The 117,305-nt window shown below is 41.6% G+C and overlaps 5 protein-coding genes and 1 long non-coding RNA gene across 21 annotated transcripts; 2 read left to right on the plus strand and 4 right to left on the minus strand.

The window, feature by feature from the left end:
- Positions 1 to 34,597: 34,597 nt before the first annotated feature.
- On the minus strand, positions 34,598 to 45,422 carry RRAGC (Ras related GTP binding C). Its single transcript, XM_021554836.4, has 7 exons — positions 45,093 to 45,422; positions 41,456 to 41,659; positions 40,560 to 40,759; positions 39,582 to 39,696; positions 38,016 to 38,158; positions 36,722 to 36,870; positions 34,598 to 36,194 (listed from the first exon to the last, which is right to left on the minus strand). The coding sequence occupies exons 1-7, from the start codon at positions 45,357 to 45,359 to the stop codon at positions 36,043 to 36,045; spliced, it is 1,230 nt and encodes a 409-aa protein (XP_021410511.1). The 5' UTR covers positions 45,360 to 45,422; the 3' UTR covers positions 34,598 to 36,042.
- A 2,334-nt stretch (positions 45,423 to 47,756) lies between these two features.
- On the minus strand, positions 47,757 to 53,479 carry MYCBP (MYC binding protein). Of its 3 annotated transcripts, XM_085559827.1 has the most exons (7): positions 53,446 to 53,479; positions 53,174 to 53,246; positions 52,844 to 52,996; positions 51,537 to 51,548; positions 50,885 to 50,933; positions 50,053 to 50,182; positions 47,757 to 47,852 (listed from the first exon to the last, which is right to left on the minus strand). In XM_085559827.1, the coding sequence occupies exons 1-7, from the start codon at positions 53,458 to 53,460 to the stop codon at positions 47,808 to 47,810; spliced, it is 477 nt and encodes a 158-aa protein (XP_085415953.1). In that variant the 5' UTR covers positions 53,461 to 53,479; the 3' UTR covers positions 47,757 to 47,807. The 3 variants fall into 3 exon arrangements, with proteins under 3 accessions (XP_085415953.1, XP_021410520.1, XP_085415952.1); XM_021554845.4 differs by lacking the exons at positions 51,537 to 51,548; positions 52,844 to 52,996; XM_085559826.1 differs by lacking the exon at positions 51,537 to 51,548 and having other exon boundaries at positions 52,831 to 52,996; positions 53,174 to 53,479.
- A 1,561-nt stretch (positions 53,480 to 55,040) lies between these two features.
- Positions 55,041 to 60,679, minus strand: GJA9 (gap junction protein alpha 9). The gene is given in 2 exon segments (XM_085559828.1): positions 55,041 to 57,808; positions 57,811 to 60,679. Coding segments are annotated over 2 exon segments (1,530 nt in total). The 5' UTR covers positions 58,715 to 60,679; the 3' UTR covers positions 55,041 to 57,182.
- Positions 60,680 to 64,231: 3,552 nt separating this feature from the next.
- Positions 64,232 to 70,482, plus strand: LOC144247525 (NF-kappa-B inhibitor delta-like). 2 transcript variants are annotated; one of them, XM_085559830.1, is made up of 12 exons: positions 64,232 to 64,370; positions 65,056 to 65,144; positions 65,226 to 65,259; positions 65,457 to 65,578; positions 66,064 to 66,248; positions 67,033 to 67,138; positions 67,805 to 67,951; positions 68,124 to 68,175; positions 68,639 to 68,796; positions 69,186 to 69,299; positions 69,646 to 69,810; positions 70,111 to 70,482. In XM_085559830.1, exons 1-12 carry the CDS (start codon positions 64,355 to 64,357, stop codon positions 70,168 to 70,170), a joined length of 1,248 nt encoding a protein of 415 aa, XP_085415956.1. In that variant the 5' UTR covers positions 64,232 to 64,354; the 3' UTR covers positions 70,171 to 70,482. The 2 variants fall into 2 exon arrangements, with proteins under 2 accessions (XP_085415956.1, XP_085415955.1); XM_085559829.1 differs by lacking the exon at positions 64,232 to 64,370 and having other exon boundaries at positions 64,817 to 65,144; positions 70,111 to 70,315.
- Positions 70,483 to 71,428: 946 nt separating this feature from the next.
- Positions 71,429 to 76,549, minus strand: LOC110484246 (uncharacterized). Of its 2 annotated transcripts, XR_014949940.1 has the most exons (4): positions 75,978 to 76,549; positions 75,281 to 75,491; positions 74,500 to 74,610; positions 71,429 to 73,501 (listed from the first exon to the last, which is right to left on the minus strand). It is a non-coding gene; the product is annotated as an uncharacterized LOC110484246 (long non-coding RNA). The 2 variants fall into 2 exon arrangements; XR_014949939.1 differs by lacking the exon at positions 71,429 to 73,501 and having other exon boundaries at positions 74,225 to 74,610; positions 75,978 to 76,519.
- Positions 76,550 to 76,725: 176 nt separating this feature from the next.
- RLF (RLF zinc finger) lies at positions 76,726 to 116,916 on the plus strand. Of its 12 annotated transcripts, XM_085559835.1 has the most exons (12): positions 76,759 to 76,904; positions 77,806 to 78,100; positions 80,664 to 80,818; positions 82,564 to 82,711; positions 86,630 to 86,711; positions 89,854 to 89,906; positions 91,272 to 91,347; positions 95,564 to 95,696; positions 104,675 to 104,877; positions 109,095 to 109,231; positions 111,472 to 111,613; positions 111,778 to 116,916. In XM_085559835.1, the coding sequence occupies exons 6-12, from the start codon at positions 89,857 to 89,859 to the stop codon at positions 116,500 to 116,502; spliced, it is 5,466 nt and encodes a 1,821-aa protein (XP_085415961.1). In that variant the 5' UTR covers positions 76,759 to 76,904; positions 77,806 to 78,100; positions 80,664 to 80,818; positions 82,564 to 82,711; positions 86,630 to 86,711; positions 89,854 to 89,856; the 3' UTR covers positions 116,503 to 116,916. The 12 variants fall into 12 exon arrangements, with proteins under 12 accessions (XP_085415958.1, XP_085415959.1, XP_021410569.4 ...); XM_085559832.1 differs by lacking the exons at positions 77,806 to 78,100; positions 82,564 to 82,711 and having other exon boundaries at positions 76,726 to 76,949; XM_085559833.1 differs by lacking the exons at positions 77,806 to 78,100; positions 82,564 to 82,711 and having other exon boundaries at positions 76,726 to 76,904.
- Positions 116,917 to 117,305: the final 389 nt, after the last annotated feature.

Raw genomic sequence — 117,305 nt, forward strand, 5'->3', positions numbered from 1 at the left:
TCCTTAACAATCTTGCACTGTATAAAACACCTGTGGTCAGCTTCAATGTTTAATGTAATAAATACAGATTATGTTCAATTACACGATTTCTACCTCTCAGTAGGGATTTGATATCTAGAGTTCACTTCCAGCTAGAAAGCATTGTTATTTTAATAGAAATGTAAGTACACAGAACTGCAGCAGCTAATGACTGCTAACAGGCCACAGATATGGTGCTTTTGGTGCTCTTTTAATGACAGAATCTCTGCTCCCAGGGGGTTTCTGATCCTGCTCCAGCACTGGGAGCTCAGCATATTGGAGAACCCGTGCCAGCAGAGCTGTCAAGAGCTAAAGTTTGACTCTGCTAGAGATTGGAGCGTAGTAATTGGGGTTTACATGCAACAAACTTCAGCAGGAACCACTTCTGTCCTTGCAGAGAGAGGAAGGCTTCATTCAGACGTTTGTTCCAGACCACTACAGCAAGGATGAACACAAAACTCCTTTTCTCAAAGTACTGACAACATCAAAAATCTATCTCTTCCACTTTCAAAAGGCCTTACCCTATATACCCTTCTCCTACTTACATCAGCTGCTAATTTGACTGGGATTTTTGTTGAACATTACCTGTGTTCTCCCAAGAGAGAAAGCTTCAAGAATGAGATTTTTCTAGTCAGTCTATGCTTTCTGCTCTGTCTCTATAGAAATTATACCTTGTAACACATAAAGTGAAATATGTCTTATTTCAGAAGTTTAATGTCATTAACACTAATTCATCACAGAATAGTAAGGAATAACAAAGGAAATCTTATTTGTAATAAAATGGAAGTCTAATTTAGGAAAAAAAAATGCTCAGAGGTGCCAATCCCAGCTGGGGAACTACAATGCACCATCCCCAAGTTCTTTGCAGTAGGGGTAATGTTTGAAACATCCATCTCTAAGTAGTACTGTTAGACACAGGGATTTATTTTAGATTTCCAGTAACAGTTCTGTCAGACTCTGCAAGATCTCCCTCTCCAGATTATCTTCAAACATATCTGAGTGAAAGGGCAAACAGAAATCTGAAAGAGATGATTGATTCCTTTGTGGGGGATAGAGTTACCCACTGAGACAGGAACATATATGAATTCTGATTTGCAATCATTTCCACTATTTATGAGGTCACAGGACATGCTCCTGCTGAGCTCAATTTAGCAAGAGCTTTAGCAAGATCAATGCAGAGGGTATTACAATCACATTGACTTGGTGATGTCCAAACTACAACAAATTCATAACTCAAAACTATAAATAGACTGAAAAATAAAACTATTTCAGTACACAGACAGATTAAAAATCTAAGATGCAAATAGAAATTAAATAATGGCCTTAAAGGCATCATTAATTATGAGTTTAAAAAAAGGGGGTGCAGTTCATGCACTTAGGCAGGCATGCTGAAGCCAACAAGAACTTCAGGTGGTCATGAATGCCTCACTTTGAAACAAAAATTCCACCAAACTGCAACAAAAAAAACACCTCTCCTTTCTGTCACAGAAAGAGACATTTCAACCATAACCACTCATTTCTCCCAGGTGCTCTGAGCACTATCCCACTGAATGACTTGCATGGATTTGAATTTCAGTCTCCTTTCTTCCTATGAGGATTGTCTAATGATGCCTGCAATCAGGAGAAAGTTGATGACTATAAATACAGAATGTTCTGTAAGATTGTTTATCTTTAGGTTATGCATATCTAAAAAAGCCGAAGCAAATATACACCTATATTTCATCTCCTTCCTATTAATTCATCTTTTTTTATTAGCCTTGAATTGATGTTTTATGTAAATTAATAAATTATATGTTCTTCTTTCACCTTTACAGGGATTTAAAATTTGCTATTTCCTAACTTTAACAATATAGTATTTGGATTGAAAGATCTTTAATATGTTGTGCATTCCTCTATTTTCTTGTCTGGGAAGCTTCCTTAGCTCTTCATGTCCCAGACTTTGGCAGGAACCTGTCCATAGAATAAGCAACAGCAGTGGAAATGGAATCAAAATATTTCACCTAGTTATGTTGGGTTAGTCTTTTCTTAAGTGTAGTCTTTGATTTCACTACACTTAAGTATATTTTATTGGTGTTTGCAACGTGCATTTTAACAGAACTGTGAAGGGTGCTGCAGACAAAGTTGAGAAGAAAATGCTTTTTCTTCCTGGACAAGCAGCCTATAGGAAAAAAACCCATTCCAGCAATTTAGTTTAGCCCTACATATAAAATAAGAGAAGCCAAGGTGCCTGCGCTGTTATTATTTTTTTCTGATGTTTTTGACACCAATGTGCTGAGCTTTATGGCATTCACCATTTCAGCAGTGGGGAGTTCCTACGAGGTATAGTCACAATACTCCTTAATATTTTCATTTTGATGTAATTTGCGGCCCCAGCTTTTTAAATATCCGCTCTGTAATAATGTTTAATTTCAGGGGTCACTCCGCCAAGGAGTATATTAAAGCCCATAAAACTCATTTCCAAAGCTCAAATATCAAACTGTGATCAGGTTAGGAGGGCAGCATCTGTGAATATTTCATCTTTTATCATGCTGATAATAAGGAGATGACAGAGGCACATTATTACAATGAGAGAATTGCTCATTTCAGCCCTGGCTGCTGGAAGATGGGGTCTGCAGTGTGCATTACTCAATAAAATCAATTCTTATATGAAAAGCAAGTTTACTGAGCCACCACTGTGTCTTATTTGATTGTAATGAATAATATATGGACCCAAGAGCTTGCTCATCTGGTGGGGAGAGGGAAAGGAAAAGGCTTGAGTTTGAAGGGGCATTTCAGTGTAGACAATAATTTATCAAAATTGTATTTTATTGTTCAGAAGCAATGTTATGGGACTGAAGTCTGTTAGACTTATAATTTTGAAAATAAATCTTAAAGTTCCACTAACACTATGAAGGATATTAGCCAACAGTGAACAGTGTAAAACAATTTCCATCTTGTATTTGGTTTTCTATGCTCAGCAGACAATGACCAACTAGCATGACACTTTAAGGTTTACACAATTTCTGCTGCAATTTCTTGTACTTTCACTTTTTTTTTTTTTTTTTTTTTTGGGGGGGGGGGCTACATTTCACACCATTCTCTACCTAAAGAAGAAAAATTTGGGAAAAAAATAGTCTATCTTATCATTAATAAGATGATAAACACACTTCTATGAAAAAGTAGCATCATATCTGTTCTGAGAGGGATATAGGAAAAAAGGCTGACATTTACTTATCTCTTGGATAATAATCTATTACTATTTTTTCTTAAACATATTTATACCATTTGAAAACAGCTTACTGAGAACAGAAATATGGATAATTTCACAGACCAACACATATGTTTTGTCCAAATTTTGAACTGCAGCTTCAAATCAATGCCTTATAGGAAAATGAGTCTCAGTATAACCACTTATTTATTATTAGCAACAGTATTAAACAGGGCCATTTCTTTTCAGAATTCTGAGAACAAATGGCCATCATTACAAAAATATGACTTTAAATTGTCATTATCACCATGCTGTGATAATGGCCTATCATTTTGGCACTTGCAATCCAAGTTGTGCTTCCTCCAATCCTTTGCTGTAAAACATATTTAACTCATTTACATATAAATATTTATTCTGCCTGCCTTAATTTCTTTCCCTTTTGCTTACACACTACCAAGTTCAGTAGAGTTTAATGGGGGAGGTTTATTTTTTTATTTTTTTCCTAAGCTTTTAAAACTCTCTTCCTGTATTTTATTTTAGGGGTGCAGTTGAGGCAAACCGAAAAAACATTCCCAAGTTCTCAGAAAGAGAATTAAGAAAACGATTGAATATGAGCATCAGGAATATCAGGAAGATTACCAAAGTTTACACATAGACTCTCCAATTCAATAAATGCACAGTAATGCTTGTAGAAACACAAAAATACAGAAGAAACCCACTTGGGTTGCACAGGAGATTATCTATTCACAACTTCTGCTCTCTGCTGAGTTAACTTTAAAGTTAAATCACATTGATCAAGCATTTTCCAGGATGATTTTGACATGTCACAGGTTCTCTGGGCATTCTGAGTGCTTGTCACTAACTCTGCCAAAATATCTTCCTTAGGTAAAATCAGTTTTCAATTGTTGCAACTTCTGACCCTTGAACTTTTCCTGTCGAGGATTCTCTGGGAAGAGCTGGGCAGAGATGGTTTAAATTCTTCCTGCAGAATTTCCTGTGTCATTTTATTTCAAAATAGAATGAGCCAAACTCTGTAACACCTATTGTCATCTCCCTATTACAAAGCAATTCCAGCACAGACAATTTCTTCTAAGGTTTCCAAAAATTTGCTTTAATAAGATTTGCTTATTAAGCTGACACTGTGTGCAGTTGGTTCAGCTACAATGGAACCTCATGCAAATCCACTCTGCATAACTGTGGTTGAGCCATGTGTGTACTGCCAATAAATCTCATTATTTTGGTCTCTTAGTTGTTGAGGACTTCTTAAACTTCCACACAGTGGTAAATTTTTCCTAACAGATGATGTTGAGGTGAACAGGAGAAAAGCCTTACATCACAATTCTTGTGGTTTACCTGAAAATGTATTTGGTATCCTAGATTTAAAATACAGGAAATTATTAAAACATACAATAAAACTATAGTAGATATACAGATTCCATTGAAAACTCTCAGCAGAAAAATAAGAAACATTTCCCTATGGAAAAAAAAAAGTGATTTAAAAATAAAAAACTTCATTCATATAGAAGAAAAAGTAATTTTTACAAGAGTAACTTGATTTCTGTAGTATAAAATGAAACTATTTTAAAAACCAACAGATGCTTAGAGGATAAAAGATGATCTGGTCCAGATAAAAGAAAATTATTAGAAGGAATTAGAATTAGACTTAGACTTAGAATTAGAATTAGAATTAGAATTAGAAAACACTTTTAGGAATTAGGAATTAGAATTAGAAAGCACTTTTTCTTATAAGTGAGAAATCCATGCTGGCATACTAATTTTTTTAAGAGAAACCATAGAGAGAACTACATGTCAAACGTATCAGAAGGGGTTAAAAAAGGCCTGAAACTTCTTCACATAAAACAACCATTAATCTGAACTTCTGTGACATCAGTTTTCTATTGAGAGCACTAACATATGAAGAAGAAAGACTAAAACTTATCCATGATATACAATTAAGGGAGAAAATCATCTTTTTCTGAGTTAAGCCAACAGACAGTAGGATCAAAAGTTGACCAGGCTTTTTAATTTCAATATTGAAACAGAAACATTGTTCAGAGAGATCTGTGTGTGAATTAATTGTCTTGAAAATAAACACCAAGGTACAACTTTAAAAATAAATAAATAACCACAAACATCCTGCACCAGCACCAGCCCCTAAGGAGCAGGTTTAAGAGTTGATGATCTGGGATTTGTTATTTGTTGGAAAAGATCACAATATCTTAGAGAGTCTCTCTCTCTACCTTAAAACTCTTTAAAAATACATCATTTGATGTTAGAATTTTGCATACATAACCTTCAATCAGTTTATTAAGAAGGTCATTTCATAGCAATTAAATATCAACAATAAAGAGCTGTCCAACAGCAGGGAGAGTCATTTTTATGAAATCATATGTTGCAACAGCAATGTCTTCTTATACTCAAGAATTCCTTCAAAGTGCAGGTCCTCTAAGCAAGGCATGGAAATAATTCACAGAATTACAGAATCAGTCAGTGAGAAGGGAGCACATGGGAAATCTGGTCCAACCTCCCTGCTCAAGCCGGCTCATCCAAGAGAATACAATTCCTAAACCGGCCAGAAGAGCATCCTGCCATCCAAGGTGTGCTAATGGCACTCACCTAGTTATTATTCCATTAGTAACACCATTACAACCACTGAATAGCAGAAATTTACTCCAAAAAAGCAAATATCACTTGCAAGTGGCCTGTTACAGCTGAATAAGTGCATTTCTTCACTTAAATTAATAAAGCACATCTCCTAGAATTACTTTATTTTGATGATGAATGAAAGGAGTGAACCATTAACAAACCCTTTAAAAGTTACTGACTACACTAATATCTTCTGTAAATGGAAATAGAACTTTTAAATTAAGTATTTAAGGTTATATACTCTCTGGTAAGTGCTACTTTGAGCATTTATAGTGACTCTTTCTGTACTGTAATAAAAGGTAAAAATAAGAATATAATTCCAAATGGCTAATTATGCTATTTTGTAGGTCAAGTTTTTGAAATTGAATCAATGTGAAGCTACCTTTTTATTATTTTTTATATTTTTTCATTTGGATCCTAAATGGGGGTCACTATTTTTAGTGGGGGTTACATTGTTCTAGGGAGAATTCAAAGAACAGGAGCAAAATGGTAAGAAATCTGCTCTTGGGTGAGCCTGCTTGTGCAGGGAGGATGAATTATCACCTATACAGGCATTAGATAGTACAGTGCAGAGAAAAGAGACATAGATTAGAGTTAGAGAGTTTTTACCTCTGAAACAAAAATCTTCTAGGCAAGAAGAATTAATTCTGCACATATTAGAGACATGTCATTTCTAAAGGGTGGGGAGAGGTAAAGGATGAAAAAAGAAACCCCAACCCAAACCAAACAAACCAAGGAAAAAAAACCAAACAAAACCCAGAACACCACTTGGTGTTTATTTTATTTATACTCATCTAGGATGCATTCTTTGCATTTTTTATAATCCATGCACACTGCTGTAGAATAGCTAGGTGTTATTATTCATTACAATTTTCTACTGCACTGTGATAAATGGCACCCCCAGATCTGCTCAGAGGATGCTTATTACAGTCATTTAAGTAAGAGGTGATTAACCTTAAATAGGTTGTTTCATATAGCTGTACCCCATGCTTATGTGGAATAACTAAATTTTTACTGAATGATGACTGTTCCAAGCATGTATCACACTGCATCCTATTTGTTTTATCTTACAAAATAAGACTGTACTAATTCTACATGCTGTACAGCTAGAATCTTTTTACTCTGTTTCAAGAATTGACTCCTTTTTTTAGTGCCAAGTTTAACAAAGGTTCTTGTTTAAAAGGCAACCATCACTCTCTAGTGACAATATTAGAGAAGACAATCTGCAGGCTGTAGCAGTCACTTTCCCATGTATCAAAAGAAGGCTTCTTCCACCTACATATTTCATAATTTGCTAACTTATTTATGCACAAATGCACAACCAGATAGCACAGGGGTTTTGGCAAAAACCTGCCAGGAAGAAGCTTAACTCCTCTTTGGGACTTTGGCCTTCTCTTCGCTGCTGGCACAGAATTACAGATATTGAGAGCAGATATAAGGACATTCTGCTTCAGTTTATATCAATATGACAGACATTTAAGCCTATAAATAGTTTGGACACAATCAATCTATGTTGCTGGTTTTAAAGCACAAGTTTAAATTGGAGAAGATAATCTGTTGAGCAAGCTCGACTTCATATTTTCAGTGAAAAATGAATGGAAGGTAAGAATAAAAAAAGTAAAAAAGAAAAGAATTCTCCTTTAAAACAATGAAAGTGCTGCACAACTTCCTTCAACCTGTTCCCAAAATTCTTTAAAAAAACTTAAAGCAGAAACATTTCATCAGTGGTCACAGATTTAAATTCTCAACGCTGCTTTTCCACCCCAGGTAGCAGAAATTTCCTCAAATTCAAGAATTTCTTATTGTTGTTCTTTTCTGAGTATCAGAATCATTATTTTGTAAATATACAGAATCATTTAAACTATACATGACCTACATAGTTTTGAGAATGAAAGAGTTTCAGTGATGCAGTCTCACAATATTGAGAGCAAATCTCACACAGCTGAATTTTGCTTGATTGTACAACCATGAACACACATTTTCAGGAGGGTTACAATTTCATTATGCATTACTAGCAACCCAACCATATTTTTCAGTTTGTTTTGTTTAAAAGTTAAAAGCCCAAAAGTGAAAACCCAGAGAAAACAGCATGTTAAATTTAGAATTCAGTGCTAAAGCAGCACAGACTACCTGAAGTAAAAGATCTTACTCCAAGATAAAGTTCAGACAAGAAAAATAGATTGGGAAATAGCATTATGTATTGTTTTTTCTGATGTGAGAGAAAGCTATATTTTTTCAGATTTTGGCATTCAAATGCAGATGCCAATAAGATTCAGCTCCAGGGCTACTGAAACTGTTTCACAGTGCCAGAAGTCCCTGTGCTACTGAATGATGGATAAAAATAGCTCTTATAATCACACTGGTCATCAAATGAAGCCAGCACACAGAAGTTTTTAATATGATCCTGTAGAACAGAAATTCTGGATATAAGCAAGAGTAGCATGCAATAGAAAAGGTGAAGCAAAACTCAACATTGTAAAAATAAATCCAAGGTATCTGTTGGCAAAATTGCTTTGTATAAACCACCTGCTCTCATGACAGTACAAAATCATCAATCTAAATGAGGATGTTAAAATTGTACTGGTCATGTATGTGAACTATAACAATGAAAGTGGTGATAAGCAAGAAATTTTAAATATAAAAGTAAATTTATTTGTTGATAACAGAAAACAGTGACCCTTGCATTCACTTGCCCTTGACATCACCCTGTAAATGACTGTCAGAATCAAAGCACAGACCCAGTCACAGAAGGATTTCACACCAACTTTGTCCAGCATTTAAAGCAAGTATTTTGAATGGAAACTTTAGCTTTTTAATATAAATGGGAAATCCAGCAGCCAAAATATATTCTGATGAGAATACATCAGAATTAAACTTCAACTACTTTTTAAAACAAAGACTTTTAGATGCTAATGGCCATTGTTTTCTCACTTAGTAAGCAAAAATTTGTGCCACAAAACGTTGGATGATTGCAAAGATTTAATTGAATGTCTAAAAGAAAGGAAAATGTTTCTTAAAAAAGCTAAGATGGACCTCTTACCTCATTCCTACAGTAAAATGTCCTGTAACAATAGAGATGTGATTTGCTGAAATTAAAATGCTATTATCGTGGAATTAGCACTTCAATATTTTTAGCAGCTTAAATATGCCTTCCATTTTTAAAGGACATCTGATAACAGATAATTACATTTCATCTCATAGAAACTGAGTTGTTTTCTTAAGGAAAAATACTTTTCTTTTTTCCCATGAAGGTTAAAACATAGCCATCATTAGTAGCAGCAATAGGATTTAGGTGCCTGCTTCAGCTTTGAGGATATATATTAGCATATAAATAGCCATTGGTGGCTGCTTGATTCTACTTACTTTATGTTTTAAGGTGGGATCAGAATGCACTTAGCAAGAAACATAGGGGGCAGTGAGATACGTGCTCTGAGGAGTTCTGTAATATGGTGGTTCTATAGAAGGGGCATCTTTTCTTATTAAAAAAAATCACTTGTTGTTATGTTACTGAGTTTTATGTTTACTATATCATTTGAATCCTCTAATTAATGAGTTCTGCAGAGCAATAGGACACTGCTAGAAGAAGGTTCATTGGTTTATGCAGCAGTTCTATCCTGACAATATGAGAATATGTCAAGGTAGTGGGTTTTCTATATGATAAATACAATTGTTTATTTCATATTTACCTGAAATGTATCCAAAATTATTTCTGCCTTTTTATTGATGGAAAAAAATAGAAAAGCAAGGTGTGGTTATTAACCTGAACACTACTTTCATGCAATACATTTCCTCATGGGAGGCAGGCAGGGAAGGAAAGCCACGAGCATTCCCTGTCCTCTGTTTCAGACTGACCTTCAAGATTTACTGCTTTAAAATGTTAATCATCATGAGTGACATTTCTTGTGTCACTGAGCGGATTGCAGCAGCAGAGGGAGAAACGTTCTTTTAACAACTTTCCTCCTAGCCAAGGAGGAGTGACTGAAGGTGGGGCAGAGGTGAGCAGATGGCAAAAACACTCGATGCATTCTTATGAGGGAAGTGAGGAGGGCCTGCAGCAAAACAAACCTGCCTTGATGTATGACTGTGGGAACCCAGAGCTTCCCTCTGGCTGCCCTGGCAGGTCTGGGACCCTGGCAGGGGTCAGGAACCCCCCTGGACAGAGCCCCACAGACACTGGCTGTGATCTCTGTCCATGGAAAAGAGTTTTCAATCTCACAGGATGAATTACCAGCTCTGAGGGTTTGATATAAGTCATAATTAAGTGTGACATGGGTGCAAAAGTAAAATTTTAGGATTCTAGATAAGGGGTTCAAAGGGGACAAGATGGAGGAAATTGGGTGTGCCTTGTCCTTTTTCTCCTCCTTCATGCCCTCCATGTTTCACTGTGGTGTTGGCATTTTTCTGTTGGTTCAGGCTGGGAACACACTGTCCAACGTAGGTGACAGATATTGGCACGTTCTTGTAAATCTAGCCCAGGGAGTTTCTGGTATTTAATGTTTGTCACATCCCACTGAGGGCAGAGCCCCACACGCTGCCCTGCAGGACAGAGCTGGGCAGGGCAGCAGAACATGTGAGAGATAAACAGAATAAACAACCTTGGAACCAGCACAGACAAATTATGGCTTCTGCTTTGGCAGTGGGGCAGAAAGACAGAGACTTTCTACAATCTGGGAATCATCAATACCACAGATTCCAACATATAACAGTGATGGATAAAGAGCCATGGATTCCATGGTTTCACAGAATTCACAGAATCACAGAATTCACAGAATCACAGGGTTGGAAGAGACCTTCCAGATCATTGAGTCCAACCCAGCCCCAGCCCCTCAACTCAGCCCTGGCACCCAGTGCCACATCCAGGCTTGTTTCAAACACACCCAGGGATGGTGACTGCACCACCTCCCCGGGCAGCCATTCCAGAACTTTGTCACTCTTGCCATGAAAAACTTTCTCCTGACACCCAGCCTGGATTTCCCTGGGGCAGCTGAGGCTGTGTCCTCTGGTTCTGTCAGCTCCTGGAGAAAGAGCCCAGCCCAGCTGGGCACAGGCACCTTTCAGGAGCTGCAGAGAGCACTGAGGTCACCCTGAGTCTCCTTTTCTCCAGGCTGAGCACCCCCAGCTCCCTCAGCCATTCCTCACAGGGTTGGTGCTCCCAGCCCTTCTCCAGCCTCGTTGTCTCCTCTGGACACGCTCGAGCATCTCAGCGTCCTTCCCAAACCGAGGGGCCAGGACAGGACAGAGCCCTCCAGGATGATCTCCTGGTTCTCCTGGTTCTCCTCCTTGCACTGCAGCCCCCCCCATGCCAGGCATCTCCAGACAACTGCCACTAGGACAAGAGGACACGGTCTTAAGCTGAGCCAGGGGAGGTTTAAGTTGGACCTCAGGAAGAAGTTCTTCACAGAAAGGGTGATTGGGCATTAGAACAGGCTGCCCAGGGAGGTGGTGGAGTCCCTGTCCCTGTAGATGTCTAAAAACAGGCTGGCTGTGGTGCTCAGGGCCATGGTTTACTTGTAAAGGTAGTGTTAGGTCACAGATTGGACTCAATCACCTCAAAGGTCTTTTCCAACCTAGCTGATTCTGTGATTCTGTGGTTCATACTCTTCTGGAGAAGCTACTGGAACAGCTAAAATTCTGTTAGGGTCTGGCATTCAAATAACTGAACCAAACCATTCATGTGTGTGTGTTTTGTTTTGAAAAAAGGAACTATACAAACACATCTTGCATGCATCCTGATACCTATCACATCAATCTCCCATGCTCCAAAAACCTTTTTAAAATTAGAAAGTAACCAATACTATAGACACTGCTTTATGGATGCCACTTCTGAATATTCTGCCTGCCAATATAAGCCCTTTTAATCAAAGCTTAGAATCTTTGTTGCTCACCTACCTTCCTTCTTCATTTTGGCCTTCATTCATTTAACAGCAAAACAATTAGGTCCACAAGGGGCAAAGTAAAACATGATTTCTGGCACCACAAGTACCAATATTTGAAACACTTGTTGAAGAAATACAATAAGATATTTTTAGATTGGGCTGATTCATTTAAAGTGTTAATGTTTAATTATAAACAAAATATTGGAAGAAATTAGATACCAGTCCCATCACTTTCGAAATTACCATCTCACTCTCAGTTAATCAAGTCAAAGAAAGGTCAAAGACCTCTATCTTCTAACAAACACGATTCTTGATTCATTACATTAGTCAAAAATTTTAGATTGCAAAAATCTGTTATAACCCTACTATCCTATCTGCATCATTATAATTTTTAAACATGTTATTTCATTTCCATGACCTTTGCATTATAGTTTATACTGAATGAAACAGGGCCAACACCTTGCAAATGAAACAGGAATCCTAACCAGGCACTCTCTTCCTGATTAAAAGAGCTGCTGAAAAGAATTGTTTTGCAAATTAGTAAAGTCAATTTCTATGGCTTTTAAGTCACCAAACCAGAAAAAAAATATTTTTACAATAAAGGGAGACAGATGGAAAGACCCTATAATATACTACTTCTTAAAAGAGCAGCTTAACACCCCAATATTACAGGGGTTTAACAAACACACCAAAAATCTTCTCTGCTAAACAACACAAGGCTTGTCTACTATAAATACCAAAATGGTGATGCATTTTTCAAGAACTTTGTGAGCTCATTAATAGCTCATAAGTTCCCATGACATTGGAGACACCACTCTGCCTCCATATTTTGAGCCTGAATTATTATTATTATTATTATTATTATTATTATTATTATTATTATTATTATTATTATTATTAATAATAATAATAATAATAATAACAACAACAACAACATTAGATATGTGCATATCCCTTCAACAGCTGTACCTAAGAGAGTTGAAGTGACCAAAGTAACCAACCAAAGAAAACCAACATCAGATGTCATTTGGATTTCTGTTTCCCCAGACAAAAATATTTCTGATGTATAAATATTTTGCCCTTTCCAAAAATCTGTAATAACTTATACCATAATTCCTGTCACACAGTTTGTTGAAAAATATGCCTGACAGTTAGGCAAACATTGGCTCGGTGATCAGAAGAGTGGAAGTCCCACAAGAGCAAGGATTGAATGACAATATATATTGTGAGTATAACAATGCTTCTAAATGTTTCTAATGCACAGCTTAACCTAACCACAGGGCTAATTTTGCAGCCAGAATTATGTTGGTCCGTTATCTGTCTATATAATTAGAAAAGGAAACTGAACAATGATTCTTTAGCAAGGAATACACCTTGAGAGTTGTGCACGTGATAGCTGAATTTTTTTCTGTGGCAGAAGAACTCAAGGAGATATAAACATGGCAGCCCTTGTATGCCAGAAATCATATTCCTCTCAGGGAAAATGTGCTTTTCCTGGTTTTAATGAGACAATCTCCTTCGTGGGAGAAGCTAACAACAGGAGAAGTGTCTTTGATGGGATTCATATGCATCTTTATTTTCACTTGGAGTAGCTTTGTTGCAGACCCTCTCCCTTTCATCTCAGAAAAATCAAACATGTCTGACCTGAAAAAATAGGGGATTTTAATGGGCATTCCCAGCTCATCTGACTAGGTAAATAAATGGTTTTGATTTTACTCTTATGCTGATCACTAAAAAACCTTAGTCTGAAAGAGAGTTTTGTTCATTTCTCTTCCTGAAACAGCTGAGAAACTGCAGACTTCACAACTGATTCAATTATGCAGCCATGTACTTTTTGCAAACATAAGCATTTGAGGAAAATATACCTCAGATCAGAAAAAAAAATTATTGTGATGTGAAGAGTTACCAAAAAATCCTCTCAAAGTATTTTTTTAAAAGATTAAACTATTTGTAGGGTGCAGCCTCTGTCTGTAAAACCCTTTGATCCATTCTCCAGCTATAAGTAAAAGCACGTACTGCTAGGATACTTCTGAATTCCTGAATTACCTTGAACAAAACTTAATGGCACTCTTTGAACTATCTTCTTCATCTCCAAATATGCTATTTGAAATTGAACCAAACTTTAACCGAAAGGGAAAACTTCTTATCAATGAAGATCTAACATAGTGCCTGTAAAAATGAAACTAAAGATTTTGTAAAAGCAGTGTGCCACTAAGTTATCTTCAGAAACTGCAAGTATCTTCCTAAAGAGTTAAACTTTTACAATCAAAAGAAATAAACTTGCAAATATTTGCACTAATGCATCGAAGAACATGCTTACATTCTTGTTAGTAAATATTTACATTAATGCATTAAAGAACATGCTTACATTCTTGTTAGTAAATATTTGCACTAATGTATTTAAGAACATGCTTACCTTCTTGTTGGACTATTTAGTGTTGTTGTAATAATTTTTATTCTCTGAATTCATTCTCATTGGTGAAACAACAAAGTGTAAACATCACCATGTGATCACACACCATGGAAGTAGGGTGAAAAATGGAAGTTGATTTTGTTAGCATTCAGGAACACACATAATCACAGAATATCATTATCTGCAGGTGCTTTTATTGAGAGCTCTGGGAATCAGGGGTACAGACCCAAATCTGACTCCGACACGGCTTTCGAGCTGAACGCATTTTATATTCCATCATAACATAACTCACATATTAATTATTAAACTTAGATTATTCTATTGTATACATTGATATGAGTTTCTTGTGATCTTTCTTAGGTCACTGACCACAGTTTCTCATGATTATTCTTATGATTAAACAGTAATTATATTTAATTACTAAACAATCATCACATCTAACAATTATATCAATTATCATGTACTAGCTACACGGTGCAGTTCTAGCAAGTACGAGTTCTCCATGTGCTTAGGGTGTTTATTTTTCCAGGGCCTATTAAACTTATTTTTCCTTTTAACCCTTAATCCCCATGATTTTAAAACCCTTTTACTATCAGTTTCTGCCAGGGTAGGTCTGGCTGCAGGGCTGTGACCTCATCAGCAGAGTTCCCATTTCCTCAAACCCACCTTGGCCAATCAAGCAGAGATACAAAATTGTTTGGAACCTCAAAGTAGCAAGGAATGAAATTCCATTAAAATACTTTAATGGTTTTAAGACTGATACTTAGCATCTTGAAAAAAATAAGATTACAAATAGCTTAATCACACATATGTTTTAGAAGGGCAAACTATGGTGAAATTTGCCCATTTGTTTAGCTGCCTCTCAGTTTAAACTGACATTTCATATGTTCACTATTCCTGTGATTTTCCTTTCCACAGGCTCATTTCCACTCTCCACATGAAATAATTCATTCAACTTAATTTGAGATAACAAACCAAAGGCATAGACCAATATAAAGAATAACATTAAAATGTGCTTTAAAGGGACAAAATTAGAGGAGAAAAAAGCCTTGCAAGGAATGAACCAAACTGTTGCTCAGCACACCCCATGCTGCCCAAAACATATAAATGCTAGAGCTATATTTCTACATAGTCATTCACATGGAACTTGTGACTTAATAATAATAATAATAATAATAATAATAATAATAATGGTTTGAAAGCAAGTCTACACAGAGACAGATAATTTAACACTACTCTATAGAAAAAATACCTGATCTGCTTCTTCGTATTGGGAGATGATTCAATTTTGTATTGCAAAAACAACCCAGAAACCTATTTCACATTCTGTTGACTGACTGGATAGGAAATGTACTGCCAAGACAGACAAGTCTCCTGAGTGCAAAAACATCTGTAATCATAATTAAACAATAAAGTGCTGGCTGCATCTGTTTCCTCGTATCCCTGCAGGGCTTATGTGTAACATTGAAGGTGATCTCACTATACTGGCCAAAAGGGTTAATTACTGTACATTGAGAGGGAGAAAAAGTAACATTCTGAGGGGAAAGTATCACTGAGGAAATGTGCATTACTGGATCAATGGCCATTAACTGAAGAAGAGATTCACAGCAGGCTGTTAATGATGAGACAAAGATTACAGCTAGATACATCTTTCTGGTAAGGTCATCTGCTCAGAAGTAATAATAATGATGAGGCAGCACACACTGGAATGGATGTGTAAACAAAACACAAAGGGAAGGAAGAAAATGATGAAGATAGGAAAAAATTGTCTCAGCTGATACTTATTCATTCCACTAAGTATTTTAAGTCCTGTGAGTCAATGATAGCAGTGGGGGAGCTTCTTTCTAACCACACTTTTAGCAGATGAAGGATTTTTCCCCCCTTCTCCTTAAAAACTGTCTCTCTAGAGGTCTGTGTTGCAAAGCAGTCCATAAAACTTCAGGGGTTTTAAAGGGTCACGTTCACAGGGCCAGACACACGGATTCCATTATAACTGTTGAACTTATAAAAACGTGTCATTTTGAATTGCGGAGACGAAGTATAACACAGTGAGATATGTTTAGTTTCCTGATGCCTTAAGAATATTTTGTTCACTGTATAGTTATCACACCCTTATTTCTGCGAGGCATGCTGCCTCTTGTACATGTCAGCTGAAACGACAGCAGCCCTGCTCCAAGACAGCTGATGAACCTCCTGCTGTGCTGGCAAACAGACACTCAACAAGACTTGACTTTCACTGCTAACAGGCATGGACAGTGAACTTTGCAAATGAAGCCTCAGACTGAAAGAATGTGTCCAAAAAGCCCAAAGGTTCAGTCTCTGAGCTGGAGTCTCTGCCCCTCAGCTTGGTCAAAGCAGCTCGCTCAGTTGGCCTTGTTCTTTCCGGGTCTTTTTAATCAAATTGTGGATTAAGGAAAGGTTTGAAATGGGAAAAGGCACACAATAAATAATAAAATATTCTGGAAAATCAACATAGTTTAATAGAGGAATAATATGATTTGCCCCTTAAAATAAAACAACAAATTTGCTTTAGTTTTGAAATATTATACCATCATTTTGCATAAGAGCTTTTTCTGATAGACTTTGCAGTAACTGAAATAACTTTATATGCTGAACTTTATTTCACTACAGTAACCCAGAATTTTCTAGTTAATTTACTGAAATAATTACTTGGAAGGCAAGCAAGGAGAAAATCCAGGACTATTTCCCAGAAGAGGATGACAGAGATTGTGCACTGATATCTGCATTACTTAAAATAATTGTAACCTGATGACTGACAAGACCTTCTTAAAACCAAAGAATACCCAAGAAGCTAAAGCATGGAAGTTCCTTTCAAATGCCAGCAGCCAATTCTATCCTTTGGGTATGCACTTGCTTGATGTTTATGGTAATCAAAAAAAGCATTAATCTTTGGTGCTTTTGAACACTCATGTTATATAAGGAAGAACTTTCTCACCCCATTTCTAATGCCATGTGGTAAAAGATTTATTCCAAAAAAGCAAGCAGGAGAAAGCATCACAGCATTCTTGATCCTTCAAGGAAGATCTCTGTCATGCTTAGTAACTTTAAGGAAATCTGAGTAGTTCTTTAGTCAAAACTATTCAATAATCAATGTTTAAAAGCATGATAGGAGTTTTTTAGTCAGCAATTATCTGAAATTACTACCATTAAAAGGAAAAAATAATACCTCAGTAAGTGTTTGTGTCTTATAGATACCCTCAGAGCACAAAGTACAGAGAAATTTTACTCGAGTCTGCTATTTAGAACAGTGTAAAGCAAGTCAGAGGAATCCAGGGTAGATATGCAAGTGTAAACTGAATTAAGTTTGGAAGTGAATAGAGCCATAGGAGAAGGGCAGAGGGAGAGCAATGATGGTGCCCTTCCTTTCAATAGAGTTTTACAGATTTATGAATGACAGTAGCCCTCCATACATTACTTTCATCTGGTTAATGAACTGCAAGAAAATTTGGCAGAAGAATGAAGATACAAAGCTCTTTTCAATTTCATTTTTTTAAAAACCCTACCTAACAAAACCCAGAAAAAAAAAAAAAAAAGCCAAACCAAAATCCCCCCCAAACAAAACAGAAATGAGAAAAAAAAAATCTCCCAAAGAACTAACAGATAAACAGAGGGAAAACATTCAATTTGTTGTCCTGTTGAAGTAAACTCTACGCTGTAAACTCGGTAATTTGCCATCCTTTAGCACACACACTGCCAAGACAAACTTCTCAAAATTAAGAATTTTGTGAAACACCACGGCACCCTCTATATTCTCACAGACAAGTAACAAATCCAAGCTGATTTAAAAGTGCAACTCTTCATTTAGACTTATTATAGTCACACCACAAAAAAAGGGCAACTGAAAGAAACAAAGAACAAAGCAAGCAATAAATTATGATCTCCATGTTTTCATAAAAATGGGGTTTTTTTAAACATTCACAGACAGATTGGTTTTCTTTCATTTTTCTGGCAAACCAATTAGTCTGCTTTTCTTTGGCACATCACAACAAAATATGGTGTGTTTTCTGATTGAGATATTAGGAAACTAAGCCTGAGGGCAGAATTCTAACAAGTATTCTGGATAGCAAATAATAATTAAAAAAAGCCACTCTTTATTTCTGGTTTTGTTTGTTTTGTAAATTTTTTAAACTTGTGTTAAATTCAATACTGAAAATGAAACAACATATTTTACAGTTCCAATTAGTATCCATTTATACTTTGATGTGCTGCTTATGGGAGTCCTGAGAACAGAATATGTTGTAAAAGACATCAAATTTATCTGATGATTACATAACAAAATCTAAATAAAGAATGGTTCTTACTAGGAACACACTTCCTTTTTTACAGATGATTCATCAGGGGCTCACAGCTCTAATCTATGTGTTATTGATAGGGATTAATACCATTCTTCACCTTTATTCAGGCTGATAAAATCTATACTTGGAAGAAAACAAACATTTCATCTATCATAACAGGTAAAGCAGGAGTTTAAGGACAGAGCTGCTTCACAAATTCTGGGATTTTAAAAGGAATTAATAGAATAGAGTTAATTATAGTTGAATTGCTTTCCTTAAATGTCAGATAGAGCCAATATGCAAAATACATGAGAATTTATAGACTGGTGATTGCTCTAACCAGTAAAATCCAGTCTAGTAACTACAAATTACAACTTAGTGAACAGGATACCCTGAGTTAGTTACACTCAGATGACACTATAAACCTCTGCATTTTGCCTATTTAAAATTGTGTTGTTTCAAAACTGTCAGATTCCTGAATTCCTCACTCAGACTCATTTGAACATCCTAAGCAAAAGGCTTTCACCTGTTTTCTCAACGTGTTATGTGGCCTACAGTCACAGTTTTGTACAGCTTTGGGTCAAGAAGATTTTACCACTCTCCAGCTCAGTTTGCCTTCTAGCTGTATCTCTAAGATTAATCATAAATTCTCTTCTTTTGAGACAGCCACCACACACAGAGTGTCACCACACAGATTCAGAAGGCTTCAACCCAAACAGAGTAACACCATAAAATTTCAGAAGGATTCAAGCATCCCCCCAAACAGAGTAACACCATAAAATTTCTGAAGGATTCAAGCATCCCCCCAAACAGAGTAATGCCATAAAATTTCAGAAGGCTTCAACCCAAACAGAGTAACACCATAAAATTTCAGGAGGCTTCAAGCATCTCCCCAAACAGAGTAACACCACACCTCATCAGAAGGTTTCAGGCAGAGTAACTGAAGAGCAAGAAGATGCTTGGAGCCTTCTGAAGTGGAATGACGTTACTCTGCATGAAGCCTGAAGCCTTAGCATAGAAGCTATTCTAAAATACAGCTTGAAGATGCTTAAATCCAGAGTGAATGAAAGCCCCCCAATGAGATCTCAGGGATTTTGGGAGCCTTTACTTTGAACATTGCAATGGTGGGAATAACTCATCTCGTCCTTGTAGGGTTGGATTTCTTTCCTGGCCTGACAGGAGCAGCAGCAGAGATTTTAGCACCATAATAGGACAAGAGAACTGTAACAAAAAGATGGAAGATGACCAAGTCTTCCCGCAGAAAAACTCTATTAAGGCTGAATCCATTCTGATTTCCTCTTTGTCTATCACAATGAACAAAATGTGCATGAAGATTATCTGATCACTTTTAAAAAAAACTCACATAAATTGATTGAATTTTTTTAAAAAACAGCAAACTCGAATTTAAATTGTGTTTATCACTACAAAGATAGTGAGGTTTGTTATGAAAACATCAAAGATGAAGCTTCTTTCAGTGTTTTCCTCATTCTACATTTGACAGCTTTCTATGTAGCCAGGCAATCTGCAATGTATAGCCAGAGAAATGTGGAGAGGGGTTCCAAATGAAAAAGGAAACAGGAATAAAATTAGACATAGATCTCCTCTACTAAGTATACAATATTTGATTAATGAAAGACCTCACCTCAGAGCTTCACAAAACAGTGCAAAAATAACATCCTCAAAGACTACTACAGCATCTGTGGGAATTTGTTGGAGCAGCAATTCTATTATTTTCTGTGGTCTCATGTGCTAGAGGGAAGAAAGTAGGCAATTATGAATGGATCACAGAATTTCTTTTTATATGCATGGTAGGGTAAGTCCTACTTCCTGTTAAATGGAAATGCCTTGGCATCTAATGTTTCACAACTGCAATTTTATATAGGGTTTAGATAAATGTATTCTGCTTATACTAATGTAATTTAGAAGAAAACAAAACAAAACAAAAGAAAACCTAAAAATAATTATACTCTTAAATCTTCCCAAACATTGAAGGCTCTTAGTATTATGAAATAAGACCCAAAATTAAATTAATGCTATCTGCACCTACTTTCATAGAACAAATAATCTATATGTAGGTAAAGTGATGAAATGAATATGTTAAGCATGCTACAATAAATTTCCTTTTATATATCTACCTTACAGAATGCAGGACCTAGCTGGCTTGTCTTTATTGTTTTTAGTACAATTTTACATTACAAATCATAGTTTCATGCACGGTGTTAAAAACACCCACAGATTATTATCTCTGTCAAAACCAACCTATATTTCTGCTACAATACTGCAAATCTGAAAGGATAATACAACAGACTTAACTTATAAACCATTTCTGCATTTGGAAATAGAAAAAGTGCAACATTTGGAAATAGAAAAGGTGCAATGTTTGGAAATAGAAAAAGTGCAACATTTGGAAATACAAAAAGTGCAACATTTGGAAATACAAAAAAAGTGTGTTGTTACATGATCATTCAAAATTGCAATATAGAGGGAAAGTAATGCAATATTTCTTCTTTCCCAACAGACAGAAAGACAGATTAATTAGCTGGAGAGATGTCAGTATTCTGGTCTACACTCTTTCACTCAGCTGCAGATAGGCGAAATCATCTCACTGTGTATGAATCTCTCCACTACCATTGGAAAAAAAACCCTGCAGTTAAGAAATGCCTGGCTAATAATATATTTAAAACCCCACCTGACATGATAAATGAAAGAGAATAAATGTATACAGCTAGTGAAACTTCCAGGGAACAGGGGGAGACTTCAACACTTTTGCTGACAGTGACTTCACTGTCAGTGGCCTGTCTCTCTTGGAGGCAGCTGTCAATCAGAGCCCATCCTGCTCCCCCTGAGGAGTTCATTGTGCCTGCAGACAGCTGTGGAATAACTGCTCCTGGGCGTCGGGGCTGCAGATGGAGTGGATCTGTCAATCATTGTCACTAATTATTAACTTCTGTCACTCAGAGCCAGGCAACATCTCCCTGCCTGATCCTCTGTGATTTGATCTGCGCCGCCACCTCAGAGGCAGGCAGCTCAACCTTTCACTGTGTGTCACACACGCAGCTCTGCTGGGTCAGCCCTCCTGCCTCGCTGCTCCTGCACGATTCTGCTTCATCCTCACAGCCTGGCCGGGGCCAAGGGCACGCTCGGCCTTCCAACGCTCTGGTCACTCCTCTTCTGACAACGTTTGGGAGCATGGAAACACCAGTGTCCTCAGTTTTCAGAAAGGGGAAGAAAAATCATCTAGTTGTAAGCCAAGCAGGTCAGATTTTCACAGGATGAAAAGACTCGGAGAATTAATTTCATCAGCATGTGCAAGGATCATCATGGAAAGAAAAAATAACAAACATTCTGTAGGCTCTTGAAGACTGGTGTGAAAAGAGACAGGACATGTGTATGAATCACAGGACGTGTGTATGAATCACAGAACATGTGTATGAATTACAGAACATGTGTATGAATCACAGGACGTGTATGAATCACAGACGTGTATGAATTACGGGAACTGTGTATGAATTACAGGACGTGTATGAATTACAGGACGTGTGTATGAATTACAGAACATGTGTATGAATCACAGGACGTGTATGAATCACAGGACGTGTGTATGAATTACAGAACATGTGTATGAATTACAGGACATGTGTATGAATCACAGGATGTGTGTATGAATTACAGGACGTGTATGAATTACAGGACATGTATATGAATTATGGGACATGTGTATGAATTACAGAACATGTGTATGAATCACAGGATGTACGTACGAATTATAGAACATGTATATGAATTACAGAACATGTGTATGAATTACAGGACATGTGTATGAATTACAGAACATGTGTATGAATCACAGGACGTATGTATGAATTATAGAACATGTGTATGAATTGCAGAACATGCATATGAATCACAGGACGTGTGTATGAATTACAGGACGTGTATGAGTTAGCCACAGGGTGAAAAACCACAAATGCCCTGCATCAGCACTTTTTAATAGCAGAGGTGATCCATTTTCAGCAGTGCATTGTCCACAGTCTCTTGGTACTTTTTGAACATTTCCAGACAACCCAATTTAGCTGAGTACAGGGCACATTTAAAAAGTTAATGGGTTCAAGAAGGCACTAATGGCTGAAATACAGTATTAGTGTGTCCCATTTTCAATGTTATCTGTCTTGAAGTCTCCTAAAATGTTAAACTTAAAGGTTTTAAAAATTCAAGTAGTTCAGAATTGTTTTCATCTTAAATTCTATTAACTCCTTTACCCAATACCACTTAGCCTGACTACATCTTAATAATTATCTATGCCAGTTTATGTACTTTGCTTCTAATTTAAAAAAAAGTACCAAGAAAGTTTAAATTTTAAAGACTTTTCCATACCAAAGGATACAGATCCTAAACAGTCCCAGGTTTACTGCTTCTCTCTTTCGCAAAAAAAAAAACCCAAAAAAACCCAAAAAGCCACATTAAAAAAAAAATTTAAAAACCACAACAACAACAAAAAACAGCAAGCAAAAAACAAAAAACAGACTTATTTACATATTTACTTTTAAATACTAATTTCTGTCTTGATGGTCTCTTGAAGATCCTTTTCCATTTTTCTCAGAATACTTCCAACTCAAAACCAAATCAAATTTTAAATTGGCAAACAAAATAACAACATGGAAAATCTGAAAAGGAGAACCATTATTGCAAATTGCATAACAAACCAAATATTATATGATTATATTATTACAAGGTTTTGATATTCCAAATTTATTTCCTCACATTAGCCCATTGAATAGAACGTACATTTCATTGCCTCTTATTATAGGGACTTTTGATAATGTAGAGTTTTCTTTGGAAAATAGGAACAAAAAGAGACCATGAGACTATTTCTCTTTGGACCCTGACCATCTGTTGTCATAACAGGTCAAAGAACATTTAATTTCCTTTCATTACCTTTGACAATAAGAATCACTAACAGAATTTTAGTTGAAGAAACTTTTATAAAATATTACAAATCAAATAAATTGCATTTGAACCTCTAAATGCAACACAGTGGAAAACACAATAGTTCTTTATTTTATCAGCTGTCTGGTCATATATACATCATCTGTAACTAAAACCAAAAGTATTGAGAATGCTATTTATCCAGAGTTAGCAAAAGGAATTATTTGACAGCTGAAAATGAAAAATCACTAATAAGCATTACAGTGTATTGCAGGGTTTAAACAATGTGATTAAGGAAACTTTTGCAATAATAAGGAGTGTATGCAATTCTATTTTACCTTGCTAAAGAATTCCTTTGGGATTTCTTACTCTGTTATACAATAACAGTTATACAATAACTGAAATATTATGTTAAACAAGTCTCACATTCTACCTGTATTCAGTATATATTTAACACTAAGAAATAAGTTCTTTCAACTTATTGCCCTTCAATAAAGTATCCGTATTTTCCCTCAAATTATTTGCCCAAAGCAGTAAGTAGAGCAGAAGGAAAGTCTAAAAGCCCTAACTAATGTTTTGGCCACTTAGATGTTTAAGACATGCACTGTAAACACATTTAAACAATCTTATACAAACCTATTTTTAAGAGATGAAACTAGAAATTCTTCAGAAAGACAGAGCAGAAAATTCAGGGAGGGAATACAGTGAAGAGATGGTGGGAAAGAAAGCATTCACCATTATCTCCTGCTGTGAGAAGCCAGTAATAAAACAAAACCAAAAGGAACAAACAAATCCTGCAGCATAATTCTTCATGGAAAAACCCAAAAATGAAAGAACAGCAGCACAGACAATAATTACATTGTCTATACTGTTGTCTTAATGTTTGGAGAATTAAAAGCAATGCAAACAGAAATCAGTCAAGATATGCCCAAGAAGAATGTGCAGATAAGAAGAGCAAAATTTGTCACTTATGCTATCTGCTGTGGTCAGCAGTGATTAGAATCCACCAAGTCACCGAAACATTATCAAGAAACAGAAATTAAATCAGATGGCTGTCACTGAAATGCAAGATTTGACAAGAGCTTCACATCATCTAGAAAACACCACACTTGATATTGTGTTCCTAAGTTATACTGAATTACAGTTTCTTTAAAGTTTAAAGTTTGAAAATTAAGCCTAATTTTCAAACTGAATTTATGTTCCTTGATTAAGTTTACTTAGGCCACTATTTTAAAGTATTTACTGATGAACAAAATATTCTAATAACTGCTGTTATCTGCTGCTATCAACATCTTTTGAACCAGCAGCTTCACTACATCGAAAGCAGAGACAATTACTCAAAGTCTTTAAAGTCAAAATCCTCAAATTTAAAGTTTCCTATAAATTTCTTCAGTTTGTGCATTAAAATCTGCAAATAATTTACAAGTACTCTGGACATACAGCTTGCAAATTATTATTCAGCACTCAGTAAGTCCAGATACACAAATATTTTCTAGACAAGTAAGTTACCATTCTAAAGCACAAAACAATTTTCAAAGAAAACAAAGTACACACATGTGGAAATAATGTCTTCCAAGCTCTAAACAATTAAATGATTACCCAATACTGCTTTAAATACTTAAAGTTCAAAATTGTATGCATTTGAATCAGCATTTGCAATCCATGTGCTTTTAGAGTTATAAAGCAATGATGAAAAATCACAAAAAATGCATCCAAATTTAGCCTTTTGTTTTGCTTTTAAACCCAGCCACAAGGAGGTTAAATTAATAGATCTGTATAACTGCTGTTTATGTCAAGTAGGTTGTCACAGGAACATATGAGGTGAAAGTTTATCCTACATTTCAAATTTATTTCTGCCAGATGAGGCAAATCAAAGTCTCCAACACTCTCTCCTTTATAGTTTTTCTGCTTTAATCACATTTCAACTTACAGTGCTGCTCTTCAAACCATTCCTGGATTCAACATATTTCAAATATAATCAATAGAGAAAATGAGAAAGGAAAAACATGTGACTTGACCACTTGGTTTAGAAAACACTAAGCTCAGTCTCGACAGTTCATATTTTGAGACAATTAAAAATGGCAAGAACCCATAACTGTTCTTCCTAGCATCAAAAAGTTTTATTGGTTTGGTCATGCACACAGGCATGAAGAACTAAATATTCTTCTCTCAAATCTTCACAAAAAGGAAATACAGAACTCATAAAAGAACCATTCAGCAATAAATTTCTAAGTGGGACCTATCACCCTAATTCCCAAATGCTCCACTCAGTTGCCAGTCAGCTCTGAGTTCCCTGTGTATCTAAATTTCCCCTGGCCAAGTTCCCAGTGCTCTAGAACTCCTGCCTGAACCTTCTCCTTGCTGTATTCTCTACAAAAAACAAACAAAATAAAAAAGGCTAGCCTGACTCAGTTGCTTGCTGAAGTCAGACATCCAAATCCTGAACAAAGCAGAATCTTAAGCCCATCATTTGCTTTGGTGTTGTCTCTTTGCTTTAAAGCAATTTGGTAGACAGACCCTTGTGGAGCCCAGTTCTGGTCAGTGGGCATTTTTTATATGGCACAATGAACACGAGATATTTAAGATTGCACTCCCCATGTCAATGTAAAGAAATGCAAAGGCTTTCCAGTATCATCACTGGAAAAAGGACAGAATATATATTGTGCCACAGAACATAAGATATGAGCACTACAATGCTGAAATAGCAGCCTACTGGGAACCTGCCTTTTTTGGCTTTCTCAGGCTTCAGTCTTCCCTTCCCTGAAGGCTTCTCATGTTTCCATTTAACATCAAATTTTGTTCTCTTTATAAACTCTTACAAATACAGATAGCTAGCTAAGGCACAACATGGTAAAGGCCATAAAGAAACTGGAACGCTATTCAAACTTCAAGAGACTTTTAGATATTACAATAAAGATTCTGAAGTGTTATTAAGTGACCAAGGATGAATACCTTTATCATTACAAAAGACGAGTTGTGTGGCAGTCACATTATGCAAAGATGCTGAAACAATCAAGAATAGAAGATGCGCACAAGGTAGAAAATTTTTAGAATTAAGCTAATATTATAAACCCTGTGCTGTCACTATAATGATGGAGAGAAGCACCAGAAGAATATTCATTCAAGTAATGCCTTTCCTAGGCTAATGAAAAATATTATTCTAATGTTGAAAAGGAACATCCTGCCCTGTCCAAATCCGAGAAACAATTTACAAAATAAAATGTCACATTTGCAGCGGTCCCAGAGGGACATTTTCTTATTCCTCAGAGAACTGAAGCTGGTAAAAATGATAATAATTCTTATTATTGCAACAACAACAACAACATTTCATACTCAATAAGCAGGGATGCTTTGTGCTCTCGCAGAAACGCACGGAGCCCGGTAAGTGCTAATGTTTGATTCTGAATGTGTGTGTCAGGAAACAAACGGGAGCCTTCAGCAGCCGCGGCTGCCTGATTAGTTTCGCAGTCACTCCAACGAGCCATCATCTTCTCAGCGTGAACTTCTCCTGCATCGCTGCTCGCAGCCTTTAGGCTAAGGATTCCAGTAATGACTCGCAGTGCCCACACTTCTGCTCTGCTGAGCTGCTTGCTGAGAGGGACTGCATACTCCCTCATTATCATTTTACAGTGCTTTTTTATTATTATTATTATTTGTTGGAACTCAAAATGTCCCTCAGACATTTTTGGAGGTTCCAGGCCCTGGTCGGAGGCATTTGAGACCCTGGCAGGCAGCTGGAAACAGCTGTGATTTTGGGTTTGAGCCATGGAATGAGTTACCAACCTTGCAGGAAGAACAAGAAGTCACAAAAGTTTAGATATTATAGTAGAAGTAGTCACAAAGTAGAGGGAAGAATTTTTTAGTATTGTACAAGGGGGTTTTAACACCTGTACAGGGGGGTTTTTACTTTGTACATGGGAGTCAGAGGTTTTAAGATGGAGGGATTTGGGCCTGCCCTGTCCTCCCTCTTTCTTCTTCCTTACCTCCATGTTCTTGGTGATGTTGGCACTCACAGGTTGGTTTAGAGTAGAAAATCACCATTTAATATAGGTAATGGGCATTGGGGAAAACTGTAACCATGTAACACGTAATGTGCCATATAAAAGACAGCAGCAGCCCTGGGTGGGAGAGAAGAAGCAGTCGGGGTCAGAGAGGATGTCAGGGTGTGTGTGTGCCTCTGCCTGAGCTGGGAGCAAACCACAGCAGCCCCAGGAGAAAATCTTTTAGATAACTTGCAATAAACTGCCTTGAGACCAAACAAGAGACTGCTGAGCCTTTCTTTGGAAGCTCGGGTTGGAGGAGAGACTTTTCCACCATATGGAACCCCTGAACCTGGCCTGGGTTCCGACAATTATTATTTATTTTTATTTATTCTTTTGTATTCCTGTTCTTTCCTCCACATGCTTGGTGCATTGCAGTGAGAGTGTTAAGTGCTACCACCAGGACAGAAGCCATATGCTCATGGTTAATAACCTTCTGGTGTGAGGTAGTCACACAACTTTAGCAGAGTGTTATGTGGAAGAATAAGTTAAGATACAGTCTTCTAGCACATCCTAAAAAATAGATGTAGACACCCTCCTTCCAACCAACAGAGGTTACAACCTCTGTTACTCTACGCATTTCCCTTTTGTTAATGGAATTGTGCAGGAGTAAAAATAAAACAAGCAAAGAAATGTGACTCACTTATTTAGCTGCACCTTAGCAGCTAGGATAAAAAAACAGACATTTTATTCCCCTACCTATTTATTATGCACTGCTGGAACAGGAATTCCTCTAGAATTTGATGAATGTTGCTTAAACCAAAAAGTGGTTGTATCATTTACATTTCACACACACATAGAGTACTACCAATTTTCCACTTATTAATCATTTGGCAGCATCAACTCAACAAACATTATGGACAAAATTGACACCAGACTTTACATATTTCATGCTATTATGCCACTCTAATAAAATGTCCCAAAATGTCCCACTATTTCAGGACATATCTGGATTACTTGCAGTGTCATGTGGTGATGACACAATTTTCTCTTGTTGATTCTTCGTGTAATTAGAAACCTCTTGTTATTTTAATGTTCTTTACATAAGATCTAGATTTACTTGAGTGTTATCAGACTTTATAATTACTTCTCTAGAGAGGAAGTATGACAATAAAAAGATTTAGAATATGCACATATAATTCTTACTGACTGAATCCCCAAGCAAAACCAGGAAATAAAGTGATTTTAGAGCAGACAGTAAATGGATAACATGACTAGACTATCATATGAGGAATCTTGAAGTTGCCTTACAGATATGCCATCTACATGTTTAAAGCTAAATCGAAAGAGGAGCTACCACCAATCCTCTACAGAGCTACTTATTTATATTTATATATATATTTATATCTATCTATCTATCTATACACATGCACACTTTATAATTCCAGTATCAGATATTAAAAAGGAAATTCAGTGAGAGTAAAAGGTGGGAAGTTCAATAAAATTGCAGTAGACTTTTCCTATTTTATCAAGAGTTACACATAGTAGTTTCTGTACAGGATTAAAAGGAAGGAATAAAGCAAAAGCTGGAGAAGATGTGATCAGTTTGGTATGTCTTCCCAAATCTGTGAGAAAATGTTGGTCTGAAAGGTGCACAGCTGGACCATGATATTCAGAGCTTCACTTAAATTTATACTGTCCTTATGGTATTTTCAATTTAGTTTTGAGAACAACATATGGTCTTGGCATTTTGAACAAGTATATTCTGGAAAAGGCACTATCAGAAAAAAACAGAAGGAATGTAACACAGAGAAAAATGATTATCCAACTTTTGACTGAAGGACTTTGCTGCAGACACAGAAGTAAAAAAGTAACTTTTTTTTTTTGTGTGTGTTGAAAGCATCTTTTCCAAAGACAAGACCTCCCCCAACAACTCTTACATTCATTTACTTTTGACATATTTCTGTCCTTTCTTCAGATACTACTGCTTTCACTGTCACCACACACATCATCCTCATACAAACACAACTGCTCAAAGAATAAACCTTAAATAAACCTTAAACTTTCTCCTGCTCCTTGAGTTTTCTGATTTATTTTCTTTTATGAAAACTTCTCAGATTATCAAGCATTTCTGAAAGTCAATGCAGGTTTTGAAGCTTTTTTAATAATATTGCCAAGACATCTACTCCATTGAAAATATATTTAAATTAGGTAGACTTGAAAATTCTATAAAAACTAATATATTAATAAAGTCAAATGTAATCATAATGATTTTTTTTCTTAACTTCAAAAGACTCTTATTTGACATCTGATTTTTTTTTTAACTGAACTGACCAACCAATTGTGTTTTCCAACCTAGTCCATTCTATGATTCTGTGATTCTGTGTGCAGGAGAGGCAGATTAAGGCAGTCCTTTCCTAACCTAAAGTTGCCATCACTGTGCTAATTGTCACTTCCAAAAACTGACATCATTCTTTGTGACAGCAGAAGGATGCTTAACAATCTTATGATCTCCCCTTCAGAAGCATTGACTTATAAGGGAGTTTTTTCCAGAAAGCAATTATTTTAATCAATGCTCAATCAGATAAGTTATCATCCCTTAACAATTGTCTTTAACAGCAATTAACTAGAAGTAGTTTCTAAACACTCTAAGATCAATGCTGTCAAGAGGAGTGCACTTCCTGTGAAAAAATTCCATATTTGGTAGTTCAGAAGCATTAAGAAATAAAATAAACACAGTGGAAAGTAAATTTCTTCATCACTCATAGAGATTAGGATTTTTTTCTTTTTTTCCCTTCTTTCTCTCAGGGAATTTTCTCCCATTTGTTGCCTAAGAGATGGTGATGAGGATACCTAAGAGAAGTGGCCAAGGGGAGGGGAGGGTGCAGCTGGCTGCATCTCTTCACCTGGGGGGTTTGGGAAGGGCAGAAATCAAAGGGATTTAGGGAAGTGCAGAGATCCCGAGGGATTTAGGGAAGGGCAGAGATCCGAAGGGATTTAAGGAAGGGCAGGGATCCTGAGGAAATTTGGGAAGGGCAGAGATCCCGAGGATTTAAGGAAATGCAGAGAGCCTGAGGGATTTAAAGAAGTGCAGAGATCCCAAGGGATTTTGGGAAGGGCAGAAATCCGGAGGCATTTAGGGAAGGGCAGGGATCCTGAGGGATTTAGGGCAATGCAGAGAGCCTGAGGGATTTAGGCTGGGAAGGGCAGAGATCCCGAGGGATTTAGGGAAAACAGAGAGCCTGAGGGATTTAGGGAAGGTCAGAAATCCGAGGGATTTAGGGAAGAGCAAAGAGCCTGAGGGATTCAGGGAAGGACAGAGATCCTGAGAGATTTTGGGAAGTGCAGAGATCCCAAGGATTTAAGGAAATGCAGGAGAGCCTGAGGACTGATTTCACTGCAAAGGACCTTCATGATCTGCCCGGGGGCTGGGGGGAAACCCGGGACCGGGACCGTGAGCTGCTCCCCACCCCTCCAAGAGAGCCTCATTTCTGTTATAGATACATATTATAATATAGGTATTATATAGATGTTATAATATAGATACATATTGGCTTTTCACAAATATTAAAATTTATTCTATATATGTGGTGTTAAAGTAACTTTGTTATAAATATATAATTTTTATTTCTGTTATTAATTAAGCTTAGACATAGTAGTGCAATAGCTGATACAAGTATGTTTGTATTAAAATGCTGCTTGGATGGGTAACACCCAATGAACACAGGATGAGCACACCTGTAGAGATCTGCCAACCATCAGCACTCACTGTCTGATGACAGTGAGTATTCCAAGGCCAAAACTGAAGGTGATGATAAAAATGACTAAAATCACAGCCAAGGACTACTCACACTCTTTTGTTCTATGCTCTTTGTCTCCTATTGTCCTTTATTAAACTTTTTAAATTTTCCCAGGAGAGTGAATGTGTTTTTCACAATTTCTAAGTTATAATAATTTGGAGGGAAGAGGCTCGTATTTTCCATTCCAAGGGAGGTTACTGCCTTCCTTGGTAGACACCTGTCTTTCCAAGACAATCACAATTCAGAAAACTGGGCAATAGATCCTTATGTTTCTCTGTACTTTACACACAGGAAATACCAAGTCCCATTCGAAGTTGATTTTTTACTTACGGGTAATGATGTCAGCTGAACAGCAAATGCTGGACTCGCTCCTTCCTGTAGTAAGCAGCTTATCTAACAAAATAAATTAAGAACTTTAAGAACCAAAAATGTTAGGGTTTTGAGGTTTTTTTTTTAACAAGGAAGAACTGAAAACCTCAGGAAGTTTTCACTCCGCACTGCTGATGGGTGAATAAAGACATGGTTTTATTAAGCTGTTGTTTGGCAATTATATTACCATTTACAGAAGTTTTCCTGTGCAACAAATTAGCATTTTTTGATATATTGGAAAGTTTATTAGGAAATGCTTTCAATTCTCTGAAACAAGTTAGCACTTATCCACCTCCTGCCCAAAAACAGAAGACATACCAGCTGACAGTGGTTCACAGAAGGTTTTCAAGTCACATATCATAATTTTTGTCCATAAACGTTAAAGTACATTGCAAATACACAAACATGTAAAAACTGAGACTAATTAGATAAACTTTCTGCCTTGCAGCTCTGCCAGACTGTGCAATATTCTTTCAAAGAGAACAAGACAGCCATCTAGAGGGCATGAAAAATAAACTATCTTTAGATCACAGGAGAGCACTGAATAACCAATTCACTCACTGCAAGCCAAAAAGAATGAAATGGATCCACACTACTTTTAGTAGCTAAAATCACACTACTTTTTTTTTATTAAACCAGGCAGTTTAATATTACTTGGTATTTCAACATATTTCCTCTGACTTTCTCTTACAGATCTCAGATAAAGAATAATCAGTTAGCAGCCTAAAAGACATTTGAAGGTGGGAAGATTGATGGTGGGACAGAGGAATGGGCACAACAACAATAAAAACTTGATTGTAAAAAATCAAAGTCAAGCAAGATGTGGACAGACTACAATAGCTTCTCTTTTATTTGCCCCTAAGTGACATAAAAACAGGGATCATTCCCTTTATTTTGTTATGTCATAGGGTAAAAGGTTTTAAAAACACTTTGTTAGGGAATTACAGATTTAACCCTATAATATGAGACAGCAACTTTCACTTTCTGTGACACTCGTTCCCCAGCCTGTCTGGATGTCCAGGGTTACCCAAACCAGCTGCAAAATCCAACACTTTGCTGCGTTCCACACAGCCGGTGATTGCCCCACCCTCTAATTCATCAAGAGACGACATTTCCTCCAAACTTAGTATCATAAGCAAACTTAATCAGCATCCCTTGAAGCCCAGCTTCCAGCTTGTTTATACCGACAACACCAGACATTTTTACCAAATGTAAACCTCAAAAAACGCCAGCATTCAGAAAAGGCACCTCTATAACTCCTTTTTTAAAGGCTGTGTTTCTCCTGCTACCCGTTTCCACAACTGTCAGGGTAAAAAACTGTGCTGGGATAGTAAGAGAAGGAAAGGAAGGGAGAGGATGGGCACAGGCACAGCAGCAGGACTCAGCAGAAAGGCATTTTTTCAAGTCTTCTTGCAAAGCGTTACCAGAGCGCCGTCTACCGCGAGCGGCCGCTCCAAGCCCAAAACCCCAACCCGCTATTCCCCAAGGGAACACAGAATCTTTCCTAAAGGAGAACAGAGGAATCCGCCCGGCCGGTAGCTCCCAGCCCCGCCGCACCGCGCACCGCCCGGGCCGGGCGGCGCGGCCGCGGCTCCGCACCGCGGGGCAGCACCCAGCGCTGCCGTGGGCGTTTCACGGTGTGTGGCGATCATCGCCACGAGTGACGGCCGAGGATCGCCGCTCCTGAGCCCGCCCGAGCGGGCACAGCGGCGGCAGAGGCCGAGCCGAGCCCGCTCCGGCCCCGCGGCGCTCCGGAGCGGGAGGCGCTCGCCAGCCGCGCTGAGCTCCGTGGGGACATTGCTATCCGAGAGACAGAGCAAGAGGCGCGGTGAGGAGGAATCCTTAGCGAGGAGGGATTTTTTTGGGATTTCCAGCCAAACGACAGGCGCTTTAGACCTGCAGAACAGCAGAGATACTGCCTTTGATTACTCTGTCCCTTTTCCCAGGCTTGGCCTTTCCCTCCATCCCTCTCCTGTGCTACAGCTGCCAACGGGAAACTCAGCCAGTCATCAGCAACGCCCCGATGCCCAACAATGCAAAGCTCTGAAAAGTACCTTGCAAGGGATTGCTTTATTCTTCCACAGAAAGAAATAGTATTCCTTCTCTCAGCAGATGGGTTACCGTTTTGCCTATGCCCTGCCCGGTCAGCGTCATTCTTCTTAAAAGCACACATGCTCAGTTGTTTGGAAAAAAGATCGCAGAACATCCACACCACTATAGGTACAGAGGAGGAAAAAGCGGGAGGAAAAGGCAGAAAAGTGAAGCCCCAGTTGATGGTTTCCTCTACAAGTTCAATGCTTTTATTGGAGATACTGTGATACCACCTTCCCTTTTCTCTAATAGGATCTCTCCCCGCAGCAGGTCAGCACAGAAAGGAGAGACAAGTTCCTACACAAGGGAGAAAATAAACCCTGATTCCTATCTTTCCTCCTCCCTGGGACCATAAAAATTTCAGAAGCCAAAAACTGTCTCTCTAAAGCACCAACAGGTTATTAACACTCCCTTTGTATAACAGCATCTGATTTAGTTCAGTAAACAAAAGAAATACTGTACTCCTTACTAGAGACAAATTTAACTTTCAGAGCTTAGCTCTGAGTCAGCTTTTAATTAAGATGAAAGCTAAGGGTGACTAAATGAGAATGTAGTATTTAACTTTTTTCAGTATACCATAAAGATAACATGGCTTTTAAAAGTTTGTTTAACCACATAGGCCTTTATAGACTTGTGTCCATAAAGACGAGCAAAAGCAATAGTGTTACAGTTTGACTTTTTTTTTTCATTTTATTAGTACAAAATCCTGTAGTGGGTGAAAAGAAAGAGAACATATGCATGTACTTAGAACATGGAAAACTCACTGCACAAATGGGGATGCTTTCTTCCTGTTGTTTTGCCAATTACTTCTTCTCCTACCTTCAGAATTTGAACTGTGATAGTGCTTGCAAACTACAAAACCCAATCTTAAAGAGTCCGCTTTAATAAAAGCTCTGCAGTTCCATTAGCAAAAAGGGGCTCAGCCTAGATTTAAGAGAACAGACCTAGAGCACTTAAATTCCAGTTTCCTGCTGTAAAAAAACCATTTACACAGTATGTGATACACCCCAATGTTAATGCATGTATATTCATTTTTACATATATCAATGGAAGCTCATTCTATAAGCACAGAAGCAGTCCCATGGTTATTTCTGACCACATAAATACACCAGTTGCAGAGATTACTTCAATTAGCTCTTGCAGAAACTTTTGTAGTGGGACTTGTACAGTTGGTCCAATGGCTTTGCAACACACCTATACACACATAGGGACAGGTAAAAAGAGGCAAGGTCTTTATGGGCCAGTGGCTGGGCCTCCTGCACAGCAAGGCTGGTGTACACAATGACATCTGCAGTATTAATACCAATAAATTAAAGAATTCACATATACTGCCCATAGTATGAAAGTCAGCAGAATTCATAAAGTCAGAAAAACCACTATTCTAGTCAGATTGCACAGCAACAAACAAAAGGGTGTTTGTCATAGTACAGAATCAATGTACTCTCAAAGGCCAGTACTATTAGTAAATTATGGCACAGTGAACTTAATTGCCATGCACAGATAACACCCTCAGACATTTTGCTAGGAATTGTCTTGATTATCAGTCAGAGAGTGGAGAAACATCCACCATCAAAAGTAAGTAACTTTGTAATTTATTTCCTTGGGAATAGCTGAAAGTGGCTGCTTTATTCCAACAGATGGCAGACATTTCAGTTTAGTTAGCCATGCAGTTGTTCCCTGAATAGGATTAATCACAAAGATTTATGACATCCATGTTTTTGCAAAAGAGAGCAGGTAGTTTATTTCTGATTTTAATCCTTCCCTTCCATCAAAGGGGATATATCAAGAAGTGTGGTCTGAAAGCAAAGTATCACTCTCTCTTAAAATGAAGCTCCAGGTCAGTTCTCTAAACAAACACATGATCACTACAACGGAGCTCTTTATCTTGCATCCGCTTAACAAGCACAGAATTCATGAGAACTATGAGCACACCAGCAAGAACAAGAACTACTTAATGGAATGATTTGAGACCAGCCTCAGCAAGCAAAAAGCTTGAGTTTCACAAGCCTTAATAACACCAATTTTGTTTTTGCATGACAGGAGGTAAACTTAAGCCAAAGAGGATATTCTACAGATTAATTTTTAAAAAATTTAAAAAGTTAAGCAAGTGACTGTTCAGTGTTTCACACACAACCCAACTCAATTGTTTCTAAGTTTTGACCAGGCAATCAGTCAGACACAGACTGTTAAAAGAGGACTCCAAACTGAAAACCTACTGCATTTGCAATACAGCTGATTTCAAACTGGCATTTCTAACTCCACTGGCCTCAAAGTATTTTCACAGTAGTTTCAGTTGCCCAACATGAGTTACAATCTGCTGTTCCACAGTTAGGACCACTCTTCTCTGAAACATACTTCAGGCTTTCAGACTACTCCTCTCTCATTCCACAAAACTTTGGAGTGAAGAGCTGACAAGTCTATCCAAGGTCTTTAGCTTTCCTCTAGACTGCATTCCTAGGTGTGCCATTGTGAGTCACTGCTTTCATATTTGAGGTGCTTGATTGATGGTTGCAGATCCTGTGGGAGGCAACACCTACTTCAAAAACTTCATGAATGGCTTTGCGGAAGCAATGGAAATTGTAGTCTATCAAACCTGTCAAGGAGAGTTAAAACTGCGTTCAGATTGGCACATTTATGTGAACAGAGCTTCAAAATCAATATCAAATTTAAGCAATAGGTATTTTACTACTTAATTTAGTATAAATTTGGAGTCAGAAGATTTAAGAAAGTTTTACTGATGCTAGTATTTATTTGTACTGTCTCAGTTTTTTGGGAAAAAAGGTACTCATTTGGAATGCAAGGTGTATATTCATGACCAAACAGTAGGTAAGGGGCCCACTGCTCCATACTACTGATCCCACTAGAACAGATGGTAGAGACAGAGTTCACGTTAGCTACACAAGTCATTTTGGCAGGAGGACAGTGATTAAAGTGATGATTCACAAATTTAAAAATATGACCTCATTAGATCTATCTCCAAAAAAATCAAAAACTCCTCCCATAAGAAACTACACAAATTTAGTCACACAAAAATCAAGGTGACTTGTAAAGTCATATTCCTATTTTACAGCTGAAAGAAAATATTAGATAAAGGCTGTTCAATGGCAGAGAAGTTCTTACCTTTGCGCTCAAAACTCTCTTCTCTAAGAATGCAAACTAATGCCAAAAACTTTGTTACTTCCTTTAAGTACAGGACTGTTGTATTATTGAGTTTGATAATTGCCATTGACTCTTTATCATAAGCACTTCCAGTGCCATCTTCTTTTAACCTAAAAAAGAACAAGTTAACCCAAGGCATAATCTAATAGGCATGCACATGTAACTTCCAAGACAAAGAGCTGTTAAATGCAGTTAGAAGAATATTACTCATACTGAACTAAGCAAATGGAGAACCTGCAATGCAGGTCTTAATACTATCAGTGAGTAAGACCATTATCAGACCTTAAGTTTCTCAGGAAAGCCAGATCTAAACAGGACAGAGGCCTTCATTAGATACTATCACAGATGAGCAGTTAAGAGCAAGCTACCAGTGTGCATTCTTTTGATGTTTGGATTGACATCTCAATGAAACTACTTTTGGTAAATTACTACCAAGGTTTCCTTAATGAGGCTGGGGCAGAGGATGCAACATTGAGCAGGACACTTTTTGGTCTTAAGCTACACCAGCCTGCATTTACAAGAGATGAGCATGCTGAGCATTTTCTATCTTCAAGTTTTCAGTGTTAGTTAAATTACTATAAAAGCAAACGATGTATTGCAAGTTACTTCTAAGCACTCCAGAAAAAAAACCCCAAACCAAACAGTTACACAACTCTGCATCAACCCATCAGGAACAGACCACAAAATGCTGTGGTATTTTCTTGGTAGCATTGCATTTTCCAGGCTACAGTCACAGTTCTATGATAAGTTACCACTTCTTCGGAACCACTTCTAAAGTCCAGTGGGAAGTATAATTCTGCTGTAAACTGTGAGATATCAGCACTACATGCATCCTTCATAGGAAGTCAGCAGCAGATGAACTACCTCAAAATGTTATTCTGTTCAGACTGCAGCAAGTCTCCAAACAATGTCACTACAAGTTACACTTAGGGCTTGCTATTGACCCCAGTTATTTGCAGGTATTTATGTACTTGCTCCACCATGCCAAACAAGACACAGCAGCATTCAGATTTTACATGAAACACAGTTTCTACAAATGTCAGATAGCTGTCTAGGGCCACCAGTGGAGGGAAACAAACCAAGTATAAATGCTGCCAAATAATTTGGATTTATTTTAGTTACTCACAGAACCAATGTGCTCTAAAGACCAATTGATAACATTTTGCTGCATGACAAAGCCAGCAACAATTGCACAGTTTGTAACCTATTCTACACCTCCAGAGGACTTTTTTTCCTAAAAGTATTCATCACTTACCCATATATACAGGAAACATCTATCACTACATCAATCATGTCACAGCACAACTCATATGACTGCATGTCCACAGGAGAACTGTCTGTTGCAATGTAGATTTTGCTGACTACATCGAAGAGAAAAGCTTTTTCAATGCCTGAATTCTTCAGAAAGAGAAAGAATTTGGATTAATTATTAAAATCTCAAGTAGAATTCATATATTTTCACATTCTTAGCAGCAGAAAATGGTTTAAATACAAGCAATTTAGAGGCTTTAAGACAGATTCAAGATTTAGAGCATGTACCTTATAAATACAATACCCTTGTTGCCATGGTACATATCAACATCATATAGCTGACAAAACTAAAACAGGGGACTCTGTTATAATTCTTTTTAATTTATTATTTAAGTAATCATTATTAAGGTTATATTTTAATATGCTTCCAGAATCCATATTCAGCAATTTACCTCTTCTGTGTGTTTCTATTAACTCCAGAAGAGCCATAATTACATCCTCCTAAGGAACTGGGCTCAGAGATGAGGTATTTCATAGCAGTATGCTGACTTTTAAATTTTATGCTTGTAGTATCTTGGCAGCTCAATTTCTGCATGAAGCATTTGCCATGCAGTTTAACACGCAGAGCAACTAAGTCAGCTTCTGAAGTTAAAAATCCATGAAAAGTACCACGTTATAACTATGGGAAAGCACAATGCCATTTGTAACTGAGCACTTTGGTAAAGTGCATATGCTCATATTAAGTTCAGAAGCCTTCTATGGTTCAATTTATCACATATACACTACTAGCAAAGCTTCTTTCCTATTTATGCACCTTATCTCTTCCTAGCTAGCCTGAATACCCAGGACAGTGTCCCGAAGACATCCAGACAATCTTTCTGGAATCAAGATTACATCCTCATGGCACTGGGCAAGGTCAACATACCCTTTATCGATTGGGCCAGGTTATTACAAACAGTCCTCTACCAAACAAGCATTATATGGTAGCATGGGTTGACATGTCTAAGTATCCAGCTCCTCCTGGATATAAATGTTTTTTTTCTTTGTTGCCTCACAGGCAACTTAAATGAGATGGTCTTGTCTCTAGGGTGGTATTTTATTTGATTAGAAGTATAGAGCAGCAAATTTCTATTTGCTGCTAATTCCATAAGAAACACAAACACTAAAAGAATAAGGGCAAAAGTCTCACAGGTCATATGAGATAGACAGCTAAGTCCAAGGCCAAGTTCACATTATCAAAAAAGTCTCTGGCTAGTTAGTACAGCTACATTGGACTTCTAAGTGCCTTAGCAAAGTAATCAGTATACCCTGCAGGCAGGAAGCCTCCATCAGCTGTTATAAACAGGCAAAATACACTGTGTCAATATTTAGAGAAAGCCCACAAAGCACACATCGGTACAATTTAGCTATGGTAAAGAGCTTTTAATATAGAAAACCAAGTTGCCAGAGTACACCTACACAAGTGCCACCCAAATCTCTGAAGAGCAGATCTAGACAGCAATCTTTAGCAGAAGAACTTGCTTTACCATTCTAGGAATTTCATTCAAAGTTCTGTTAGATGAACACTTACTGATATGAAGATATTAAGTAGATTTTCCAGGGTTGGCAGTTGTGGAATGAGCTTCTGTACCACTTTACTGAAGGCTTCAAATATTGAATGGTCATAGATACTGGTCAAGTAAAAGCTGAGATGAGGAGGGGGGCAAATAAAGAAAAAAAGAAAAAGAAGATTCAAGAGTGTTTCAGAATTGTAACAGAAATGTTAAAGTTACATTTTCTAACATTCAGGCCTGCTACTTTTGCCTGGGATGCCTTTATCACAAATATGTCTGGACATTGCACAAAGAACCAAGGTTCTGAGCAGATGGAATACATATGAAACAGATTTTCCCCATCCTTGAGAGATGGGAGACCAAAACTAAAAATTTGAACATTGTTAGAATGCAGTTGGCCCACACAGTGCTTATCACAAAGGTGTAAAATTCAGATCTCTTCCAGTCCTGTTCCTGGCCTTCCACTATTTTCCCATTAACATTGAGAGATACTGGCTCCACAAGAATCAAAAGAACAACATATCCAGAGAAAAGATAGCTTGTTTCAAAGGTGTCTGTAGAAGACACCTTAAAGTTGAGCCAAAACTCAAGTAACAGACCAAGCTTTTAGAACCAATCACACTAATCACAGGGAAAAGTCAGTGCAAGTCAGGACTGGAAGGCAGAGGTTCCCCTGTCTCTCCCTGCCCCTCCAGCCCACATGCACAAATCTGTTACAAATCTGTTACACTGAAGGTGAAAGACTTTCAATTATCACCGAGCAGGGATAAATCTGTTGATTGGATCTGATACAGTAACCTGCCTCTTTTCTTGCCAGCCTAGCAGCTGAGGCTTGCTCATAAATTCAGCAGTGTATCTTATTTACGCAAGCTGAATCAATATTAAGAAACTACCCAGACCTTGCTCCAGTTGTTCCAGTATTACATCTAAAAGCCTTTAATCTGTATGCATATCAGAAACAGTATGAATCATATATGCCAGAGTCTTTAACTCACCTAAGGTGAAGTTTTTCAAGCCCAGCATCTGTAAGATCATCATTAGCCCTCTGATGAATATCCCTCTGAGTTTCTATTTTATGGTCATCTGATAAACCATCAACTTTATGAATAAAAACTTCAAAGTTCATTTCTGGGTTGACCTTGTAGGCTTTTGAAACTGTAATGTGGAGTCTTGTTAAAGCTTCCATGTAGTCATCCTGTAAATCAGTTTTGGCAGGAATGAATGACAAAGTTGCTGCCTGACAACTATTCCATTCTGCACAAAGACAAAATATTTCAGTGCAAGAACTTAACTTCTGTAACTAAAAAGAAGTATGGGACAGACAAGAGAATACCTTGACGTGTCATAAATCCAAGCAGCATAGATTCCTTATGTCAATTAAGTTTCATTAGCTATACAAGGCTCAGCTACATAAAACCAGACTTCAGAGCAAAAGGTGGGTTACACTCCAACTCCAGCACAAGGCAGCAGTGATCTCCAAGATGTTCCTAATAACCAGAAAACCTCCCAGGGTGCAATTCCCAGGTTTATTAGAAACTACCAGATACCCACTACTACCAATATTGGAAACTGAGGTCAGAAGTGTGTTGTTATTAATTAAACTCCAGAGCAGAAAAAAAGGATAATTCAGACCATTTAGCTGAGCATATTCTCCCTATTATTACAGAACAGGTACGTTCAGAGTATGAGCCCTTTCCACTCTCTCCACCAGCAGCATATGTCCAGTCACTTCACCAAAACAAAACCACACACTAGAAATCAGATTGCCAATGCATCTCTTCATACACAGCAGAAGCCTTATGAACTTATCTAAAAGTATAATTTACTGGCCTTTTCATCATTCCTTTCACACAAAAAGCAAAATTAAAACTTCCTTGTGATTTGCATTTACCTGGGCATCAATAACATATATTAGAGCACCTGTTCCTCTGAAGATCATCTCATAATCAAATGTTGGATCAAAAAAGTCCATCTGTCCAGGAAAATCCCATATTTGGAAGTTCACAAATGAACTGTTGGAAATATCATCCTTGTAGATTTTGTTGGTACTTTCCAAGAACAGAGTCTCATTGGGAGACATTTTGTGAAACACCACCTGTTAAAAGAACACAAGTAATAGTGTAGATTTTACCTTATTAGAATAAATTAGTGAAATATTTATGACTTGAATTCTACAAATAAGTTTACCCATTCTAAAATGTATACCTTCCTTTTGGTAAATAGACAGCTTCCTTCATCAGCTAAGGAAATTCCCTACCCCTTAGAAGAACCAAGCAACTGAATACAGTTAAACATTTTCATAAATAACCCTACTGGCTGAAGACACAGACATCCAAGTTACTCTCTTTCCCTGCAAGACTAGCACAGTGTTTTCAAATTCTGTTATATTCAGATCTGATATAAAGCCAGTTAATTAAATAACTGCAAGCTTTTAAGAACTTTTCCTTTCCAGTCTTAGAAATTCCTAAAGGAAACTTTGCTTTTAGTCTGGTGTCAAGTGTTAAAACACAACATAATTGGATGGTTCCTAACAAAAACAAAGAGCACAAAAATAACATCTCCGTTTTAGAGAGCCAGACAGCTAGGTAGTTTGCCATCTATTAACACCTCCTTTTGAGTAGAGAATCACAGAATGGGTCAGGTTGGAGGGGAGCACAGTGGAGTTATCTGATCCCTGCTCAGGCAGGGTCCTCGCAGAGCACAGGACACAGGATTGAATCCAGACAGCTCTTGAGTAGCTCCAGAGAGGGAAACTGCACACCCTCTCTGGGGAGCTGTTCCAGGGCTCAGCCATCCACACAGTAAATAAGTAATTCCTCATATGTAGGTGGAACTTCCTGTGAAAGTTCACCAAAGAAAGGATGAAGGATTTCACACCAGTTGGCAAAAACAGTTTAGCTGCACGATGGCAAACATACTCATTGCCAGAACTCAAAAAGCCCCACTGGGATTTTAGCCCTTCCTTGTACAGAACCAGCAAAAGCAGCCTGTAGCAAAAACAGTGTCAACAGAGAATGCTGTGCTAATGCAACTCAACTAGATCATATGAAAGTTACTCCAAACAATGCAGTCATACACTAGGACTGCAAAAAAATTAAAGAAGTTTCATATACAACACTTGGTAAATCTAAAAAACTTCATGATAGGGGCTGCAAACTTGGTAATCTTGGTTTCTTCAAATGCTTCATACAGTTACAGAAGTCATTAGAGACCTGATGCAACAAACTGTCAAAAAAACTGCAAAACAAACACCTCCACACCCAGTACAGTTTAGTGAGGTTCAAAGTAATACTTCAGCCTAGATTTTTAAGGCCAAGGGAAAGAATTTATTTCCTTGACACAAACATCTTAGGAACCCAGGGTCTAAATGAAATTTTAAACAGCAGGACAATTGAATGGAGAAGTAAGAACACTTCTAGATACACAGCAGCTGTACTGCATTCTTCAAGGTTTGCAGCATAATTTTCAAGTATTCTGAAATCCACATTTCTTTTGGAACTCAGCATCTCCCACAAAAGCAGAACAGAATTAGTAAATTCAGTTTAAAGCTGATAAGTCCCTGGGAAGCAACACTGTCACCTCCTTTTTCCTTTTTTTCCCAAAAGAGCACATTTCATCAGATTGATGTTCTCCACCTGAACTCTTTCCAGCTCCCTATTACATCAGTACATACAGTAAGTCCAGTTATGCAAGTCTGCACAGGAATTTGTTTATGAACTAAGGCAATCACTACATTCCCAAAATCTACTGACAATTTCCTACTGAATATTCATAGGTTACACCAGTATGGAAAACCCAATTGACCAATGGAGAAAAAAAGTCCCTCCCCAGGACCCTGGCTTTTTCTTTTGTGAGAGATCTCTTGTCAATAGTGCTCTCAGAAGAAGCATGAAATTATTTAATAACTCATGTTTTTCACTGAAACTTCTAGATAATGACAAAGCCAATGTTTTCCCCAATACAGTGTTTATCTTCTATATACCCCTATTTTCTGGCAAGAGGATCAACAACTAGTGCCCAGACAGAAGGGTTGGGTCTGGTTATGCCTATTTTTGAACTAGAAAGATTTAAGAGCAGGGAGGCTGTTAATAAGAAATTTCTTTATATTAGACTTTGCTCAGGCAGCCTCACAATGAGCTCCTAGGTACCAGAATCACAGCTTCTAATTCCTAAGTAAGGTTGGTAACTGGCAAAAGAAAAATTCTATGTCCCCTTACTGCATATTCAATATGAGACTATTCCTTTCCTACACAACTACTGAAATAGGCCCTCAGAGAATTGAAGTCTACGAATCCTGGCCATAAAAAAGTCCAAAAGCTACATCTATAAAGAGACTTGTAATGGCTTGAAATCTATCTGTAATCTGGAATGCCTGTCTTCCTCTAGTTTTTAGGGTTCAGTTTTTTCAAAAGTGGATAATACAATCAGATCTCTAATACAAGGCTACAAGGAATACCATTCACATGACTAAAAGAGTCAGAAAAAGGCTTTCAGTGAAAGCAGTACATTTGCACATACAGTGGGAGCATTTGACCTAAATAATGGGGAATAACTGATAAGGCTAAAAAGCAAGAACAATTCAGTCTGCCACTGTATTTCATCATAGCTTAATGGAAAAGATCTCTCACTAACAGAGGCTGAAATCAGAACTCATTGGTTTACTGCAGTCTTGGATCACCAAGCAGTCTGCATAAGATTTCTAAAAGAAGCAGATGCATACCTTCTATATTGCAATGTCCATAAAGGCTTCTCTGCACAAAAACTTTATAGAAATCTCTGTAGATTTTCACACTTGCATCTGAAACAAATTTGAGGCCCTTAAGTCTAGAGATGAGACTTATGCATTTCACTAGTAACATCTTCCCATAAAAATATCACCTGAAAAGTTCACAGGAGGGACTGCAAACAAAATTTGCACTGAGGAACAAGGATTGTTCTGACTGCTACAATTCTAGCGAGCTACCTGGCAAATGAAAAGTCAGTTTTGTCTTATTTTTATTAATAAACACTAGTGACTTCACAAAACTACCAACAAACCTAAGGCACCGGAACTGTTGTATTTCCTCCTTGACAAGTGACGCTCGTTTACGCCGGCTAAAGGAAACCAGAGGCTGTCTTTCTGCTCACACAAAAGCAGAAGTCTCTCTCAAAGCATCAAAGGGCACAACAACGGCTCAAGTCTTCCAAGTGGAAGCACTAGCTAAACACCACACACCTATACCACCTAAGAAAACACCTCACGATAAATTTCACAGCAGTGTCTTCACTTTTACTTCTGAAGCCTTAAAAGTGAAGAAACACAAAAGCTACAACCTATGCTACACAACCTTCCTCTCTAGGGCAGATGATCAGAGTCCATTCTGGAAAGTAAACGTCTGTAAGGAGGAGGCTCCCGTCGCTCCAACTTCGCCACATGGGCCCACAATAAAAAGTAGAAATGGCCCGACCGGCAGCACAGCAGGGAGAACCAGCTCGGCGCCGAGAGGCAGCGCGGCAGGCAGGGCGGGGAGCCGCCGGCTGCCCCTCACCTTCTGGATGGAAGACTTGCCGCTGCGCCGCAGCCCCATCAGCAGAATCCGCGGCTTGGAGTCCGCCCCGCCCGCGCCGCCGCCGGGCCCGCCCGCGCCGCCCCCGGGCCCGCCGGGCCCCGGGCCTCCCTCCAGCTCCGCCTCCTCCTCCTCCTCCCCGTAGCCGAAGTCCTTGGGGAACGAGTCCGCAGCCCCGAAGCTGCCCCCCACCAGCGCCGGCTCCTCCGCTGTGCCTGGCGCGCCCGCCCCGCCGAACTGCAGCGCCATGTCCGCCCGAGCCCGCCGCCGCCAGCGCCCGGCCCGGGGCCTCCTCCGGCTCGCCCAGCCCGGCCGGCTCGCCCAGCCCGGCCCGGATTGGCCGCTGCCGGGCTCCGCGCCGCCGATTGGCTCGGCCGGCCGGCGAGCGAGGCGGGCTCCGCTCAGACGACCCGAGTCACCTGACGGCGCCGCCGCACGTGAGCGGAGGGCGGGCCCGGGCGGGGCGGGCCGGACCGGCGGGACCCGGGCGGGGCGGGACCCGGGCGGGACGGGCCGGCGGGGCCCCGGGCGGGGCGGGCCGGCGGGACCCGGGCGGGGCGGGACCCGGGCGGGCCGGGACCCGGGCGGGGCGGACCGGCGGGACCCGGGCGGGGCGGGGCCCGGGCGGGACCCGGGCGGGGCGAGTCGGCGGGACCCGGGCGGGGCGGGACCCGGGCGGGGCGGGACCCGGGCGGGGCGGGACCCGGGCGGGGCGGGACCCGGGCGGGGCGGGACCCGGGCGGGGCGGGACCCGGGCGGGGCGGGACCCGGGCGGGGCGGGACCCGGGCGGGGCGGGACCCGGGCGGGGCGGGACCCGGGCGGGACCCGGGCGGGGCGGGCCGGCGGGAGCCCGGCCCCGCTCTGGACAGCGCCCGCCGGTCCCGCCCCGGACAGCGCCCGCCGGTCCCGCCCCGGACAGCGCCCGCCGGTCCCGCCCCTCCCGCTTCGCCCAAGGCGCAAACCCAGCCGCGGCAGGGGAAGCTTTCGCCGAAGCGGCCGCGTAAGAAAACGTTACCTTGCGAAGCAATAGTCTTCATTAAACAGTCATTAATTTTCTTCTAGCTGCCGTGGTGTAAGCCGGCACTGAGCTGAAGCTTTAACAAATCTTTGCTATTTCATCACAATCTTAATTTAAGGTTCGTGACATCCAAGTGCTTTCAGAGGGAAGCAAATACAGTTGTGAAAACTGTAAGTTTGTGTTACTTCCCTGGCACCGACACCGACAGTCAGGAGCCCATGCCCTGTGATGTCTCCACTAACACCTTTACCTGCCTGGCTGCTGCTTTAGCAAGACATGCAGTCACATTACTGAGAAACATGTTCAGCTGTACAATTCCTTTCCTACAGCATTACCCTCTCCCCTATTTCGACATGGTGCAACTTAACGCTTAATGTTCTAACTTGCATCCAAGGCAACTTTCTTCTCTCTGTTCCATAGGTTGGGGAAATTTTTTCTTGCCTTCCTTGTTTGGTTTTGGTTTGTTGGCTCAGGGCATCTATTTCTAATTAATGCTTTACGGACTTAAAACACGATTTCCCCCTCATTTTACTTCTGGTCTGTTTAGGTCAACAGATGCAATACTAAGGTAAGCAATTATTACATTCACTAGCCCTTGATTACAATGACTAACAAAAGTTCTGATCCATCCTACCACATTTTCAAGATAGTTTAACTTCCTTATTTTTAGGATGGGTTTTGCAAACTAATAGCCAATAAATCTAATACATAAGACAATTACTGCATTTCATTTCCCCCTTCCTTTACTTTTCCTGTCATCAACTGCCATTAAAGTACCTAGTTTTAGGGTAGGAAACAAATGCAGCTCTTTAAAATATTATTATACTTCTAATTTTTTTTCTAATAAAGGTCTAGTTTGCATTTCAGAAGAGTCATAAAAGCAATTCAGGGAAAGGAGAGGGGGAACATAGGCAAAATTAATAATAAAAAGTCACACCCACATCTCACCCCTCTTGGATTTTATTCTCCCTGTTAGATGAATCAGAAAGCAGAACTCCCCACAGTATAGTGTTACATGTGCCACCCTAATTACACAGGACTTCCATCAGAAATAAGAATTTTGTATTATGTTCACAACTGCACACACAGTATCTGGATCAGCTCTCCAAAGCCCAGTTTCTGGGAGGAGAGACATGAATTGCATGGGAAGAGGTACATCTCATGGAAATTAAAGTGTAAGTTCAGTCGGTGCTGCATTTCAACACTGCTATATGCATCACTTAAAACTGTACTTGCTCATTTTATGCCCTTCTGAGTAGTGTTACCCAGCAGCTTCAGTGGAAGTCTCACCTCAGTGCTGAGTACATAGGAAGTAATTTGAAGGTCCTGCTTTAGTTTACAGTTGGTCCATCAGTGTGATGTCACTCCTTTCAGTTAAAAGAAAACAAAGAGACAGATCCATAGTTCAACAGGACCATTGACCATGCTGTGAAAATTACATGGAGTTGGCAAGCACAGTTATCTAAAAGTTAACCATAACTGTCATCTTTTCTTAAACACAGAAAGCAAGAACATTGGCCACTATGCTTAACTCAGCTGTTGCCATGGCATCTGCATGCTCATAGCAATGCATTCTTTAAGACTTAGTAAAAAAGTAGACAATGCAGAGTTCACACACAAGACAGCATTTCTCAGGAAGCCCTTTATTAAGTCAAGGCAATAAAAGAAAAAACTACTGTTATTCGCCATGCTTCTCATCTTGAGGTGGTTCATACTGAGCCAGCTGTGGATTTAAAGAAAGGAATTTAGTTAGTAGCAATATTTCATGTAACACACTATATTAAGAAGTGAATGAAAATGTATGGTCTGGACTTGTTCCATTTACTTTGTGCATTTTAACTCACTCATCCTTATGCAAGCCCATTTTCAAGTCAGGCAATAAAATAATTATTCTCCCAAAACATCCATTTCTCACACTGTATAACCATGCAGCCATAACAAGGTGATTTTTAAATGCACTTCAAAGCACACATGTCTTGCCCTTAACTTTTCCCTGTTTTTAATTCTAGCAGTCCTTTTAGTATTTTCATCTTAAATAGCAGTTGACAGTGACTAGGATACTATAAACTTTCATTGAAACATGATTAAATGAAACAGTCATTCTCATTGCAATAGTATCCAACCTAACATTCCTTGTAATCATTCTAGCTCCCATTATGCTTTCTGGAGAGTATAACCTGGGCAACTACATACTTTAATATGACCTTTACTTGTAAAGTTATTACCAAAGAAAGATACAAAGTTGTTCACTTGACCTCAGTGGCATTGAAGGCAAGTTCAAGCTTCAAAAACAGTTCAAGAGTAATGGCCATCTCTCTGAAATACCCTAATTCAGTTTATTCAATTAAGATTCCTCCCCTCTGCAAACTGCAGAGCAGGTTAAAAAAAAACAAAGTACATATAAATAAAATTAAAAAGCAGAAATAAAAATTAAAAATAAACGTAAAAAATATACGTGTTCCTTCCTACCAGCAACAGTAAATTGCAACATTCTGCTGATAACAAGAACCACTAAAATTGTATTTTTATATTGTTGTAGATACAACATATGACTAGTACACAACCCAAAATCAGTTTTCTTTTCTACCAAGGATCTAACTGTGACTCCCAACATACATGAATATCTGATATTTGTGTGATGAGTGCAACAGTAGTTACCAACAAATGCACAGATAAAGGCATGTATTTTATGTTAGAGTACTGCTACAAGAGAATGGTAGTGTTCTCCCTGCATGCTGTGTGAACTCCTACAGTAAGTCAGAATGATGGGCATGACATTGTAGAGGAAAGAACAAGAAAAAAACAAAACACCCTAATACTGGAAAATATGCAAAGAAGGAGTTGTTATTTAAAGACTGAAGCACCAATGAACCCATGATTCCAAAAGGCTTACTTTCCTGCAACAGGTTTTGACTTCTTTAAACAAAGACCCAGATTATTCTGCTCTTATCTGTCTACTTACTATCAGCTGCATTTTTAAGTCTGCTAAAACAACTGGCTGGTCTACTGCTACTCTGCCTAAAATTGTGGTTTTTCCCATATTTCCTGGTAAGAAATAGCAAATGTAGCTGAGGAGTCATCATGGGTAACAGGGAAGAAAGAGAATTACTAGCACAGCAAGATGGGACTCGGGATTCTTGGGCATTACCCCTTTGTTTTTCTTATCCATTCTCACAGAACTAAAGCGAGGTGGTTGTCTCCCAGTAAAAAACTCAGGGGCATTCACATATAACAGCCACCATCCTCTTTCAACAAATGCATGGAAACCTAGCAGTTTCCTGTAGTGGCATGGCAGTTACTAGTATATTTAATATCTCACGCTGTTCACACCTCAGAGCTCTCTCAGCCTGCAGGCCCATTAAAGAACAGCCCCGCCCTAGCTAGCACTTCAGATTCATTGTTGTTTCAGATAAATACCAAGGTCACTTTAAGTAAAAAGCACAGATTATTGCTCCACACGAATCTAAGTGCCTGTGCAAGATCCTGCCATGTGTAGTCTGTGCCATGTGACAGAAAGTAAACATAATATTCCTCCTTCAATCTGCCTTTTGAAAGGCTTTATAATGGATACAATAACTTACTTGTTTTTCCAAACTGTCTTGAAAGCATGATCTACATAATATCAGACAACTTCAACACATCCACACAAGACTCAATACAACATATTGGACATGATAATACACGTTCCCTAAATAAATAAAATCCCTAGTTTACCAATATTTTATGTTACATTCCATAAAATATATATGTTCCATAAAATATAATAATCTTTACTACAATGATTTCTCAGACATGAGGCTAAACAATGCAACATCATTTATCAGTTACTCTAATGAAAGGAGGTTAGCTCTATTCCAAGTAATGAAAATATTTTTCTTGTTGTATAATATGGAACTATGGAGGAACACCAAGTAGACTTTTACCTTGGTTTTCAGTTTTTTATTTTCTTCCAGCACAGCTTCATATTTTTCTTTCATCTCTGCCACTTCCAAGCGAAGTGCCTCTATTTCCGGATTCTCAGGAGCTGAAGCTCCCAGATGATGCTTCAGAAAACTGATATTTAGATGTTAAGTATTTCTTCAGTTGTATAACTACATTTTAGTTTTAACACCTGTGTTGATGTTAACACTGCAGTACACATGGTCAAAATTGCAGTAAGCCATTGCGATCACTACAGGAAAAAAGTTACCAAAATAAGAGAGCTTTTCAAATTCATAGCTATATTCCTTAAAAACAAACACACAAACACAAGATATCAGTACAAATCCTTATGTATTACTACCTCCTTTTTTTTTCTCTTCGCAACGGCAGATGTTTTAAAGAATTAAAAAAAGTAAAGAAAAAAAGCAGCAATACCCAAAAATGGAGGCTGCTTAAAAACAGCAACAAATATGCTAGTTCCCCCCTTCTTCATGTATTTAAAAACAAATAAAAAACAACAGAAAAAGGAAGTGTGAAGAAGCAAACTTCAGAACCCATTGCCACTGCAGGTACTCAGATCTAAAGCTGCAGGTCTACAACACTGAAATGGCCAATAACTTAGCTTCATAATTGCTGGCATACTGAAATCCCAGCCCTCTGGCATCCTGTCAGACTCTTAGCTTGTGAAAATGCAATCATTAGGTAAAATGCATTGAAAAAAGTCACGTTCTCAATGCAAGGCATTGAAATGAATCCATCCAGTCCACCCATGAGTCAGAAGCAATATTGTGCATAAAGTCTCAATAAATAAGTCACAGCAAAGGAAAAGGATACTCCAGTGCACTATCTGGTTTCTCTGGCTCTTCATATAAGGCTACCAACACTGCAAATAGAAAATATTCAACAATTGCAAGAAATTCATGCAACTCTAAGTTTTTTAAACACATATCAGCAGTCAGAAAGCATACATGTTGTATTTGTCCATTTAACAAGATTTTCACTTGCACACTTTGACATAGGCAACAGGTCTGCTGTATCAGAGGGGACAGAGCATTCCATCTAGTAACAGCTAAAGAGAATTTTCTTGATCCCTAACCCCACATTGTGTTCTGGCTATTCTAGCACAGAACACAAAACATCCTGAAAAAAAATTTACATGTGCCACATGCACCCTAGTACTAGCTTTTACCAGTAAGACTGAAATTCTAACTATATTGTTCATAAAACTTGTACTTAAGCTACATCTTTAAACCACAAGACATCAGCAGATTTGTAGCTTCCAGCAGAATAGCAAACCTCCATTGATAATCTACAGTTACAAAACTAAACAGCTAGGTGACACTGATAATTTTTACGGGTAGGGACTCTAATGGCCAAAACCACCAGAGAAAAGCAGCAATACCCCGACAATTTAAATAAAAATAGCCATTTACATAGCAACATAACGGGAGACTGTCACATGAACACCCAGGAAGTTCCCAATCACAACCACTCCCTGCTTCCCCACAGGGGCCATGTGCCAGTTTCAGAAGTCTTGAGCTACACAGCCAAACTGGTTTTAAGCTAAGTACTTCCTAAGTTAAAAGCAAAATTAGTCTGCCTCACTGCTTGGAAGATTTGTTTTGCCATCGCATAGGATGGCACTGCGATTGAAAAATCAAATGGTACTCACACACCAGGCCAAGAGTCTTAGTGCAGCAGCTATTCACTTGACATCCTAGATCTGCTGCTCCCTCTTTAAACAGCATATTTTCAATATTAGCAGAATATTAATTTTTTCATTATTAACACATTTTTTGCCACATACTATTGGAAGGTTCTCAAAAAGATTTTAGGAGGATTTCAAAAATACTAAGTCACACATGTCAAGTTGAGCATCATCATTTTCTCCAGTTTGATATGGAGAGTCATTAATCCAGAACTTAGTGTCATTCATTCTAGAAAAAAAAAAGCACTAAGTGCTGTTATAAATGAGAATTTATTCAGCCAGATTAAAAAATAAAAATAATTTTTATTAGCGGTAAAATTCTATCTAGGCAGCCACAAGGAAAGAACAGAGCCGAGCCCGGGGTCGGCCCTGGGTGTGCCACAAGGAGTCAGCCTCAGCAGAGGTTCTCCCCTATGCCCACACACCTCCATCCTGGCACAGGTGGTTTTTTATAGGGAAAATTCCGCCCGAGGCCAAGATTTTCTTCTATTTAGAGTCCATAGGTTAATAAGATTTTCTTTTTTTGGTAATGAAGAGAAATAATTCAATGTCCGAAGTAGGTGAATCCCTGATGAGATTTTACGGGAAGGCTGCATTCACATGGATCTGTCTGAGGATTTCTATGATATCCACCTCGGGCCATTCATGCGATGATCAGCACCGATGATCAACACCTGGAGCCCAGCCATGGCCCATCTCCTGGCCGAGCCACTTGTAAATCAGTTTCCAATATACACCCAGTCTCACCTGCAAAGGGGAGGAACTAATACAACGGGCATAATCTAACAAGTATCTAATATTACATATTTCATACAAGGAATGGCGCGAATTATATTTACTACACATAACAGTGCCATCCAAGAAAAGGTATGAAACAAAGTTCTTTTAAAATAACATTTGCTGTTATTTCATCTCAAGCACTGACTTCCTCTGTAGAAAAACCTCACAAAAAGCGCCCATTGAAAGAAAATAAACGACCCAAAGGCACGCATTGAAAGTAGCACTTCGGCCGAAGGAAGAGGTCTCCAGCACACACTGGGGGAAAGGAGCAGCCTTGCCGTTCTACACGCACCTCCAGCAGCGGCCGCCCGCGCGGGGAGCGTGCGGGGCAGGGCCGGTCCCAGCGCCCGCTGCCCTCTCCCGGCGTGCGCCGCCTCGCCGCGCACCTCGGACTCCATTTCCTGGCCACGCCGCACCAAGTTCTCCAGGCGAGTTCTTCTGCCGGCCGCCTCGCCGGACTGAGGAGAAAAAGCGGTCGGCGAGGCGAGGCGCGAAGCCCATGGAGAGCGGCGGGGCAGCCCGAGGGACGGCCGAGACGCTGCCGGGCGGGAGCGGGACAGCCTGAGAGGAACGAGGAACGGCACCCGCCCGCAACGCCCCGGAGCGCGCCCGCCGGCCGCGAGCCGGACACTTACCCTTGGTGAGCATGTCCAGCACTCCCGACTTCTCCAAGTACTGGCGGAACTGCTCCCGCTTGGAGTCCGCGGCCTGAGGGAGGACGCCCACACGGTCAGATCGGCGGCGCGCCCCGCCTCGACTGCGGAGGCGGCCCTTTAGCACAGGCCGGTCCCGCTCTCCGCCGCAGAGGCGGCACGAAGGGCCGAGCCGGGGTCGGCCGGCGGCCCGCCGCTCCGCGCAGCCGGCACGGAGAGCGGCACCGCGCCCACGCCGGCGCGCTCCCCCCTACCTTGTGGTGCGCCATCTGAGCCGCACGGCGCCTGCCCCGGCCGCGCGCCTGCGCCCTGCGCTTTAACGGCGCGAGCGCTTCCCCGCGGTTGCCACGGCGACGGCGCCGCGGCAACGGCAGCGCTGGGCCCGCGCGCCGCCCGCGCTCCCCTCAGCGGGGCCGCGCTCCCCTCGGGGCGGCCGCGCTCCCCTCAGAGCGGTCCGCTCCCCTCAGAGCGGTCCGCTCCCCTCGGCGGGGCCGCGCTCCCCTCAGCGGGGCCGCGCTCCCCTCAGCGGGGCCGCGCTCCCCTCAGCGCCGCCCGCGCTCCCCTCGGGGCGGCCGCGCTCCCCTCAGCGGCCGCGCTCCCCTCGGCGCCGCCCGCGCTCCCCTCAGCGCGGTCCGCTCCCCTCGGCGGGGCCGCGCTCCCCTCGGCGCCGCCCGCGCTCCCCTCAGCGGCCGCGCTCCCCTCGGCGCCGCCCGCGCTCCCCTCGGCGGGGCCGCGCTCCCCTCGGCGCCGCCCGCGCTCCCCTCGGCGGGGCCGCGCTCCCCTCAGCGGCCGCGCTCCCCTCAGCGGCCGCGCTCCCCTCGGCGGGGCCGCGCTCCCCTCAGCAGGGCCGCGCTCCCCTCGGCACCGCCCGCGCTCCCCTCAGCGCGGTCCGCTCCCCTCGGCGGGGCCGCGCTCCCCTCGGCGGGGCCGCGCTCCCCTCGGCGGGGCCGCGCTCCCCTCGGCGCCGCCCGCGCTCCCCTCGGCGGGGCCGCGCTCCCCTCAGCGGCCGCGCTCCCCTCAGCGGCCGCGCTCCCCTCGGCGGGGCCGCGCTCCCCTCAGCAGGGCCGCGCTCCCCTCGGCACCGCCCGCGCTCCCCTCAGCGCGGTCCGCTCCCCTCGGCGGGGCCGCGCTCCCCTCGGCGGGGCCGCGCTCCCCTCGGCGGGGCCGCGCTCCCCTCGGCACCGCCCGCGCTCCCCTCAGCGCGGTCCGCTCCCCTCGGCGGGGCCGCGCTCCCCTCGGCGGGGCCGCGCTCCCCTCGGCGGGGCCGCGCTCCCCTCGGCGCCGCCCGCGCTCCCCTCGGGGCGGTCCGCTCCCCTCAGCGGGGCCGCGCTCCCCTCAGCGGGGCCGCGCTCCCCTCAGAGCGGTCCGCTCCCCTCAGAGCGGTCCGCTCCCCTCAGTGCGGTCCGCTCCCCTCAGCGCGGTCCGCTCCCCCCAGCGCGGTCCGCTCCCCTCGGGGCGGCCTCGCCGTCCGCTGCCGCCCGAGGGGAAGCCGAGCCCGGCGTCGTGCCCCCTTTCTTGCGCGGCCCTGCCTCCTCTCCCGCTCTGCCCTGCTCCCCTGGCCGGGGACGGTTCCGGGGCTCAGCTCAGCTCCCCGCGGAGAAGGCGAGCGGGGCCGCGCCGCGGGGTCCGGGCGGAGCTGTCCTGCGGGTCGCTGGAGTTCTTTCTGGTTTTCATAGTAAGCCTTCGGGTTTGTGAAATTCAAAGTGTCTGATTAATACATTTCAGTAGCTGCAGCTGACTGAAATCACAGGAGAAAGTTGCAGCCAGCAGCGGCTGCAGAGGGTCTGTGTGGCATTGAAGAGTGGTGAAATCTTCGCGACGAAAGTCTTTTGCCCTAGCCTGTTAAAAAAAAAAAAAAAAAAAAAAGAAAAGAAACTGTTACACCTGTTTATTTTTCTGAAACGCTGACAGATAAAATCTATTTATTGTAGAAATTTTTAAAAATTAAAAGAAAAAGACCAACCAAATGATCTTGCACATATGATGTTAGGGAGTTTTCACGCTTTTTTTCCATGCTCTTCCACAATGTTTGTAGTTTTCAGTGGTTACTCTTCATTTGGGAAGGTGCTGTGATTAAACAAAATGTCTGACTCATATCCAGGCATAAAAAAGTTAATAAAATTCCTCTCACTGCAGCAGAAAAATTCATTTCTAACTTGTCTTGAACAACAAAAATACAAATGTCATGTCCCATACATGAACATCTAAATGCTAACTTTCTGTTATTTAGACAGCAGGAACAGAGTGCATTAAATACGAGGCTTTTTATTATGGAGAGATTAAATGCAAAACAAGCATTAGCAGTTATTGCCCACAGGATTTTACGCATCAAGAAATGCAAGAATCAAAGCCACAGCAGCAGCATGAACTTACCTAAGTCACAATATTACAGTTATGTATGTTCCAGTATATTATACGACCTTAAATTTTACAGTGTAAACACAATTATGTATTTATGTATACACATAGAAGTGAAAAGGAAAGAAACCTACAGCAAATAGTTTTAATAGTTCTCGTGTGTATTTCTTTAATGCTGCTACAAGCAAAATAGCAGTTTAGGTTTTCTGGCTTCTTTTTTGCTAGTATTGTACAGTTTTCAGGCAATCTGAAACATGGCTGGTTGGTAAGTATAATGACAGTGCACTTTAAGAATTTCATTGTGCTGTAACATCATTATGTTATATCTCACAGATTATTTTTTTCAACAGATGAACAGTATGTCATATCTGCTAGTAAGAAATACACACAAAAAATACTAATGCATTTCAGCTGTGACCACCTCACCAAGTATTTACAGTGTTTCAGTGCTGTGCACCTCAAATAAATGTATTCCATACATGGAAAGCTTGATTACAAATGTACCATAGTATTTTGTTCATCTTTGCCCCCTTTATAATTTCAAGATGTTTCATGGAACTTCCTTTACACCATATGGACCTGAACAGCAAGTGGATAAATGTCCTAATGTTTTGTTATCCCCATTAAAAGCATAAACACAAATGCTCCTCCTAAACAGGTAGGACCTTTGTTTGATTTAAAAGCTTATCAGTATTCAGGGGAGACACAAACAGAAAAGGACTAGTTTTACTCTTTGATAAACCTTTTATATGTCTTTTGACATTGTAACTCAAATCAGGAAGGTACTACCATATTTGCTTTTTTTGGTTCTCTGTTTTTGGAGTTTTTTTTCTGTTTTCCATAGTAAACCTTCTGGTTTGTGAAAATCAAAATGTCTGATTAGTAAATTTCAGTAAATTGTTTTCTGATTTTGCTATCTTATTAGAGTTATGAAAAATGTCAAAAGTAAAGCTCACAACATGTCTGGAATTCATGATGTTTAAAAAAATTAGTGGTGTATTGAATTCTGACAGTATACTATAAGAAATTCACTTTGATTTTTCTGCTGAGGAAGTCAGTGGTGATGCACTGAAAAAAAGTACCATGGAGCCAACAAATTAGTGATCTGTTTTGCAAATGCTTTTTCTCTTTGTATTTACAACAGCTTGAACTGTGGAATAAGTTTGACATTCTGCTTTTGGTCAGCTACCAAATGTCTGTTTGAATTCTCACACTGATTAGGCAGAGACATGTTTATCAATAAATTCTTTTGAGAGTATCTTTAGCCTAATTTGATTTACTGGTCTTTGTAAAAATATTGTTAGACTGTAAATTTTGTTTTCTACTTTTCAGTTTTAATAGTACCAGCTGTGATTTTATGCTTTTTTCCTAATATGTGGGCTGAGAGGATGTATGTTTTCCTTTTTAGCTGGAATGTAGAAGTTTATACACTGAGATCTATGCCACATTTTCATTACAAAAGAAGTAAAGAAACTGTTTAAAATTACTTAGCTACTATTCAAAGGGTTACACAGCTATGTAAACAGCTGGCTAAAGTTGAATTATTTAGCTGCACTTACACGTAGGTCTGGGTTATGTCTCTGTTCAGGAATTATCCCAGCACTGGGTAGTGCAGCTAATGGGTTAACTCACACTATATTTGAAGATCAGTGGGGGCACGCCTACTGCTGGCATTACTTGACAGTGACTGTTGCCTAGACAGAGACAAAAGCTTAGGACTATTCCAATTTCTGCTTTGTGTAGATTCTGAGCTCACCACCCCCATGGAATCAGAAGTGTCTGGTCGGCTGGAATTTTTTCCATCAGCATTGTAAGGAATTTGGGCTTTGTTTACACTGAAACTGCTCTGTCTTCTGTCCCTGTTCTTTGGAAGAGAATTTGTTAGTGCTCCTGTGTCCTCAACCATTGTCTGTCGTCTAAAACCGGCATTAGGAAAAGTTGTACCAGGTTGCAATGAAGTTTGACCTGGCAACTCAGCAAAGCTTCTCAAGTACATGTTTGAGGCAGTATCTGCATTCTGAGTATCAACAAGAAAATGTTTCTTTTCAGCCTCTTCTTGTGCATCATGTGTCTCAGTCCAAAGCTCACCAAGAAAGCCTTCGTTATTATTTGTGCTAGCATTTTGAGTCTGATTGTCTAAAGCATTTGTAGCTGGCCTCTTCTTTGGAGATTTATTTTCCTGATTGCAATGGGTGTAATTGCTGCTGCTTTCTGCACGGTTATTTTGCACAGACTGAAACATAGAAGGAGAATTTAAAACGGGTAGAGCATAGTGTCAGTTTGCTTTTCCATCAAAAAGGTATAACTGCTAAGAGCACAAGGAAGTGTTTTCTGAGGGGTGGTGGATATTCCCAGAGAAGAGTGTGGTATCGCAGAATATTTCTTAGATTTGTTTATGTAGAAATGGTCAGAGTCATCTTTGTTTTGATTCTGCTCACAGAGTCCCATTTTAATTTTCCGGAATCCTAAGTGGATAATTTCTAGAATATTTAAAAGCAATGATACAGTTGCTATTGATTGCATAAATAATATAAACACTGTCTTTTCTGTTGGTCTAGATACAAAGCAGTCAACTGTGTTTGGACATGGGTCTCTCTGACATTTATAAAGGGGATCTAAGTGAAAACCATAAAGAAGATACTGCCCAATCATAAAGCCAACTTCCACTGCAGATCTTGTGAAAATATGTATCACATAAGTGCAGAGCAAAGAGCCTCTTAGGGGTGCTTTGTTTAGCTTTCTTTGATCCAATTGCCGGAGCTCTCTCTCCAGTCTTTTACGATTTTCAGTCATTTCTAATTCAGTGCTTTCAAGTTCCACCCTTACCTGAGCTTTCTTTTTTTGCCTCTCTTTTTCCAATGCTCTTAGTCTGTATAAGGCATGACCCATATACACCAAAGAAGGGGAAGACACAAATATGACTTGCAAAACCCAGTATCTTATGAGAGAGATGGGAAAGGCCTCATCATAGCACACATTTCTGCAACCAGGCTGTTCAGTATTGCATATAAATTCTGATTGTTCATCATTCCAAACATCCTCGGTTGCCACTCCAAGGACAAGCATTCGAAATATGAAGAGGATCGTTAGCCAAATCTTTCCAATAATAGTGGAATGAATGTGGACCTCCTCTAAAATGCCTCCAAGGAAATTCCAGTCTCCCATGGTTATTCTGCCATATTAACACTAAAATGTATGAGAGAAAAAAGTATCAAACATTGTAAAAGTCGCATTCCTTCCGTAACATATTATGAAAAACACAACACTGGGAAAACTATCATATCTCATATTGTGACCATGGGAACATGACCAACTGCTCATTGATAATTAGGTATTATTTTCTTTCACCTATGAGATGGAGAACTGCATCATCTGCCTGTGCCTGCTTTATTATTAACATCCTGATAAGCACATCACTACAAGATATTAAACACCCTCAGTCTGCATCAGTTCGGGGGAAACTAGAGTGCCTGACTTGTAGCAGGATTTAAAGAGCATTATGTGATCTATTTGAACCACATCCAATGACAATGTGAGAGCAGTACATTTATATTTAGGACATTTATCAACATACAGGAATATTTCCTTGTCCTCTTTTTTGGATGTTCCAAGCCCCATGTCACAGCTGTAATTATGGCAGTCCAATTAGTATTTAACAGAAAATTGGTTATATAAAGGACCTCAAGAGGGAATAAATCATCTAATGAAAATGTCAATATTAATTAAAAAGACATGTTTAAGTATATAATTTTGTGCAGACATTTGTTTTTTGTTTATGGATGTCAACAATAAATAAATAGAATTGCTGTAATTGGTTTGCTTCCTCTGATTAATGATGTCTGCATTTGAAATAGTGAATAGAGTGCCAAGTGTCAAGCATTACTACTTCGGCCACAACTCTTTGAAACATAAATAATTTGCACAAAAATTCATTACCAGCATTTTCCCAAATGACTGTCATCTGAATACAGATAAACTGGTAACATATGTGTGTAATTGTACATCTCACCTTTCTTTCGTATATTTGTTTCTCCATTAACAGGATACTACATTGTGGTCAAAATTTTAAATTCCTTTTCAATATTTATGTTATTGTATACATATACAATTGTAACACAATTTTTCTTATGTGTGGGGACAAGCAAAACACTTGTAGATTTACCTTTTCATTGTATGAACAGCACAATTCAATAGAATAGTATCTTACTTTGGTATTTTTTAGGATAAAGGTACTTTAGCATAGCATTTTCTCTTCAAATTGAATTAATCTTCACCCTATAAAACAGGAGTGCTAACAAATCAACAGAAGCTGGAATCTTATGGTTGCAATATTGATGTCCATAGAGGAATCCTTATGTTCAGCCTTCTAAACATGAAAATACTTTTGCAAATCAGTATACAAAGGCAAGTTAGATATTTTTAAAAGATAAACTAATTTTAAATGAATGGTAAATTAAAAATAAAACATACCTTTATTTACAAAAATATGAAAAACTAAACATCTGCGACGTCCAATAAAATATTACAACCCCTGCCATCTTCCATCTATGTGAGTAAATTGACACATTATAAGCAGTTTATTTTGCCACAGTAGCAAATAGAGTGTGAGCTCTGCACATGGAATTTATATTTGCTGGGGCTGAAGGGAGGAGAAAATCGATCTATTGTTCAATCTAGTACTGCTTCAAGCATAATTTAACTATGAAGAGTAAAAGATTTTTAAAAAGCTAGAAATAAAAAATCTGCAGCTTTAAGTTCTTTGAGATTATATTCTCTTTTGCCTCAATAGCACCTTTTAAGTTTTAGGAACAGTCTCAGCCTCAGAAATACAGAATAAAACAGAACTTTCAGTCTACGTTTTAGTTTATGTATCTCACTAGCAGCAGACATTCAGCTTGCCTGTGCTAAAGAAGGTAAATCTTCCCAAACAGTGTAATTGTAAATTCCTGCAGACAGTCTGTTCTCCTGCAACAATTTACCACCCCACTCCTGGTGTAAAAAATCAGTGGATGTACTTTTGGCCACTCCAACCTCACTCCCTCCTCACAGACAGCATCTCTTACATTCGGTGATTCTGCACTTCTCATTTACTCTCCTGAGACCATATTACTTGTCATAGTGATGTCTTTAAAACATACAAATAACGCAACTCCACATTCCTGAACTTGGCAATGGTTCTACTCTATTTTCCCCATCCATAGAATTCAGTATTTCTTTTTGGGAGCAAATCATTATAATTCCTATCTTAAATGTCAGACATACTAAAGATGTCATTCTTCTTGATAGTGATACTTACGTATAGCATATATAAATGACTTGGTGCACAAGTTCAATTTTTAATCCAGACCTTAAGCTACCCATCTGCATTAGCTCAGCAGGAAAAATAGGGAGAACAGGATGAAATATTTTCTGTTATAAAAGAGAACACAAACTGTCTGATCTCAAAGAATATTTTGGGTATAGATGGTACGCTGGGGAAACCCTTTCAAACACTCTAAACATTAAGAAATGTTGGTCAGGGGGAGGGGAAAATACCTTGTTTTACAAAAAGGAAAAAAGAAATAAATATGTCTATTTTGTGTACAAAAATTTTTTTTCTGGAGCCAGCATTAGCAGTGCAGTGGCCAAGGGCACAACTTCATTAGGCATGCCTGGTATTAATGTGCAAGTCCACTGCTAGGACCAATATGAGTTTAGAAGCATATCTAGCACTATAATGTTCTTTTAGGTGATCCTCATCAGCACTCTGCAAAAGTGTAGTTCTGTTTCAAATGTCCTATAAAGGATGAATAAAATTCCTCTGCTGAGAACTCTAAAATGCTAATCATTATCTTTTAATTTTGGTACTGAAGATCAGTCAATAGGTCATGTCCAATTTCACACTTGACTGCTTGCCTCAATCATTTTGGCAAACTAGCAGTCTCCAGCCAGCCATGTCTATGAAGTACTTAAAGCAGGATTATAAACATGTGTCTTCTATTGAGTACTTAAAGTAGGTCTCTAAATATTTTTCTGTTATTAATAAAACCCTCTGAGTCTGCTGAAGTGGTCCACAGATAAACACACAACCCCTGCCAGCTCATGCAGAGATGCTGAAGCTTTGTTTGAAAACCTGAATTGTTTGGTGAGACTGAGCTGCCATGGGTGGAGATGTACTTGCTCTGTAAAACCTAAATATTAAAAAAAAAAAAAATTAATGATCCACAGTGTTCCAGTATGCATTATCTCTTTTAAAATAGTACTACAATTAAATGACAACTTGACAACCCACAAAGGAAAATAAATTCAAGTGCCAACAATAATTTTATAGTGTTGATGCTGCTTTTTATCTTAGTTCAGACAGCTTGGAACTGTGACTATTTACATAAACTGTTTATTACAATATTCAGAATTTAGGAATTTAGTGTTGTATGGAAAGGCTATTTATTTTTCTTCCAGGTCTAGAAGCTGCCTCACTGGCTTTTTATTCACTGGAAAATGGTCTCTAAATTTTTGTGACTATATTGATTTTTCTTAGCTTAGGGTCAAACGTCACAGTAATCCTCCAATCATGGAAATAGTCTCTGAAGATTGAGGCCTTTTCATTTCTATACAACAATAATGTGCACTTTATGTGTACAATTGATTTTTATTTTCTACCGTTATCTGTCTGACCCACAATGGACTAGATAAGTAGAGGCACAAACATCAGTGATGTGTCCTACATGTTTTCAGGCTAAATTGAACTCACTCCCATAGTTTTCTTTCAGTAGTGAAGAAGGACCACAAATGATAAACTGCAACAATGAGAAATTTGGACAAGTGCACTACTCAGTGTTGTCTTTAGGATCACCAAATTGAGCAGTACTGTGTTTGAAGGCAGGCCAGAGATTACCATAGGAAGACTGAAGCACATACTCTCCAAACTGGTGTATTTCCTGTGCTGCCTTACAGATTCACTTTTTATTGCTAAGATACACATGCAAATCAGTAGGTGCACATTTATATTTTCACTTTCACAAGCAAATTTCTGAAGATGCCCTGGCCTATATCAGAAAGTTTAAGGGGATTTTTTACAGTTTCTGTCTTTATCTTAGTTCACTGCTAATAGTTTTTAATTCATTCCTCTCTTAGTTCCTTAGCTTTAAAAATTTGTATTTTCTATATACTTTTATATAGCTTATATTTTCTCTCTTAATCCATTGTCTGTAAAATTTTATTTATACATATACAATGGTCCTGTAGCTTTCTGTGCCTGCTTTTAGTTCTCTCCTGAGCTTGCTCCTCTTTGCATTTTCAAGTTTCCATGTCTACTTTATTAATTTATATATTCTCTAATATTATATATATACTCTCTAATATTTTTCATCTTTCCTGCCTGTTCTGTATCCTGTTCTGCTGAGCTCAAGGCCAGTGTCTGTGGCTGGGGCCAGGGCAAGGGAGGTGAGCTTCACCTGGGAGCTGCAGCATCTAGGTTGTCCTCATGAGGTGTGAAAGTGGCTGAGCCAAGGATTAAGACAGGCTACAGGAAGGGATGGGCTGGTGTCGCCCTGATTCTTAAGATTTTCTAAAGCCTTCTGAGTTTACATTCTGTTAGAGAACTTTCTCACACAACTTTTTTGTAAACAACATATTGTTTTGCATTCCTTCATAGAGGTGGAGAAACTTGATGTACTAGTAGTTTGTCCAATGTCTTTGGAGAGGTAGCCCATTCACTCTCCAATCCACTGTCACCTTTGGAAAAGTATAAATGCTGGAGTCAGAAAATAAACTCTCTCTTTTTCACCTTGCAATAGCAGCAGCTCACATCTTGCTTTCACGTGACAGGCTGGGGCAGCAAATGTGCAGCCACTGAGGCTGGGGTATATAAAGCACAGCCTCTGGTCAGGGTGCTTTGCTGTTCCTTCAGCTCCTAGGCTGTTTCAGCTCTTTGGGCAGGTGTGTTCTGGCACTTAGAGAATGGAGCTGCCTGCCTGAGTCAGGCTTCAGGACCGGTGAAGGTTCAGCAGCCTGTGTAGTAGAAAGTACACTTGTGACACCCACCCCAGTCAGGATGCTGGAGGGAATCCCCCTGCTGTGTGACATCCCCCAAAATAAATCCACCAGCCTTGGGGTCTTCATGGTCTCAGTGGGTCTCTCCTGTTTTCCTGGAGTTGGGTATCCCATGTGTCAGAAATCCCACAGAAATCAGGCTGAGCCCACCATCTTAAATGCCCCCCCCCCAAAAAAAAGCGGGTCAGAAACCTCCCTCAAATAGGGCAGAGATCCTTCCAAAAGAGAAAGACACACCACACACCCACCAAGTGGGGGGTATGGAGGGGAGCAGTGTCACCCTGCAAATGCCAGGGGAGTACAGCCTGGTGTATCATCCCTCCCCCAGTAAAGACACCAGCCCTGGTGTCTCCACAACCTTCATGATCTTCATGGGTTTCGTAATCTTCTGAGGTTGGGGAGACACCTAGGAAGGGTCAGAGAGTCCCTCAAATGGAGCAAAGACCCACACAAAATGATGGGGGGCGAGGGGGACCCTGGATTGTCGCCCCAAATCTGTGCTGATGATGCAACAAGGGAACAGCCCAGGACCTGTGACCCTTCCCGATACCCCCTCAGAGGACCCCGACCCCCGGGTGACCCCTCCACCTTCACCCATCCCCTGGGTCCCATGGGCGCCTCCGGAGCTCCGCCCCCTGCCTTATCACTCGTCCCAGCAGTGACAGCGTTGGCGTTTTGGTGGCGTTTCCCTCCGGGGCGGGGTTTCCTCGCCCAAGTCCCCCAAAACTGTCCCCGCGCCCGCCCCGGCCCCATTTGCCCCCGGATCCCGCGGGGATGCGGCCCCAGAGAGGTATGGGGGAATAAGGGGGATGGGGGGAGGAGTGTCGCGGGCCCTTTAAGATCCGCTTTTAGGGGATGCTGGCCTTTTAAGACTGCTGGGACAGGGTGCTGCCCTTTAAAACACCTGGGAGGGAGCGCTGGCCTTTTAAGACGCTCTTTAGGGGATACTGGCCCTTTAAGAGCTGCTCTTAGGGGACACTGGCCCTTTAAGAGCTGCTCTTAGGGGACACTGGCCCTTTAAGTCTCGCTTTGAGGGGACACTGGCGCTTTTAGAGAGCCAAGAAGGGTCTGCTGACCCTTTAGGAGCCCTGGGGGAACGGGGGGACACTGGCCTTCAAGGAGCGGGGGGATCCCCGGGGCCTCCCCGCTGGATTCTCCCCGCGGGGGAGGAGGGGGTTCCCCGGGGAGGAGGCGGTGACGGAGGGGGCGGGCAGTGACGCGTGGGAATCCCCGTGACGTCACGACAGGGGCATTCCTGCCTCGCTCGGGGAGGGGCCGGGGGTTTGGGGGTCCCGGGGGGCCCCGTTATGACAGGGCGGTTTGAGGGATCTCAGGAGTTCAGGGAGCACCCCCGAACAGGGTTTGGATGGGACACGGGGATCTGGGGGGCGCCTGGGCGTTCAGCGGGGTTCCAGGAGTTTTCAGGGCTCCCCGGCATCCCGGGGACCCCCGAACCCCTCCTTGCACACCCCCAGGTCCCCCCCGCGCCGCTCCGCCCCAGACGGTGAAGCAGCTGCTGAAGGAGCTACGGCAGCAGAAGAGCAGGGAAGGGGCGAGATCCCCGGTGGGTGACCCCCTCTCCCAGGCGACACCTCCCGCGGGGACACCCCCGCTCTCCTCCCTGACCCCCTCGCTCTCCCCCCAGGTTTTGGCTCTGCCCTCCCCGCGCCCCTCGGATGGTGAGTGACCTCCGACCCCCCAGTTCCTCCCAGATCCCCCCACACCCTCTGCGCCCCGTAAATCCTCTCCATGACCACCCACCCCATCCCAACGTCCCACCCAGTCCTCCCACTGTCCCTCAATTCCCCTGCATGTCCCTCCCCCCAAATCTTCCTAGTTCTCCCCAGTGTCCCCCCATCACCTGGTCTTCCCTCAGGTGCTCCCTGGCCCCTCGCCCCCGCAGTGACACCCAGCCTCTGTGCGGTCCCACATGGGTCACCCCACGGCAGCCCGGGGGGCGCCCATGGGGGAAGGGCCTCCGGTGCGAGGGGGTTTCAGGTGAGCTGGTTGGAGGGGAGAACTGGGGTGTGAACTGGGAGATTAAAGGGGGGCAGTGTGGTAAGTGGGGGTCTGTGGGGCAAAACGAGAGGACAGTGGTGGGGAGAATGGTGGGGGGGAATGGGAGAGGGAATAGGGGAAATGGGGGGGAAAAGGGGGGCAGACAGCTGGAGGGGAATGGTGGGGCAATGGTGGGAGAGAGGGCACACAACTGGGAGGGGAGTTAAATGGGGGCAATGGGATGGTTAAGGGAGGCGATGGGAGGGAATGAAGGAAGCAACTGGGGACAGTGGAGGGGCAATGGGGGCAGTGGGAGGGGCAGTGAGGGGAAATTATGTAGATGGCGGCAATGGGGTGGCAGCTCAGGGGGCAAGGAGAGGAAAATGGGCGGGGGATCATCAGGGCAGGATTTGGGGGGGGCACCTGGAGCCCTGGGGGGTAACTGGGACCAAGCCCCCCTCCACCTTGACTGCCACCCTCTCAAGGCTGCTGCCATCCCTGGCCCTGCCTGGCCCCATCCCGCAGTGCCGTGGGGAGAATTTGGGGCCCCGCTGCTGGGAAGGGAGATCCAAGACCCGTATCCTGAACCCCAGGACCTGGCAGCCGCCCGCGCTGCACTGGGGGCCCGAGACCCCCGGGAGCTGCTGCGGCAGGACGAGGAGGGGGACACGTGAGTAGGGGGGCCACGGCAGGGCACTGGGGGTACAGGGGTCATAAGGGGGTGCAGGGGGCAAGGGGTCCATGATGGGTCAATGGGCTAAATTGGAGCAAATGGGGGGTGTCGCCGTTGAGGCAGGATGGGAATGCAAGAACTCCAGAAGGCTAGATGATGTGAACACTAACTACTTTATTTCAAATACATTGCTCTTTTATAGAGAGCATCATGTAGACTAATTCATTGGTCTTAAAGTAAAAACATTTCAACAATTTGTGTGCAGTGCTTGACGCACAGTGGCAGAACTTATCTATAAACAATGTGAACAACAAGAGAGATAGAGAGTTATTTACATTCCTTTGCGACTCTTTCCCAGGCTCTAGCCTGGTTAGGAACTCTCCTTTCTGACTGAACTGAGAATACCCATAGGGGGGTGTCAATGGGGGGCAATTTAGGGGGTCACTGGTGTGAAGAACTGTCAGTGGGGCCCATAGGAGTGCAATGGGAGGGCAGTGGGGTGAGTGGAGGTCAGTGTGGTGAGTGGGGGGCAATGGGATGAAGCAGGGTCAGTGTGGGTGGGATCAGTGTGGGGCAAATAGCAGAGTCAGTGTGGAGGTCAGGGGGGAGGCAATGAGGGAGTCAGTGGGCCAAGGCAGTCTGGGATCCCCCAGGGGCAGTTGTGAGCCACTGGGAGGGGACATGGGGTGCCAAGTCCTTTTGTGGGGTCTGTGTTCTGGGTGGAACGTGGGGGGTGGGTAGAGGGGCAAGGGGGTCCCCTCTAACCCCCCTCCACCCCCAGGCTGCTGCACGTGCTCTGCGCCGGGGGACACTGGGCGCTGGCCCGGGCTGCAGCCGAGGCTCTGCGGGACCTGGGGGGACTTGAGGTGCGGGAGCACCTGGGCAAGGTGAGGGGGGGACACACCTGGGGGGCCTGAGGGGGCAGCTGGAGGGGATCAAGATGCAGGAGCACCTAGGCAAGTTCATGGGGGGGTGCGGAGGGGAAGCTAGAAGTCCCAGAACTCCTGGAAAGTTGAGGGCATTGGGGGTAAAGAAGAGGTTATAGGGGTAATAAGTCGGTCTTATTGGGACAATTAGGAGGTGGCAGGGGCAAAAAGGCAATAATGGATCAGGGGGTGATGGGGGTGTTAATTCTAGGATAATTAATCACAGGGTTCTGTTGCAGTCTATTAACAGGGGGAGTGCTGAAGAATAAGGGGATAATTAATACTGGGGGGTAATAACAGTTGATTAGTGTTGGTATAATTAGAGTCCAATAAAGGGTAATGAAGGGGAAATTAATAACAAATAATTAATGAGGGGATGATAAAGGAATGATAAGGGGGGGCAGAGCAGTAGCAGAATACCAGGGTGATAATTTGAGGATTCAGAGGTGCTTGATGCCCCCCAACCACCCCCGACTCCCCCAGATCCCACCCAGTGACCTTCCTTTTTCCCTGCAAGAGCCCCCAGATCCCCTTTACCCCCTAGACATCTAACTTCCCCCAGGAGTCACACAAGTGCCCCTGACCCCCACTTCATTCTGTCCCTGACCCCCCATTTTATGCCCCCAGACTCCACTGCTGGTGGCAGCAGCAGCTGCAGCCCCAGAGATCGTGCGGGACCTGCTCGTCCTGGGGGCCAATCCTGACGCTGCTGACCACGAGGGCCGCACAGCCCTGCACCTGGCCGCTGCCTATGGGCGCCCTGAGATCCTCCAGGTGAGACCCCAACCCCATGAGGAATGGGCAACCATGGAGACCACAAAACTCTCCCAAAGGGGACCCCAAAATGGGTCCAGAAAGGGCACAGTTGTCCTGGGAGACCAGGGAACTTGCCTAGTGGGGTGCCTGGTATCCAGGGGACCCCAAATCTTTCCCCTTGCCTTCCCAGGCCATGATATCCTCCGGGGTTCCTGTCAACGTGGAGGCCAGAAATTTTGAGGGTCAGCAAATTTGAGGGGGGGCAAGGGTGGTGGAGGGGCTTGGGGTGGGGCCCCTGGTTTTGGGGTGAGGGTGATTCTTGAGGAGTCCTTGTTTGGGTGGGATCAGGGAGAGTTCTGCTGGTGGGTCCCAATGAGAGCGGGACTCAGGGGTCCCTGATTTGGGGTATCTGATGAGTCCCTATTTCAGGGTGTCTTGGGAAAGTCCCACTTGAGGGGTACTCAATACAGAAGGGGCTCGTGGGTCCCTGGTTTGAAGGGGACGCTGGGGATCCCCATTTTTTGGTAGCTCTTGGTGGGATTCCTGGTGGATGCCTCACTGTTTTGGGGGGATGGGGGATCTCCAGTTTGGGGGTCCTGGTTGATGACGGGCGGGTCCCAGGGGGTGTGTCTGTACTTTGAGGGGGTCCCTAGGAGGGTTCCAAATTCTGGGGGCCCTTCCTGACCCCTCCTGCTTCTCCCCCAGGCCAGACCCCTCTGCACTGCGCTGTCCTGGCCCACAACGCCTCGCTGCAGGGAGGCTACAGCCCCGCGGGGGGCTCTGGGGGGGGGTCCCCCACTCCCCAGGACCGATTCCGCTGTGTTGAGCTGCTACTGCAGATGGGGGCAGACAGCAGCAGCCAGGTACAAACCCTCAAAGACCCCCAGGTACCCCACGACCCTCCAGATGTCCCTCAGATCCCCTGGGTTCCCCACACAGACCTCTGTGCCCTTCAAAGATGCCTGTGTCCCACCTCAAGGTCCCTGTGTGCTGGGCAGACCTGAGCTCCTGGCCTTTGGGGTCCATTGGGGTACCATGGGAGGGTTGGGGTGAGGGTGGGGCAGGGGACTCCCCCCCCACAACACCTTTGTGCCCCAAAAAGACCCCTGTGTCTCCCTTCAGGGTCCCCATGGGCTGGATAGACTGTGCTCCCAGGCACTGGGATTTCTTGGCGTCCCTTTGGGGAAGTTGAAGATGTTGTAGGGGGGTGGGGGGTCCTGTGGGTCCCCCCCGACCCCTGTCTTGCCCCCAGGACACCAAAAGCAGCCTGACAGCACTGCACCTGGCCGTGAGAGGAGGCAACCTTGCCCTTGCCCACCTACTGCTGCGCCAGCCAGGCATGGCCCCCCGCCTCGTCAACATGAAGGTTTGAGGGACTTGTGGGGCTGGGGGGAGCTCTGAGGGCTTCTGTGGGGGGCTCTGGGTTCCCCTTAGGGCTTTATGGGGCACTTGGGGCTGAGGGACCTCTGTGGGGCTCTTGGGGCTGATTGGAGGGGTCTGTGGAGCTCTTAGGGGTTCCTCTAGTGGCTTGTGGGGTGGGAAGGGGCTCTGGGAGGCTCAGAGGGATCAGAAGGGCACTGGAGGCTTTGGGGTGTCTGTGGAGAGTCTGGGGAGGCCGGAGGTGTCGGAATCAGAGCTCAAGGGTGTCTGAGGTACCTCTAGGGGGGCTGGAGGGTGACTTGTGGGTACCCTGAGCCCCTGGCGTCCTGCAGGCCCACGGGAACACCCCCCTGCACATGGCAGCAGCACTACCTGGGACCCCCAGCCAGGAGCCCCTTGTGAGGCTGCTCCTGGCCTCGGGCGCCGACCCCAGCGCCCGCAACCTGGAGCACGACCTGCCCCAGAGCCTGCTGCCCCCCGGGGCCCCCGGAGACCCGGTGAGACCCCACGTCACCCTCACCCCACTGCACCCCACTGCACCCTAAAACTTCCTCATGATGGGTGCAAATGCCCAGAATTGCTCCTAGAACACCAAAATCCCATTGTTTTGCCTCAGATCCCTGCTGCTATGCCCAAAAGTTCTGGTGCTTTGTCCCCAAATCCTGCTGCTTTACCCCCTCATTTTCACAACCCCCCAAACCGTGGGGTCCTGTCCCAGGACCTTTGGGTGATATCCCCATGTTCTGGGGTAGAACCCCGAGTTTTGGGGACCTCTCTGAAGCTTCCCTCTCCCACAGCTCCGCCTCCTCCTGAGGAGCCGCCGGGGGTCCCATCGCCCCCCCCACACCGCCGAGTGACCAGAGGGGCGGGTATCGGGTGGGGGGACACCCCCATATTGGGGGATTTCCTCATGTTAACTTTTCCTGATTTCAATGAAATTGCCCCCAGATTTCTGTGAAATGAGTCTGAACCACATTGGTTTGGTGGGGGGAGGAGCACAGAGGGGATCCAGCTCCCCCTTGCCCTCCCCCCCAGCCTCATTAATGGGGGCTGCTAATGAAGGGTGTCTCCTCCAAATTGGGGGATTTGGGTGGAGTATGCCATATTGGAGGGGAAACCCAAAAACTGAGAGAATTCTGGAATTAAATAAAAACATTCTTAAAATCTGAGTCTGTTTTTTCCCAGTGCCCTCAGTCTCCCCTCAGCCTCTCCCAGTGCATCCCAGTGACCACAGAAAAAGGAAGGGGTTCTGGAACAAAGGGCTTCAAATTGAGAAAACCTCCTTTTCTCTTCTTTTAAGGATTGAGTCATCAAAAAACCCTCCTTTGACACTATTTAAAGGCCTGAAATTAAGGGGGTAAAAGGTGGGAAGTGTGAGGGGAAAAGAGCAGGAAACACGAGGGAGAAAGGGTGGGAAATGCAAGGGGAAGGAGGGTGATAACCATGAGCCAGCTGGGTGACTCCCAGAGGTGCCCCCGAATGCTGAGGATTTCCCCTCCCTGGCCTAGGGGTGCTCCAGAGGAACTGGTGAGGGGAGCATCCCCCAGAACCATCAAACCCCTCACTGCACCCACCCAGTCCCCTCACAGCTAAACCATCCCAGCTCCCCCAACCCACCTTCAAACCTTCCCAACATCCCCCAAAACCATTTTAGCCAGCTACAGCTCCTCTTTAGCACTCTCAAACCTCACCCAGCACCACTGAAAGGCCAGCTGACACCACCAAATCAATTCCTCCCAGTTCTTCTAAATCTACTCTATCACCACCGAAATTCCTCCTAGCATCTCCGACACCATACCAGCACCTTACAAAACCCCTCCCAGAGAGAGAAATTATGGAACTTTCCTAATTATTTTTTCTACTTAATGGGGTTAATTAACTTTCAATTAATTAATAATAAGCAGTGTAATTTTCCATTTTAGCCAGCATGTAGTAAAGTTTGGTTTTTTTTTCACAGACTGCTATTGTAAGAACAGTTTGGGACAACTATTGAAATTTCAAGTTTTACTAAACCAACCTTGATATCCATAAATGAACAAAGCCTGAGGGAGAGAAACGATGCTGAGAATTTGTTCTCCCAGTTGACAGGGGCAATTTAAAGGACAAAGACACCAGTAGAAAGAATAGTCTTATTTTACCATGACTATTAAGGCAACACAAAAGTAAAATGCTACATTCAATATAACTACACACTTGGCTTTAGCACCAAGGGAAAAAAAGGCAAGGTAATGCACCTAATTATTACTACACAAGAGACAAGAGAGTGATTGAGAAAGATACATCCAAAATTGCCTAAATACTTGTACCACCCTCCAGAGTCTGCAGTCACTGGGGAGCCTCATTTCACAGTGAGGATCTGGAGAACCCTTCCCAGCAACTGGAAAAATCCTACACAGTTCATCCACTCATAGGTGAGGTCTCCAAATTCACCCCAAAACTGAGTCCAGCTTTTATAGGCCCAAACCAAGAAGTCAATGTGAGTTGGTGGTATTTTTGGCACAAAAATACTTGGATCTGATGGCACACTTCCTGACCAGCAGGGGCCAGGGCTTGGCCAGAGCCCAGGCCTTGGCTGGGAGGGTTTCCCCTAAAATATCTTATAAAGAAGCCTCTATTCATGCCAGTTGGGAAAAGTTCTTAAAATGATACATTTCTTGCAGATAACTACACAAGGTTATGTGAAAGTTTCTCAAGCAGTGGGTTTGGTGTTAAACAGCTGGCAGAAGCATCTTGGTCATCTATTTTTAGCTAAATAATGGGGCATGAACTGGGAGGTTGAAGTGTGGTAAATGGGGATCAATGGGTCAATTATTTAACTCGCATTTTAGCTAAATAATACTGATTATGTTAGTGACATAATGCCCAGGGTTCATCTTGTAAATCAGCTCTGGCTGAGTCCTGCTGCTCAGGCCTAAGCACATCAGAATGGGACAGCAGGAATGCAAAATTTACAGATGACAAGAACATGTTGCAGAAACCAGAGATGAAGAAACTAAGACAATTCAGCATCTGTACTGAAACTCTCTCTGTGACAAAATGTGATGCTACAAATACCTGAGAAAGTGTTTCTACAGGAGCAGTTTGCCAGACTGCTTCTATCCTGACACACTTTTCTGTGCAAGAAACAGATGGACATTTCAGACTCTGCAAGACTGAAATTGTGTGATACAGTGGAGGACAAAAGAACATTGCCACCATGGTTAGGTGCACAGTTTACATGCTGCAAGGAAATGCAGCTGCCACTTGATTCTGGTGTGAATTTAAGTTTGCAGATGGAAGGGAAGGTCAGTGAAATCTTTCTGTTCTGTTGCAGTTTCTGAGAGAGAGTGAAGGACATTTTCAACTTTGTATCTTCACCATTGGACACCCTGATACGTTAGGATTTTAGCTTTTCTATATTTTATATATTTGTTATCCTGCAGTTCTTTAATGCATAACTCCAAACTCCATGTGCAGTGTGAGCTGCTGCTTTCCCATTTGGGGCAGACACAACAATTCCTCTCCAGCCCTGGGAATCAAGGACACCTCACTGTCCCAGGCCAGAGAGATGGAAACAAAAGTGAGTTGGGGGGAGCAAACTTGGGGTAAATGACTTCATAAGCTGAAGCTGTAACTGGAAGATGAACCCAAAGTTATAAAAGTGTGCAAACCTGTGACCCATTGTCCATTTTGGGTGCAGATGCCCCTGGTAGGGCTTTGTCTGCCTGAAATGAACCTGAAAGGCCCTTCAATAAATATAACTGATTTTATTCTCTTAATTTTGTCTGGGCTCTGTTTTTAGGTAGCCCCAGTGATGCCTTGGAGTGTCTCCCTAGAACACAGGCTAGACAGAATTAAGATAATAAAGTGAATATTTATTAAAGGCCTTCAATATATGCACCCTGGGCAGTCAAAAGCCTCGCACAGACTACACCTAAGATGGACGGTGGTCATGAGTTTTTCAGACAGACCTAAGTTTGGTCTATTTGCATATCAGGGGTTAATTGTCCAATTACAGCTTCAGGTAACGAAGTCAGATACCCCCAGTTTGCTCTCCCCTCCCTGATTCACTTCTGTATATACTTTGCACAGCCTGAGGCAGAGGGTGTTTTTGGTTCTCAGGCCTGGATGGATCGTTCTGAGCAAAATTTGAGGAGAGCTTAGCAACACTCTGTATGGAATCCAGTGTACACTGACGCAGAACAGGGTCTGAAAAAGACAAAAAAAGAGAAAAGCAAAATCACCCCAAGGGACAGCGGCATCCATTTCGAGCGCACAGCGCCTCCCCGCGGCGCTCAGCGGCTCCAGCAGGGGGCGCTGCCGGCCCACCCAAGGGCCCCGAGGGAACGCGGGGAGCGCAAGCAGGCAGAGCCAAGAGGTGCTACCAATGAAAAGTGACCCAGCCGGATGAAAAAATAAAAATAACATCTTATTACAGCGATGGAATTCTGTCTGAGCCAGCCACAAAGAAAAGGACAGTGCCCAGCCCGGGATCGGCACTGGGTGGGTCACAGGTTTGACTACTCCAGCAAAGAGTCTCCCTATGCCACACACCACCCTCTGGTACAAGCAGTTTTTATAGGGAATATTTTGCCTGAGGCTGGGATTTCAGCAATCAGCCTTTTCTTTCCATTCGAAGTCTTACATATTCATAAAGTCTCTCTTCCCTGTTTGGGTTGGAACAATGAATTTCCCTGATGTAGTTACTGGAACATGGCATTCAGATGTAGCAGCCTGGAGGGTTCCAGCGATCCCAGTCTCCAATCTCGAGTTGTTGCTGGTTACCTCGAAAAATGACCCATCTCTGGGCAAGCCACATGTATTAGCTTGTAAATGAGGTTTTATCAGGGACCAGTTTTTAAATATGTGGGGCAGCTCCCAGTGTGGACTTGTGATATCTTCCCAGTAATATAAAATATTACATACATCATATTATACTGGTGTGAATTATCTTTATTACATATAACACAGGTGATTCCTCTGTAAACTGGGTCAAACGTACAAGGTACTTATATAGCTTGAGTTATACCAATATAACCTGAATCATAACTTTCTGTACAATGTAATAGCTTGTATATGATTAACTAGTTGCTTAATGCTTAAATAAACAGAAATTTGCCAAGTGAATAATCCCAAAAATAGACATGCAGCAGGATGTACTAATGTAAAGCAAATTAGCCACAAAATGGAGAATTTAGACCACTTACATCCAGAAAGACCAAGGAACACCATAGCTGCACATGCTCCGAAGACAAAGTTGAGAAGTTCAGATGCGAGAAAGACCTTGAGCCTTCATCGAAGAAGACCCCCAACACTACCTAAATTAGGGAAGCACAAGCACAGTACAGAACTATTGTCTTGCCTAGAACTTCATTGACTCGTCAAGCCATGCCTACTCCTTCCTTTCCATGTCTTCCCATACCTTGCCTACCTCTCCCTTGAATTGTCTGGACTTTGTTTATCCCTCTCTTGCTTTCCCTTCCTGTGAGTGGAATGACCCTGGCTGGATGCCAGGCTCTCACCAAAGCCTGTCTGTCACTTCCCTAAATGAATGTAAACTGAGGACAAAATATATACATCATTAATTGAGGTAAGTGTCGCTGTTGAGACAGGACAGGAATGAAAGAACTCCAGTAAGAAGGCTTGATGAATGGAACTCAACTGATTTATTTCAAATACATCGCTCTCTTTATAGAGAGCATTGTGCAGACCAATTTCATTGGTCTTAAAGTAAAAACATCTCACCCATTGGTGTGCAGAGAATGAGGAATGGTGGCAGAACATATCTATAAACAATGTGAACAAGAGAAATAGAGAATTATTTACATTCCTTTCTAATTCTTTCCCAGGCCCAGGCTGGCAGAAACCTCTTTTTTTCTCTCTGACTGAACTGAGAATACCCAAAGCTAAGAACAGAGAGAGATCTGCTCTGATCCATGGGCCCAGCATGTCGCATCACATTGCAAATTCTTGGTAAAAGCTATTTACCATCCTCCGATACTGCCCATGTCCCAAGCCCAGGGCATTTCCTCTTGAACAGAAAAAGCTTCTCTTGGTTCTTGCTCAAGGAACCACTGCTGTTTCTTTTGGGCAAAATGAGGTAGATGGACCATCCACAAACATCCAGTCCCTACTGATGAATTCACTCCTCCTCACGAGGCGGCACTTGTCAGACACACAGAGAAGCGAAGGTGACATCCTGGTGACAGTAAAAGGGTTTTTAAATCATGGGGATTTAGGGTTAAAAGGAAAATTAAGCTTAGTAGGCCCTGAAAAAAAAAATAAATACCCTAAGTACACAAAGACTTTGTACCTTCCTAGAACTGCACCTGTGTAGCTAGTACATGATAAATTATATAATTGTTAGATGTGATGATTGTTTAGTAATTAAATATAATTATTGTTTAATCGTAAGAATATTCATGATAAACTATGGTCAGGGACCTAAGAAAGATCACGAGAAACTCATGTCAATGTATACAATAAAATAATCTAAGTTTAATAATTCATATGTAAGTTATATACCGATAGAATATAAAATACGTTCAGCTCGAAAGCCGTGTCGGAGTCAGATTTGGGTCTGTACCCCTGATTCCCAGAGCTCTCAATGAAAACACCCGCACAGAATCATATCCCGTGATTATGTGTGTTCCTGAACGCTAACACTGGCAAGGTTGATCCTTACCTTATGTACACTTTCGGGATTTTCCAGCCAAGCATACTACATTTCCTGCGCACAGTTTGAACTAGTCCCAGTCAGAAACGGCTCGGCAGGCACCGAGGTGCTGGAACGTGCTGGGAGTCTGTGCAGCAGCTCGGCGGGGCTATCCCAGACACGAACGTTCAACACCGCGCTGCTGACGCGGGGTAAAAGTAACGGCAACCTAAGTTAAAAAACTGGTTTATCATCCCTCAGTCCCTCAGCCCTGCAGGCAGTCACCGTAATCGCGGAGGGGGTGACACACCCGAGCCGAGCCGTGCCGAGCCCGGCCGTGCCGAGCCGAGATGAGATGAGATTACATGAGCCGAGCCCTGCCGTGCCGAATCGTGCCGAGCCGAGCCGTGCCAGGCCGTGCTGAGCCGAGCCGAGCCGAGCCGAGCCCAGCCGCGCCGAGCTGTGCCGTGCCGTGCCCAGCCTAGCCCGGCCATGCCGGGCCGTGCCGTGCCCGGCCGAGCCGAGCCCGGCCGAGCCGAGCCGAGCCGAGCCGAGCCGCTCCCCTCTCCCGGGCCCGCCAGAGCCCTCACGGCCCGAGGGGCGGGGTTACGCAGGGGGCGGGGTCACGGCAGGGGGCGGGGTCACGGCAGGGGGGCGTGGCTGCAGTGAGAGCCGCGCGCGCCGCCTCGTCACGTGGGGCTGCCCGCGGGGGCTGCGCCCGCTCCCCGCCCCGCCCCGCGCGGGCGCGGCCGCGCGTCACGTGCGCGCGTCACGTGGCGCCGTCCCTGGGCGATGAGGTCGGCGGCGGGTCACGTGAGCGGTGCCTACGCGCGGCGGGGCCGGGCGCAGATGGCGGACGCGGAGGCCGAGGCGGCGGCGCGGCCGGAGGTGCCGCGGGTGGTGGCGGCGCTCCGCGCTCGCCTCTGGCAGCTGCAGACGGAGCTGCGCGAGCAGGAGGTATCGGAGGCCTCGTCCCGAGCCTACTGCCGCGGCTTCTGCCAGGTAGGAGGCGGGCGGGGCGGGCCGCGGGCCGGGTGCGCGCTGAGGATGCGGCCGCGGCGGGCTCGGCGCTGCCGCTGCGCCGGGCTCGGGGCTCCGTGCCCGCCCGCCCGGCGGGGCTGTGCACGCCCTGCCCGGGGCGCCCCGTGGGCTCTGCGCCGGCAGCCCGGAGCCGGGGCCGCGGGCACTGCTCGCCTTTGGGCTTTGGCGTCGCTTCGTACCGGGGCATCCTGCGGCCCCCGGCTGGGTCTCTGGGGCAGGCGGGCCGCGCCGCATTGCTCGGTGCAGTCTTGGCTCCGTTCCGAGACCTCTGGTTGTTTGTTTCACTTGTCTCGGTGTCAAATCTGCGTATTCCGCCCTGATCTGCCGTGGGGCGTAAGGAATGCTTGCTGGCCTGTAAGGCCTTACAGTGCCCTTAAGTCCCTGAATGAGCTGTGCTTTGGCTACCTTGTCTTGACTACTCGCTTAGTGCAATCCAGAAGAAGATCACCTGTTTCTAAATCGAGGCCCTACATTACAGAAGAAGAGCTGATCTTGATTAAAGGCACAGTGATAGAGTTAACTCATTCTTAAGTCAATTCTTCCAATGATTGGTTTGCACTACCCTCACAGCATCATTTACTATGAGCTCTAGGGTTGAAAAATTGTTGTTACGATGGTTGGAGAGTTGTCACTGTTGAGTATGAAGAGATTATGGGTCTTAAAGTAAGAAAAAAAAAATCTGTTTTCTAAGCTTTTTTACGATAAGCTGATAAGGCTATAGTGTTTGGTGAATAGCAGAATCAGAGAAAAAAGCTTGCTGGGTTGCCCCAAATTATATATAAGTTACCCTTCACAATCTTCAATTTTGCATCCACAGGTTGTGTGCTGTGCCATACCATTCTGGGAGGATATTTCGCGCATCTCTTACTGAAATAAAAAATGATGCTTCTGAGGAAGTGGAGCTAAGCAGGTGTTCTGTCATTGCAGAAAGTGAAAATCTGAGCAGTGTGGAGGGGCTAGGCTGGCCTGTATGTTACACCTTAGGTGGATGTGGTCTCTGCACTTCTCACCCCACTTTCCATCAGATGTGTTACTGGAATCAGAGGAGGGTGGATGAGGTGTAAATGGGTGTGTAAATTAGCCAGCTTTTGAATGTGTGAATACTCTCTCAGGTAATTATACTGTAAGGTAGTAATTGGTTCTGAATTGTTACTTGAAAATCCCTTAAACATGTAGGTTATCTAATTCTGTCAGGTTAATAATTTTTCCATAATAGTTTTTATATAGCCTGCCATGAGAAATGGAGAAATCCATAGTGGACAACTAAACAACTATGACTTGTGAAATAACACAAGGGCTTTGAAGAACTTCTTTAATTCAGTTACTACATTTGGCTTGTCAGTATGCTAATACTAATAGCGTCATAATGTTCCAAACTACAGCTCCTTGAAGCCTAAGCTATTAATAAATCTGTTGCTTTGAATCTATTTTTTCCACTGAAACCATTGTTTATGTATTTGACAAGAAGTTTCTCATAAACAGTTACTCAGTGAATTCCTAATGCTTTAAGACTTTGATCCCAGTGCTCAGATTGCACTTGAGCAAGCCTGCAGTGTTTACCAGAAAATTTATTTAATCCTATGAAGTGTTCTGCTGCGTTTTATGATTTACATAGACCAGGTAGTTTATGATCAAAGTGTCTGTCAAAATAATTGAGTACTAAATATGGCGTTTTAAATAGATTTGGTTTAATGGATATATTTTTAGAAAAGTGTAGGGATTGGTGTGTTTGATCTGTTTCTCTAGTCACTGTTATGGTAGTGCTACTGCTGGCTTTACTGAACGGCTGATTTATTATAGTCATCAGTTGATTCTCTCTGAGGATTGCATCTTTACAGTTTTTGAATGTGATTTGATGCTACAAAGCAATGTATGATTTGAGTTATATTATTCAATCCTTCATTAATCTGTTCAATAAACTTGAAGACTGGTATTACTTACCATTATCTGCTGTAGCTAATGATCTTTGTGCTGTGCTTGAGGATGATTTCTGCCAACTTCCAATTCCACACCCCCAGCTTAAGTCATTATAACTATTAATATTATGTAGGCTTTGGGGAAAGTTTGTAACTTCCATTCACCCAGAAGTTCTGTTCATTAATTGTTGGAGAGCAATCCACAAAACCGTGGATTACTGATTCTTGGATGGTATTTCTTTATAGATTTCTTTTTCTTAGGTGTAACACATGATTCTGCTAGTCTGCATTGGTCTTAGGGGCTAGGACAAATATAGTGTAGTTATATCACTGATGTAACACTGGCTACTGGCCACTTATTTCTTGCTGTGATGGAGTGTAGGTTTTGTCTTGGAAGTTTTTGGTCATTATTATGACTGCATTTGGCTTTAGCAAGCTTGTAGTAGGGTTTGTTCTATAGTGTCCTCCTACCTTTCACCACCTGATAAGATCATGTGGGTTTTTGTAAAGGTGTTAAAATAAGTTTGTTGTGTCAAAGTCCCAACTTTAAGTGATTAGAAAACTGATGTGGCCTCACCATCCTTGTAGGACAGTTTTACTTGTTTTGAATGGTAGGGTGAAGTACTCTGAACTTTTTTTTTTCCCATGCAGTCTTCACAGAATTCACAGAATGACTAGGTTGGAAGAGACCTTAAAGATTATTGAGTCTAACCCATGCCCTAGCACCTTTACTAAACCATGGCATCGAGTGCCACATCCAGTCTCTTTTTAAACATCCAGGGATGATGACTGCACCACCTCCTTGGGCAGGCCAAGTTTTGGCCCTAAAAGCACAGCCTGTTTCATTGGTTTTATTTTCTTTGCAGCTGGCTTTGACCAAGGTTGTTACTTTGTTTAATCTAGGGATAGCGCCACATGGCAGAGGGAGCTGCTAAGTCCAGTCACTGCTCTGGAGGTGCAGGAGGCTGTTTAGGGAAGGGCTGATACTTGTGAAGCAAGCAGTCAGCAGAGCTAAGGTGTCCTCAGCTCAGAGCCCCACTTGCTCTCAAATTGTACCTCATAGCACAGCATGCTGCTGTAGGTACCTTTTAAAAACTTTGGGATGTACTAGTGTTGTCCCTGTGTTGATGTGATTCCTGTTAAACCTGGCTAGATTTTATATTGCTGCTATAGTATTGTATAGTATAGTAATGTGGGATTGCTGTGGCCAAGGAGTAAAATCTGGGGTAATTTTGTGTTTGAAAAATGCCTACATGATGATCTGATCTGGGTTTTGGATTCCTTTCTGATGCATTCATGTTTGCTGTGTGGGAAATGCATGGATCTTTAAAACACTACACCTGTAGCAATGTTCTTAATCTTGAGTTTTTGCCTATTTTTTCTGCATTCTCACTAGTAATAAAGATTCCAGTGTTACATACATGGTTCTGTCTCCATGGTAGTTGTACAAAAGGAGCTAAGTGTAGGACTTCTCCCTGAATTTTCTACTTGATAGCCCACATTTCTGCCAATTGCATCTAGCTTTCTCCCAAGCAGAAATTCTGATAACTTCATCAAGATAATAAAGTAAATAAAAATATATTTAAATAAAAGGGAGAATTTCTGTTGAGGTGAAAAGCTGCTACTTTAAATTCTTCAGAGTAAAAATTTCACACTTCTAGAATTATTCCACTGTATGAGTCTGATATTGTATATTGACATTTGTTTTTAAACACAAGTGTGTTATAAGAACTTCTAATGATAACTCATTTTGTTTCAGACACTGCTCCAGTATGCTGGCAGTCGGGGTGCATCGGAACATATTTTACCTTTTTTGGAAGTGTATCGGATCTCCATCCAAAGCTTTGCTAATGCAAGACCTTACTTGACTACAGAATGTGAAGATGTTCTTTTGGTACTTGGCAGGCTAGTGCTGTAAGTTTTAAGTTGGTATATTAATTTTTTTTGTTGTTGTTTTAAAAAGAACTCCACTTTCTAAATGAAAGGACAAGCTGTTGAAATTGTTTATTGCTTAATTTGACAACTGTATTTGAATTTATCTAGTACATTTAGTACATTTTTAATTATACCACAAAAATGTATTTGAGCATTTAATTAATTAACATGGAAAGTTATTTATTCTTCTGTATTTGGATAATCATGTAGGTATTAGGAAGGTTCTGTTCTTTCTTAAAACATTCTGCAAGTATTATTTTCTGGAGAAGCTTAGTGTAGTAGTCATTAAACAGAAACTTCAATATAAGACTTCACACATGGATTAATAAACCTGTATCCCTTGCTCTGCAGTTGCAGCTCTGTCCCTTTAAAGCAGGGGCATTCTGAATGTGTCCCTTGTTGAAAAGGACAAGCTGATCTGTGTTTGTGGCTGTCTGAGTTGTTCTGTAAGATTGCAAAGCAGACTAGACATGACTTAAAGCACAGCAATTCCCAGAATAGAACACTGAACATTTTACAGTCCATCAGCTGAATTGGGATAACCTGTAGTTCCTCAAAGTCTGTCCTAAGTGCAAAGCAGCTTTTTGTAATTGAAGAGTGTAGAATGAGCACTTGTATGTGCCCTGGGGTATAATCAGTATAACCTGAGAATCCTAAGGTGGTGTGCTGGTCGTTCCTTGCCTAGTGAGGTTTCATCTGAGCAGGGAGGGTGAAGATCTAGAACCTTGAACATGAAGATCATCATAAATAAAAGTGATACTGTGACAATTTTAAGGTTTTGGTTTTTTTTGTTATCAGTCTCTTACTTGTTTTGTGGTCTGAACTCGGGTATGCACTTTAAGAGGACTTCAGCAGTGAACTCCTTGGGCAAATGCTTTCTTTTGTAATGGACTGACATGCAATGTAAAACGGCTTAGAACCAGATTATCTCCAAATAATGCCTTGAATTATCTTCTTTTTAATTGTGAGAAATATATGAACTAGGAGTGGTTTTGGGTTTTTTGAAAACATGTGAAATCAGGAGAACTGTGTCTGAAGTTCTTTTAATGGAAACTTTAACTGCATTTACCTGGTACATGATACACAGATTTGGGATAGAGAATTTTTGTCTTCATCATACTGTCATTAATTAGCTTGTGTATTCTGTTGTTTCCTACTTAAGTAATTTTAAAAGTTTGTCATTTAGTGTTTGTTTGCAGGGCATCTCTATTTGGACTATTTTCTGTATATTTTGCCACTGTTAGATATCTTGGGGTGTAAATCCCAATTCAGAATTGCTTTTTTCTTGTTGGGAAATATCAGAATATTCTGCTTTTGCTAATATGATTTTTTCCAGCTTTCAGGGGGAGGACTTTGTTGTAGCTTATATATTCAGAAACTGTGTTAGAGGACAGTAGAAAAGCAGACTTGCTGAAATCTTTTCTTTCTTATAATGATTATATTTGAAAGGAATCTAAAGAATTAGAAACACTAAAAGTGAGGTGGAAGATAAGGAGGATAATTGCATACCCGAATTAACTCTCCCACATTTTTTTTTTTTTCATAAGTTTCCAAGGGAGTATGAGAGAAGTTAGAGCAGGGAATTAAAGATAAAAGTTGAGGTTCCATGAGGGAGGAAGACTGTTACCTAGTTAGGGGCACAAAAACATACTGCTCCCATGTAATTGGGATTTTTGAGGAGACACTTGGGTTACCCACAGCTGTCACACACACTGTGTTTTCAGACTTGAACCTTGACTGGGAATGAAATGAGCAAATTTGCTGTTTCAAAGCAGAGGTGCTCTACTTCCTATTGAAATCCTTCTTCCCTTCCAACATTCCTCCTGGAGAAAAGGAAAAGAACTTCCTCCTCCTGACTTCCTTCTCAGCAGGGTGAGCCAGTAACAGCAAAACTCGGTGTGCTGTGGTTTCCCCTGCTGCCTGCTGTGTGTTCAGAATGCAGCTGACATGATGTAGGGACTGTGCCTCCCGTAAGAAACATGATGCTCATGCAGTGTGAGATATTGTTGGTCCACTGTCCAACCTTAGGAAACAAAAGGAAAGTTTGGAGTGGTTGCTCTTGTAGATTGCAAATGTGACAAAACGTTTGGGGGTGTGTGGGTAGGAAACAAGAATTTTTTTTCTGGCCATGGCCTTACCTGCTTTGCTCAAGTGGAACTTGGACAGGTTATTTTCACAGCCCCAAAGCACAGTGCATTCCCCTCACCCCCCAGTATTACTATTTCAAAGGTGTTGCCTCTGTAGAAGAATTAATAAAGAATTAGCCATATCAGAGATGTCTTTCACTGACAGTTAGTTAGCTGGTTATTCACTCAAACTTCTGTAAGTGCTTTATTTCTAAAGCTGCTGTGAGGGGGAAGGTGTTATGTTACCATCAGTATGAAAATTTTACTTCCATCTGAAAACGGTTTATTTTATTTTAAGATAAATAGATTAAAAAAGAATAAATATTTGGTCATAAGTCACATTGCGTTTGCCACTAGCTAAGATTTACATTGCTTTCCACTTTCTCCTTTGTGCTGTGATGTCACTGAACTGAAAGGGAACTTGCCACTTCTGCACCTTGGAGGAGGTGTTTGTATGTTGTTTTTTTAACCATAAAAAGTGAAAGGAGATTTGAATGCCATCAGGATTAAGAAGCAAAACTGTATGGAACCAATGAGAGCAGGCTTGCTCAGGCTTGGAGCTCAGTTCACCTGTGGGTTGTACCTGTGGTACCTGACTGATGTTGTTCAGGACTGGGCTTCCTTCCCACAGCACTCTGTGGGCAGGCACAGGTGACACTGAGCTGTTTGTGTCATAGAGCTGTTCTCAGCCTAATCCACTGCTGCACTTTGATTCACTAGCTTGCATTTACCACTCCACTATCACTAAGAGCTAATTCAACTCTTAATAAGCACAGGATAATTCCTGGCAACAAGTGAACAATGTGTGCTGATAATCCAATGTACAATGAGTCATCTTTTTGTCTCTGAGAAGATTAGGATAAATAATAGAATACAACCTAAAGATAAACATGGTTTTGAAAGGTTTTAAAATTTAATTTTAAAAATTTTTGTGAATGAGATATAAAGTGACTACTGAAAAATTGTATGCAAATAATATGTTGAATTTTGAATAGCATTATTTGTTCCAAAACCAAGACATTTATATCTAAGACATCTTTTATTAAAAGATATTTTGAAGTTGAGTGTTTCAGATGGATAATATTTTTTTCTAATGATGTAAACTTTTAAGAACCCATTACAGTTTATTTGCAAAAATTGTGGCTGAAGTTTAGAATTGAGTTTTGTATAGGTAGGCATTGTGGTGGTACTGGTGAAGTAGGGTTAAAAAGGCTTGACTTGATGGCATTGATCCTGGTATTTTGATTTGTGGCCTAGCCATGACGTGTAAACTCTATTTAGTTGCATTGCAATAAAGAGGGCAGTGGGATTTCAGTGCGTTTTAAAGTATTGTATAATAAGAACCAAAAGAAAGAATTAAGCTAAATAGTGTGTTGTCCTCCTTGGCAGTGGGGAAGTTTTTATGCACCTGTGTATTTGAATCAATTTTTACCAAAAAACTTAGTTAATTGGCTTAGAATTCTAATTATTCTTCTGCCAAGGAAATGTGATTGGAATAGCCTGGATATTACTTTTACAATTGTGCTGTAAGTTGTTTTACGTGGTATCTTATGATCTGGAGTTCCAGATTTCTTATGGAGTGACTTCCAGACCAGAGTGCTCTGTGTTGGGATCCTGAGGAAGACTTGCAGTGAAAGAACTTTGGCCTTTTGGTTCAGATCAGTCCTGTGTTACAGACAGTAACTCTGGAGATATAAATTAAATCCTCTTGTCTTCCTAGACTATCTCACTGTGTATACACAATGCTTTAAAAATGTAATTGCTGGTTTTTTCACTGTCCAAATAGGAACTGAATGCTTAACTTCAGAAAAACGATGTTTAAAAGCTTGCTTTGTAATTTTGTTCAAGTCTATTATATTACATAACCAATATCATATATATGAAAAAGAAATATTGTAGAAAACTTAGTTCTAGGAGTTGAAAGTGGACATAGGTAGGATTAAGTCTGAAAGTGAGGTGTGCATCAAAAGACTTTACAGAAGCACACTGACCATGAACTTTGCAAATGTGTTACTGGGTATAGAATCTGTGTGAAGTGGATGAAAACAGAACACATACCTAGGGATTTTCTTGGTTGGTTGGTTTGTTGTTGGCTTTTTGTTTGGGGATTTTTGTTGGTTTTCTTGGTTTTTGTTGGTTTTTTTAAGTTTTAGGGGTTTTTTATGTTCAAATAGAGTTCAGGTGTTTCATAAAGTTGGTTTTGATAGTCTGTTAGCAACCGCCTGGATCTAAACATTTGGGCTGGTGAATTAACTTGTACTGCCAAGTTGGACTGCAAGGCAAAACAAGGTCCTGGTTATTTTTTTAAATTGAGACCTATGACAGTTGGAATATCCAGTGGTCCTGTTGGCAGCTTTTTCGTCACCAGCAAAGTCTTGTGCTTAATGGTGTGAATAATGATGGAATGACAGTGGTGAAGGCTGTTGTATTAGAGCTTTTTGCAGCAACTACTGTTTCAAAGAACCAGGATTGGGAGTGAACTCAAATGTATGAAATGTGAAAAGGATGGCAGATACTTATTCAATATTCATCCATTTGGTCTTGTTGATGTATATGACTGCTGAATCTGGCTAAAAACTGAGTAGGCATAGCATTTGGTAGGTAACTGTTCAATGCATTTATCAAAAGTCAGGAGGAAGATGGACCTTCTTGAGTACTAAGCAGATCTGAAACTCCTGTTTTCCTTATGGTCATCTCTTCCTTTTCCACTTTCCCAAGCTCAGTTCTTCTGTCTGTCATACGACTGAATGTGTTGCCCTGTCATTGTTCTGTTTAATATTTGAGAGAGAATGTTTTGAAGAAAAAGTAGCAAGAGTTGAAGTTACCAGTGTAGATGTAGCTTACAGCAGTGATTTAGTGCTTTTTTATACGTGGTGTCCTAGATTAGATTTCTTTCCTTACACTGTCACGATTTATGAAAACACTTCTGCTGTGTGCAAGTCTTGTGAATCTCTAGGAGTGTCTTGGTTAACATTTTAGTTTGGCTAGATCTAATTGTTCAGTAGGGTTTTAGGCAATCCATGTGTTCTGTACCAGGTTGGATGGCTCCTGTTTGAGAACAAGACAGGCAGCAGTCCTGCCGTGGCAGGTTGCAGTTTGTGCTGTAGGTATTGGAATGCTTCCCCAGTTGGTATAAGGGCTCAGAAGGTGTTTCTAGGTGCTGATTCTCCTCTTGACATATCTTGTCCAGATCCATTTTGGTGCTGATGCATGTCTTCTGTCAAGCTGTCTCTTGGGGTTTTTTCCCTTGTGTATGTCAGTGCTGAAATGTCGAGTTAGGTGAAGCTGGCTTTCATTCTTCCTCTAGGCAGAGACCAGTGAGCTTTATTTAGAATGGTTTTTAGGTTTTCTTTGAGAAGAAAGAATAGAATTCTGTGATGCAATGATCCTGAGCTACATTGAATGGACTATCTTTATGATAAGAGTAGCTGCAACCTTAAATTGGAGAGCTTGTGTGTAGTAAAAAGGAGCACTGTTTCCATATGATGAATAATGCCTGATTTCCAGGCTGTTTCAGGCCTTTAATTGATTTGTACAACCTAACATGTTTCAGTGTTACTGTCATTACTTTACTGAATGCTAAGTAGCATGTGCCAGAAATGTTATTTGATGTAACAAGAGAATGTGTTCAGGTAGCTTGTTTACTTGCCTTTTGCTTTTCCAGGAGTTGTTTTGAGCTACTGCTTTCAATTCCTGAAAGTGAATTGCCACATGAGGTGTGGTTAGGATTCCATCAATCCATTCAGGTAAGTGTTCTGAATTTATTTTTTGCAATTTACATATTAAAAAAAAAGCTGCAGTTGTATTCCTTCTCTTCTACCCTTCCCCTGAGTTCCACTTGTCCTGCATTGCTGTTACCTAGGCAGCAAGAATTTCTGAGCAGCAAAAGTGACTGCAGCAACCGTATTGGGAGTCTTAAGGCCCAACAGCATATTTATAACCACACTGTTGATGGCAACTTAAGCAAGAGAACCTTAGTAAGTCTTAATTGAATTATTTGTATGAGAGACAGACTGAGTTAAATGAAGTGATTTAACAGTTCTAAAACATAGCTTTGATGATAAAAGAGCTTTTGTGAAGGCCTGAGTGGCAGGTTAGTGTCTGTACCTGGTTATTTGAGAGGGATGGAAATGATAGGGCATGTCTTTAGTCCAGGTGTTATTAGCAGTGTTTCTTTATGGGTGGTGCTGAAATAAGTTCATACTGCAACATTCCTACACTCAAATCAAGATGGCTAATGTAGACTGTGTAGGAAGAAGAGATGTTTTGTGGGTTTTAGTCTGAAGGTAGCTGTCTGCAGGAACTGGTGTTCCTCATGGAGCTGAAAGACAGGAGTGGTATTGCTGTATTCATATTGATGGGCCCTTCCAAGACCAGGGACTGCTCTGTTTCTGCTATTGCCTGTTCTGGCTTTAGTTGTGACTGGTGAAGTTGGAATCTAAAAGTTACTGGTGAAGACCTTGGCAGGAAACAGTTGGAAGTGAACTTAGACCTTGCAGCTGTCTTTATTGCAAGACCTTTTACCCCTTTGACTGGGGGTTTTCTCAGTCCCTGAGGCTTGGCTACTACTGCTTTAGCTCTGAAGATGCTAGTATTGAGCTTCTACTTTTGTTTTCCCTGTAGTCAAGGAAACAAAAGGTGTGAAAACTTTTCAGTAGACTGAAGATGAATAAACCTGTCACTTTAAACTGAGAGGAGCAGTCTGGCAGAGCTTTGTAGTCCTGCTTTTGCAGAAGGGACAGAGATGATCTGTGCTTGAGTGAGTCTAGGTGTAGAGAAACCTCATTTTCCTGAAATACCATGGAATATTTACTATCATGAAACAGCTTTGTGTGGCATGTACTTGATAACAGAAAGAAATGCAGTAGGTACAGTTTAAATTCTGTTGCCTTAGTGGTGACAAGGATCTGTCATTTATTTTGAGTGCATAGGTCCTGTGACTCCCTTAATGACTGTAACAGAGCACAATGGGCATTGCAGCACTCCAGAGCTGGTTTGGAGGTGCAGCAATTCATTTTGACAATACCCAGCTGTGCTGTCTGGCTGGCTATTGGCCAAAAGCTGGGTCTGTGCTCCCAACCCCTTTATTTGTGGGGATGCCACAGAGAAGAGTGGTCAGACACAGTTCCATCTTTTATGTTAGGACTGATTCAAGATGTTGAAACTTAGTGTTTCCAAAGTAACTCTTCTTTAATTTACTTCTATGGTCATTCAGGGTATAGAGGAGTGAATCAGAATCACAGAGTACCAGGTTGAAAGGACCTCAAGGATCATCTGGTCCAACCTTTCTTGGACAAAGGCAGGGTCTAGACAAGATAGCCCATCACTCTGTCCAGCTAAATCTTTAAATTGTCCTACATAGGATAATACACCAGTTCCCTGGGGAGATTATTCCAGTGGCTGAATCTTCTCATTATGAAAAATTTCCCTTGGTTGTCCAGTCAGAATTTCCCCTGGAGTAACTTGTACCCATTACCCCATGTCTTTTCCATGTGAGTTCTTGTAAAAAGGGAGTACCCATTGATTTTTGTAGCTGTTCATTAAATGCTGGACTATGGTGATATGGTCTTCCCTGAGCCTTGTGATCTTACCTTACACTAAAAGGAAAATATGTTTGCAACTGACATGGCCTAGGCCTGAAACAAGATGTTTGGAATATGGGAAGGCATATATAGGATTTTTTTTTATTATAGCAGAGTTACAGTGTGGCTCTAAAAGTTGCTAGCTTTTAACTGGAGGGATCTGCAAGGAGAATTCTTGTTACCAAGTTTAGTGATTTCTATGATGTAACAGATCTGTGCATTTCTAAGATTTTGAAATGAGCAATCGGACTTTGGTATGTCTGTCAATAGAGAGCAGATTTTTAGTCTGATGAGATGGCTCTATTTATGATGAATAGGTTGGAAGGGAGCTGTTAAATTCCAGTGGTAGAAAGGTGTGATGTCCCACTCTTATGAGGGACAGAGTGTTCAAGATTTGTAAACCCTTGTGGCCTTAAGAATCTACAGAAGTCAGAGGATGCGCAAAACCAAAATTTTATTAGTAAAGTACATGCTTGGCATGGAAATTGGTCTATTCGTACTTTACCTACTGTGTAGGCACACAGCAGGAGGGATTGGATAAAGGGTTAAGGTAACTTCTCCAGCCACATTTTGTTCTTTCTCATGGTGTGTTATTAGCAATAATCCTTGTGTGTTATTACCAACAATGCTTGGTTGGCGTTTGAGACATACATGTAAGCCCTTCTGGGGTTCTGCAAAGGATGGCACAAGCTCAGATCTCTCATGTCAACTTTTAGAACTAAGGGAAAATTCAAGATGTGCTGCTGCCAGGAGCGGTAATATATACTTGGCTTTTGTAGTGACTTTTTGAGGCTGCGGCTTCCAAGTTTAGCACTCGCCTAATGCTCCCTGTAGTTCAGATAGTGAACTGATAAAACATGGTGATATTCTGAAAACTTGCTGAAGAGGTGTGTGGACTTTTACAAACAGGTGTTTCTAATAAGATTTTGAAGTAGCTCTCTGGCAGAAGTATGAGAATAACACTTGTACCCTGCCTTGGAGTACAAATAGGAACCCACTTGTCACCACAGAAGGATTAAGTCTTATGAAGGGCAATAGGGACCTTCAGACAAGAATCACTTGTAGGCTGTCTTGTAGGTTTAAAACTTGTGTGTGTCTGTGTGATGTGGAGATCTCCAGGGAAATCCATTAGGAAAGCACTGCAGAATGCTATGTTAGCACATGCCCAAGACTCATGGATGTAAATGTGCTTATTGCTTTCCTAACAAAACGAACAAGCTTGGCTTCAGAGGACTATAACTCCTAAAATGGGAGGTGGTTTTTGGATCTGCCCGCAGTAATTGTTGCTCTGTAACAATCTACACAGGTAATGGCAGTCAGTGAAACTTCAAATAAATTTTCATCCCAGGAATGTGAAAGGTGAGTGAGGGCTTGCATTTCAAAGCATCAAGGTGTGAGGACTGTCCTAGACCTGAAAGTGGAGTGTCACTGATGTCCAGTTTATACTGGACACACAAAATGCTGTCAAAATCTTCATTTGGCTTTGACCTGATAGTTCTGGTATCCTAAATAACAGTAATTATGTCCTGCAGTCACCCATGAGTTCAGTTTTCCTCATCGTTAAGCAAGATCAGAGGCAGCTTGGGTAAAATGAAAGCAAGATGTGAGATGGTATGGCAGGAGTCTCAGCATGGATTTATTTAATGGCAGCAAGCAAAAAGATGCAGACACAAGTGGGGGAATGCTGTAAATATGAGTGGAAGAATTGGGACAGAAGTACAACAGGGCTCTTGATACAAGTAAACTGTTAATCTGGGGGAGGAGCTCAGTGGAGAAGTACTGTGTGGATCAATGTAATCTAGTCAGGTGAAGAAGGTAAAACCATGCATTCAAAAACATCTTCAGTGGGAGTAGAGATGTTTTGTTCTGAGTACTGAATATGGGTTGTGGAACAGGGTTCCCTTCGAGCCTTACAAAGAGCATCAGTGCTTTATTTAGAAAACCTGTGAGTTGAAGGAAAGCATAAGCCAAAAACTTCTGTAAAGCTGTAGTAGATGCTGATCACTCTAAACTGCCAGGACTGAAAAATCCTGATGTCTTTAGAAAATTGTTTCAAGGCTTTTCTTTTGAACATTGTCTGTAGACTCTTTCTGTATTACTCTTTCCTGATTTCATCTAGCATGAAATGTTTTATGTCCTACTCTTTAGAACCTGTTTATGGTGTTGTCGTAACTTAATGAGATCTGTAAATGTTGCATTAAGTTTCTTAAAGGACTTTTGAAGTATTCATAATAGATTTTTGCATATATTCCCATTAGTGTTAGCTTTATATTCTTCAGCAGGTGCAATATGGTTCAACTAAGCACTGTAGTGGAAGGGGAGTGTACTGAAAGTAGTTAATTACTTATGCTATATATGTTGGTGAATCTTATATTTGATATTTTGATATTAATACCCTGAATCTCAAATACAGTGCTGACTCGGCAAATCAGTTTGCTTGTATCAAAAGTCCCTTCTTTCTCACCTTCTTAGGTCCTTTCAGAGGTGCTGAAATGTGATGGATCTCCATAGTTGGGCTGGGCTCTGCTGGCTCTCTACTGCATCCTGAAGCCCTCAGATTAGGGAACAGTTGCTATTGGGAAGACATTGCTTATGTTGGATGTCTGGATCATTGAATATCATAAACTGAGGGACAGTGGTATTTTCAGTACCCAACCTGTGTCCAGGTTATATGATTTCTTTTTTTTTTTTTTTTTTTTTTTTTTTTTTTTTTTTTTTGGTCAGCGATGTCATTCCTATAGTGATGGCAGATGAGTGGCCTGCTCTGGCTGTTTCTGAGGCTGTGGCTTCTAACTCCTCGGTACTTTGATGGGTAATTCCAGCCCTTTGTAGGGCATAACACCTGTGCTGAATAAAGCTGTGTAAAGCTCACAGAGTTCAGTCTTCATGGTGAAGTTTGAATGCATAGGCTCTTAAATGCTGATGGCTTTTTGGAGTTAGTCTTTGACCTGATGTATACTTGAGACTGAGAGATATTAATGCTGTAACACTGGTGTGAGGGAAGAGAGTGCATCGTGGGTGATATGGCAACCTGTTGTGTTGAAAAGACTTAATGCTGTATGACATGTAGTTGGGAAGGGCCTGAAGCAGAGGTTGTTAAAATGGGCTTCTATTGATTTTTTTAGGTAAAATCCAGTATCTCTTCTACCTGCACATCTTTCTTAATCATCCTCAAGACTGAAGATAATATACATAGACTTCCTGTAGGAAGTATGTACCTGTTACAGAAACTGGGCTGTGGTTAAGTGTTTCATGGATGCGAATTTAGATCAGTTTGTTGTTTTCCAGTGGTGTTTTTAAAGCTGTCCTGAAGCTACAACTTGAGCATCTTTTGGCAGTTGCATTGTGTTAAGCACTGTATGTCATTCACCTGGCTGGTTCTATTGGCATGCCATTTAGCTCAGTGTTAAGTGGGGAATTGATCGTGTTTTAGTTTTATAAAGCAAAACAAACCCAAAAAACCCCACTTTATCCCTGAGGGTCTTTGTGGTGAGCTTTGTTCACTGTTCCAGCATTCAGTGGAAGCAGAGACTTGAGAGGAAGAACAGCTGTGTGAGCCTAAGGATTGCTTAACTGATGTTCTCAAATGCTTAAATACAGCCTGAAACCTTTGTGTGTCAGTCTGTCAGTGCTGTTAGCCAAGAGCAGTTTGAGCTCTGGTAAAGAGCCTGTAAAGTCCCTTGCATCTTTAGGGTCCAGCTGTGACACTCAAAAATTATTTTTAACCTTGTGAGTAGCATTTCAGGCTCAAGACCAGAAGCCAGTTATTGCAAGCATCCTACTTGGCTATCTTTGCATCTGCCAATTTGCACCAACTCCTCTAGCAATACCAACACCTGATTCTTGAGGTGGTCTTACCAATTACTCACTCACTAGTTTTACTTTCTTTATAATCATTTTTAGAAGTAGCGTGGTCTAACAGTTGGAACACAGTTACAATAATTATCTAAAACAAAAATTAACTTTGGAGCAACATCCACAGAAAATCTCTTGTACTGCTAAGGAAGATGAGATTGTTAAAGTTACCAAAACTGCTTGATTGTTGCTTTCAGCTATGAGACTTCTAATTTTATGGTCCTTGCAAGGTGGAAGTCTGCACTATAGTTCTGCATTTGGAAAGAGCTCCTAATGTGTGCTTTTTTTTGCTTGCTTCTGATGTTGGTTTGATCTTTTTCTTGCAGTTGGAAAAATACTCATATAGGGTAGAAGCACTGACTTCCACAAAGTGTGCTTTCAGACATAGTTTCAGTGTGCTTTCTCACATAGTTTGGAATTTCAGTGTGTTCAGGATGAAATTTCAGTGTGTTCAATCTCTGCAGGTTTCTGTTGAGGCAGAGGCATGAGTTTGCTTGAAGAAAGCTCAGTTACCTGATCCACATCTTCACTCAGAGTAAGAGGGCTTTCTCAAATTAGGTTGCTTAGGGTCCTGCCCCACCACATGTTGTCTTTAAGAAATGGAAAATGCACAAACTTTCATTAGTCTTTTCAAAATGAGTTTTTACATATGGAAACACTTCCTGCACACACACTTAGAGAATTTTGTTTCCTGTGACTCCCTCACTAGACAGCTCCAGCTACCTTCTGGCAATATAGTGAAGATAAAGACAGCTCTAAGATTTTCCTTTTCACCCTTTCTTCTGCACGTGGTGGTCTTTGCTGGATGTGCATTAGTATGGTAAATGAATTCTACGGGACAGTTGCAGACTAGGTGTTGTACTGCAGTGGGATTTCAAAAGTGCCAAATGGGAATAATTCAGGAACCTCTTGGTTATGCTCTGTTTGAGACTGTTCAGCATAGCTAGCCTTGTTTGCAGTACTGCTGACCTACACTTAAATTAGACCCTAGAGACCTGTGGTGCCAAACTGGAACCTAGCCAGCTGGTCACCAACCTGTTCTGATACTTGGGCTTGTACCATGTGCAGCACTTCCACTTGCCTGCGTTGAGCTTCACTGAGTCCCTGTCAGTGATGTTCTGCAGCCTGTTGAATGGCCTAATGGCTGCCTGCCCTGCAGTGTCAGCTGCACTCCTGGGTCTGTATGACCTGTGGGCTGGCAGATAATGAATGTGCTTTGTCCTGTTATTCAGACAATAAATGTGTTCAAATGTGTTGACCCTGAGAAGTGCTGCTGAGAGCAGCTGCCAGTTGGGTTTGTTTGTGTGGCAGCACATTTCTCTCTCAGGATTTTTCATAGAGGTGCACAGAGAGACAGAGAGAAAAAACAATTTCTATTTCTGCTCCTTGTTTTTCCCATGTGGAATGTGTTTGAAGAATTGTTTACCTGGGGTGAGTGCTTGATTGGATTCTGGTGAGGATTATTTGAGCCTTATGGCCAGTCCAACCCACCTGGGGCTGGACTCTCAAGAGAGGGTCACAAGTTGAGTTAGAGAGATAGAACAAGTAGGTTTGTAGTTTTATTATCTTCCTTTATATAGTATATTAATATACTTTAGCATAGTTATAATAAAGAAATTATTCAGCCTTCTGAATTGAGTCAGACATTGTCATTTCTTCCCATTGGGTTTGCCTGCATTTACAATAGGTTTGTACAGTATGTTACAAGCCTTTTAAGTCTGGCTGTTGAGCTTGTTTTTTTACCTGTGTTTTGTCCATTTTTCCTTATTTTAACAATTTGGTTTTCAAGATACTGTGAGAGATTGTCAGAAGCCTTGCCAAGTATGACTAATGTCATCTGTAGCTTATCACAGAATGTAGTCTGATTACTGATTGTAGTTTCCAGGAGAATTTGTCCCATGTTCTTTTTGGGGTCAGGCTATGCTGACTGGCCCATGGCTCCCCAGGGTTTCTTACTCTTGGTGATTTCTTCAAGTCACTAGAAACCTTTCTCCACTATAGCTAAAGGGTACAACAGAGGCTGTCAAAAGCAAGCCTGAGGTTAAAGATTGTGTTAAAAATACAACACAGTGTTAAAAATACAACACAGTGTTAAAAACACAGCTCAGCAGAAGGAGGGGACATTGCCACATATTGAACTTAACATCTGCTGTGAGAAGCATTTTTACTGAAGGTGTAGCCACAAATTGCTTACAGTTAGTTTGCTTTAATTGTCAGCATTAGGAAATTCTGAAAGATGATATTTAATTCTTTCAGTTCAAGTCACCCTACATCTGTTTCTCTACTAGGGACATTAAATGCCTGGAATTTGTTTCAAGTTGCTTTCTTTTCTGTGTTAGACTCTAGATTCTTCCCATGTGTGATGTCTTTTTTTAATTCCTCCTTTACTCCTCAGATTTCCAGAATTCAAAGCAGCAGGGCCCTGATCACTGAGCAATGTGCTATGTATTGAGGTTTTGTGGGTGAGCTTCAGCTGGAGGCCTGCTGGTCATGGATAGTCTCTGGATCAGGCTTCACAGCATCAAATCTGCTAGGATCAGAAATCCCTGGATCTTAGAGTAAATGCATTGGACATAGATTAGTTTCTAAGAAAATTGCATCTTTATTTCCAGTCGAAGGATGTTTTCATTTTAATGATGAAATATCCCATGGTATTCTTCAACTAGTGACTGATGGCTTTCATGGCTCTCAAAGTGAATTGACTGACTCATCTTTAGTGTTAACACTAAATGTACAGTTCTAGAGTCTTGTGTTACTAATTTTCAAAATTGAGTCTTTCTTCTGAGTTTTTCAATAGCATATGTTTTGATACAAAATCATCCTTTGTCTTTTATACTCCTGATTTTTTTATATATATATACACATGTACATGGAGAACTGTAAAAATTGCAGAAGAGTTACAACTGTAGAATAAGCTTTTTGATTTAAGCCATTTCAGTTAACTCAGTGGTCTGAAATTGGAACATTTTTCAGTAGGATTAGAAAAGTGAAAGAACATTGGACTATTAAAATCCCAATGCAAACTTGTCAAAGCAGTAATGACTGAGAGGAATAGTGTGAAAGTATTAGCATGTAGTGAAATATTAGGATAGATAATGTAAAATTACATTGGCTTAATTTTTAGCTAAGACTTTTAATGACCTTTTTTTACATTTTTATAGGATTCACATGATGCATTACTGGAATTTGGGAATAACAACCTCCAAATATTGGTGGATATCACAAGGGAAGGGGTATGGAAAAATCCAGTTCTTCTTAAAATTCTATCCCAGCAACCAGTAGAAACTGAGGAAGGTAAGAGTGTGATTTTAGAGATGATGTTTGGTTGTTCAGAAATTACTTGGGGCAGTTTTGGTGGGTAAGCAGTGATTTGAAGACAGAAGAGTTGCATTTTAAATTGTACTGTGGGGTAGTATTCGTATGTTGCTAAATAATATTCATTATGAAACTGTCTCACTGGCATTTTGAATAATGTGTCCAATTGTACAACCAATGCATCTCTGCTTGGACTGTACCATCCATCAGTTTGAATATTTTGAAACTCCAGTTTTAAAAATAATATTTCTTCTTTGATCATAAAAATACAGACATTTTTCTTCCTGAGATGCTTTGTTTCTCATAACTCTGTGCTTTTAAATGTTTTCCTGAACTCTTCACAGGGAGGAATTGAGTATTGTCCATACTTTTCAGAGGCATAAAAGATTCATGTGGAAGGGCAGTGTGGAGTGTTATTAACTTTAGGTTGGGGGGTGCTTTGTGTTTAGACTATGGAAATAAGATCTTGATTCAGAAACTGCTGAGAGGTGAGGAACAGATGTTGGTGTCACTTTATGTAATATAGTCTAATGTCTTCTAGTAACTTTCTTTACTCTGAGTTTTTTTCCCATTAGTGGTGCTATTAAGTACTAGTAGGTATTTTATCTATTTCATTAACAGTGCACTAGACTGCAGTTTACCTCTGGTAGTCTAAAGTTAAAAATAACACAGAAGGGAAGAAGAGTTTAAATTCAAGTCTTAAAAATTAAGGAGGGAATAAAAAGGTATTTTAAGTTAGGTTTTCTTCCATAGCAGAATCCTTTGTTCTGGCTTTGGGTAGCCTCTCTTTGAGTTGAAGTCTGTTCGTTTTTTTAATAAATAAATAGAAACATGTTATGGTTATTGAGACAATATGTTGTTCCTTGTGCTAAAAAAAGAGCAGCCAAGTTGGACTGCAGGATTCACTAGCCTTCATGTCAGGTATTAATAGCATGGGAGAAACATTTGAACTGTTGTGGTTTAAACTCAGCTGGAAACATTTAGCCTCACTCAGCTGCTTCCTTTTCCCCCACCCCTCTGGTGAGAGGGAGACAAGGGCTGCGTTGAGATAAGAACAGTTTACTTGTAAACAGCTATGAGATAAAATGAACAGTGACAGCAACAATACCAATACCAACAGTTTATAAAAGAAGGTGATTACATTCAAAAACACTCTGAGAAACTCCTGCACTTTGGCCAGAACAATCCCTTGCAGCACTACAGGCTGGAGACTGGCTGGACATGGCCAGGCAGAAAGGGACCTGGGGATGCTGCTGGACAGCAGCTGGACATGAGCCAGCAGCGGGTCCATGTGGCCAAGGAGGCCACTGGCACCTGGCCTGGATCAGGAGTGGTGTGGCCAGCAGGAGCAGGGAAGTGCTTCTGCCCTTCTGCCCCTGTACTTGGCAGTGCAGGGCTGCACCTTGAGTGCTGTGTCCAGTTCTGGACCCTCAGTTCAGGAGGGACGTTGTGATCTTCAAACATGTCCAGAGAAGGGCAACAAGGCTGGTGAAGGAGGAGTGCCTGATGGAGCTGGGGTTGTTTAACCTGGAGAAAAGGAAGCTGTGGAGGGACCTTTTCAGTTTCCACAACTACCTGCAGGGTCTAGTCAGGTGGGAGTCAGCCTCTTCTCCCAAGCAAGCAGAGACAGGGGCCAAGAGGTCACAGTCTTAAGCTGCATCAGGGGATGTGTAGGCTGGACATTGGGAAAAAATTCTTCACTGAAAGAGTGACTGGGGACTGGGATGGTCTGCCCAGGGAGGTGGTGGAGTCACAGGCCTGGAGGTGTTTAAAAACAGACTGGATGTGGCACCGAGTGCTTTAGTTGATGAGGTGGTGTTAGGTCATAGGCTGGACTTGATGATCTCAAAGGTCTTTTCCAATATAGTTAATTCTGTGGCTCTGTGACATTCATTGGAGTTCTTCTGCACAGGTTCATTTTTAGGTAGTCTGGAATACTCCACAGGCACCCCTAAACAGTCTGAGTGTGACTCAGTAATCCTACATTAGAGAAATCTGGCAAAAGCACATTTCTCAGGTAAAGTGTTAGACATTTTAAGTAAAGAGTACTTCTGAGAAGTTGAATATCTACCTAAAATATTACTTCTATCATGTGTCTTGCATTTGTGGCAATCTTGGAAACTGTGGTTTGTTTTTCTGCTTGCTCTGTCTGAGCAGCTGGAATTAGTCTCTTGGCCTTGTGTAGGAGATGGTTGGAGTTGGTATTAAGCAACTATCTCTAGATGTCTACTAAATTAATTTAATTGTTTGTTACCTTCAGAATCATATCAAGTAAATACTAATTTTTGTAATAGGTTGTAAGTCACTGATGAGTTACAAGGTATGTCTTCCTTTCATTTGTGTCACTTCTTTGATCTGTATGCTGTTCTATGCTGGCAGGCTCCATTTGATAGAAATAGGAGGAATCAAACTATATTTCCTGCAGGTCCCAGAAAGGATGGCAGTTCTGCTTTTAGGCTTGGGAGTTGGGACTGCAGAAGGGGCTCCAGTGCAATGGATTTTCAGTTGCCTTAGTCAAACTGCCATTTTAACCTTCAGTACCACAGCAGCTTCAAAAAGTGTCTCTTTCAGTCATCTGAAGCTTAGTTTCTTTGAATAGTTTGTATTCCATGCTTTTTGGGTTTTTGTGATGAGTACCTGAAAAGTATTCCTAGTTTTTGCTGCTGTGAGCCAGATATGAGAGTAGCTCAGTGTGCCTAGCTGAAGCTGTGTTTTGTGAACTGGTAGTTCATGTTAATGATCATCAGATGCTTACTTGAGTGAACAGTCCTGAAGGTGTGTCAGGTTCCTGCCTTTCTTGTTTAGAGTTCTTCCTTTTAATTCTGTTTTTTTAATGCACTGGCCTGGAAGAGGAACTGACATAAAATGTAAATATGATTTGCCAAATTTGTTCCAGCAAAAGTTTCATAGCAGCATTGTATTGGGTTCTGTCTGCTGCTTCTGGGGCTGTTAATAAATTGTACTGCTGTGTGCTAGGCTGGTGGTTCCTAATTTTTACTGTCAGCTGGCTGAGGATGGTTGGTTGGGGCATTAATATTTGCTTGAGGAAAGGGCTTTAAAAAAATCATTTTAACTTAGGCCTTTTAGCTGACTATACAATACCAGCATCCTGATGGGACCATAGTTGATGCCGTTCAACAGTTGTGACATCCCACGTAGTTCTGTGCCTCAGGTAATTAGCTTTAATAGTGATTCCAGACTTCCTCCTCACTTTTGTTTTAACAAACCCTGAACCTAAACGAGGTTGGGGTCATCTTGTTGCTGAGTGCAGCAGATGAATGCCAACAACTTGGTGTGTCTGTCTTGATGAGAGTTGGTTTGTAGGACAGCTGGGATAACCATGCAACACACTGCTGCTGTATAATACACAGACCTCTGTGCCACTTGTGCATACTTAACATATCTTTATGCACATCAGCACCTGTCCTGTTGCCCTGTTCCATAGTGACTTCCAGCAGAAATGCTCACCCAAGATGCTGTTTTCTCTGGAATGTTCATCATAGTGACCACAGAGTCTTTTCATGCTCTAGTGCCATCCATGCTTTATAAAGCTTGTATTCATAATATTGTGGTGTAACTTAAATTATTTTTCACTGTAAGTGTTTTGGGTGAGAGAGGAATCTCTTATTGTTACTTTTTGGTCCTGGCTTAAGAGAGCTCTTAAGATGTGTCAAGTTGGAAACTGCACTGCCCTTCTGGCTAAAGGAAGGGGGAAGGGTTGCAGGGTGTCTGTGCTGATTTTTATAGCAAGCTGTTTTAGTTTTGAAAAGTTTGATAGAACACTGTGACAGAACACATAACAGCAGGAGATCTAGGAAGAGAAGGAACAAGAAAGTCTGTTCATGGACATGTATGGAAATGTAACTGATTTAGGACTGAGTACAAAATTAGGTTCTCTGAGGGAAAACAACTTCTCATTTTGCTGTCTATTCCTCAGTTTTTGTTCATTTTTCAGGAAAAGAGGAAACTTTCCACTTTAGAGTAAAGCTAAGTGCTAAGATAGATGTCTGACTAGTGACTCATTTCTGAATTTTGCTCCTACCATCATCACTTACATCTGCATGACAGAGAAGCTCAGTTTGTCGTTTGCCTCCTTTGCAAAGTTCACTACACACACCCTTAGGTGTGAAAGAATTGGTCTGAGGACACAGACCTGGCATCCTTGTGGGGGCAGCATGTGCTTACTGACTACTCTCAAAGACTGCAGCAAGGTGAGACCCTCTTGTGCATCCTGGCAGAGCATCCACCTCCAGCTAAGTTTCTCTCATTTGTGCTGGAAGATAAAATTGTAACTGTTAAACTGAAAGTGTTTAATTTGGCTGACTGCAGGATGTCTTAAAATACTTGCCATGTCTTGACTAGCTGGCTCTGACACTTCAGTAAACTTGATTTAAGCAGTTGCCAAGTGCATGTGTAGCTGTGTAAACAAGAGGAATCTAAAAAATTCTTAGAGACGGTAAAGAGAGTATTTTTTTCCCCCAGTATGTCCTTTATTCCTCTTATGGACCTGAAAAAAAGTATTCTTTGAGCCAAGAGGTGGAGAAATTAGAGACTTAGAGAATTGCTTTTAATTGCTTGTGGCATTCAAATCATTCCTGCTAGGCCCATGAATAGCAGTTTCACTTGGAAGAGGTGGCTGATCTGATTAGTGGGTAAGCCAGCTTTGTGGGAGTTTTCCCTCAACAGTGATCTCCTGGCCATCTGTTGTGGTAGCAGTCTCTTATATCAAACATCCATACTGAAGCACTGTTAGCTTTCCTCGATGAGTATTCAAGCACAGTGTCATACAGATGCAATTTTTAAGGAAGAGAGGAGGCTTGTTTCCTAGCAACTGGAGATCTTACTGCAGGCTGCCTCTTGGTCAGGCAGTTCTTTTTGCTTTATTCATTGAAGTTCCTTTAATGTGAAGTGTCAGCTGGATCAAGAGTTTAATGCTCAGAGGTTTTTCCTGTGAAAAACAGAAACCATTACCATAGATTTAAATCTTAAAATGATTCTCTAATGGATCACTAAGCTGACTCCTGCAGAATACAAGTAAGTTTCACTACAGGTATGTGGTATGTACCTGGCACCTGAAATGAGTTTTCTGTTCAGGTGCACATTGTGAGTTTTCTGCCAACTAGTGTAGTGTCTGTTAGAACACACTGTTGCTTTTTTGGGCAATATTTTAAGTGCAGAGAGCATGAAAACTTTCTTGTTATGTGCAATCTTCTCTTTTAGAAATGTACGTACAGTTGGTTTCTTAACTACCCCTCTTGCATGATATAAGATGCTAACATAGTGAAAGAGCCATTGAATAGAAATATTTTCTTAAGTTGTTAGTCTAAAGCAAGCATTCTTTTTTGACTAATCCAGAGTCTCTTGTAGGCACCAGAGGTAACTGGTTGACTACAGTTGCTGCAGAACACCATTCTTGTATGTGTTTTATCAGAATGTCTCATGCATTGCCATGATTTCTTGTACAGTTCATCAGCTAGTTTGTCCTTGGTTCATATGCGTTACTGCCTGTAGTGTAAGAATGTGTTGAATCATCTCTTAATTCACAAGAGTCTTTTGATGTACAGATCTGGAGACTCATATCAAGGCTTTGTGAAGATATTTATGTTAAGCTGGAAATAGCACCACAGCATCATATTTTGAAGCATATGATTTCATCATGTTGGTTTTGCACAGCCTGGTTTTTCATAGCAGGGGGGCCGTGGAGGTGGCTTCTGTGAGAAGCTGCTGGAAGCTTCCACCATGTCCAGCAGAGCCAGTCCCTGATGGCTCTGAAGGTGGACATGCTGCTGGCCAAGGCTGGGCCAATTAGAAATGCTGGTAATGCCCCTGTGATAACAGATTTAAGAAGAAAATCAAAACAATGTGGGGGCAGGCAATTTGAATTCCAGCTAGAGAAGAGGAGGAGGTGAGAACATGTGAGGGAAACAACATGGAAACACCAAGGGCAGTGGAGCAGGAGGGGAGGAGGTGCTCCAGGTGCCAGAGCTGAGATTCCTCTGCAGGCTGTGGGGAGGACTATGGTGAAACAGCCGTGTCCCTGTAATCCATTAATTCCTGGGGGATGCAGAGATCCCCCCACAGCCCGTGGGGATCCATGGGGGATGTAGAGATCCTCCCACAGCCCGTGGGGATCCACAGGGGATGCAGAGATTACCCACAGCCTGTGAGGATCCATGGGGGATGCCCAAGGGATGCAGAGATCCCCCCACAGCCCGTGGGGATCCATGGGGGATGCAGAGATCCTCCCACAGCCCATGGGGATCCACGGGGGATGCAGAAATCCTCCCACAGCCTGTGAGGATCCATGGGGGATGCCCAAGGGATGCAGAGATCCCCCCACAGCCCGTGGGGATCCATGGGGGATGCAGAGATCTTCCCACAGCCTGTGTGGATCCACGGGGGATGCAGAGATTACCCAGAGCCTGTGAGGATCCACGGGGGATGCCCAAGGGATGCAGAGATCCACCCACAGCCCATGGGGATCCATGGGGGATGCAGAGAGCCACCCACGACCCCACAGGGGATGCAGAGATCCACCCACAGCCCGAGGGAGAGGTGTCTGGGTGGATGCCTGGAGGAGTCTGTGATCTGGTGGGAGATGCAGTGGAGAGAGGTGTCCCTGCTTCCAGGCTGGAGCAGTCTGTCCTTGCAGGACTGCAGCTCATGGAAGGGTCACCCACCCTGCAGCAGTTTTGGCAGGACTGTCTGCCCATGGGAAGGACTCAGGTTGCAGCAGATTTGGCAGGACTGCTGGTCATGAGATTGGACCCACGCTGGAGAAGTTAATGGAGAACTGTCTCCTGTGGGAGGGACCCCACAGCCTCACACAGGGGAAGAACTCCTCTCCCTGAGCAGCAGAAGAAAAACCTTGGGCAATGAACTGACCAAAACCCCCATACCCTGTCTCCCTGCACTGTCAGTGGGAAGGAGGGAGGAGTTGGGGGAAGAAAAGGTGATTTTAAGGGATTATTTTACTTCTCATTATCCTCTTTTGTTAGTAATAAAACTCGCTTTTACTTCTACATTGAGCTTGTTTTGCTCATGGAGTGTTTTTTCCTGGTTCTTATCTCAAGTTATGAAGCCTTCATTAAATTTTTCTCTCCTCTGGCCAGCAGTAGCAGGGGAGTGAAAGTGAGTGACTTTTGTGGGTGCCTGGCATTTGGCCAGTGTCAAACCAAGGCAACTATGTGTACTTTATCAAAGCTTTTGATGCTGTCTCACACAGCATCCCCTGGACTAAATGTCCAGGACACAGCTTGATAAGTCCATAGTAGATTGGGTGAGGAGTGAGCTGATAGATCAGGTGCAAAGTCTTATAGTAAATTAAATTATGTCAGGCTGGTGAGCAGTCAGTGGTGGGGTTTCTTTAATGTCTTCATGAATTATACTAGTGTGGAATTTTAATGTACTTGAAATAAATTGGCTGATGATACTGTGTTAGGACCTATGGTCTCCTTAGAGAGCAGAGGCATTACAGAGAGATCCAGATAGAGCAGAGAGCTGGGCAGTCACCAGCCATATGAACTTTAACAAGAGTAAGTAATGAATTTTCCACCTGGGACACGGTAATCCTGGTTACATGGACAGACTAGGAGATGGAGAGCAGTCCTGTGGAAAGACATCTGGAGGATTTGGGTTGATGGCAACTTGAATATGAGTAAGCAGTGTGCCCTGGCAGCCAGAGAGGCCAACTGTGTCCTGGGGTGCATCAGGCACAGCATTGCCAGCCAGTCGAGGGGAAGGTGACTGTCCAGCTCTTTTCTGTGCTGAGGTGGCTTCACCTTGAGTCCTGCTTTGGGCTGAGCAGTTTTGGGTGCTTCAATGCAGAAAGAACATCAAGCTACTAGATTGTGACCAAGGTGAGGGGAGGCCTTTGAGGCTCCTCCTTATGAGGAACAGCTGAGGTCTCCTGGCCTGTTGAGCCTGGAGAAGATAATACTCAGGGGTGACCCCATCAGTCTGCATCTTCCTCGAGAAGGTTGTGAGGAGGAAGTGCTGGTCTCCTGTCTCTGGTGACCAGCAGCAGGACAGGAGGACATGAAATGAAGCTGTGTCAGGGTAAGCACAGGTTAGACATGAGGAAAATGTTCTTTACCCCAAGGGTGGTTGGATACTGGAACAAGCTCCCCAGAAAAGTGGGCACAGCACCAAACTTGCCAGAGTTCAGGGAGCATTTGGCCAATGCTCTTAGTTGTACAGTTTGAGGTATTCCTTTGAGGAGCAGGACTTATGGGTCCCTTCCAACTGAATTCTGTTTCTATGATAAACACCTGGGAAGAGAACGAAACTAAATCTGTGAGGTATTTAATCCAAATAAGTATGTTTTGCTTGCTATTTACAGTAATAATCTGAAGTGGCATTTGTACTATTGAATTAGTTCATTAAATCTCATAATTAATAGTAGTATCTGCTTGCTTAAGAGCATAAGCCTAAAATGTCTTAAACACAAATCTTCAAAAGTCCCACAAAGATAATATTGTCACCCTCAACTTCATTTTACATATTTTGGCATTACATGGGGTTTTAACAGCTTGTGTGGAAAATTTTCCAGTTGAAAAGCATGTAATGAATGCCTTGAAATATATTTTGATTTTTGCAATATAAAACCACAGTTGAAAGGTGATGAGTCTGAACCTCAGTTAAACAGCTGGTATCTGTCTGGTGTGATGAGTGTCCTTTAGCCATTGCTCAAGGACATACATCTTAATGGTGCTGTTTTTTGGGGGGTATGGCAGGGGCTGGCTGGGGGTGGGGATCTGTTTTCTGTGACTCAGCATTCTCTTCCTGCAGAGTTTGGGAGAAGAGAGTCCATTGCTGCCACTTGTCACTATGCCTAGAGTTTCCTAGAAACACAGTCCCTACACAAATTTGTGAAGAAGTGTGAATGCAGTGAGACAATTTCATTTAAGTGTCATCTGTAAATTGGTCTGTTCTCAAAGGATTTTTTCTTTTCCTAGCTAATAAATTGATTACACGAGAAGGGCCTTCCTTTCTGCAGATGCGAATAAAGCATTTGATGAAGTCAAACTGCATCCCCCAAGCCACTTTCCTGTCAAAATTGTGTGCAGATTCTCCAGAAATTGCAAATGCTTCATGTTTTCGCCAAGCCTACATCACATGTGTGTGTTCAATGCTGCCTAATGAAGACTCCATTAAGGAGGTTAGTAACCTATAGTCCCTTTTTAATATCTATTTATTAAGTATTTTAGAATTTATTTATGTAGTAGTAAGAGTTAAAGCTGAAGAGGGAAACTGTTGCAGCAGAGTTCCATAAGAGGAATTTTGAAAGATTCTTTTGAAAGATTAGACAATGTGTGGTCATCCCTTTCCAGGAATTGGATGTGATTGGGCTAAGTCAGGTGTGGAAGTTAAATTGCTGAGCTCCTACAAATTAAACATCTTCTATCTAGATCTATAAGTAATAGCATATATATTCACACACAAGTGTATATATGCATCTGTATGTGCATACTTCTCTAGAGGTATGTAAATACATGTATATTATGTGAATGTCTAACTCTGCGTGTGTGTGTGGACATACACACTGTGTATAAAGTTGTCCCTTGCATTTATGGTACCTCCTGGTAACTTGAATTGATTGAGGCACACAGGGAACAAGAAATACAGCTCTAGAGTTGTTTGTTCACTGCTGCTCTGTGTGAATGTAGAAAGTAGAATTAAGGATCACTGTCAGGATTCCAATGTTTGGCTTGATTTTGCCAATTTATTGAACCAATTAAAATGCTAATTAAAGCAGTTGTCCTACACAGTAATTAACTATTGCAAAAGCATGAAGCCCAAATGTTCTGTGATGTAAGATGGTTTTCTCTGCAAGACATCAGTGCCAGCCACATGTAACAGTTAAAAAGGATTTTGAAATGCAACAACGAGATAAATTAAAGCCATACTGAGTGTTTTAATGTTAACTGTTTATCTCTGTCAAATGTCAGTGTGTTTGCTGGGGCATGTAGGAGTTTCTCTAGCCATCTCATTATCAAAGTAGGTTTTGTTTAATTTGGAATTCCTTTGGGAAAGACTGAGCCAAAGTTGGCGAGTAAAGTTCTTCAGGGAGTCAATTTAAATAAATGCCCCTTATCCCATTCATTAAAAAATCATTTGTGAAACAAGCAGTCATCTTTTGGAGGTCTTTTTCAAATAAAGAACACTATCAACATGGGGTCCTACTAAAAAATGGTAGAAGGCTAGGTTAGTGGTAGGACATTTTTATGATGACATAAAAAAATAAAGTATCCCTGTAATGTTACAACTTTTCCTTCAAACTAAAGTAACATGGAAAACAAAGGCAAGTTAAGTCTTAAAAAAACAAAGTTAAATCTTACATGGTTGTATGTTCTTTGGAATAACTTTGAGAAGTAAACTGGTATACTTGTTAATAGAACATGAGGAGTGCATCATTTTTTAACAATTTTAATTTAAAATATCTTAGCACTGTTCATTCTGTAGTCTCCTAACTTTCACTGAATTGTTCTAGCTGGGTTTATAACATGCTGACTGGTGGTCAGCATTTCAGGTTTAGTAAAGATAGCTCAGTAGGTATCTGGTTTGTCACTTAAGTGACTGGCTGATATTATTACATAATTTCAAGATATGCATTTTGACTTTGTCTTGAATATTAAAAAAAATATCTTACAAACAATCTCGCAGCAAAAAAGATCTCGCAAACGAAAAGCAAAAACCCCAGGATCTGAAATGAGATGAATTATTGACCAAGTTTGAGATAAACAGGATTTGAAACCAATTTTCTTGTTGCTTACTCAGTAGTTAATGCCCTGAATGCAAATGAGTTTGTCCAAAAAGAATCACATTTCTATGGGAGGAGAGCTCTGATATAGCTGCAGGTCACTCCCAGTGCCAGGCCATGCCTGTGCTGGAGCTGCTGATGCTCCTGCTGGTCCAGCACACAACACAAGTGCAGGGTCTGATTGAGGAATAACTGATGGCTATTAAAAACGTGAGCTTTATAATTCTGTAGCCTCAGAAACCCTAGTAAGTAAGTTTTAATGTTGTGGCGGTGGTGTCCAGTGATTGTTGATTTAATGGAACTGGTGATGAGCACGCTCTCTGTCAGTAGTGTCTGGCTGAGTAGCTCACAGGTAGCCTGTCATGTTGCCTTCAGTCTGTGGAGGAAACATGTCCCATACTTACATGCACTGACAATAGTTGTGTCTCTAAAACCCAAGACTTGGAAGATCTGACTTTTATCAAACTGCTGCAGACAGCCTCTGCATTATTTAAGAATATTTGCTGTATTATAAATATTGAGGAAATGGCAGTGTATAATTGTAGAAATTAGTAAAGACAGAAGTTTATGTCACTTAGCTTTAAATTTAAATTTTAGCTTTTTAAATCTACCTTATATACTGACTGAAATTGTTACCTATAAAGAAGAGGAATAGTTGAGTGGAGAGAGACAGTAGGATACTGTTAGAAGGCTGGAGTTGCCCAGCTGTCAGACTTAGACTTCCCACCCAAGCTGAAGATTTGTGTTGCTGTAGGTACTGGAGGCCAATGACAACATAAGAAAGGTGCTGCTGGCAAGGAAAGTTGGGGGGAGATGGCATGCAGCAGTGTCCTGTTACCTACAGGAGCCCCTTTCTCTCCTAGGCAATGATCAACACCTTCACAATCTTGTTGTGTGGCCATTGGTCATGAGGCCATTGGCCTTGCTGCTCAGCTCTCCCCAGCCTGCTGAGGTGGCACTTGATTTACAGATACTCTATGGGTTTATTATTTTTGGCATGCAGGGAGCAATGATGTCTGTTCCCTTAGACAGCAAAGCACTGTCACCTAAATAATTTTCTGAGGTTTCTCTCTTGCCAGGGGTGATTCAGTGACAACTCCCTCCCTCCTTTTCCCCCACCAAAATCTGTTGTATTTTACTTTATCAAATGCAAAACTAACACATCTGCAAGGCCTTGCAGCTTGTGAATTGCTCTGGAAATGTCTGCTGCCAGGTGTGGGTCTCAAGCTGAACATCAAAAGGCAGTGGACCCTAGAAAATGCTGGCATTGCTCATTGAACTCCAGTGTCAAGCCTAAATGGGAAACTGGGTTAATATCCCTGCTTCTGCTCTTCCTGCTGAATGAGATATCTGCAAAAATTAGTTTAACTTCTGTTGTTTGTTCTCTGTCATTGTTATTAATGAGGAACAAAAAGTTTGAAATGTTTATAATGTCAACAGCTGTTTAAAGTACATATTGCTAGAACACAGTCTGCTCTGTGAAGCAGAATAGATCCAGTGGAAAAATGTATTAAAACCTAGTGTTGTCTTAGTAGTAAATGCTCTTCATAATTACTGTTTGTGGTTTATATCCAAGCTGACACCCTGGTTTGATACACAGGCATGTTCTACCTTAAGTAGACATTCCAGAACTTCCTTGGGATTTGTCTCCTTGTCGTGGTTTAACTCTAGCTAGACCCAAGCCCTTCATAGCTAATTGCTCAACTCCCCTACAGCAGTACCAGGGACAGAAGTGGAACGGTATAAGTCAGAAAACTCTTAGGTAGAGGTAAAGACAATATAAAAGGTGAAGCAAAAGCTGTGCACAGAAGCAAAGTCAAGCCAGGAATTAATTCAATTCTACCCATGAGTCTGCACCTCCAGGAGAGCAACGCACAGCCATGCATAACGGAGACTTGAGAAGACAAATGTCATCTCTCAACACACTCCCCTTCCTCCTTCTCCCCCTCACTGTATATAATGAGCATGCTGTCATGGTCTGGAATATCCCTTTGGTCAGCTGGGGTCACCTGTCATGTCTGTGTCTCCTTCCAGCCTCCTGTGCACTCCCAGCTTCCTTTGCTCTGTGTGAGTGCTGCTCAGCAGTAACAAAAACATCTCTGTGTTATCAACTGTGTCCAGCAGAAATCCCAAACACAGCCCCATGCCAGCCACGAGGAAGAAAATTAACTCTACCCCAGCCAAAATCAGCACACTACTCTAAACACTTCTGTTTCTGTCATCATGCTTTGAAATGTGGTTGTTCAGAATCAGTACCTAGGGATGAAGAGAACAAGAGACCAGCTTTTTCACAACTCTTGATCTTTCTGGATCTGGGTTCTAATTTTCAAAAGTAACACAAGAATCCCTGTAAGAGAGACAGAATGGGAAGTTTTAAATAGATGGTTGTCCTGCATGCCCAAAGTGGAAGGTTGTCCCAAATAAAACTAATATCAAGAAGGGATCAGAACTAACAGGTGAATTTCTCATAACATTTTGTAACCGAAAGGTGTGGCATGATCTCTGGGTATGGGAGATGTAGTGTTTTGTGAGACTCTGATATAGTAAATGTGCATTTCTTTTGTAAGCTTACTGAGAATAAAGTGCATTTTCTTTTTAATTTTCTTTTTCTTAAGATTGCAAAGGTGGATTGCAAAGAGGTACTGGACATAATATGTAATCTGGAATCTGAGGGACAAGAAAACACTGCATTTATTCTTTGTACAACATATCTTACCCATCAGCTTCAAACAGCAAATGTGTATTGCTCTTGGTATGTATATGTAGCTGCTTCTGCTAACTGTTCCTCACTGGTTATACTATACTCACTGGCTGTACTGTATTCACTCTATTAAGTGAATATAGTACAAAAATATGTAGAGAAGGTGGATTTATCCTGTACTTGAGAAGTGCATCAGACTGAAGCACTTCCTAGATAATTACTTCTTTTGTCACAAGTTGCTATGCTAATAGAGCAGTTTGACAAAAGTAATGTTTAAACAATTTAGAACTGAATAGCACTCACACTATTGGCATAAACACTAATACTTCTGTGGGGTAGTAGATCTGTCAGTGGTGGTGGGTCAGTGCTCTCAGAGCTGCTGTTAAACCCCTAGTTTTGTAGTTCCACAAAGTACGTTGTCAGTCTGTCCTTCCTTTGGGAATACTTGACCCCATGAAAGTCTGGTGCATTTTTTTGACCTGTTCCACAGAGATGTCAGTATTAGGAATGAGCAGAAGTAACACCCTGTAACAATTTCTCTCCACTTCCCCTCCAAGAGTCTTTTTATATTTTTATAATTTCTGTAACTCCAAGAATTGTAGTACTAGATTTTGGCCTGATTGTGACTGTAAAACTCTGCCTTCTTAACTGTCTGGAGATGCAGAACCTTCTGCACCTCTGTTTCAGCAGTAGTAAACTTGCAGAGCCAAAGCAGAGGGGCTGGTTTCTGCCTTTCAGAAAAGGGTTTGTAGTTTTGGCTTTCAAAGCATGGCTAAATATGTGGTTTTCTTCCATTTAAATCCCCACATGGATAAAGCTTTACATGGCCAGACAAATCAAGAATATGTTGGGAATTTGGTTTCGTTTACCTGTGATATTGGTTATTTACTCCGTGTTTTAAAGCCACTAAAAAATGTTTTTACAGTACTTCAGTTTCTGCAGGATAATTGACAGTTCAGCCTAGTCCAGTCATGTGTACAAATAGGCCAGAAATGTCTTGTTGAGCAAAGAATACCTTGTAGAAAGAAATGAACCTTTTGGAAGACTCAGGAGGGGAGAGTTCACCACACTTGAAGTTCCAGAGGATGTTTTTCACTATAGAATTTTTAAATTAGGGATTAGAATAGAATTATATCCAAAAAGGTACAAGGCTAGAGTACAAGAAGTACAAGGTACCATAGAGGTACAAGGCTAGAACATTATTCTAGGGTAACTTATATTGCTTGCTTTTGTCCAAGAAGACATGATTTGTTCCAATAGCTGTATCCCTAGGGTGCAAGAGAAGAGGGTTGGACTTTGTGTTGTCAGACTGTTGGGAAACAAGTGTGGGTAGATTTTTTTGCTTGCAATATAAAGTCTGAACTGAAACTCTTTAGCATTTGAATGTAATTTTCAGGTCCTGTAGGTCTAACTCAGACCTGTAGATTTCTCATCTCCATGTCAGTCTGACTCCCAGGTCAGACCTACCTGAGCTAATGCTACACAAAACATCATGCAGTTGTAACACATCAGCTTTAAACTTGGCTAGCCTAAGTGACAGGCAGGATGACTTGAAGATCCAAATGGCAGCACAGTCCAGCAACATAAATATGTCCCTGCTTACAGAAGGTTAGCAGATTTGTGACACATCATTATGTCTACACTGTTTTTAGTCATTCTGAGGAAAGATGCTGGGTCAAACTGTGCTGCCCTGTCCATGCATAGCACAGTTCCCCCTCCACTGTTGTCCTGACAGACTTTTCAAATTCTAGCTACCTTCCCTGGGGATGAGATGGGAGAATCAAGTCTTCTGTCTAATGATAATGCTGACATTGTAGAGATGTCGAAGTTGAAGTCCTAGTAGTGTACCTAGCAGTCCTTGTACAGCTGCTTGCTTATTGGAAGAGAAGTGGCAACTTTCCATTATGATTCATCTTACCCACTTTAAATTTCTATGTGAGAGGTAAAGACTCTGGAAGTGTGGGACTGTTGTTTTTTTTTATTTTTTTTTTTTTTTGTCTAGAAATGAAGTCTGCAGCTATAGATGTGTGCATTAAGTGAGATGAATCCCAGTGCCAGTGTCTTTGCCCTGTAAGGATCAGGAGATACACTGGAGTTTGATCAGATGCTGGAGTGGGGCACAGGAGCAGTTCTCTTCAGTGTCACTTGGAGATCAGGACCTAATTGAAGTGTATCCTGTCCTTGAATAACACTTAAATATTTCTTGGCATCAGCTCTGAACTGACACACTGTGACTGCACAGATTGTGTGTATCTACAATGTTCTTACATTCTGCTTTCAACTCTTTGCAGGGAACTGACACTTTTCTGGAGCAAACTGCAGAGAAGAATAGATCCTTCCTTAGATTCCTTTTTGGAGAGATGTCGTCAATTTGGCATCATTGCCAAGACACTACAGCATCTATTTTTCTTGATAAGAGTCATACAATCTGAAGTAAGTAACAGTCCTGAGTCTTTGGACGCAGCTGGAGCTGATTACATTAATTACTGTTTTATTAATAATTCTACTGAACTGAAAAAAAAGCTTATTTAATTATTCATACTTCCTGATTATGTCTAAAAACATACTAATAAAAATCTTCTGTTTCCTTTAAACAGGCAGAGGAAGCAGGACTTGCTGTGTCTGTGTTGTTGTGTGTGAGAGCCCTTCAGATCAGGTCCAACGGAAGCGATGAAATGAAGACATCAGTGTGCAAAACAATTGCTTGCCTATTACCAGAAGACCTTGAAGTTAGAAGAGCCTGTCAGCTCACAGAATTCTTACTTGAGCCAACTTTGAGTGGATTTAATGCATTGGAAGAGCTCTATATGCAGCCAGACCAAAAATTTGATGAAGAAAATGCACTGGTTCCAAATTCACTCCGCTGTGAATTGCTGTTAGCTTTGAAAGCATATTGGCCATTTGATCCTGAATTTTGGGACTGGAAGACTTTGAAGAGGCATTGTCTTAAACTATTAGGGAAGGTAGCTTCTGATTCGGAGGATGATGTAGGTTGCCATATGTCACTCAATGAAACTGACATGTTAGAAACTTTCTTTAGTGACTGTGATGAGACAAAAGACCACAAATATTATGATGGGAAAGACACAATGAGCCACCCTAAGGAAAAAGCAAGAGTAAAAAAACCAATTGGTTCTTCAGAAAGATACCAGCGGTGGCTTCAATACAAGTTTTTTTGTGTGCTCTGCAAAAGGGAGTGTATAGAGGCCAGAATACTGCATCATTCTAAGATGCACATGGAAGATGGTATTTATACGTGCCCTGTTTGCACAAAAAAGTTCAAGAGAAAGGAATTTTTTGTACCACACGTAATGGAACATGTTAAAATGCCACCTAGTAGAACACACAGACCCAAAAAGAAAATAATTCTGAAAAAAGAGAGATCACCGCAAAAGGCAACAGCTTCCAGCAGCCCACCCCCAGTGTTTCCAGAAAGGTCACACCAGGCACAGCTCCCTGAAACCTTTGATGATGACACAGAGGAATATGTCACCTTCAGCCAACTTGAAAATTGCCAGCTGCAAGACAGAGACATCTACCCCTGTCCTGGGACAGATTGTTCTAGAGTATTTAAACAGTTTAAGTACTTAAGTGTCCATCTGAAAGCTGAACATCAAAACAACGATGAGAACGCCAAACACTACTTGGACATGAAGAACAGGAGGGAGAAGTGCGCGTTCTGCCGCCGGCACTTCATGACCTCCTTCCACCTGCGGGAGCACGAGCGCGTGCACTGCGGGCCCCAGCCCTACATGTGTGTGTCCATGGACTGCTACGCCAGGTTTGGCTCCGTCAACGAGCTGCTCAACCACAAACAAACACACGATGATCTTCGCTATAAATGTGAGCTGAATGGCTGTAATATTGTTTTCAGTGACTTAGGGCAGCTTTACCATCATGAGGCGCAGCACTTCAGGGATGCGTCGTACACCTGCAACTACTTTGGCTGCAAGAAGTTTTATTATTCAAAAACTGAATTTCAGAATCACCTCGCAGCACATGATATTAAAGTGTCAAATGGGGAAGGGAAGCAAACGCTGAACCTTGAAGGGTTGGTTTCAGAAGAAAAATCCAGTTATCTTCCAGAGTCTCGGCTGCTTGAACAATCTGAAAATTCCAATCTGAATGATAACTTAGATCCCTCAGGCTCTCATGAAATTTCACAGGTGAAGGAAGAATCTCTCTCTGACAGTGAAGATCTCAACAGTGAAAGTAATTGCAGCCTGCATTGTGGGAAGCACAGGGCAGATGCTGCAGCAAGCCAAGGTCAGGCTTCTCCACAGCTGCTTGGAACAGTGCCTCACAACCAGTCAGTTCCAGGTTTTGTCATGTCCCAGGAAGGAGTCTTCCATCCAGCAAATATGAAACAACAGTGTTCCAATGTGGCAGTTTGCTTTGATGAAAAAAGTCTTTCCTGTGGTTTTGAAGGCTGCTGTTCCACCCACAAAAATTCCAGAAGTATGCAAAAACACCTTCGAAGGGCCCATCCATACAACTTTAAAGGTAAAAGAAATATAGAAATGAAAACTAAATACTTTTTTGATCTGTTGAGTGATGCTCAGGACAGTAAATCCCCTACAGATATGAGTCCAGAGTTGGGTCATAATTCTGATACAAATGCTGACTCTCCAGAAAGTGTGTACTGTGCTGTAGATGCTAAAGGAAGCAGTGACCTGAGAGAAGAAACTTGTCCTTCTTCCCCAGAAACATCCTTTTATGACAGCTCTAAAGAACTAGATATTGAAGATAACATGTTGGAACTAATGTTAGGCTTGAAACATCTAAGCTTAAAAAACGCTAACATTCAGAACTCTTCAAGACAGAAATCTTTTCTGGGCTATTCATCTAGGGATGCCAAGTGCCCTGAGTCAGTTGATGAAACTACCTCAAAATTTCACCTTCAAGAGCAAGAAGATAATTTACCCAGTCAGTACCTTACTCAACTGGCGGCTAAACCATTTTTCTGTGAATGTCACGGATGTACGTGTGAGTTTGTAACCAGAGAAGCTCTCTTAATGCATTATGTTAAAAAGCATAACTACTCAAAGGAAGTGGTTCTTCAGCTAAATATGTTCCAGCATCGGTATTCACCATTTAAGTGTCATATTTGCCAAAGATCATTCACAAGAAAAACACATCTTCGAATTCACTATAGAAACAAACATCAAATTGGCTGTCAGATGGTGGCTCACAAGGCGTGTCCTAGTGAAAAATTTGATCATGTAGGTTTATGTACAGAGGACATGCATAAGAACAGCTCTGCTCCAGTGCCTGCCTGTGCAAACAGTGTTGGGTTCTCTGGACATTCGGACTCTGAACAGCTGTGTCACCCAAAAAAGGAAGACTGCTCTTCTGAGACTGATTTGGAGTCCAATGAAGAGACAGACAATGATGTAACAAGAAAAACATCTAACATAACTTCTCTGGACAGTCATAGGGAAGAACTGGAAGCAAGACAGGGAAGAGGAAGCAAAAGAACAGTTGCTAAAGGAAACTTATGCTACATACTGCATAAGTACCACAAACCATTTCATTGTATACATAAAAGCTGCAACTCGGCGTTCACAAACCAGAAAGGTTTGATTCGCCATTACAGGACTGTTCACCAGTATAATAAGGAACAGCTCTGCTTAGAAAAAGACAAAGCAAGAACAAAAAGGGAACTTGTCAAATGTAAAAAAATATTTGCATGCAAACACAAAGAGTGTGGTAAGCGTTTTCTGTGTTCTAAAGCTCTTGCTAGACATTGCAGTGACTTCCATAATGAAATCTTAGAGGATCAAAAACTAATATCTGAAGCTGAGTCTGCCAGATTTGCTTGTAACCAAGCGCACTGCCATGCTGTGTTTTATACTTTTAATAAGCTTAAACAGCACCTAATAGAAGAACATGCCAATGAAGAAAAATTAAACAAAGATTTTGAAATCCATTGTGACCTTAATGGCTGCAATCGAATTTTCACAAATTACAGTAACTATTCTCAACATGTATATTTCAGACACAATGAATATTATGATAGTCTCTTTGGAAATCGGAAAGAGGATGATGATGATGAAGATAAAAATGAGCAAAATTGTTTGAAAGACGGCTTTAGCACAAGCAAGCAGAATGGGAAGCAATTAAAAGAAAAAGCAAAAAGAATTAGTAGAAGCAGGGAAAAGCATTCGCTTAATTTCAAAACAAAAGAGGAAGCCTTACAAATGTGCAAAGAGAAGTCTAACCAGACCCAGTACCCCTGCATGGTGCAGGGCTGCCTGTCTGTTGTCAAACTGGAAAGCAGCATCGTGAGGCACTACAAACGCACACACCAGATGACCAACATGTACATCGAGCAGCGCCTGCAGAAACTCGTTCTTTGTGTGAAATGTGGCATCATGACTGAAAAGCAGTCCTGCTCTGGCACAGCTTCAGGCTTGGGTAAAAAAGGCGTAGAAATGAATGAGGATAAATCGGCTGATTCTGAGCCTGTGCAGGAAAGTGACAAACCCCTTGTTCCAAAGCCTGCATGTGATCCTCCAGATGTGAGTAATGAAGACCAAAAGCAATGTTCACCGAGTAGTGTGAATTGTGATGCCAGTGCCTTTGTGTATGCAGGCACTTTAAAATATAACCACAGTTCAAAGAACACTTGTTTTGAAGAGCCTAACACCGGGGAGACAACTGTGTGTAAAACTGAAGATCTTTCTGAAAATAGTGAAAGAGAGAATAGCTCTTCTTTCTCCAGTTTACAATTAGATTTGCCAAGAGAGAAAGACCCAGAGGAATGTCAACGTAGTGCAGTTAATCAGAATGCAAAAAGAAATGTACTTTGTGCTACAAAAGACAAATTTCAAAAGCCTCCTGTGTCCAAACCATTTGATTTAAAGACATATAAACCAATGGGATTCGAGTCTTCATTTTTAAAATTTATTCAGGAATGTGAGGGGAAAGATGATGATGATGATGATGATTGTGATGAGGTAGTAGAATGGGAGTCTCCTGAGCAGTTGCCAGTAGATGAAACATTGCAGAAAGAAGGAGACAGTCAAGGGAATACACCAGTAAACAACTTTGTAAGTGATGAAAATGTAATCATAACCCCAAATAACCCTGGGCAGCTAACAGAGATCCAGCCCTTGCTGTCAGAGTCTTCATCTGCCCCTTCTTTAGAAAATCTGAGGGCAATCTTGGACAAGGCCCTAACGGACTGTGGAGACCTTGCCTTAAAACAGCTGCATTACTTACGACCAGTTGTAGTTCTTGAAAGATCCAAGTTTTCCACACCTCTCATAGATTTATTTCCAACAAAAAAGGCAGATGAGCTGTGTGTAGGAAGTACATAAGTAGTCTCGCTTAGAGCAGATAGCCTCCACTACTGCTGTATGGGGAGAACTTCAAATTAGAACAGTAATTGTTACAGTTCACACTTTTTAGGTTAGTTTTGACTGTTTAATTCCATGAATGTATAATATCTGTCAAAAGTAATGGCCAAGTTAATTTAGCTCCCCATTTTTTTTCAATGAACAATGCTGATTTTGGTGCTATTTAACACATCAGAATACTGGGGGCTTCCTCTTGAAGAGTAAATGTGCATGATTGTATATGGAACAAGTACTGGGGTACCAGGGTTTGGGGGGCAATGGAGTTATTACTTGACTTGAATGTGCACCCTAGGGTGCTTTGTGTAACATATTGTACACTACAGCATCTTATATTTTTTGAGTTATGAGTTTCAATAAATTACAGTTTTTCACCCATTTGTTTACTGTACAGTAAATCTTTAATGTGCTTTACTTGTAATTGAGTTTGGGACCATTCTGAGTGCATTGGACGGTGTTGCTTAAGTTTTATGCATTTGTAGATAATTTATCAGAGTGATAAAATAGATACAGAAAAGTAAAGTATTACATTTTATTTTACAACATTCTCTGTGTTTTTTTCAGACTTGAAAGAACTATAATTATACAGGCTAACTAATTACACTTATGCATGAGAAAGTCTTTGTTCCTTTAAAGGCAGAGGGTGTTTGCTGAGACTGTCTGGCACCACCTGAGTGTGTGATGAGTGTTGCCAGACTTCCAAACAGGTTGTGTCACATAAAAGTATGAGTATATATTTAGGGTTCCCCAGTTAGCTTTTTGGACAA

Source organism: Lonchura striata, chromosome 23 (assembly GCF_050655825.1).
Source record: "Lonchura striata isolate lonStrDom1 chromosome 23, ASM5065582v1, whole genome shotgun sequence".
Lineage (NCBI taxonomy): Eukaryota > Metazoa > Chordata > Aves > Passeriformes > Estrildidae > Lonchura > Lonchura striata.

Excerpts from the sequence above, each read along its gene's own strand:
- RRAGC (XM_021554836.4), bottom strand. The coding sequence starts at position 45,359 with ATGGCGCTGCAGTTCGGCGGGGCGGGCGCGCCAGGCACAGCGGAGGAG. Across the intron at positions 39,697-40,559 it reads CTTGAAAAACTTCACCTTAG|CTTTTACTTGACCAGTATCT; the intron begins GTGAGTTAAAGA and ends TCCTCATCTCAG. Across the intron at positions 38,159-39,581 it reads TACTTAATATCTTCATATCA|AATTCAGGCATTGAAAAAGC; the intron begins GTAAGTGTTCAT and ends CTCTTTCTGAAG.
- MYCBP (XM_085559827.1), bottom strand. Across the intron at positions 52,997-53,173 it reads GCTGGACATGCTCACCAAGG|TCCGGCGAGGCGGCCGGCAG; the intron begins GTAAGTGTCCGG and ends TTTTCTCCTCAG. Across the intron at positions 47,853-50,052 it reads ATAAAAAACTGAAAACCAAG|CTGGCTCAGTATGAACCACC; the intron begins GTAAAAGTCTAC and ends TTAAATCCACAG.
- LOC144247525 (XM_085559829.1), top strand. The coding sequence starts at position 64,947 with ATGGGACACGGGGATCTGGGGGGCGCCTGGGCGTTCAGCGGGGTTCCA. Across the intron at positions 65,145-65,225 it reads GGGAAGGGGCGAGATCCCCG|GTTTTGGCTCTGCCCTCCCC; the intron begins GTGGGTGACCCC and ends CTCTCCCCCCAG. Across the intron at positions 68,176-68,638 it reads GGAGGCCAGAAATTTTGAGG|GCCAGACCCCTCTGCACTGC; the intron begins GTCAGCAAATTT and ends CTTCTCCCCCAG.
- RLF (XM_085559832.1), top strand. The coding sequence starts at position 76,740 with ATGAGGTCGGCGGCGGGTCACGTGAGCGGTGCCTACGCGCGGCGGGGC. Across the intron at positions 80,819-86,629 it reads GTACTTGGCAGGCTAGTGCT|GAGTTGTTTTGAGCTACTGC; the intron begins GTAAGTTTTAAG and ends TTGCTTTTCCAG. Across the intron at positions 104,878-109,094 it reads ATGAAGACTCCATTAAGGAG|ATTGCAAAGGTGGATTGCAA; the intron begins GTTAGTAACCTA and ends CTTTTTCTTAAG.